The sequence below is a fragment of the Hippocampus guttulatus genome, chromosome 6 (assembly GCF_054856545.1).
Source record: "Hippocampus guttulatus isolate MCC_2025c chromosome 6, RoL_Hgut_1.0, whole genome shotgun sequence".
In the NCBI taxonomy this organism is placed as follows: Eukaryota; Metazoa; Chordata; class Actinopteri; order Syngnathiformes; family Syngnathidae; genus Hippocampus; species Hippocampus guttulatus.
The window spans coordinates 22,695,242-22,839,420 of NC_141266.1; the positions used below are offsets into that span (position 1 = coordinate 22,695,242).

Here is a 144,179-nt window from a genome sequence, read left to right on the forward strand (position 1 = left end):
TACAATTCAGATTCAGTTATTCAATATAATTCAGAGTAAAATATACAAATCCATCCATTAACCGAGCCACTGACCTTCAATTCACGTCATTCAAATTCAGTATAAACTATTTAAAATTTATTCACGTTTAGTTTTTGGTGGCAAATATTCCGCCCCACAGCGTCACACCTAGTTTAGTTTTGGTTGTAAAGTGTCCTAGAGTGTCTTGAAAGACACTTATAAATGAAATGTATTTTTATTATTATTATAAGAAATTTCAGTGGTTATTTTTACTGACTATTCATTGTTCATGACATGCACAAATGTTTGGGTTTTTTTTTTTTGACACACTGTCCATTCTTGTTTTCTTACAGTTCTTACAGCCGCTGTGAGACCTAACAGCCTAACATCTTGGGCCTCAGACCAGGAAATTGATGTCACAATCAAAAGATGGCTACATCTGGCTCCTGATCGGGATGGTGACAGGAAGGAGAGCATGAGAAGAAAAGAGGACATGGAGAGCGCAACAATTTGATGGACAGAAAAATACCGTTCAAGAGTAAGCTGCATCCCAATTTGGACTTTGTGTTCACTGTTAAATAAAGAAAAGTGCATTTTTCCAATGTATGTGGAGTTATATGTGAGGTTCACAAATTATGACAATAAACATTTTTTTATAATAGTCGTTTTTGAGACTTTTTTTAAAAAATGTGGGTCAAATATGGCTCATGAAAGATGTGGCTTAGTTGAGGTTGAATTCAGGCTGATATCAGGAACCTGTTCTGGCCCAGCGTCGGGTCGGAATAGGGCCAGATATGGTTTTAAAATGCGGCTCAGATCTGGGCCGAATGCGGCCCACATCATGGATGCCAGACGTGGGCCACTGCAGGACAGTCATTCATTGAGGTATGTGGGCCGAGTGTACGTGCCGTGTCTGCCCCAGAGCTGGGCCAGACCAATTTTGCTGACTGAGTTAGGTCACTTTGTATTTGCGCTCCAGTGTCGAGGACAGAGACTCATTGTTACGCGGAGTCCACCTGTTGTTAAAAAAACCCATGATGTCATCCCAAGGCGTAGTTTCAGGCGCCTATCCCCCCCGCTGTGTATCACTTGATTCACGTGGCCCCATGTGCGATTAATTGGCCTGAAATTCCTTCCATAATGACTTATGCTCACAGAGGAAGCTTGAGTGTCTCTCTCAAGTCTTTGATCGCCCTCCCGTCAAGGACCGAAACGGCCGACTGCTGCTGCTCAAACAAACTCGACTTCGCCGAAAGCTTGTAAAACGGATGCGCAAACACTCGCAAAGCTCCTGAAATGTGACGCCGTCTGCATCACCTCCTATTCATTCACTAAAATAGCGGATAAAAAATAACTTGACATCTTATGTCAGGCACGGTTACAATCGCTTTGGATTTTGCATTAGAGTTGGCTTTTATTTTGTTGTGACTTTTGTTTTTTAAATTCAGTGTGTTTGAATTACTTTTCCGAACACGTTTGTTCATTTTTACTTTGTCGAAAACACTTTCTTTACAATACATGCTGATTTATATAGCGCTTTCACAACAGCGGCAGCTGTAACAGCTGTCCATAAAACATTTCAAATAGTATTTGTCAAATGCAATATCAGAAAAATAAAAGGTAGTGATAAAGTACAGTTAACTGCTTCCTCAAACAACTGTTTGGCGTCCCTTATTCTGTACAAATGTACAGCGATACCAAAGAAAAATACAATATTAACTGACAAAGATGAAAATGAAGGACATTTCGGGTTACTTTTGTAGCATTAGCTTTCTAAACATAAGTGAGTTTTAAAGAGGATTTTTATCTTTGATTTCATGACTTAAAATTATTTTGTTTTGATTGATTGATTTTGTTCATTCTCGTGAACTGTAAAACCTGTTAAAAAAAAAAAACGTTGCTATTGGGTGAGCTGGAGTCTATCCCAGTGGACTTTGTGCGGATACACCCTTGATTGGTCGCCTGTCAATCACAGAGCACATGTCATGGAGGTTAGCAACAAGCGTTCACACTCAGGTTCACACCTCAAGGCAAATTCAGTTCTTCAGTGAATCGAGCATGTATGTTGGAAGCCAGAAGCCGTGTAAACCAGGGGTCACCAACTCCGGTCCTCGAGGGCGCCGATCCTGCGCGTTTTCAATGTTTCTCTTCGGTGTGTGTGTTGTTTGTCCCCTCTAAATTGTGTTGTCTTTGCGAGGTTTTTATGAGAAGGGGGCGGAGGGCTTGTTGAGCATAAAAGAGGAGGAAGCGAGCGGCCTCCTCGTTTGTGACTTGACGTGCCGCGTGGCCATGGACAGCAGGCTGCTGTGGAGCGCCTCCGTCGTCTTGATTCTAGCAGGTACACTTCCCCTTCAAGTGCTCTCCTGGCACCCTTCCTTCCTTTTCTGCGGTTCTTGGAAGTAACAAAGTTGATGTATTTTAATGGTGTGCCAAAGTATATTGTTCATGTATCCATTTGGAAGATTACACATCATTGTTACTCTGCACATTTTAAAACTGACACCTTTCTTCTCCTTACCTTGTCTAAATACTTTTTTAAAACTTCTACCAACCTAAAAATGGACTCAAGACTCAGTTGAGGTCTTGATTTGATTAATTGATTGATATCATGGAACGACCATGATGCAATATATCCGGAGATTTAAGACATTCCCCATCCATGGGTTTATTTAAGAAAATTGTTGGTGAAAAATGTTTAGACTCAAACTAACCAGCTTCTGGCGTTCAACAATACAAAAATCACCCAGCCATGTATCCATAAAAACCCACGCAGGCATGGGTAGATTATGTCAACTCCACACAGGAAGACAATAGCCCCATTTTTGTGTTGCTAAGTATCTGTACTTGTAGCCATGCGCTTATCTGGTTACGTCAGGCACGTGCACGGCGCAGAACGTGCTCCCGCCGGGCCCGTTGAGCGGCGCCGTGTCCGGCAGCGTGACCTTCAGCACCGCCCTGCGACCTCCCGAGCGCCCCTTCCTCTCCGTCAGCTGGACCTTCAAAGGCGCCAACGTCATCACCTCCACTGCCGACAAAGACCTGCCCGGGGACGGTTACGGCGACCGGATCAGCCTGGACCGGACCACCGGGAGCCTGCAGCTCAGGGGGCTGACGGCGGCTGACAGCGGGGAGTACGTGGTCACCGTCATACCGCTTGGGGAGAGCCAGAAACAGGGCAAGATCGTGCTCAACGTTTACGGTGGGTTGGACGTTGGGCGAAGAATTTGACTCAAAAAGTTGGAGCGGCGCCGCCCCTTTAAAAGCATCATTTGCTGTGTTCCGCCAGTGCCGGTCTCGGGTGTGACCGTGCGAGGTCCGGCAACCACCCTGATAGAAGACCAGCACTCGGCCAGCGTCACGTGCGAGGCCTCAGGCTCGGTCAGCGTCCGAGCGTGGACCAAAGACGGGCGTCCCGTCCGTGCCGGGCCCACCGTCACCTTGTCTCCGGACAACCTGACCGTCTCCATTCAACCCGTCCGCAGCCACGATGGCGGCGTCTACCGCTGTCGCGTCAGCAACCCCATCAGCTCCGCCACGGCCGCCTTCAACCTCACCGTCAACTGTGAGTATGTCCCACCGCCTCCAACAACGCCCCCCCAGGAAATCGTTTCTTAACGGAACTTTGCCTCACTTGATGCCCATCGATCACAGGACCAACCCTGCTTTTAAAAGCCAATTTGAAACCCTAACCCAAGTTTGAAACCCAACTCTGAAAAGATAACCCAAGTTTAAAATCCTACCCTGAGTTTAAACTCCTATTTTGAAACCCTAAATCGAGTTTGAAAACCTAACCCTAGTTGAAAACCATAATCTGAAACCCGAACCTGTGCTGAAAATCCACCTTTGAAACCCTAACCCGAATTGAAACCCTAAAACAAGTTTAAAAGCCTACTTTAAAACCCTCACACTAGTTTGAAACCCTACTTAGAAACCTGAAACCTCGTTCGAAAACTTAATTTGAAACCTAAACCCTGGTTTGAAAACCTACTTTGAAATCCTAACCCTAATTTCAAACCTTTTCCCTAGTTTGAAATTATAATTTCAATCTCCATTCTGAGTTTGAAACCCAATTGTGAAACCCTCACCGTAGTTTCAAACCCTACTTTTGGAACCCAACCCAAATCTAAAACCCAAATTTGAAACCCTAGCCCTAGTATTTTAAGGTTGCCTACCCCTGTCTTAGATTGTATAGCTGTAGCCGTTTTCGTGTCAATAGCGTGGGACAATAACATCTCTTCTTGTGATTTTGCTCAGTTGGACCGTATAACGTATCGATTGCGGGACCCTCGGCGGCCCCGCCGGGCCGCACGGTGACACTGCGTTGCACGGCACACTCTTTGCCGCCGGCCGACTTCGGCTGGGAATTCAACGGCACCAGCGTCAACGGCTCCTCGTATGTGGTCCAGCACCTGGATGAGCAAAGCGAGGGCAACTACACGTGTACGGCGAGAAATGCGGTGACTCGCCGTGAAAAGTCCACCATTCTGTACCTGAGAGGTAGCAATCCATTTAAAGCGACTCTTGTGAAAATGTGTTATTTTCTTGCCTGACGCATGCCATTGTTGCTCTTTTGCGACGTCATGAAGCGTCCTGCGTCACCCCCTGCTGGTCGGTTTCAGTGATGCTGCTGAGTGCAACCAGCCTCAGGTGGTTTATGTAGTGTACTAGAAGATGACCAGGTGAGTTACAACTATAGCTGACTTCATCGTCCGATACTAGCGCTTTTAAAGTTTGTTTGATTGTTTTTTTGTTTTGTTTTTCATCTGTACACATAAACACATACTAATTAAGACAAAGATAATGAATTTCAAACATTCACCTCTGCCACGCACCTAAAAATAGATAAATAAATAAATCGGCTGAAATATAACAAAGTACTAGAATGCTAAAGGTAAAATGTTCTGCCTGTTAATCATATCAGTATTATTGTTGCCATTAAGGGACATACATAATATACAAAGAAGACATTCACTACTAAATGCTTCAATAATATTTTTCATGAGGAGAAAGATAATAAACATTGCTTAAAGGGTCGTAACACCGCCGATGCCATTCGCTAGCCCGTCAATAGCGTTTTGTATTGAGTGTTAGCATTAAGCTAGCAGACTCTCTTGGGGCAAAGCTACGTGTGTTTGTGTTTGATGTGCAATTCTTTTACTTTTATGTTTAATTTGACAATAACCTTCAACTGTGAGTGGCAAATAAGTGCTTGAAGCAATATGGAATAGTAGGACTTGATAATTCAATAGTAGGTAGCGGTGCAAAACGACTCTGTGGCAGACAGATTTTTAGAAAGATTGCAGACAGCAAAAGACTTTCTCGGGTGTGTTGCGGCAATATAAATAAAAAAAGATCTGCCTGCAAGCAATTAAAAAGAAAAAATCCATTTTATAATTGTCTCCTTTAAACACGCCACCCATAGACACAAATGGCATTGTTGTCTTTTAAGAATCGAACGTAACACACCTGAGCAAAATACCATCGCATTAAATCAATTGACAGCCATTCAATGTTCCATTTTCGACGTGGAGATCACATTGATTTGATTCACGTGGTGACCTGAAAGATGTACTTGATGGGACATAAAATCCATGGACGCATTCGCATCTGAAAAGATTGTCGTACAACATCGAGGCCAGGCTGCCGTGAGGTCTCGAATTTAGCCTAAAAAACACAGTCAGGCTACGAATGCCTTTAAAAAAAAAAAGATTTCAATAAGATTGTCTGGGGGGGTTTTTTCTCTCCCTCTCTCTCCTAGAATCGATGAGTCGGCTTAGGACGGAGGATCTTTATTAAAAAGACTTTGCGGGAAGTGTTGCCATGGAGACACAATTAAAGAATTTGAACAATCTACAGTACTGCCAACATTGCATTTGGCTCAAGGATTCATATGTGCCACTGTGAATATCAGTTGCACCAACGCTGTACTTATTAATCTTGTCCAAAATAAATGTGCTTATTATGCACGCAAGAAAGATGTTTCCATAATTTTTTGGGGGTGTGGGGGGGGGATTCCGCTGGCATTGTGCTGTTACTCCACAACACTTGTTAGCCTCAACGTCCATGAAGATGGCACCGCAAGAGTGGCTGCCTTAACATCAGCTCCTATCCCTGTTATCTCTTCTTCCTCCTTTGTTGTGTGTGTTTTTGTACCCCAAAGCTACGGGGGGAATGGGCATCTTCATTTCTGGTCATCTCCATTATTTTCTTTTTAACGTTTGGGAATTTCTTTATGATGAGACAAATAAAGGTTTTCTTATAACATTACGTACGTACACTTGTGCTGACATATTGGATGAGCTCCAGCACTTCTCGGACTTCAACTTTTGCGTAATTTCAGTTAAAATATAATAATAAAGTAACAGGCGGCAAGGCGAGCGATTGGTTAGCACGTTGACCTCGCAGTGCAGAGGTGCAGGGTTCGATTCCAGCTCTGGACATTCTGTGAGGATTTTGCATGTGCTTCACCATACCCTGACTTAATCATCATTGTTTTGGAAATAGCTGCATATTTTTTTATCCTCAAGGAGGAAAAAAAAGGTTTTATTACAATAAGTGAGTGCATTTCCAACACCTTATCCTGAATTACGGATTGTGTGGGTCATTCGCTTGAATAACTAGATACCACACCTTAAATTGATGCATTTTCCCCTCACACCCCGAGGAAAAGAGACTTTTACTACTATTTGTTGATGATTGTCAAAATTCAGTTGTTCATTTCTGCATGTCATTCGCTTGAATAAATTAACGCCACATTTCAGATAAATGAAAAAGAACAGAACGGATTACGTTGCAGAAAAACATTTGCATAAAAGTTCCCTCTCCCCGACTGCGCCAAATGCCACATGACTTGTTTTTTCCCCCCGTCAAGCCTTTTTACACCAGCGATTTACACGCGGGGCAACAAGCTGATTGGAAGCAAATGAAAGGCTTTGCATCACTGACCTGATTAGCTTGCTCGACACCTGCGGCTCTTTTTGCCAGCCAGGGAATTATTCAGCGGCACTTTTCCCTCAGGCGCCGGGGGGGCCGCCTTAACAGCGGGGCCACTGCTGAGAAGAGCCTTTTAATAAACGCGCCGTATAGCTACAGGTACTTTAGCGGCTGTCTTCACACAACTCTCGTAATTGGGCGTCCAAGTGAGGGAGTCATTCAACCAAATGCTGAAATGGAGGTGGCCCCTTTTGAATGACTCCTTCTGGCATCAACAGGGGGCGGATTTACCAGGAAGGAAACACACACAATTTGCCGGGGCACCGAATACGAGATAAACACATCACAAAAAGAGAACGTAAAAAAAAAAAAAAAATATCGACTTGTTTTAGAAAGTAGAATCACCGTGTGGACGTTGCGTTCTTGTGTTGGATGTGTGTCTTTAAAGGGCGTGGCCTTTTGAGTGTCGTCATTAGCTGTAGCCAAGTGGGAGCGTAGTGTCTGTCTGTCAATGTGTCTTTCTGTCTCAAGGTACGGAATAAAATGTCCCTTGACTCGCGTGTGGTTTAGATCTCAACTTGACCGCATAGTGTCGCTGTTGCACAAGTAAAAATACCAGAACGCGCGCGCTCATGCGTCACTCAACATGTGCGCATGACTTCCTCTTTTTTCCCCCTATTTTTCACCAATTTCAATATATTTCTATTGAGTCAAATAATAATAATGATAATAATAATTATAATAATAAATTTTTATTTTTTACTCCATCACAAGTAACAACTTGTGATAAGTGATTTCCCCACCCCAATAAATTATTACTATTTTTGTATGTTTTACTTTCAGCTTCCGGGCTTTTTACTGGAAAACAGTACAACTTGATTCATTCAGCCTGTGTATCTTATATCCTTTTGTAACAACGAGGGGCAAGTTAAACCCTGCACTGCTTGGGGTGATATTTTTGTTTCACAAACGTTTCAAGTTGTGCCACTTTTTATTCTAAATGATACAACCTGTACCACAAATACAGGGGGACCCTCTTCCCAGTGACAAGACGTGTGGCGCTGGCGTCGGTTTGAATGTTTTTATTCCAAAACAAGTTTGATCTGTCTATGAGATTTGCACAACAGGGTGACCGGACTCCTTCCTCCCTCCTGCCGCCGTCACCCACACGCACAATAAAGATGCTCATGTTCAGCAACAGGAATAATAGCAACAATGTAATCAGAATATTTATGACATTTTCAATAATCCATTTAGCACTAGTATAGAAATATGAAAAAAATAAACCCAGGTCCGTCTAAAATAATGGAACAAAAACAAGAGTCCCACTGACCCCTGCTTTTTGCGTGCGCGATCGCTTGAGACAACCTTTTAGTTTTGTGGCCCTCCCTTTCCGTTGATTTTCAGACCGAGACCGTAGTTCAAAGACAGGATGTCTGATCTTATTGATAACCTCATAATGGTGTTTGTTTGAAGCAGGCACAGAAATGGAAAGAAAGAAAAAAAAACTCAGCAAACCTACACAACGAACACAGTGTGGGCAAAATGCTCTTGGACACAACACGTTTGATTGCTGAGAGTTCCGGATCATGGTTTATTTTGTTGCTTTCCTTTTTTTTAACATCACCTATTGCACTGAATGGTGTTTGGCTGATGCTTGAGACCGACATGATGTACTTAAAACTGTTAGCGAGTGGTGTACTGACAATGAGTAAAACAGCACACAACGCACAGAATTGACAATTGTTGTAGTACCAAGACTGACCTGCATTACGCATCAGAGAGCCACATAGGGCATCCAAATTGAAGCAAAACACAAAGAGTAATTGTAGTATTCGTAGAAGAAGAGGAATAAAAGAAGCGAGGCTAACTGTTAGCGTGTGTCAATTGCGGAGTCCGTGGCTCGGCTCAACTTAATGTTGACTGTAAGCAGAAGGTTTTACGATCGTAAATACAAAACAGGCTTTTGTTGTGAGGATGGGGAAAAAAAGCTGAAATTTGGTGCAATTGTCAGTACGTGTGTACCCCCCCGAACCCCACTTGACTAAATCGCCCAGTGTCATTGGAAATTGCTCGGGGGGGGGGGGGGGGGGGGGAAACTGTACTGGTGTTACAGCGTTAGCAACTTCAAAGACGGGACACAAACGAACACTGACGCCTAACAAGCGAGCCGGGAAATTTTACAACATCCAACAATTGCCTTCATTTAGTTTCCTCTGGGCAATCAGCTAGGAATATCTCGGGAGCAACTGAAAGGACTGAACTGAAGGATGAACTAGACATCGACGTTTCCACTGAACCCGACAGGACTGGACTTAAATGTTTTATCCATATTCATTCAAATATACCCAAAAGAGTCTCAAAGGGCTTCACATGCCCACAATTGACAAAAGATAGCGAGATTCCCTTGTCTTAGTGGTCAAGTGATTAAGGTTTAGGTGAATTTGGGGAAGATTTTGGAGGTCATTAAGGTGGTGAATAGACGTTCGAGGTTAAATGATAAGGCGGGATCGGTCAGTCGGTGGTGAGGTGGTTTGGCCGAAAATCTTAGGGGTTAGGCAGTAAAGGTTGAAAGGGTCTGGCGATTATGCCTCATGTGGATACGTTTTCGGTGTTGAGGGACAAATTTAAAAGGGCTTTTGGTGATTAGTGTTTGTGATTTAGCATCGTGGTGCTCAGGTGGTTTAGGGTTTAAAGGGTGGTTCAGGTTAGGTTAGCAAGACTAAGACTAGGCGAGGTTAGCGTCTTTTGTCACATGTAAACCATTCATAGTTTTTTTTTTTTGTAGCTGAACAGTTCACCCCAATTTAAAAAAAAAAAAGGGTGACCAGCAGTCAATCCGGTGACCATGGCAACTGCACGTCTATTTAGCAAAAGAAAATAAATGGACATTGACAGATGTAAAAAACATAAATAAATATAAAATGTCACCGCGAGTGAAAGTCAAGCAAATGGATTTTCATGGTCTGGATTGGGGAAAAGGCCGTTCTGCTTTGAACCATCGACCGAGTGTTCACGTCGGCGTCGCAAACTTTCAAGCGCATCGACCGCTTGAGTGTTTTGCTCAAAACGACAGCACCGCTTAACATTAACGACTTGCGATTAAAAAAAAAAAAAAAAAAAACAAGACAGAGAGAGAGATTGGCATTTTACCCAAGCCCCTTCCTCTCGGTCCTGTCATCGGTATAAGTGCTCCGTTCCGAAGCGGCCAGGCGAGGGGAGTAATTAGGCAATCAAAAGCTTGAGACCGTATTGACGAGGCTGTGTCGAGTCTATCATTCTGGCACAAGGCCTTCGTGCCGGACAGCCAAGTCTGTAGCTGCAGTCACAGCTTGCTGGCGCATTAACAAACCCCTTTAAAAAGATGCCCAGAATTAAAGGATCAGGACCCATTTAATCACAGAGAATAAACTCTTCACGGCTTTTTTTAAATATATATTTTTTAAAGCTTCTTTCTGCCATACCTTCTATCTCCTGGGGATAACGAGGGACATTCATTTCCCATTTGAAAGCCTCCCGCAAGACGATAATAGAAGGGTGCTGTGCTGCTCGCCACGGGTTCTGCGCACTTTGAATCCTCACACACACGCACACGAATTACGAAAAGGACGAAGGACAGCGCAATTCTTTGCACAATGTTGACTTCCATTCATCCAAATCGCCACAAAGGGAGGGACACAAAACTCGCAAACACAATGAGCCGCCGTCGGGTCTCTCGTCGTCGTAATCCACCGCAATTGTCACAGAAAGGTTTTTGATTGAACTCCCACTTTGAACAAATGGTAACAAAACAAGACAAAAAAGAAAAAGAAAAAATGTAATAATCCTTAGGAAGTCTTTTGGGTTGGTTTAAAACGGCATACAGGTACAACACGTCCTCCAGCGAGCAGGATTGTTTAGCTTCTGAGAAGTGTCTGCAAAAAAAAAAAAAGGAAAAATTGCCTCCCTCACGTAAAAGAAAGGAAAGAGTCAAAAGCAAGGTCTGGCCATGAGCTCTTCCTTCCCTTTTTGTCCAAATGGAAGTATTCAAAAGCGCATGCGAGGCAGGCTTCAAGGTCACCCGGACAGTGGGTTCAAATTTCTGTGTTTCTGTATCCAGCTTGTATGTTTTTTTTTTTTAATTCCTTGATCTGCCCATCCTTTTTTTTTTTTTTTTAATTATGATCCCACCCCCTACCCCCACACTCCTCGTTTCAGGATCAAGCAGTACCTCAGCTCCACTCTTAGGCCTGGTCCCCCAGTAAGTCCGCTTTGTTCAGGTTCTGTTGAAGTGGGATGGGCCTGGCCGTGTGGTGCGGGGGACTGTGCAGCCGCCTGGGACTGGGACCCCCTCCGCCCTCGCTGTCCGTGTTGGAGGAGGACGGCGGCGGCGGCGGGGGCAGCCGCGGCAGGGGCGCCGACGACGGCGGTATCCTCGTGATGGTCGAACCCAAACTGCTGTCCGATCTCAGGCTCTGGATGCGGCGGCACTCCTGGCAGATCCTCACGTGGCTGCAACTGCGGCCGGGCAGCATCACCGGGGTGGGCGCCGGCGGAGGGGGGGTGGCGTTCGCTCCGAGGGCATCTTCGAGGAGCCGCTGGGGACCCGGGCCTAAATCGGGCGGCCCCGCGCCGCCTCCTCCGGCCCCGCCGGTGAGGGGGCCGGCTCCGCTGTAGAGTTTGCCGTTACTCAGGCGCATCTCTCGGACCAGGCGCAAGGGCCGGGGGGCCCCCAGGGCGATGCGGTTGGGGTGGCGCAGTGCCGCCGCCGCGCTGCTGTGCGGGCGGCGGCGGCGAAGGCGGGCACTCTTCTTACAGGAAACGGCGTTTCGGAACTCAGTGATCATCTCCTGACAGACAGACACCTAAAAGGACACCCGGGAAGGGAGGCGAGGACGAGGGACGGGAAGGAATGGTCAAGTCAAGACGAGAGGGAGGGAAAAGAAAGACAAAGAGTAGGCAGGCGGCGGAACGAGGCGCCACATGAATGGGAAAAGCGACAAAAAAGGTGGACATGGACACAATGCCAAAAAAAAAAAGGGGTGCGGGAGCAGTGGCGGTGGAAAGAAAGGAAATGAGGGGGAAATGGATTTCAGGATGGGTAGAGTTTGCAAAGAGCAGAGAGAGTTATTACAATCCAGAGAGACGGCAACACCCAATGTCTGTTTAGTTCAGCGGTCCCCAACTTTTTTTTGTTGTTGAATTTTTTGCACCATGGACTGGTTTCACCAAAGCTTTATTTTGAAGGACCAGCACAGAAACGAGTCATATGATAATGAACGCTCTTTGATCACGGAGCCTATGTTCCAGATCGATATCTGCGATATAGAGAGATCGGATAAAAAAATAAAAAAGATAAAAACAATCATTGTTTTGTAATTTCCAAAACGAATTGAAACACATTCTATAAACGCATTGTGGATGTATTTGATCACAAAAAACAAAGCAACCAACTGCAAGCATAAAATGTGGAGAACATGTTGTCCATTTGCCAAGAAATGCAAACAGCGATGGAATCTGCTCATCAAGCGCATTTCCGAGGCAGGGCAAACCTGAGCAAATAGACTGCGAAATGAGCCAATCATCAGAGAGCATACGTGAAAAAAGTTATAAAAATAAAAACACGTCCATTGGGGGTTTGAACTCATTCAATGCCAAGGGTGCTGTTGATTGCTTTTATGAATGATATATTTTTAAGAAACCAGGCATTCCATACCAGGTACATCTTTATGTTGGGGTTTTTTCCTCTTTTTTTTTTTTTTTTTTCCATGTGCTGGGGGCTGAAAATGGCTGGCACTGAATGTAGCAACGAATAACAAGAAAGAGTAGATTCTCCTTTCACCCGAAAAAAAAGTCTTCAGTCATCGGCAGTACCGCAGGGTTTGGTTTCACCCAAGACACCGGATTCGGGTCAAAAAGTGGACAAAATGAGGGTTTTTTTGTGGAGCAAAACATGACCAGCAAAAACTCTAATGCTCATATTTGCTTTCGTGACACCTCAGACGAGAATAACAAAAGCAAAACTGAGAAAGCACTTTTGACGGCAAGATAATGATTGATCGACCAATATATAGCTCAGAAACACGCCGTTAGGGCTCCAGTTGAACATCGAGTGAGACGTGTGGACACAGGCTCAAGCGGAAGTGCCCGTTTTTCAAAATAAAACGTCTACCGCGTTCTGCCCATCAATAAAATATTTCTTTTGATTTGGTCTCTCTGTGCGGACCAAATCGGCCACTCCGGGGCGGTACCACCCCCCACAGCTGAGCGGTTGGGGACCGCTGTTTTCGCTCATGGACACTTCATCATGGCAACATGGACGCTCAGGCAGGCCAGCAACAGGCACGCTTCTCATTCAAACTTTGACACTTACAAAGAGCATTCAAAAGAAAAGGTCATGTGGGCTCACATAAACAGAAACAGTACTCTTTGTCAGAGAAGGCAGACTGATGGCAAAGATGGAGGACGGAGAGAGACAGCCACGGTGAGATGGGGGAGAAGAAGAAGAAGAAGAAGAAGAAGAAGAAGTAATCCAAAAGATGGAAGACGAAGAATACTAGCGTCATGCGTGGCAGGAGTTCTCAAACTTTTTGGGTTCAGGGACCCCTTACAGGGGAGACATTTGTCCAAGGACCCTCAACATAATCCTTGCACCATTTAAACAACAAACGCGCTCCCTTAAATGCCAGAGGAATTTAAAAGTTGACAATTTGAAAAAAGATACAAACTTCAAAGGATATGACATAAACATTTGAATTTGAATAATGTTGCAAACCCCAAAGCTACGGCTCACAGACCCCCGGGGCGTCCCCGGATCCCCAGTTTTTGAACCCTTTATATGGAAAGCTTCTCAAAGGAGATACGTTGGGGACATTTAATGTCGGATCACAAATTCTTCTTGATTGCGCCTTAGTGTTTGGTGTACTCAAGTTGCTAAATGATAACGGCGTTTCACACTGCACTTAGCAATGTGGTGCCAGGGCGTGCGGACGTAACTTGGATTGGGCAGCGTTGCCGCTACACGACGCGCCCCGCAGTTGAGAAATGTTCATTCCGACAGCGGCGTCACGGTGACGTCAGAAGGCGCATCCGGCAGGAGACGGGGCTGGCGGAGTGATTTCAGAGTGCCAACAGCAAAAGTCCAGCCGGCAAGAAAAGCCTCCCCGTTACTTCCTGCCTTGCTGCTTACGCAAGCATTTCCATATTTGGGCAAGCTTTCAACCAGGACACCGTCGTCTTTGCGCGCTGCCCCGCGGCAAACCCCAAGAAAACCAAGTGCAACGTGACAAGGCCTTTACTCATCCGCTTATCTTGTCCAATTTTCGCCTACCTAGCTGGTAGCATGTAAGCCTTCTATCTCGGCTGGTTTTAGTGTCTTCACCTTTTCTACCTGTGGCTTGCGCAACTTCGAATAGCTTCTCTCGCATGCACGTAACAGACATGAACCCCAAATAAAGTGATAGAGCACGAATGCACAAATGAGAGACAAATCCGGCAAACAATCGAACCACTCTCACGTAACAAGCACACACGTGCGCGCGCAGACACGCAGAAAAGAAAAAAAGGTTGGCGGGTCGCCATGGGAACCTACTGGGGTGTGTCTGTGGGTTCGGCGAGGACAGGTATGGGGGCATACTTCATCGGTCTCTGCCGAGCGGCGCGTCGACCATACAAACTCCATAATGGCCACAAATACGGCGATGATCAGGCCGCAGATGAGCACCACAAAGATGCCCCCAATGTTCTCCATGCCCAGACCTGACGCACACACAGAAGGGCCACCAAATTCTCAACGGGAAAACAACTGCTAGGTTTCCTTTGACCGACCCGTCATGCATGATTGTACAAGATTGATGGATTCTTTACTACCAGTTATAATTGAGCTATAATGAGAAAATTTAACACGGATACAAAACCATCTCTAATGATCCAGTGAGAATAAATATATCATATTTTGCGAAGACATTTATCATGTTTGTGAGAAAGGTTTTTTTTGCAAAATTGTCAGTTTGCCTGGAAAAAAGAAAAACATGTTATTTACAGTAAAGAGTAAATGTTATGAGAGAAAGTTAGAATTTGAATAAAGTTACTATTGCGAGAAAAAAAATGTTTGACGCGTTCGAAAAGAAAAAATGTGGGAAAAGTCGTGTTATTCGAAAAACAAACGTAATCTTGCAAGAATTAAGGGGCAATTTTACAAAAGAAAGTCATACATTTACCAAAATGAAGTTTTAATATTGAAAGAAAAATGTCAGTTGTACTCCAAAAAATAATATTGAATGACAAAAATAAAGTTATAATTGTACAGATTAATAAAGAAGTAAAAAAGATTAAAGCTTTAATATGACAAAAAAAATCATCATTTCAAAAGGTAAAAATGTCATTTTATGAGCGTAAATTAGTCATAAGAAGGGGGTAATTTGTCTGGACAAAAAAATTAAAAGATCATCATTTGATGAAATGACAAAAAAAAACATTTTATGAGTATACAGTTTTAGTGGTACAAGTAAGTTTGATGTGTTTGAGAGAATCATTATTTCACGAGGGAAAATTTTAATGAGAAAATGCCAGTCATTTTAGAAGAAAATGGAACCCCACCACCAGTCTATTTAAATAATAATAATAATAATAATGTGGTCACTGGATGAGGAAAAAAAAATCAAATTCTAAAAAAAAGTTTGAGAACATTTTGTCATTTTATAAGCACAAGCTTGGTTACGGTATTTAGGATCCAACATATGCCCGGTGTCGGGCGGACTCCTTGTACCACCAAAATCAGCACTTTTCTGGAGATGTGACACGAGAGGTATTTTGGCCCGATGCTGGAGATCTGATCATGACTTGAGCAGAAGTCCTTTTTGAGTGGGACTGACCTTTGGCCCGGTGGTCCTCCTCTTTGGGACACTGCCCCCCCTCCCACCACCTCCTCTTCAGGATCTCCAGCCTGTTGTTCTCCTGCAGCTGGAGGATGGCCAGCGTGATCTCGTCTCGAAAGGGCGAACCTGGGAGATTAAGAAGACCATCACAGACGGACCAAAACGGCTGACAAAAATGGTGGGCTTGATAGGCCGGGCGGCGTGCTTACAATACAAATCGTGGGGAAGCTGTTGATTAGAGGGCACTATATATATATATATATATATATATATATATATATATACACACACACACACACACAGAATTCTTCGTGACTCAATGATGTTCAAATCTTGAGAAGGAAAAATAAATTGGCGGCGCGGTGTTAATTAAAACCACCAGCGCCTATTACGTATCGTGGCACACTTGAAGATTCTTTTTGTTGATTAAGATCCCAGCGTGGAGATAAATGAATCGGGAGCGCACAGGCGATGAGTTGACCTACTTTGCTCACGAGGCCGTAACTAGTGTGCCGCAAAGGAAAGAGCGTCGGCGAGAGCGCGTACCCAGCGGCATGCCGATGCCGTATCCCTTGGTGTCCAGCAGGCCTCCGATCTGCGTCAGGTTGCAGTTGAGGCCGCGGTGGTACTCGTTCATTGTGCTCTCCATCAGGAAGGCGTATTTGGAATTGACCACGCGGGCGATGCCCTCCTCCGTGCTCTTGACGAACACGCTGGGCTGCTTGGAGTTCATGTAGTTCCACATGCGCTGGTACGTCTGGTAGCGAGAGTTCTGCGGAGGGAACCAGGTTGGATTGGAAAAGAGTTAGGTCGGGGTCGGGGGAACAGCACCCGAGGGGGCGGGGGGAGAGAGGAGACAGTGGATACAGAAAGTGAACAAGAGCTAGAAAAAAAAAATGTATTGCTCCCTTTATTGACCATTGAGTGTACGTGTAAGGAATATTTTTTTCTTGGTTTAAAAAAAAGATTTATTTTGTGGTTTACCATTCCATAAATAAAATTGGTATTTTAATATATTTTTTTTATCATGGTGAAATAAAGACTAGATACATATATGAAAAAAAAAAGAAAACAACAGAATTCCTCACTAAATAGATTTTTCTTCAATACATTTTATTATTCATTTTTTAAAATCAATCTAATTTTACCCCTAATGAATCACACAGTAAACAGACATCATTAAAAATGTACATATTTTTGTGAACTTATTTTTTTCCTTGTTTTCAGAGTTGTGTTGACTTTCACTGGTGTCTCCAATTGGCTCCCTGGGTTGGAAAGTGCCAGTCGTATGATTGACATGTGGGCAGTCCCGGACGAAAGCCAACCTCTCCTCACTGTCAACGAACTGCTCTGTGTTTGTTGTCTTTTGCTTTGCTGAATTCTTGCACAATCTCCGTGAGGGATGAAGGGAAGGCATTATCGCACGTCACCGAAATATAACTACGCGGGTGACAACAGGAGCATTGTGAATCTGCAAAAGGACTAAAGGACATGCGGGCTCAGATAGGCAAAGACGTGAAGCGATAGGAAAAGACGTGCGCGCGGCTGAAAAATCCAGTGCGAATAATAACGTGGTGACATCAGTGCCGACTAGACGGGCGGGGGCAAGAAAAAAACGGGGCGACTCGAGAGAAGACATTATTCGGCGGTGGCGTCGGGTCGATGCGTCATCAGCCCCGCTACGGGTGGGCGGGGCTTGCTGGGAGCGCACGCGGATGTGTGGCTCGGCATTTAGGGAAAAACACGGCAACGGGATTAAGTGTCTGGAGTGCGCCATGACATATTTTATCAGGGTGCATTGCGGGCTTGTGAGGAAGGGCAAATGCTGTGTATTGTGTCGCAGCAGCCAAGACTAAATAATAGGCTGCGGTGTCTTTAAAAAAAAAAAAAAAAAGAGTTAACTGAGAGCGACTGAGATTTCCATCCATGCAGATGCACCGGGAACACTGCATGTTCTCTGAATCACAACATGAAGAAATATTGATCACATTTTATTTAAATTTTTCTAAATTCTAAGACATTTGTGGACTCCATGCAACACAGATGTGGAGCAGTTCTATAGTCCAAATCAAAACATGCAAGAAAAAACGGATCAAATGAGTTTCTGCTGTCAATGTAGAGCAGGTCTCGTTTCCAAAGTAAAACAACGAATAATGGATCGGCAGTGCCATTCCTGCCACGTCAGCTGGCGCAAAATGAAACACTTTGTCAGCCCCCACCCCCAAAAAAATAACAATAAAAAATTCATTGCACAAAATAAATGTTTCAGAAAAGAATTGTACACATTTCGATATAAGTGCAATATAAAATATAGCATTAGCAATATATTTGTAGAATAAATATAATAAATTAGCAATAGCATAGAAAACACAGCATAAGGTGGCTGTGCTATTTACAATGGTTAAGGCGCCACGCAACACAGAAGTGAAGCAGTTGCCAATGGCAAATGAAAACACACAGGACCATTTGTGTTGTACATTTGAAAGCGGTTCAGTACCTCAAATCCAAACCCGAAAGCAGAACGGATCGGATGCGTTATTCCTGTCACGATGGTGGACTTCATGCAACACAGAATAGACAACCGCTTCCCATCTGTATGATCCAGAATGCACGAGCTACACAGGATTAACTCATGCGTTCACATTTTTTTTTTCATGGTTTCATTTGGAATCGAACTCGCCGTCTTCCCAAAGCATTTGATTGGATGAATACGAATAGAGACCTGCTTCACATCTGTGTGGCATGAACGGCAGCGACTCCACAAAAAAGCGTAGAAAAAAATTCATATAGTTGATTTCACGAGTTGGCCTCAAAAATCATGAGTTGGCCAATTTCAAAGCAGCAACACGTTGGAACAACCGCTGTTACATGATGTCCACCAACTTGACGGCGACAAAATTTGATCCATTTTTCTTTTGTGTGCTGATTTGGAATCAAATTAGTGTTTCCTATGTATTAGTGTGTACGTGATAGGAAACTGCTTCCCATCTGTGTTGCATGTCATTCCAAAAACTATTCTAACAATTCAGGGCTTTCCCCCCCCCCCCCCCCCACCCCTCTCAACGCAACCGAAAGATCAACAAGACCAAGGGAATACAAACGCTCACAAACTGGCTAATGGCCATTCCCTCACAAATCAACAAATACGCTCACCTACTCACATTCCCATATGTAAACGCACCTACACGGAAAAACACAACATACGCGCACGCACGCTCGAGTTACACAAACACAGATGCCAGCACAGATGCCCCGAGGCGCTCTTGTAAGCAAACAAAAGCCACCTAAACGCATGCCACAGCCAACGGAGATGAAGTGGCAGATGTGAGGACAAACATTAAGACAAAATGCGTCACGGCGCATTAGATAAAAAGCGCCAAGAGAGTAACAAACACAACAAAACCCAAACCCCGCACGTACCATGAAGAAAGTCATGGTGCTCCCGCCGTGGATGGTCCCGTACTCGATGTTGGTCTGGTCGGCCAAGTCGTCGGGGGACTCGATGGGGGCCTCCATCCTCTGCACGGTCAGGAAAGCGGCCAGGTTGGCCGTGTAGGACGAGATGATGATGAGGGTGAACGCCCACCTGGACGGCAAGGCGAGAGCAACGGCAATCAGGGTGCGCAAAGTGGCTAATTTGCGTCCTTTGAAATCTCTCCGGGAGGACGCAATTGTGCATCTGTCGCGATGGTGGAAAGCTCTTCAAAAGCCGTTTGTTTATTGTATGCGCTGTGACCTCCCACTTGATTTCCCTTGGCTTTTTTTATTTTTGTCAACAGAGCGTTCTTTTACCATCTCTCGTTGTGGCACCCCGGCGCACAACAGCCGTCTGCCGTTGCAAGTGTGGCGCCGGTCACACAAAGTCGCGACACATTCCCGATGCTGCGTTACATTTGGTGCAGTACTTTCTAGGATGCGTGACGCTAACATCCAGAGCACTCTTGGTGACCATAGTAGTTCACAGGTGTCAAACCTGAAGCCCGGGGCTCAGATCTGGCCCCGCCAGATCGTTTCGTGGGACACGCAAAAGCAAATGATGCGCATCGACGTCATGCTTCCAAAATTGCAAATTGTCTTCAGTTTTGAAAACCTTACGGTATTGCAAACATTTTCTTGTGACCACTCCCCCTTTCATAATCAACTTTTCAAGTCATCGTCACAATATTTGAACAAAGAGTTTAGTTTACTGGCCTCTGAAGTCTAAGCTAGCTACGACGTGGCCGGCGACAAAAATGAGTCTGACGACCTTGGAAGTATTTAAATCCAGTTAAGACCATTGAGGCCAAGGGAGTATATGAACACGTATCGTTTGGTGTTGGTATTGGTATCATTTCTGGTATCGCTTATATAGTTCAATTGAGACTATCCGGGCAGTTACCGTTAGTAATAGCGAGCCTTAAAGGGACAGGGGAAAATTCCCCAGAATTTCTGAATGTCAAAATGCGCATCAGTCTCTCTAGTGGACAGTATTCAAAAACAGTCTTCTTCTGAGGCTTGTGCTTCAGTCACTACGATGGTTGCTAGCGTGCCATTCCGGTGGGAGTTGTACACTCCCACTGCCGTGATAATTGTGTCTCTGCGTGTGTAGTGTAGTGGAACTTGATGTCAACTTTGACATCAAAGCCTACAGGATATTAAATGGCTTATGAACAGATGTCCACCGGAGTGGCTGATGTGCATGCGTGACCCCAACACTCACGCATAGAAGAAAACAGCTTCCAATTAGCCGTCCACTTCAGTGACTGGTGCGGAAAAAAAGGAGAAAAAAAAGATGAATAGCTGTCTAGTGTAGTGTACTGTTTTAAATTAAATCTTTTTTTTTTCAACTAGGTACCCTTCAACACTGATGGGCCGCCTTATTGTGAGTTGTATGGCGTCAATTTCCGGTGCCCGAGTTCCTCCATCGCATCTCCTGTCTTTCTCCCAAACATCTGTTTCGGCTCCAGGCATTGATTAGCTCAGCACATAACTTCCAGTCCTTCTACAGCCTCAGGAATGCCCTCGGATGAGTTTTGCACGGAGCGTGTATTTATCTGTTAGTCCTGAATCTTGCGGCAAGAGAAGAGAACTGAGCCACACGTCCAAATCTATATGATCTGCTCTCACAATCTAATCCTGGTCCTCGAGTTTGTTTGGAGGATTGGCGGATTAATAATTCATGGTACAGGAAGAGGAACAATCTTTTAATATCCCACAAGGGGAAATTTGATTTTACACCCCGTTTGCAATTTACATGTCATCAAAATGTGCACGTTTATTCAGAGGACTAATGATATGCACCCGAGTAGTTGCCTTGTGTGAGCAGCTTTGTGTGAGCGAATTTTGTCAGTTTTGGTCTGTCTCGCATATAATAAAAAAAACAACCTCACGAAACATCCAACTAAGCTCAATGCTCAATCAGGCATCAGAAGCGGACGGATATCAAGCTTCTTTTTCATTTGACAGCATCCTCTGATACAAACCCCCCGGTTGTTAGCTTGTGTTTGCGTGGCGCCCTGGTGCGAAGACTCACCACACTCCACTGACGCATCTGGTGGACAAGGCCCTGGGCATGATTTCGGATCCCTGCTGCATGAATCCGCCGACGGGGAACCACAAGCTGTTGCCCAACGTGTACTGGTTCTCCAGCATGTCCCGGCGCTCTCGCAGACACGGGTGAGGATTGTACCACTCGTAAGGGCTCAGCCTGGTGGAGAGAACGCAAGTCACGACAGGAGTCCGCCGTTTGATCGATAGACGCAACCGGGCTAAATGCACCGGCAAGTGACCGGCACTAATGTAATGCAGTGAGTGACCTTGCAGCCAGGAAGAGCACGCAGCTCACAGCCAGGTAGGCGAGCAGCATGAAGAGCCATACGGCCGGCGAGAAAGGGTCCAGGAAGGAGAAGTAACCTGGCTTACGACCCTGAAGAGGAAATGGAATCCGCGTGGGACAGACAGACGGCAAGGTGCAAAAAGAGGTCAGGTCTCTGCGGTTTGAGAGAAAACTCCCAGCATGCAACACAGCGAGGCGCTACCATGTTGGACGCCTCCATCAATACGTGCTACGTTTCGCAGTGTCTACGGCTCCAAAGCTCATTAGAGATGTAAAGCTGCTAAGTCAGAGCGTTACACAGCGTGGGGCTGTTTAGGCTGAATTACACTAGCTATAGCAATAGCGCAACACTCAAATTAGGCATTTCATTTCTCCCCTGGGACCACAAATGCTGAAAAAAAAAAAAAAGATCTTATGGATAGCAAATTGAAAAGACAAAACCAAAACCGGACCAGAATTAAAAAAAAAAACAAGAAAAAAAAAATCCACAGAGTATGAGTGTAAATCCTGCAAGGCGTAACTGTGCGGAGGCGGGTTTGGACCAATGCCGGTCACAGAAAAGGGAAGGCTGCGCCACTGTGGGAATGGCACAGATTTTTCCTGAGTTATCTTAACAGCTGTGCCACCCAGTGGGATGATTTGAAAAAAACAATACAATTCAAAGGGGGGGGGGGGGTTGCCCACCGTTCACATATTTATGAATGAAATACCAGTACGATGCGTTAGATCAGTTCTCACCCCTGCACCCTCACCTAGAGGTGATCTGTTTCTGCCACCTAATATTCCCTTTGCCCGGCACATCTCCAAGACACTCCTGCTGCTGTGCCGGCCCGACCAGTGTGGTGGCGACTGCTCTGCCAAATCGGCAAACGCATAGCGAGCCTCGCGCTGATACAAAAATCAGGATCTGCCAGTTTTTGCGTTACAGCGCTGATGCAGAGGCTGGAATGTAAATGGAATATAATCTAATATTCTAGATAAACACATGCATCATTTACAAGACAGAGGTGTGCTTTGACTAGAATAGAAAAAGGAATAGAAAAGAAAAAAAATGGACAAATTATGACTCGTTGCTCATGTCTTTACACTGCAGTGTGACTCTTCTACTCTTTTGTCATTGCCAAAACCTCAACGTAAACATTTATGTTCACAATGAACACAACATGCATATATTGAACATTTCACAACTTCGAATTGCCTGAAGAAACACCTGTTACCAAAACAGGAAATCTGGATGGGATCCATTTAAAAAAAAAAAAACGGCGAGTTGCCTTCGGTTTTCTCTGGCCTATAATCTTACAAAAGGCTAAAAAGCATGCCCCCCCCAAAAAAAAAAGAAAATAAAATTGAAATAAATCCAGGATGAGATGCACCCTTAAAAAAGTGCTTACCAGATGAACCCTGTACAGGATGCTGATCCCCAAGGTCATAAAGGGTTTGGAGAAGTCGATCACCTTCTCGCGCTCCGACGTGATGGTGAAGCCCGCCACGGCCAGGTCGGCTTTCTGCGGGGACGGATGAAAATAGATCAACGATGGAGCATGAAGAGCCAGAATCCGAGCAACAAAAGTGTTCAGGTGGGTGTAAAAAATAGAACCGCACGCATTTGACGGCAGAGCAGCCACAAGTGCTCGAATGCATTTGAATAGACATTTGGAGAAAAAAAAACTTCTATCCATCAACTAAAATGAGGCTAATTGTGAGGAAGCACAGGCTTGTCAGATTTTTCCACCTCTGTAGCCCCTCTTGCATGCTTTCCCCCCCACCCTCCTCCTCCATTAGAAGCTAATTGATGAACATGGGTCGCTAATTAGAGCTGAGTGATCAGGCAGTACTTGCGTCGGTTGATGGTAGCGCGTGGAGAGCTGGCGGGAGCGCCAGAGTGGCAGACCCCACGGGGGGCGTGAGGGGGGGGGGGTGTAGCAGTCTGGTAATTGAAGTGCAACGGCATACGGTAATTAAGCAGAACAGGGCGATTGGGCTCTCTTATTAACCTGCCGAGACCACCCCAAAAATGGCTTCCAAGGGGTGAACGTGGTGGGGTGAAATATATTATTTAAAAAAAAAAAAATGTAAAAACCCGACATGGGCAATTTTGGGCCATGTAAGCGCTGACTTTGAAGGAACTATTAAGTCAGCGTGTGTCCCAGATAAGCCCCCCCCCCCTCCCTTACCGCCCTCAGACCCCCCACTGAGAAAAGAAGGAACGGCAGAGTTTGTGTGTGTGTGTGTGTGTGTGTGTCGATGTGTGTGTGATCAACTCCTAATGCATACAGTGGCGAAAAAAAACCCCATCAAATGTCGATTTGGTTTAAGACCTTTTGCAAAGTGAATTCAGAGATTTGGTCGCAGCAGATATTGGAAGCTGGCTGTTGTTTACATTGACACCTGCTAGCATGTCACACAAAATGAAGTGGAGGATATAAACTTTCAGGGGTGTCAAACTCATTTTTGTCGCAAGCCACATTGGAGTTACGGCTTCCCCGAGAGGGCCGTTACGACAGCGAAACCAAATAAATGTTTCATCAGGAAATCGTATTATTACTTGTACACAATAAATTGATGGATAACTTGCTTTAAAATCAGTCAACTATTTGTTGAGTGCAAACAGGGTAACAAATTTATTACAAAAGGTATTTATTACACATGACAAATTGACATCCTGGTACAAATTTTAGCAAGGGCCATGGAAGTTGACGCACATGGTTTGCTTTCCCGGGCCACATAATATGACGTGGAGGGCCAGATCTGGCCCCTGGGCCTTGATTTTGACACCTGTGATATAGTGCATGATATAGTTTGGGTTTATGGATTGGATCTGGCGGGTTCTAATAAAAACTCTCGTACAAATTCACAAATTTTGGCTTATATCGGGCTTTATATGCATCCACTGGATTGGATCGGACCATTCCAAGTTAGTACCTGAACGAGATCCTCCTAGGAGGGACTTTAACCGATTGCCACCAATTTAGAAACAGGCAAACTAGACAGATGGGCGATGCGAAATGCGCTAATTGGGAGTTTTTACTGTGACATGAAACTATTGATCAACATGTCACCATGAAACACAAAACGCTTAGAACTTAGAACAAGTTCCGATGTTGAGCAAAAAATGCGACGAAAGAAGAAAGCCCCACTTTAAGGAGATCCATCCATCATATTCCATAACCTGTCACTGCGCCATCTAGTTATTATATGACACTCATTCCAAAATCTTGGTCGACAGCCCAGCCACAGACAGGCACATTTGTTTGTTAGCCGGTTTGCTGCAATTCTCCACTCGCTGCACTGCATAACAATGAAGCTGTTTTGAAAATTTATAGCTACTTCCATTGCTTTATTTATAGCTAGACTGTGGCCGGGCATTGTAAAAATGGTTTCCGAATCCAAACAGAAACCGACCGTTGTCTTTAGAGGTTCCACTCGACAAGGACTCACCCTGTTTATAAGCTCTCCCACCATGCCCGTCCAGGAGCCGTTGGGCTCGGGGGCGCCGTACAGCCCGTCGTCCACCAGCTTGAGCTTGAAGGAGAACTTGAGGATGTCCGCCAGTTCCCTCAACATGTCCACGCAGAAGCCCTCATACTGGTCATTGCCCTGGAAGTCCTGGTAGTTGTCCTTCCGCATCACATACGGGTTTTCCTGAATAGAAGATAAAGGCAGGCAATGTGAAGGTGTTGCGTCCAACTGGTGAAAGGGCAAATACCGGCCGGGAATGGGTCATTTATCCGTGATGATCTTAACTGAGACCATAGCGTGCCACTTTTTGTTCCGTGATCACGCCCAAAACAATGGCAAATCATCTTTCCCCATTGAAACAAATAGAAAAGTCATTAATCTGTTCCGGACGTTTTTTTATTATTATTTTTTTTTTAAATAAAGGAAAAATAGTACTGGAAAAAATTGTCTGTTACAAAAACAGACTAATGATATAATTAAACAGAATGCAATGAATGAAACACTTTGCATAGCATGATTCAGTGCTGTAACCCAATTTATTGAGCTGCTCCTTGCGGTGTGCCTGCCTTGGCCATTTGGGTGGTAGTTAATCAATCATGCGGCCAAACAAAGACGAATAGGACTACTTCTACGACTACTCTAAGTGACTCAGTGAGATGCGATGACGTTAGTAAATTTACGTAGACGATAAAGAATATATGCCAGTGAACATTGCTATATCTGTCTATTTGAGTTGCTCCAACATAATGTGACCCGTTACTGCTCCTGTAATCGCGCCGCATGTTAAACGGCCTCGCAAATGTTCTTCCTGCAAATGTTATCACTTGCGCAGCATCGCTGACAGGCGTCCTACACTTGTATCCTGCAGAAAGTCAAAGCAACGTTTGTTCGTGTTTATTTGACTCCGTGACGAAAATAAGATGGGAGTTTATTTAGAGGGGAAAGCCACAACTTTCACAGTAGTTGGCACACAAATGCTCTTTGTTGTGCGGCGTCTGCGTCTCATCACATCAAACTCCTCTGGGCTTGTTTTTCTTCGTTCGCCTCTTGTTTAGAATGACTGCGGGTTCCTCGGCAGCTCCTTTCCCTATTCGACTTCCACTTGGGAACGGTTTTGTGTAATCCTCCAGAGAGACGGAAACGAGAGCTCGTGGAAGCTCCCACTTCGCATTACAGTCTCTTCCAAATTCAAAAATCTTTTTTGGGGGTATATTTGACCCCAAAAAAAGTTACTTTCTAGGCTTATGATGCTACAAGCTCTAGCTACTGTTAGACTAGGCGAAATGATTTAAGTCACACACTACCACAGTTCACTTTATAGCGAAATGCTAATTGTTGCTAAAGACTGTCTCAAATTCTTTCTCTGAATAGTTCAACTGTGTCCTTCTAATTCCTCAACTATTTTGTTAATACTACTACTATTTGAAAACAAACACTAGTGTTGTGTTGAATAATCAGTTACTTGAAGGTTTACAACACTCTGACACTGATGCTATTCATTAGCCTAGCCTGTCTATGGTTGGTTAGCATTAAGCTAAGCAGTCCAAATTAAAACAGGTGTATGTTGTTGGTCTGAATATACAGTACAATGTGCGTGTTTGACAGTCACCTTCAAAAGGGAGAAGCAAATAAACAGCTTGAGGACTTTTTTGGAAGAATTGCTCAGCATTTTTCCAGTTTATGCCACGCAAGTCAAAGCTAAAAGAATGACCGCTTCCATCTTGAAAAACTCACACCTCAAGACACCACTGGATTTTAAAAATGCTTTCTTTTCTTTTTAAACTCTGGTCTTTTCGTGAAATATTTTTTGAACCCAGAATCTCCCAACTGCGAGGCGATTGTGCTAACCACCAATTCACCGTGCTGCCATTTTCTTTCATATGAAATGCATTGATAAGCCTTAGAAATAATTGTTCTGATATCACAGTCAAGTTTTAAACCGCTGCAAACTAAAACCACAACAATACATATCCAAATTAATACCACTTGCAATTATTCCATTTGGGAATGCAGCAGATTTGATACAGCTCGTGTCGTCCTCCAGTGACCCCCAACAAATATTTTTTTTCAAGCTCAAGGGCCAATGAATCTGATGATGTAGTGGTGTGCATTTGCAAGATATGTTTGGTGCTTGTCGGGTCGCCGCAGAACACATTTGCATCTCTCTCCCATGAGATCCTCCCAGTCTGACTCGATTCCAATAGCCAATTAGCCTTTTGTTTTGTTTTAAGGAAAGAAAATGGCAACGCTGATTCATTCTGGCTGCATATGCGAGCTAAAACATCAATTCCTTTCCATTCCAAACAGGTAGTAGTCTTTTCCGCAGTGAGAGGACAAGCTGCGGGAGAACACGTATAGCAAACCAAGGACAAAAAGCTAGCCACAACATTTTGATGAAATGATTTTAAATGTGTCTGTGTGAGCTTTATTTTTTTTTTCTTTCTGTCTTAAGTGTTGTATTCTCAACACGCACTTCACACTCCGAATCGAGGGCGAGAGGTAGGACTTCATCTGAATGAGCGCTGCCGGAGTAACTCTAGCGCAGACCGTAAAGGACGCACACTGCAGTGGCAAACGTCACCGAAGGTAGCTGCACCCCTGTCAACACCGCGGCTCCCCGGCGAGAGCTGTTCAAAGTGCGGTTACAGTGATCATAGTGCTTTGTAAGCAGATTACAAAACACGCTATCAAAGCACTCTGTCTGCCACGCATCGCGAGTGCAAGCCAAAGCTTTCCAGGGAGCATTTGATTTAATGCGGCAACAACAAGACACTTTTTTTTTCCCCCCCCTAAATCCACAGCCACCATAAATTATGGTAGGCAAGGTCTCTTTCATACAGCGCGGTCTTCCTAAGGAACATGCATAAGGACGACTGAGTTTATGTGAGGTGTGAGTGTGAGCGTGGATAGGTTGGTTGTCTCTGTGTGCCCTGCGATTGGCTGGCAACCGGTTCAGGGTGTCCCCCGCCTACTGCCCGAAGATGACTGGGATCGGCTCCAGCACCCCCCGTGACCCTTGTGAAGATAAAGCGGATCGGAAAATGGATGTACGGATGGATTTTCCTTCTGTTCCTCCTAATCCCAAATTGTACAAGTCGATCAGTAGCGTAGCCAAGCAACGGAAGGGAATTCCGGGCGGTACATTTTATTCCTGAGCAAGGTCGCGGCGGCGGTTAGCTTCCCACGGTTCGTCGTCATGAAGGCCTTTTCACTATGTGGGGAAAATCTGGTCATTATAATGAAGTTTACGTTCGTTGTAAGCAAAATTAGCAAATGAAAAAGGAATTTTGTGAACTCGAGACTTTGAAATGTGAACGTTAATAGGGGTGGAAACGTAAGCAAAAAAAAAAAAAAGCATTTTTCGTGCGATTTGACCATCATTTTGAGAGGCAAACGAATTGGCTCTCCAATGGCATGGAATATACTGGCAAGAAACGTTGCCAATAAAGCGAGCAAACGGACGTTGCCACACTTTTACATCGGGACAGCTGCTTGTACAATGAGAGGGAGTACGCTACATCTACTTTCTGAAAGCACAAATGATGTGGTCGTGTGTGTGTGTGTGTGCTGTTGACTTTTCATATCTGCTCTACTTGACACAAAGTGGGTGCCTTGCTAGGTGGGTGTACTGAGGTGTTGAATGTACCGTCACTCTTTTATTCCTGTAAGCATTTCTCAGTATTTCCAATTCTCAAAACTGAGATTTTTTTTTATCAGGCATTTGATTCGGACAAAAGTGAATGCAAGTTAGTGCAGCTCAGTGGTGCGGTTGCGAAGTTCTGCCTCCGTGAGTGAAAATACTTTCTTCACACTCTGGGCTAGTCGTAGTTTTCTTGCAACACCGAAGCTGCGCCTCAAGTTGCTACGGTAACAAAAGCTGTATTCACCTTCTATAAGGAGCCCAGCAGGGGCTCTTTTCCATGACATGCGACCCCCCCCCCCCCCCCCTTCAGAACAGGCTAATTTTAGTGAGGCTTCTCATATCATTTGTTCCCCACATCCACGAAAAAATCACAAGGGGAATGTTGTAGAATATTACTCTGTCAATATTGTCAGTTCCGATAACGCTAGCGGAAGCCGTAAGTGAAAAGCATAAAAGACACCACACACACACACACACACACACACCAGCGCACGCTTTGTCGCAGCCCCCTTGAAGGAAGGTGCGACCTTACCAGAATGGTGGTGACGATGAGGGTCTTGTTGGCGAGCGTCTCCGACACGTTAATATCCAGGCTGGTGGAGTTCATCGCCAGGGTGTTGTTGGAGTACCAGATGCCAATCTAACCGGTGGAGATTTGGGAAAGAGAAAATGTCCTTCAAGCTTCATCAGCAAACCGACGCTCGACCACCCCCCAGAGAAATATGATTCAGTTGTAGAAGGTTACAGCCGCCATATCAATGTGACACCGAGAAATCATTGAAAATAAATTAAGGGGACGTTAGCGCGCAGGAGAGCAAAGTGAGGACAAAGAGATTTAAGGTGCGGCAATGTGAGCGTCAAGCCGGCTGGTGTTTTTGTAACATGAACATATTGGATATAAAAATTGCAGTGGTCGGACATAAGCAAGCAAGTAAGTACAAATACTGCCCTGGTCCCTTTACTTGAGTCGAAATTCCCTTTGGGCGTTTGCACTTTGCTAGAGTCCTTCTGTTTCTGACCACTTTTAAACTTGCTACACTTGGAAACAGATGCCGTTGCTTTCAAGTCCCTACTTTGCCAAAACGAGGCATGTGATTCGAGGAACATGAACCAGCGGCTGTGAACAAGGATGACAAAATATTTGGAGAAGCAAGACATTCCAGCAATTCCATCGATGGTCTCAATTGAGAGAATTGTTTGAGAATGATTTACGGAGAGTGCATTGCCTTGTGCTAGCCCTGAAATTTCCCCACTAGCTTCTCATCTGGCGTTCACATTTATTTTTTCTGTTGTTATCATGATGTTAATTGAATTTTTTTTTTTTTGACTGGCAAGTCGGACTTTGGCGGGGGGGAAAAAAAAAAGTAACTCTTCACTCCTCGCTCCTCCATCTTTTGGTGCGTGAAATGCACGCGGTCACGGCGTACAACGGGGCTCTCCAAACGCGGCCGCACCGGCGGACGAGATGAACGTGCCGAAGGGTCGAACTGTGGTGCGATTTGCGAATCTTGTCGAATGTGTAACATCATTAGTAGCCTTTGTTGACTCTCTTGGGCTATTAACCAGAGAAGCTTTGCAATGCTAACCACTTTGTCAGCCGTCATAAACGGTACGCGCGCATCGCTTTAATTGAACCCGATGGGGGCCTCCGCCCAAACGTGCGGCTATGCGGCGTTCTTTCATTCCAAACAAATCAATTCACGGGCTGCAATATCTTTCTCACCACTAGCGTCTTTCGGCGTATTTCACTTTTACGTGACACTCAAGTCACTTAAATACATAAGTGTGCCATTACAATCCAACCGGCTGCAGCGGTGTGCAACGGCAGTGAACAAAAGCCATTGTTTTTGCGATACATCAGACAGTCGTTCCACGATTCTTTGCAAAAAAAAAAAATCCAGTTTTTCGTTCTGTTCATCCCACTCTGACATTTCATCCTGCCGCCGAGCTGGAACGTTAATTGTGACAAGTGAGACGCCAAATTAAAGAACAGCGCCGTTTTATCAGCTGGCATTTGGCGCTAAACGCGGGGGCGCCGCGTAAATGAGCGGCCCCATCGAGCGAGAGAGAAAAGTGGCCTCATCCGGTCAATGGAGCGCGGCACCCGTGTGAGTGCTCGGGCTTCATTTAATCCTGCCTATGAAAGGACACGGCTGGTCAGTTTGGCGGCACGCTGGCTTGACAAATATATTTCGGGCTCCGGGCCAGCAGATCAAATATCGCCCCCCCCCCCAAAAAAAAAAAAACAAGCCTCTTTTGTTTAAGGTCATGAGGATTATCTCTTTAAAAACACATACACGCACACACACACACACACACACGCACGATACAAAAACATTCACACCAGTCGAGGAGTGGATGCTAATGATTATTCAGATTTATTAGCCAACCCAGAATGCGGCTCCAGCTCATCCACAGCTCCCTAAAATCGTTAGTGAAATGAAGAAACTGCAGGGAATCGTTACAAAAGTGTTGCATGATAAAATAATTTTAAAAAGCCCCTCGATGTAATGAAATTGCCTTAGCGATGGCCTTTTGTCCAGACAGAAGTGAGATGGTTCAAAGGCAGACTTAAAATTGCTTCCCTTTCTTCACCGATATTATTCTGAGGCCAAATAATGGCAAATTTCATCCTGGTCAATATTTATGTCTGATAGGCACTGCGGACTCTCCTTGGAATTTTCTGAAAATTCAGCCCGTGAGCCAGTTTCACTTGGCAACAGAAATTTTGGAGACATGTCGATCACGAGTGGACTCACAAAAAAGTCTCACGCGGGCATGTCTGGAATTTTGGACAATTTTGGGTTGAAGCAGCCACTTTAGGCGTCCTTCAATGTCAAACTTGCGAAAGATTTGATTCAATCGGTTAATAAATATTTAATTTAGACTGATGTCTTTCTTTATTTTTCCAAATAACACAAACACGCATTCATACCATTTTGCATTCCCTGCATACATACATATATACAGTATATATATATATATATATATATATATATATATATATATATATATATGCAAAACGATATTTTTTTCATATATACCCATATAAGGAAAAAAAAAAGATGTCAAAAGGGCTTTTGTGGCACCCTGTGTGTGTTTTTTTTTTTTCAATTAATGGCTCAGAGTATTTAAGGTTGTCGACCCCGATACATAAAGCAACTCCCGTCGCATTTTGGAAAGTACACAGGTGACCTGCAAATTTCCGCCAAAGAGCCGGCGGTGCACAGTGACCTGATGGCGGCGTGTCCAAAAAAAAAAAAAAAAAAGCAGTCTGACCTCCTTGTGGCCTCCTCTGTGTTTCTCCAGGATCCGCAGGGTATAGTTGGTCCTCTGACCTTTGCTGTTGAACTCCACGTGCCCCGTCAGGCCGTCGTACTCCACCTGGCAGAAACAACACCATGAGGGAGGAAAGGAAACGAAAACCAAGAAAATGTCGTCATTCTTTCAGCCACTGGTGAAAATACTGCATTTTTTTGCTAGTTTAAAAAAAATTCTATTTAATACAGAGCAGCGATTTAATTTTACGTAGTAACTTTTCTATAAAGGGAAATAAAAGATGGGCAGGCGCAACATTCGCCCCCTTGATTTTTTTTTTCATTGATCAATCTCTTAGAAATGCATGCACACCCTGAATTCTGCCTAGCAACAAGTGGCAAGAATGTGATGCAACAAGGAAAATAAATTTTGGAGCCTTTTCCTTTTATTTATTTTTGGGATGTGAACAAGAAAAAAAATTTGAATTGTAAACATTGTATGACTGCACAATTAAAGCAAATGAATCGTTAAAATGCGGTTTTCTCCAATTTAGTTTTTCTCTGACTAATGTGGCACAAATACTTTGATTGCTCAAACTCCGCTGAGCAACATGGGGAGAAATGAAAAAATTGAAGTCAAGTAGAAATAGAAAATTACTTCAGATACTAAAGTAATTTAAGTAATGGCTTCATTTCTCACTTGAATTGTGTACGAATTCTACCCAGCAGCAGGAGACCCAATGTGACTCGATAATGAATTTTATATTTAGAAGCAATTCTTAATAGCTTGCTGTGTTCACAAGACAGCTCAAATTGTACTTTGATTCTTGTACTATACTGGAAATTAAAAACTTAAATTGTTGTTTGGCTCCTATGTGGTCTTACACCCCCCACCCCCAACCATACACAAACTTCTCGGATGACTGCAAATGCAGACATCATCGTGACGATCAGGATTTCATTTCACTCAGGTAAACAAGACAATGTGTTTGTCATGGCAGCTCAACACACACATCAATATTTGCCTGCAGTACATCAATAGCTTATCAAGGGAAGAATTATCATCATTGAGGATCAATATTTTATCCCGTCCTGTGAGAATGAAAGAGTAAAGAGCAAACATGGAGCGAGGGATCCGGGACATGGATCGGCAGCTTCGATTCGACGATGACAAACAAGTAACCAGAGAAGATAGAGCGGCGCACCTCCCGCGTATGAACTTCAAAGCCGGTGAATTATATGAGGAATGTCGAGGATGGAGCCCACCGTGATGTTGACTAACATGGACAGATGTCTGGCCGGGGGGGGGGGGGGGGGCTGGGGGGGGCAGGCAATGAGGGATGGCGCTCCAGCCGCTTTGACAACACGCCGTCATTTACTCTCTCACACACACACACATGCGCGAGGCCACATGCAACATGAGATGAGGATGATAATGAAGCTGCCATTCATTCTCATTAATCAGCCAGCAAGAGACAAGTGGTCACAAATCATCATAATCATGACAGCATGCAACATGTCCTCTCCAGGATTTAATAGGAGAAAAAAAATTAGGTTAGGTACAGTGGTACCTCTACTTACAAACGTCTTGTCATACTAAATTTTCAAGTTACAAAACGCCTCAACAGGAAAATATTGCCTCTTGTTACGAAAGAAAGGAAAGAAGATAGGAAACGTAAAAATACAGGATGGTCTGCGAGTCCCAGTTCTGAGTTTCCTGAACGCAACATACTTCTAGCTGCTCTGCCATTGGCTATTACCGAGCATCCCATTGGCTAAGAGGGACCTCGACCGTATCTGTCTTTGCGTGTAGATAGATAGGCGTGTGTCTATGCAGCGTCCTCGTCATTCACCCCTCGGGCCATGAGGCGTTCCGATAGATTTACGTAAATGTGAATCACCTAGAAAAAGTGGATCAGTTCGTAACAAAACGCCAGGCCAAAACAACTTGGGCGAGAACACGGACTAAAGAGGGCAAAAAACGATGAGGATGCAGTTAAAAGTGAAATGACCATTTTTATTCTTTACTCTGTTCATTGGTTTTTTTACATTATGTGTAACTCTCAATTATTGTGCAATAATCTAATTGTAACGTGTATTTGTTACATATTTTGATGAATTTTTATGCTTCAGAAAACATTTATGTCTGAATTTTTGGGGAGGCTTGGAATGGATTAGGGCATTTATATGGAAAATGCGTCTCTACTTACAAAGGTTTCTTGAAAATAATTTCTTCCAGAATTTATTAATTTCATAAGTGGAGCTACCACTGTACGACATTACTGTTTTCCATCTGGAAAACACGCCACAAACATGGCAGACCTTTTTTTTCGTCAAAAAAAAAAATAATTTAAATGGACACACTCATTATTGTGGAGCAAAAAAAAAAAGCCAGAGTCTACTGGAATGCTTCTCATCTATAACCTGCTGAGATTCCACACGGTAATTTTGCCAGTGACATGGTTCATGTGCTGCTTTTTTGTTTGGCGACAGCGTTAAACGGGTTCCGAGTTCATGCTTTCAAACCGCCGGGTACAAGTAGCTGGTGCAGTCCTATCTGTGTTTTACTGCAAGCTCAAAGACTTTTGAAGTTCGAAGGCGTGCGGTGCATTGATTTTCCCATCAAATCTGGCAAAATCCCCACAAGCGGAGGGCCTTTGGCGTGTATGTTACGAGAATGCGTGTTTGCACGTGTGCGTACCATGCGCAGGTAGTTCATAAGACTGGTCCCGTGTTGCCAGATCTGAGGCGAGGTGCAGCTGAGCGGCTTCACGCCGATTTCCTGGCTGCGGTTGAGTTCTCTCACCGCCCCCACCACCACGTGCACCGCATCAAACATCAGCGCTGACGACAGCTGCAGGAGCAAGAGTGGGAGTGCGTGGGGGCGGTAATTGGTTGGAGAGCGGGGAGGAAAAGGCACGTGGTCAGGGGGAGAAAATGGATGGATATGGGGGGGGGGGGATACAGATGGATAGATCAATAGTTTTTTTCACATACAAGTAGAAGATATTACGTTACATGTTTGCATCATCGTGAAGCGCAAATGCTGTCAGTGGCTGTTCATTAGCTTTGGTTGGACTCGCCTTCAATGGCTAGAAATTGTGTTGTTGTTGTTTTTTTTTGTTTTTTTTTTTAAACAAATGATGATTGTTAATGTAAAATATCCTTCACGACTCCATTGGGAGTGTTTGGCTTAAAAATGTTCGGAAAGGCTGGTCTGTATGTGTCAGCTCAAGGATGAGGCCGTTGATTTTCCGACTTGCGAAGACCTGCACTCGAGCGTAAATCCATTTGATGCTTCACTGACCGCTGGGCCGGGGTAGGACAGGTGGCAGCCCTCGTTCCACGACAGGTTGAGGCTGCGGATGAACTCCAGGTAGAAGGGATGGGTGGTGTTGAACATGGAGAAGCCCACCACGTTGGACTGCTCGTCCACGATGTCGTCCAGCCTCATGAGAGGGAAGTCCTACGAGAAGCCAGCGACACATTGAAGTGACGGCGCTGACAGCGCACCGTGTGGCAGCGGAGAAGTAAAACAGTGCAGAGTCAAGTGTGACGAGGACGCGAGCGAGTGACAGCGTCTAATCTTAGAAGAGGCTTGACAACAAGGAGAGGAGAAGAGTGGCAACTGAGTGAGACGACAACTCCAGTTGCTGACTCAAACTGTGTCATTATATTCTTCAACAATCTCTAGCTGTGTTATTGGTGCGACCTTACTGACAGTACTCATTTCGCTATTAGTCAAGCCCTGGGTGGTAGAGAACTCCGGGCCGCGAGAGCCGCTGTGCTGCCTGTTTTAAGATGTCTCCCTCCTCTCAACGCATCAGATTCAAATGATCAGGATCGTTTTCAGGCTTCTGCAAAGCTTGCGGATGAGCAGATCGTTTGACTCGGGTGTGTTGGAGGAGGGAAACATTTAAACCGGGGTGGATAGAGGCCCTTGAGGACCAAGAGTTTGAGACCTGTGGTTTAGCGGTAAAGAATTTGAGTTAGCCGCTAGGCTAAGGGGTTAGGAGTAATTCCTGACTCAACTCAACTGTATTTATAGAGCACTTTCAAACAACGACCGCTGTATACGTGGACTAAGTTTCATATATACAACAATGAACAATAAAACAAACACGCTCCATTGCTCTTTCTGTATTGAGGCCAGCAGAGGTTGCGCGATGGCCAAGCTAATATGCGCCAGCTAACTTCGCCCATAAGCCAATATAAAGATTTGGTCACTGCACTACTTAAGGAAACCAAATTTGAAAGAGAAAGAGGAAATCAAACAAAACATCATCAAAATTCGGAAACATTTGCTTTTAAAAATATATATATTTTGGGGGTCGAAAACTTCAGTTTAAGATCATAAAATTACTGTTGATACAAGTTCAGTAGATGCCGGATACTTTCATTCAATTAATAGTAAACCACCGCAACTGTTACAAATGTGACTTAAACGCTTGCCCGTTTCCATTTAGATAGTTTAGCGAACCCTGGAAGAGATCGCAAAAAAAAAAAATGGAGGTTTGACCCGCAACCAGCATTTCAAACAGATCCGCCTTTTGAAGTTTATCTTTAGACGTTTGGCGGCATAAAATCGTCATAGCTTTGCTTCTTTAATAGTGACGTTTGCGCCGCGCCGCCGCACGTCAACATCTAAATAGCATGTGAGGCACGTACGGAGGGCGTACGAGGGAGGGAATGAAAAGCGGCAGCGGAGTGAAGGCTGCATGAAGCGACACATTAATTGAAATGCTAAAAAGGAGAGGGGGAGGCGTCAGCGTGGCTTGGCCCGTCCTCTGCACTTTCCCGCATCGCACACTTTTTCCCCCCACAGCGTGCTTTGCATCGCTTTCTCCTTTTTTTGTGCGCTCGTAAAGGGTCTCAGACTTAGAAGAGAATTAGCATTTTTATTCTCCTGGTCGTGCAAAACGAAACCGGAATGGAAGCACCAGCAAGGATGTGCAAAATGCAGAAGAAACGAGTAGAAAAATAGAAATAATAAATGGAGACGGTCCGGTCCAGAGCAATCGGTCGTGCTCCTGTCAGGTTCGATTCTGGTGAGCAATGTGAATATATTTTGCGCTCGCGAACACCATGGTAATATTGCACCTGTGTAATTGTACATGTCAAAACTGCATCGGGGGTGTTGCACTTGTCACACGAGGTGATATGAATAACATAAATAATACTCTCAGGAGCTATTACAGTTGACTTTAAAGTCTCTGTAAAGTGAAAATGAACAAGTCTTCTCATTTTGACACACCACACAGAAGAGTGTTGTTAACACTCCAGCTACATTTGAATGATTAACAAAAAAAGTACATTATGTCAAGTTTCAGAATAGACAAAAATTCACACCCTGACTGCACTACGTCCCGCTCACCAAGGAAGCGTCAATCTAACATCTCGACTATTACCTGGAAAAATGACGGCAGGTCGTCCAGCATCTTATGACGACTTGATTGATCTGTGAAAATATTCCGCTCAGAGCCTCCAGTGGCCGGACTGTATTCCACAGAGTGGATTTCCACAGAGCGACAATGAGGCGCTCTAAAGCAGCCGCACCAGAGCGACGTCCCAGTCTACATATTGGCTGTCAAGTTGGACAAATGAAATGTTGCCCCTGCCTTACTGTGCTCCTTTGTCCGTGTGAGATGTGTTCATTTGCGGCCGACGACGAGGCGCTCTAAATTGGCCATCCAGAACGACACCAATTCACGCGTTACCTGTCAAAGACTTGCTTTTATTCCTTTTTCTTCTTTTTCACCTGTCCTCAATTTACCATCTTTCTCTGCCTGATATGCACTCACTCATTGTGGACAACAGGGCACTCTACAGAGGACATGCCAGATGCATTTTTGGGGTGTAAGGATAACTAGACTAACGAGTTAACTGCACATCACTGTTGCGCCAGATAACTGCCTGATGCTAATGAAGGCTACTAGTCCTTCAAATCGAAGGAGCGGGTGACTCATGCTGGACTACAAAATGCATCACTGGGTCCGGTTTTAGCAAATCAAGAAAACTGAAATGGTGGTTTGCACATGATCACAAATGACCTTCTGACATGTATCATGTCTTCATAAACAATTCTCAAAATTGACTTTACAGTGTTTTTAACTATTCCCCCCCCCCCCCCTCCTTTTTTTAAGAGCCAGTTTTAGGCTGAGACAGGCTTCATGTCACCAAGTAGTGAACCAAATGAGAACAAGCGCTATGGAAAACAGACGGATGCATAAAAAAAAGAAGAGTCTGTTCCCTTACCATGGTGGTGAGGATATACTTGTAGAACGGTGATGTCATCCCCAGCTCTGATGCCTGCGGCACAAGAGGGAGAGAAAAAAAAAGACAATAACAAAGAGACAGGTGGGTGAGAAGAGGAGAGATCGAGGGCAAAAGGAAGTGATGTTTGGCGAACAAGGCAGGAGAGGATGAGGAATAGGAAGCGTACGTTAATCATTATTTTTCCATCACGGGAAACATACGGCCTCTCCAAGGGCGCAACGGCTCTCCTGTGCGCCCCGAGTGAGTCCGCACGGAGCTCTGGAACAATTTCCCGCTCGCAAGTATTGTGTGTCCAAGCGAGGATGTCCCATTGTCGTTATTGTCTTTCACATGGGCCCCGCAGGGGGCCTCTGCCAAGGTAAAAATAGACCTCCGTCGGCTTACTGGGGCAAGCGTGTTGCCCGCGGAAGTTTGCAGGGAATTAAAAACTTTGGCTATTCTGTGGATAATAAGCTCACTTGATGATCTGGCATTCCCACTGAGGAGACAAACACACGAGTCTCAAATGATTCCAATAAAATTCCTTTGCGCCAAAAAAATGCCACAAGAGGCAGACAAAGCACTATATGAAGCTCCTCACCTCAATACCACCATAGTCCCTTGGCACCTAGATGCCACAAAATGACATGAGGCTCCTCATGGAATTTTAACATAGTTCCTTAGCGCCAAGACACCGCCAGATATTGGCAAACCACAACACGAAGCTCCTCGCCTCAACATCAACTTAGTCCCTCGGCAGTGAGATGCCACAAGATGACGGCAAGGCATTCAAACGAAGCTAATATAATAGTTCCTTTGCACCAAGACAACCCCAGATGTAGGCAAAACACAACATCAGCAGAGTCCTTTGGCACCAAGATGCCACACGATAGCAGCAAAGCATTACGCGAAGCTCCTCAACTCACTTCGACATAGTTCCTTGAGACCAAGACGTCACGAGATGGCGCCCAAGCAACACTTTTATTGCTTTGGCCTGAATACAATGCCATTTTTAGCGTGTCATCCCCACCTCCCTCCCTCCGAGTTTCTATTTAGAAGTGCAGATGCGAGGCCTGTGATGAAAAGAGTCAATAACGTACAGTGTTTGTATGTGTGGGTGCGCGTGCGTACTCTCTGACCTTCTTGAGGATGAGGTAGGAGAGGGAGGCGTTGGCGTCGATGATGATGGTGGCGACTTTGTCATCGCGGATCTCCTTCAGCAGCGGGGTCGGGTCCAGGTTGTCATCCAGCATCCTGACTGACAGCGTCTCGCGGGAGATGAGGAAGCGCCGCACCAGTTCCTCCAATCTCAGCAGGCCTGAGGCAGAGCGACACGGCATGTCAGGCTGCATATCAATGTCTCTATCAGCGCACGCCAGGCAGACTGGTGGCTGCCTCGCAGCGACCGTTCAAATGGTGACATATCACTGGGTTGAGGGCTTACGTGTGTTCAAAACCCCGCTCGGTGAAAATAAGCGTTTGTCGGTGTCAGGACCGGAAACAGATTTGCGAGCTGTTGTGAAAAGTAGTCAATATTTTATTCCTCTTGAAGGATTTATTTGAGACGAGGATCGAGTGCTCATTGTTTTGTTTTGGTTGTTTGTTGTTGCCAAGCGTGACCGTAGGGATCTGGGGTCGCCGTGGCAACGGCGGGGATGCCAGGAATAGGTCAAGTGGAAGGAAAAATGGCGAGTTTCACGCGACATATATTATAGAACTCTTGACTTTAAGATGCATTTGAAAACATAAAAATCAAGAGTTCTGTCATCACAGGGCTCTCAATTTCAAAATGAAAAGGTGGAAAAGCCCTTTAATATTTGCATTTTTTAGTTGTTTTCGAATTATGAATTCATGTCATTTTATTCTTGTCTTAATTCCTTGTCAAGTCAATTGAATTTTTTTTTCCCCCATGTACATTTCGTCTACATTACAAAACTTCCGTGCAACCATTGGTTCATGAATCAATTTGCAACAATATCATTTGTTTTTCAAGCAGAAGAAAATATTTGCCTGTGAATATTGTTTTACTGTCTTTGTGCATGCCGCACCGTCAGCGCTCAACTATCCGTTGCGTAAATGGCCGTAACAACGTGACTATCGACGGCCCGTCTATGGCGTTTTTGCACGGTGTCTCGTTCGCGTCTCGTTAAGCTACCAGAAGGCAAATTCGCGCGGTGGTTTTAAATACACAAAGTGTAATTGTGTTCACGTTTGATTTGACAGTAATCTTCTCCGGCAGGAATCATCTCAGAGCCTCTTTATTTGTCGAATTGTTCATTATCTGCCAAACGGCTTCAAACCTACCGTGCCGCATAGTTTCATGCACGTTTCGATGATATGCTGCACCGCATCGGTATAATTCCTTTGGATGCAATCAAGCGCAAATGAGCACTCGGCTTGTCGTCTGAACAGAGAACACGGTTTATATGATGGCAGCGGTTACCATTTCTATTATTTCCAACAGGAGGCGAAAAAACCCCCCCAACACTGTAGTTTGTCTTGGAGGAGGCCTTTCGGCCCGCTGCAATTCACCGTTTGTGTCACAGCTCAATTACACTTCCCATTTCTCTGAGCGCCGTTGTGAGTATTATTTTGGAAAGACAAATTGGAAAACGAAAGGCGACGACAAGAAAGGAGCCGAAAGACAGAAATTCATGCACTCGAGCCGATTCTCCCGCTCTTCACGCAAACCTCTTGCTTTGGGTAATGAGCATAACCAGTGGCAGTGGAAAGTCACTTGACACTGTGCGTGGAATGCGCCTGAACCGGGAAGTCGACTGTTGCCGCCGCCTAATTGTAACGCGCCCCCCGGCGATGTAAATAAGTGGCAGAGGGGGAGGGGCGGCGCCATCATGCATCTGGATGGAGAGGTAGTGGATACAGCCCTTCAGCGGGAGAAAGCCTCTGTAAGCGGAGGGGTAATCACTGAAGCACGCCAAAACTTTAATTAGTTTGAGCACGGAGGGGAGAAAAATCAATGCGCTTTACAGCCTCTTCTCTTCCTTCACCCTGCTTGTGTCACATATTTTTTTTTTTCGGCTGTCTTTCAGCCTCTTTCTTTTTCTTTTTAATCTTTCTTTTTTTTTTCTGCATTCAACACCTTGCCCTCTCGCCGTCCTCAACCTCATCCATCCGCTGACGACTGCTTAATGGAATTAGTCTCACGATAACGCGTCGTTAGCCGGCCACGGCGAGAGAAAAGATGCGTCGGAAATGACCCGAAAATAGTAGAGGGCTCTCGCTCACATTTGACGGAGCGCGCGAGGATTAATTCCTGCCCTGGGGGTGAGCATGTTAAAAAGGAGCACAACGGCTTAAATGACCGGACTTGGTACTGGGATGGGTAAGACGGATCATGAGATGATAACCATAGAACAAAAAAAATTAAATATGCATCAGTGATGACCAAAAGGAAAAAAGAAACAGGCCACGAAAGCCAATGACAGAAAATGGGACAATGTACAGTAATCAGAACCATAGAAGAGGAAGTGAGCGGAGGAAAAATGTGAGTATCACCGTAGAACAGAAAATATGATGGCAACCATAAAACAGGACATGGGAACAGGAAATGTGATGATATCCATGGAACAGGAAATGGCAAAAAAAAGGGAAATGTGATAAGCGTGAAGCAGGAAATAGTGAATGGTAAAAATGTGATGACGCCCACAGAAGAGGAAAAAGGTGAGGAGAAAAAGGGAAACGTGATTTTAACCATAGAGCAGGAATTGAAAAAAGGGGGAAAAAACAAGGAAACTGTGATAAGCGTAGAGCGAGACTGGCAATCCAATCATAGCAAAGAGGACAAATGTGATGCTAACCATAGAACAAGAAATGGCAACAAAAAAAAGTGTTGGTCAACATAGAAGAGGAACAGTTGAATTGACACATGTCAAGTCGTCAGCTGCGTTCTTGGCCTCATTTGAAGACGCTCGCGCACACCATTCATGGTCGCCGTCTGTGTGAATAACAGCAGCCTGCCAAAAAATGCACCGCCCCTTGCAGCTCATACGACTCAAATGGCAGCCTAACAAACGGCAAATGACGCTTTCATCCAAAGGGACACACCACACTGGACGTAAAGAACACGCATACACACAATGAAAGCAAAATGGCTGACCCCCATCTCAGCAGAAAGGAAACTTGGGCGAGACTGATGTTGACCAACACCCACATTCAAATCTGCGGCCAATTTACAGCCTTGAATAAACCTAAAATGCATCTTTGTCTTTGCTATGAAAAACCCGTTAGAACCCAGAACATTCGACTGCAAGCCAACATGCCACTCTCCGTGCATTTTCCATTTTCTACAACGCTCATCCTCATGAGAGCGAACTGGAGCCTGACCACAACAGGATGAAAACAAGAGGTCGTCCGGATTGCGAGCGCGTGTGTGTGTGTGCGCGCTCGCGAGTCCTAATGCAAAGTGAGCAAGGAACCAAGCAAACGACTAAATGAACAGTGCAGCACGCAGCAGGACAATGAAAGCGCACGTTAGCCCACGCGGCGGTTGTGTGAACGTGCAATAAGCTGGTTGAATGGCAGTTAGCACCTTTCCCGCAGCCATGGCAACTGGCGCCATGGCGATAAGCTAGCACAGCCAAGTGGGTCACCGTCTTGCAGTGTGATAACCTTGTGGAGGGGGTTCTGGGGGGGGGGGTACAAAAATGGTAGAAAAGGGCTGGCAATATCAGCACATTCTATGTATCGGCATGTAGTTGTTATGCGATTAAAAAAAAAAAAAAAAAATTATCTGCAATGCGTTCCCGAAACGAGGGAAAGGAGCGAAAGCCCGATAAGGCAGGGGTGGGCAAACTAGAGCCCGCGGGTCATGTACGGCCTGCTCCAGTCTTTAATCCAAGAATTTACTAATGCTTTTTTTTTTTTTTTTTGGTCTTAAAAGTTTCAAATTCAAATGTATTCACTTTTCATCATCTCATTTGAAAATAAGGTAAACAGATATCATTGTAAAAAAATGGAAATAATTAAAATAAACTGATTAATAATAATAATGAATAAGATTAAGATCATGTATTTGACAGAAAATACAGCAGTACATTGACAAAACATTTTTTATTTTACAATATAATTGGCCCTATAATATAACCAATATTGGTACCTAAACAATTTTACCATTGCATTACAATATAAAACATTGGCTAATTACAATCATAATGATATAAATTGAAAAACAAAATCTAAAGCATTTAATTTTTTTTGGGCAAAATCAACAGTTTTACATAAGCTGAAAAAAGGTTGCAGAATATGTTTTTTTTAATCATATCATTGATTAAATAATGACAAATAAATGAATTATAAATAAGAAAATAAAATTAGCAGATTAATTTAACATTTGTACTATTACTGTATCAGCACGGAGAGAACATTAAAACAGAGACTCGAACCCAGAACCTACGAAGTGAGAGGCCAACGTGTCGACCGCCATGCGTTCATGCTGCCCTCGTTCTATTTTACGTGACTTTTATCACAAGCGGTAAACTTCCGCACTCCTATTCGGTTTGGAACCCATCCATCCGCCTTTCTTCGGTTCAACCATCATCCGAAGATCTGAAGCCTGAAGAAAAGCTTTCGGAAGTCAATGAAGCGACGGGTCGGCTAAGGAATCCGAAAACGCCGCGGGGAGGCCTCGTGGGCTTCCTCCATTCAAGCCCGAGGATAACGATCGGCTCTGTGTGACGCTTTTGTTTGTGCTTTTCACGAGGCCTCCCCAGACTTTCGTGGCCACCCCCGCGCCGCGCACTGCGCGGCGCGCGCCGTCCCTCCTTGAATTCTTCTGCCTCCCAATAAGCCACTGCATAATCAATCAATAATGTGCTTTCAAAAAGGAAAACATGACTTTATAATTAATTCCCCGACGCTGCCTGAGAGCTTCGTCATTTTTCCCTTCCAAAAAAAATGCGAAGCATTCCAACATCATTTTTATTATTGGATGAGCGCAGCCTGACTAGCCTCCCAGGAGGATGTGCGCACGAGCATAATAAATAAAAGAAGGGGCGGGGGGGGGGGGGGGGAGCCTGCAGCATGAGTACAACTTTATGATCGCTGTCCAAACTGCAAAAAGCAGTTAAAAACACACACGTTTTAAGAATCAATCACTTACAGCATTAACAACACAACAGTACGACAGTATGGCAGACCAAGTGTTGCCTGCTAGCTAAATAATCGATTCTCGAGACACTTCTGCCATCATATACCTGACCAGAGAGTTTTAAATAGCATGTTAACGTTCTGGAACAAAATGATGAATTATGTAGCCGGTTTCAACAAAATAACAGTGCTAGCAATATGAAGTAGCTAGTATTAGCATGATATGTAAGCTGACATTAGCCTAGCTGCTACGTTGGTGGCATGACTTATTCGTCAGTGTTATTTGAAACCTAGTTTAATTTATTTACTTTGAAAGGTTTTAATGTGTATAAATATTGTCAATTTGGGTTCTTTTGAATACTTTTGGTACTACTCGGTCTACTTTTACTTCCTCTGCTATGCTTTTGACTCGTCATGAGCTGCTTTTAGGCCTTGTGTCTTTGCTTGTGTGAGGTACGCGTTGCCTTGTGTCCCTTTCTATGAATTGTGCTACAGAAATAAAGCTGCCTTGCGTTGCTATAACTAATTATGGGTTTGAAGGTAAATTATTTTGACCGTACAATCAACTAGACAACTGAATTCCTGAGGAAATTATGTGTGGGTTTTGAAAAGCTGAGGGTGAATTGAAATCGCATGGAATTAAATGTGAAACGAGATGGAATTTTTGGAATGTGGGAATTTTTGGATTTGGAAATGGTTTTAATTGGTCAAGAAATGTTAAAGGAGGTTGGAAGAATCGAATACAATAAAATAGAATCATTATTTCTTTTCAGCATTTGACTCACATTCGGCTTTCGCACAGACAAGGCTGGCCGAGGGGTAGCTGAAGGAGCGCAGGATAGCCCCGATGGCCAGGCTCAGGTCCTCGTTGCTGGGGTACAAGGTGACGGAGGCAAAGCGAAGGTACGGCAGGCGGGGTGTCTCCTCCGGACCGATCTTCACATGCGGGATCTGCAAGGAGGAGCTTATATCAACTGATGCCAATAATCAAGAAGACCCATTTCAGAGCCGATGCAGTAAAACAAAACAATATGATAATAGACCCTCATAGTAAAGTTTCAGGTTGAACCTAAAACGCACAAGAACTTTTACAAGCAAACTTAACTTTTGAAGTCCTAGGACGTAGCCCAACTGCAAATCTCACAACAGGTGTTTGGAATCTAATATTCTGTTTCCGTTGGGTTAGAAGCCCAAACCAAATGAAAATGCTCCATTTGAGCAGTTCGGTCAAAATAATCAGGCCGAAACCGAAGGAACTTTGTTAATTTTCACAGAGGTGAACTATTGCTTTTACCCAAATAATCAAAAATACATTTTCAATGCATAAATGTTGAATCGGAATGTTGCCAGGCTGGTCGCTGTCTCCGCATGCTTTCTTGACCTAACATTGTCATTTTCATCGTATTTACAGCACTTAAATTAAATAAATCATAAAATACATCAATAATCATGCCAAAAGATGTACATGATAAAACTAACTGACAGCAGTCATGTTCTGTCAGCATAAAAAGTAGGATTGAAGAGGATTTAACATTCAATAATCTAAAGCAACAACTAGGGTGAACTGAAACACTGAACTTCCTGTTTTCGATCATAACTCAGTTGACTGAACATCAGTGTCAAACTAAATGGTGCACCACCACCTAGTGGTCAATGGTAGAATTACATTCGAAATAAATAGGCAGAACAAATTCCAGTTATGAACTGGAACAAAAAAAACTGAATCTGTGAAATTAGCAAACCTGGAACGTGCGATGGAGGCGGTCTTATTGTAGCGGCATTTGAATAGATCACCTCACATGTAAAAAAGTTCACCGGAAGAGTCACAGAAAGGCCCAGAGGTGGACCTCCCTGTTTTTTTTTTTTTTTCATGCATCAAACACCTGTTATGAATTTTGCCATTCAGTGCCTTGTTAGAGTAGAGAAAGTTATGGTGGCCATTCAAAAGTTGAGACAAGTGCACCTGTAAATGGCGACGTGCACTTTAAGCTCATTTCAAAACGTCACCCCATCGGCCATGTACGCAACATGACAAACTCACTCACCTCTTTCTCGCCGCATATGTGACTCACAGTGGAGCCAGAGGCGGGGCTGGACGCAGGGCCTATCACCGAAACAACACCTTTGGGTAGAATCTGACACACTGTGGGGGGGAAAAGGTTGGGACGGGAGGGGGAGGGGGGGACACACATAAATGACATAGGCAAATACTACATTCAGGCAGAGTTTCAGTAGTTTAGTTCATCCCCTTGATCCCAGTGGAGCAATGAAATCCGACCGGCTCTAATCTGATTTATTTGAGAGGAGGGTTGCCTCCGAGGGCACCAGTAGGCAGCCAAAGTGTTGCCTGCTGTTGCTGCTGCTGCTTGAAATGATTTCCATTTTAAAATCTCTAACAACTCAAGAAAAATACACGGAGCGAGCACACCAGTAATGAGATCCAACACAAGAGCTGCATCCAAAAAGCCTCTTTCACAGAGAGGTACCTAATCAACAATGGATCCATTAATTTGGAGACATGAGAGGGGCAACATTAGAGAAGGACGGAGCCCAAGTGAAACAATGAATTCCTCATTTCTTCTGGGAGGTGAACCAAAACGTGGCAAATTTCCTCAAATAACAGTTTCAATAGACATCCTCCATCCATCCATCCATCTTCTACCGCTTATCCGGGGCCAGGTCGCGGGGGCAACAGCTTTAGCAGGGAAGCCCAGACTTCCCTCTCCCTAGCTACTTCTTCCAGCTCTCCCCGGGGGATCCCGAGGCGTTCCCAGGCCAGCTGGGTGACATAGTCACTCCAGCGTGTCCTGGGTCTTCCTCGGGGTCTCCTCCCGGTGGGACATGCCCGGAACACCTCACCAGGGAGGCGTTCAGGAGGCATCCGAATCAGATGCCCAAGCCACCTCACCTGGCTCCTCTCGATGTGGAGGAGAAGCGGCTCGACTCTGAGCCCCTCCCGGATGACCGAGCTTCTCACCTTATCTCTAAGGGAGAGCCCGGACACCCTGCGGAGAAAACTCATTTCGGCCGCTTGTATCCGGGATCTCGTTCTTTCGGTCACGACCCATAGCTCGTGACCATAGATGAGGGTTGGAACGTAGATCGACCGGTAAATTGAGAGCTTCGCCCTTTGGCTCAGCTCCTTCTTCACCACGACAGACCGATACAACGTCCGCACAATAGACATCCTGCCTCGGTTAATATCTTTTCGTAATACGTTGTTTTAAAGCAGGGGTGTCAAACTCCTTTTTGTCGCGGGCCACTTTTGAGTGACATCTTCCCTCGGAGGGCCGTTATGACAGTGAAACCACAAAATGTTTATTTCATTATCGCATTACTACTTTGTAAGGGTAACAAAATAATTGCAAAATCTCAACGTCATTTGTTTCCATGTTAAACTCGCATGTTAACAGTCATAGTAGGGTGGACGACAAAAATAGGTGAACCCTCCGCTAATGACTTCTTCAAGAGCTTATCAGACTCAGGAGTCAGCCAGCCAAGAATGCAATCAACGTGATGAGTTTGGAGGTTGAGGTTAAATGTAGGCTGACCTCAAAGAAAAAAAACAAAAAAAACCCATACCAGTTGTGAGTTTGTTATTCTCCGGAAGCATTGCTTGATTTGAACCATGCCACACCCAAGGGGGCTCTCTGAAGAACTACAGGACATTTCAAAATCGTTATTTAGCATAAAGCTTGAAAGGGTGCTAAAAGTCTCTCGAAAAGCCTTGGCATTCATCAGTCCATGCTAAGACACGGCTAACTCACGTCTTTGTATCACGTAGTGACGCAAGGGAATGCTTTTAGTCTGCGTGTCCTGGATTTGGGCGCATGTTTTTGCGCGCATGTGTGTGTGTGTTTTTGTGTGTGCTCCACAGGCAGCTGTAGCTGTAAGACGACAAGCTCTCTGATCCAAAGATCCAACCAAAAAGAAAAAAAAATGGCTTTGAGCAAACAAGCTTGTCAGAGTCTCCTGCCCGTCATCGGTCAAGGACACACAAACACAAACACACCAACACAAAGTTACACTCGCTTCTCATGGACAACTGGACATTTTTGCCAGCGGCTGATGGCAGCGTCACAGACCTCCAGTATCCGAATCGGAGCGAGGGAGTCTCAGGCCTGAACTGGTTCCTTAGTTTGCATTTGCAGGATCAAGGTTATTTATTTATTTTTTATTATTATTTATTAATTTTTTTTAATTGGGCACAGTGGTGGACACAAGCAGCTGTTCCTGGAGGCCACTGGACCACGGCTCTTAATGAGACCGGCTTGGCGGAGAGTCTCCAATGAACATGTAAACTCATTAGCATAGAGTCGTAAAAGGAAAAAAAAAAAGCTCGGACACTTTTAATGCTCCCAGTGTAATGTTCAGCCTTTTTTTTTTTTTCAAGAAAGAGTGGCTGCAGTAAAAAAGGCAGGAGTAATAAGGAGTTTATTTTTTTAAGCATTTTGCAAAACCACCTTATCGCCCTCAGTTCAGGTCACACAAGCAAGAAACGTAAGGATTTTGAATCATGACGCAAAATAGCATCGGTGTGGTTGAAGGCGGAATTATTTAGTCTTTATGGATTCTTATTTTAACTGAAGTTAAATCCAGCGCTTATTGTTCTGTAGCAAAGCACAAACGTGACTGATTTCACAAGTCCAACGTGCTCTTTTCCAGCGCTTGAGCAGCCACAAATTTGATTCCAGCGCTCTGCCAGGGCCCCAACTTTCTGAATTCAATTGTTCTGCTTTAGCAAACCAAGAAATGTACTGATTTTAAATAATGGCCCAAGATGATGTCGATTAACACAAATGTCAAATCCTTACATGCCCATTTTTTGTTCTCGAGCAAACACAAATTTCATTCTGGGCACTCTGCCATAGTCTTTATTATTTCCAATTTTTATTTAAACTGAAGTGATTTCAAATAATGAAACAAGATGATCTTGGTGTGGTTAAACAAGTCACCTTATGGCGCTCGACCCGCCCCAAAAATAATCCTTTCAAGCACGTGACAAGCCGTATTTGTGGATTTTCAGCGTTTCTGCACATGAATGAGAGCCTCACTCACTCGTGTCAGTGGTGTCATACTGGGAATCTTTCTGTAGCTCGTAGATGTCCACCTCCACTCGAGCTCGGGCCGGGACCTCCATCAGGCTGTTGATGTTTTCCCTGGCCAGTGACAGCGCCAGACGCTCGCCGCGCCCACACACAGACTGGTCATCCAAAATGGCCGCTGGAGAGACAGTCAAGAACAGCTTCACTCAAAATCTTTGTATTATGCCTGTATTTAATGACACACACATACCTGTGTGTGTGTGTGCGTGTGTGTGCATGTGTGTATCTGTTGCTTACAGAGGAAATGGAAGAAGACGCCATTTTCGTGGGATGCTTTTGGTGTTAGCATTTTAACATGGCTCAAAGCTCAAAACGTTAGCAAGATACGCTCCCTTTACGTGGCAATACCATCAGTCACCATTAGATGGCAGAGATTGCACTTTCACTTTCCCGATATTAAGACATGACTACAGGTAGGTTTAATTTTTTATTTTTTTGGAAGGTTTGGAATGCTATTCAGGACAAACATAGTACCTCATTAATATTTCAATTTCGAATGAGATGATTTTTGTGGAAAACATGCAAAATGAGGTTTTGCACCGAATGTTTTTTGTTGTTGTTCTTGAGGTTGTTCAACAGTTTTGTGCGTCCTTGAATGGTAATTTTTATGAGGAGTGGAAAAAATATATTTATAAGGTATGTGTTATTCATTTGTTTGCTTCAAACCCTTTGTTATTGGTTTGGGGGTGTAGATCTTCTATCCATGTATTGAAAACTGTATTATCCAAAATAAAATATATTAAGACCAAGTATTTTGCACGCACACATTTATTTTGTCCGTATTTAAAGGGCATTTCTGTCCTGCATGAGGTTAGGAAGTTTTATGTGGCCCCCGAATAGCACTGATGAAAAATTGTGCAACCCCCCCCCCCCCAACTTTGATGTTGCCATTCCCAGTCTAGACTCAATTTGTATTTTGGACCGTTTTCAATATTGCCTCCTGCTTGAACTTTAGTTTTTTGTTTGTTTGGGGTTTTTTTGTTTGTTTTTTGTTCGGCTCCTTTTACTTGCATTGCCTCAGGCGCTGACGCGTTCCCCCAACCAGATTGAGGAATGATACTGATGGCCTGAAATAGCACCGAGGACCTGAAGTAACTCTCCTCTCTGCTCCTGTTTGCGCCGACATTTTGCAAGGGTGCTTTAACAAGAGCAGTCGAAACATGGGCAGCTATGCCGTTAACGCCGATTCCGATATCGAGCCTGCCCCATTATCTCTCACCAACAAGTCTAGAACCGCCAAAGTGACGATGCCTCTTGCCTCATTGATGACCCCACTGTGCTGCCGCTTAAATACTGAGAACCCCCAAAGATGATGTATCGGCGAGCAAGTTAAAAGTGAAATAATGACACAACTTTTTATGGCACTTGAGCAGACACAAATTTCATTCTCAGCGCTCTGGCAGGGCCCAATTTTAAGCTTTGCAAATGTCTTTATTGTTATCAAAACACAAACCGTATTGGTTTTAAATCAAGATGTTGTATGAGAAGTCAAAAGTGAAATAGCTGCACAACCTTTTACAGCGCTCGAGCAGCCACAAATTTCACTCCCAGTAGTCTGGCAGGACCCAATTCTCAACAATACAAATTCTATTGTTCCCTGCCACGTCGCGGTTACCCCCCCCCCTCCCCATTCATCCTCCCCCTTATTACATGTTATGTCTTGTGACTTGTGGTAACTGTCATATGCTTATTTATGTGCTAGGGTCTTTTTTTTTTTATCCTGGACTTAAATTATCCTCAGAAGAGGATAGTTCGAGCGTGGTTTTTTTTTCCCTCTCCCGACCCAGCGTTTTCCTTTCTGAATTCTGACTGTAATTTCCCCATTGCGGGACAAATAAAGGGATATCTGATCTTATCTTATCTTATCTTTATCAAAGCGTGAAGCTGACTGATTTTACATAAAGACAAGACAAGGTAGATTTAGTCTACGGTGAAAACCTGACATGGCTCTCTTTACAGCGCTCGAGCAGCCGTTTTTGTTTTTTGTTTTCTCTTCAGAACCTTTCTGGGTTACTTTATTGCGAGGTAAGTCGATCAATTGTTGTCTTTGCGGGAATCTCATTGATTTTAAACTGATTTTAAAACTACATGATGTATTGCCGACCGAGTCAAAGGTGAAATAATTACATGCTGCTTTGCGGTGGTCGAGCAGCAACATATTTGATTCTAATTGCAGCTGCCCGGGCCCTATTTTCAACGTGCTGAATTTCAGTACGCTCCTGAAGAACTTTAACGATTCAAAAACAAAAGCTCATGCTACACGGCTGCAGGTTGGGCTTGAAAGATTCAAGATTTTTTTTGCCGTTGACCATGTGATGAAAGTCAAGTCGAAGTTGATTTATCAATGACAACGGTGGTCTTCTACTGATTTTACGCCATAGACCATTTTCAAAGTAAGACATTCCGACGGACCGGCGCAAAAACAAATGATAAAAAAGACGACTCACCCTGAGATTCTCAGTTTCACCGTTACTATTTTACACTGTACTATACAGCGACAAATTTACACAAAGGGCCCTATTTCCTGAGACGATCCCTCTGAATCACTGTAAAAATCTATTCATTGAACAAATTGCGATCATTATCATCTTAAAAATATTTTAATAACCCACCCCTGAACGCATCGCCCAACTATTTGAGGAGGGAGGAGGTGTCACACATGGTCGCACGGTCGCGGGTGCAAGGTGGTCTCCAATTACTCAAGTGGCATGCGCGGCCAACTGCATCATCCGCAAGGGGCAATCTTGCAGTTCGCCGGTATAAATGCACTTTGCGCCCGCTCTGACACTGTGATGTCGAAGAGGGTGACTAACGAATTGACTGCGATGTATGACAGTAGTACACACATCTCTGTCCTTGCGGCTCAGTGCAAGATGGCTAAGTTAACAATAATTAAACAGAACTGACTTGAAAAAAAAAATGGATGCATCCCGACTTCCCTGAGAGGATGTCACACAGCATTGGTGACACCTGTCATCAAAACATCAATTGACAGATTATTGGCAGAAACTCACCCATGCGTACGGCAGAGAGTGCGGGAGTCTGACACAGCGAGCGTGGCGGCATGTTGGCTAGCAGCAGGAACAACAGGAAGTGTATTGACAGCAGCAGTGCTGGCAGAGCCGGCATCTTCTACTGCTCCTCATGGAGAATGGTCTGCTGGCTGCCTGTACCACCACCTGCAGGAACGGAGGACACATTGCACTTTCAGAAACTGTTAGCCCCGTACTTCTGGTGTGTTTGTTTCGGAACATTTGGACTCAATTAGGAAAATGACCTTATCCTGTCAGGCTGGGCGATAATTCAAAATCAAGATGTCCGGTGATAGCCACGGAAATCAATATCAATAGAAAATGCCTTTGATACAATGTTTGATAAAAACAAAATTCGGAAAGCAAACCCCGACATACATACAGTACATTCACACACACACACATATACAGTAAGTATACTGTTAAAAAACAACAACAACAAAAACATTAAAAGCAGTCAATTTAAAAAAATAAAATTTGAAAACTACAAACTATTGCATTAGTTCATGTTTAGATAAATATGGTTCAAAAATGTGTTTGTAGAAATGCCTCCAATTTAATCATCCTGAACGGTTGGAAACAAGCATCAAAATCATTAGGCATTGATTTCATTGAACATGCATCTTGTTTGTCGCAGTGAAGCATGATGAACATAAATCCTCTTCAATCCTGCTTTATACGCTGACAGAAAGTGACGGGTGTAGGTTAATCTTATTGGATACATCTTTGGATGTGATTATTGCTGCATACAGTACAGGTATTGTGAAATGATAAGGCTGTTAGTTTGGGAGGAAAAAATGTGATTTGTTTATTTTTATTTGGTTTATAACGGCGGTAGCAGTACGGTCCGCCCGGGTAACACAAAGGGCCCTTTTGTGAAGAAAAAGGTTCCTCACTGCTGTTTTCAATCGTGTATCGTCGTAACAAGTATAGCGCCTCGCTCTCACTATACTTCACTTTCATTGTAGTGCTCTGAAGGCGAGATTTACTGTGTTGTCAGTGAGGCACGCGGGCCCGCCTGACTGGCGGTGAAATATGCGACGCGCATTTCCTCGCCAGGTCTCCTGCGGAGAGTCGGTCTTTTGGAAGTGACAGGCCTCAGCCTTGAAGAGATCTCCAGAGGCAGTTCAAAGACAACACACACACGCAAGAGGCTCTCTGAGACATCTTCCTCACTCTTCCACTCGATGTCCCGACACGCGTTTTCAAGAACCCAACAGGAGCTTCCTAAATTCATTTGTAAGACATTTACAACACAAGAGCTGCTAAGCAGGCTGCCTTCAGACAGGGCGACACAGCCTGGCCCCGACTGACGACACGGCGAGAAAGGATGGCGGGATACAGATGGAGGAGCAGGTAGGTGGAGGTGGAAGTGCAGATGGACAAGCTGAAAGAGTTGCATCACATCACCACCACCATTTAATCCCAGCAGAGAGTCACGGGGGCGGTGCGGGACCCTGATGTATGCATGTGGGGAGGGGAAAGGACAAGAGCGGCGTGGTTGAGGGGAAGTAATGAATGAAAGCATTTCATCACTGCCTCTACTTAGGGTGCTGGCGTAGCTAGAGGAGCTGCGAGGGGGCGCTGACCCAAAAAATATGCTTGGATCCCCCTAGGTGCCAGGCCAGATAGTTGAATTTGGGGTCTTTTTCCAGAAATGTGTTTCCACAGTTCACTGTCTTCTCCGTAGGTAACTTATATTTAATGTTTATTTGCATTTTCTGGAGAATTTGGGGGTTTGGAAAATTTGGGGGGCCGGGACATGGCTTAATCAAAGGGTTGCACAAAGTGCGGCCTGCCACCGCTTACCCATCCCTGGTTGTTGTCCTCGAGCTGAAAAGTTTGAATAATAAATTAACCATTTACATGGGACGATTTTCCCTGACATTTTTTTGGGCTGACAGTGGAGATTTTATGACATTGTGTGGCTGCAAGTGATGCAAGTAACAAAAGTCTACTGTCTTTCATAAGGTGCACAGAAAATTAAAAGATTGGGGTGGGGGGGGGAGGCAGAATAAATGAGTGATTTGTAAAGAGGAACAACATAAATTACGAATCTTAAAGTATTTTATTATTATTACTCTTTATATCATTATCCTTGGTTATACATATTGATTGATTGTCTGTAAATTTGTAACTAGTGTTGGCAATCTTTCAGGCGTGTGTGTGTGTGTGTGTGTGGGTGCGTGTGTGCACGCGCGCACGTACGCGTGTGCATATTCAATATATATTTTGTTTTGCGGACTCCCTGAGATAGCTTTACATGCCCACCACATGCCCCCCCCCCCCCCCCAGTATAAAAGTCTAGCTCCAACACTGACTTTTTTTCAATTGCTGCATTTCCTCCAAATAATATCAAAACACTGCATCAGAACATGATTATGTGACAAGATAGCTGAAGCATGTGTGAGCAAACATGGCGCTAATACTAATGGCTACGCACCATACTGTGCAGATGGCCGCGGTGGCCTCATTACGCTTTGCCCTGCTCAAAGTGAATGGAGGACGGGCCCAAGCTCGCCCGCCATCTGCACGCGCGCGACATGGCGTCGAAAAATGGCCGCGCTGTGGGAGTCATTGTTTTGAGTCGAGGCGGCGTGTGTGTGTGTGTGTGTGTGTGTAAACATACGCACATAATGATTGTGAAACCAAGTGGAATGATGCTGTCACATTTGAGGGGGAAAACAACAGGAGTTACACAACTAATGATTAGTTGGACCACATCGTGAGATCACTTGTGTGTGTGTGTGCGCGCGCGTGCGTGTGTGTGTGTGTGCCCGTGATTCATATCGGTTAACAACTCTAAATTAAGTAGATAAAGTTTCATCTTAATTCATGGTTCATTTGCCTTTGATTAAAAGGGAATCAAATGGTGCACGTTTTGTGATTAGAGCAGATTTGGTTTGGCTGGTTATTTATGATTGAATTGTTATTCTAATTATTTCATGTTTTATGTATATCGCTTTGGTCCGGCTGACGTGAAAGCGCAAAATACATTTGAGTTGAGTTCATGTGAAATCTGCGCCTTTCCTTCAAAAATGTTCTGAAGCAGGTTGCCGAATCACAACCTGTGTGGCCCACACCATCTATGTCCACTGCATGGTGTATCGATCGTGAGCTCACAGGGGGGCCTAAATGACGGACCCTCAGGTGCACTCAATAAAAACATTGTGGTGGGGGCGGGGGGCTATCATGAAGGAGGGGGCTAGCGTTTAAGCTGGGCCTTCTGATTGGTTATTACCAAGAAACGGATGACGAATAAGAGCCTTCCGAGTGAAACCTCGACGCCTTTATCAATCAATCAACGGGGATGGAAGATGGGCGTTATTTGATTATTATTGAGTGCTATTCACGACATGAGACGGGGGGGGGGGGGGGATAACAGCATCTGTACTCCCAAGAGGAGGAAGAGGAGTGAGAGAGGGTGGCGTGGAATCGAGGGAGGATGAGTGAGGAAAGTGAAGCTGGGGGAATCGACCGAGGACGGCGAGGGAATAGAAGAAGCTAAATTGAATGCGCGGGCTGAGGAGATTGGAAAGTGTTTGGGTGGAATGAGAGAGAGGATTGAGTGGGAGGAGGCGCGGAAGAAAAAGCACGTTTACAAACTCTGTGGATGCCACTGTGTTTACATAATTTCCATGTATGCCACCACCCAGAGATGTGATCAAGCGAGACGGCAGGATGCATTGTCGCAATTTAAGCTCCCGCCAAGCGGCAGCTCCTCTTCAATCTACAGGTACAAGTTGCCGTATTGATTCATCCAAATACTCCTCCTCTGGTATTCATCGCCAAAGATCTGCAACACGTCTGTATCGTTTCCTTCTCAGAAGCCTCACAAGCCAAGAACAAGGCAACCTAACATTCATTCGCATTGGATGGAAGTACAATATTTTCTAACACTGATATTCATCCATTTTCTAAAGGGCATGTAGGGCGAGAGTGGTTTTGATCCCTACTTGGCAGGCCAGATTTTTTGTGTTCGCCTTGGCTGCCCTTCTGTCGTATGGTGTTCCACAGGGTTCAATTTTGGGGCCCCTGCATTCCATTGAAAGAAAACATGGTATTTCCTTCCACTGATCCCCCATCCCCACCGCACCCCCTCACAGCATGAACATACTATAAGACAAAGTTAGTTGTCCAAAATGAAGACACAAAAGCCACTCAGAAACAAAATTGTCCCATTAAGAGCCATTGAAAATGCAATAAGAAAATAAGTCCCACATTTACTCGCCACTATTCATTTTCTACAGAGCTTGTCTTCATTAGAGTCTAAGCCAGGTGTGATGGAGTCTATCCCAAACGACTTCGGGCAATGTCTGCGTGTCAATACTAGTTGAAATTGCAATTAAAAGAAAAAATGTTCGGTCTCAGCTGGGATTTGAGCCCACAACTTCAGAGGAAGACATGGCAACCACTAACTCATTGTGCAGCCGCACTCCCATCGTGAGCTGTAATTGATACAGATATAAAATTACTAGATGTATCTGCGTGTCCCCGCACGCCCATGTCATCATTTCCACTTGGAAACACGGCACTTCTTTTATCGTGTTCTAATTCTAATATATTCAAGACATCCAAATTACACTCGAGGTGATTTTGGTGAGTCGTTTGAGATAAAAGTAGATAAGTAATGAGTCTCCTATATTGCATCTTGTTTGACGTCAAGCCTCTCAGCCAAAGAGGAAATTATATTGTGGCAGACTGGGACACTGACAAATACTCTATTATTGTACTCTTCATGCATGTCAGAGGGACAGGGAAATTGGTCGGATGGATACCAGATGGACGGATGAATGACTGGAAGGCTGGGTAGACGGATGGATTGATTGGGATCGAAATGGAGGAACGCTTGATTAAATGTTATAAGGTCCAAAGAGTTGTCGCACAGTCGATGCTTTGCTTTGTGTTGAAAGTCAAACGTTTCGTAACGAGCAAGCTTCCGATATGTCGCTACTTGAGTAAAGTGAAAAGAAATTGGTGCAATTAAAGCACTGCGATGCCCTCCTTTGTGGGCAAGGAGAGCCACACAGTCAAATGCGCCAAAACACTAACTACAAGCTCCAGGAAGCCAAAACTAACACGCAGTCTAACCGGCCAAGTTTTTGACATCCCTCACACGGCTCCGCCCCTTAAAACAATATCTACAACGCTACACTTGCGGTGACTTGGCTTGTCCTAATGTAATCATGTGTGCGTGCCTCAGCCACCTGGGGGGAGTATAACAGAAATACAGATAAACATGGAGACAGGCACTACGTATTCAGCAATATAAGTCATTCTTCGCAGAGGATTAAGAATACATGCCTGTGAGTATTGTTATGTAATAACTTTTTTGTTGCACCACCATTTGTGGGGAGTCAAACAATTGCTCGACGAGCACGTGCAGGCCTTTCATGGCGCATGTCAACCTGCATGCCGCAGTCAAACACACGAAAGGCAAATGCGCAGAAATATTCTCACTTCTTGCCCGCCTGTAAATGCAGCAGACATCGGGGGTCGGGGTGCAATCATCATGCGGCGTGTGTGTTTGCATAGGCGTATTCGTCTGTGCGCGCGGACTTGGCCGCCTGCATATTGCGTCTGCCGTGTCAATTTTGAAAGAGTGAAGCATAAAATGAGAGATGCTAATTATCTAGAGAGAGAAAGACCAAGGAGAAGAGGTGGGAGTGCGGTTGGCGAAGGACAGTGGAGGAATAGGAGGATTCGAAGGAGGACAAGTTCGATGTTAGAGGGGTGGGTTGTTTGTGTGTATATGTGTGTGTGGGGTGGGGGGCAATTCGGAGGAAATCAGAAAGGCTATCTGGCCTTGTAGCCGCAGGAGATGAGCAGTGGATGAATGAAGACTAAGGTGAAGAAGAACTGGATGAGGGAAACAGAGAGACAAAAACAAGTCTGATGGAGGAGGGCAGTTTGAGGCGAGGAGGAAGAGGAGGAGGAGGCGGGGTGTCGCCGAGGGGGGGGGGGTGTAGAGGGATCCCGGCGAATCATTTGTTTTCCCCTCTCTCCCTTATTGGGTGACACAACAAAAAGTGACAGTGGTCATAATGGCGGGCTGCAGTGTTCCCTCTCAGTTGCGCGCATGAGCAATTGCGCACTGCTCTGACTCTCTCGGCGCACACGATGACGCTGGCGCGCACCACGCAAACACATGACTTTTCAAAACTCACGCCTTCGTTTCCACACAAGTTTCATCTACGAACGGAACGCTGCGCCACACCATTCCCACTTACCTTAAAGTTTCAGGGGTGGAAGGGTGCACACTCAGTTGTTCTACTGTGGTTTGAAGTGTACTTTGACACACACACACACACACACACACACACACATGCACACACTCACCACTAACGACGCAAAGACGTTAGCTGCAAGGCCAAAACCTCATCACTCAGGCTCGGGAAGTAGTGTCGGGGTAAGTAGATAGGAATGCTAGCGTCCAAGCGTATTTTTCGTTTCATAATCTTGTGAAGAAATTCATTGCCTCATACACTCTCAAACTCAGCCGTACCATCATCGAATCGCACTGACTCGAACCGTCGTCCAATCGGATGAGAGATGGAAGGAGTGTGACAATGGAGGGATCGATGAGGGAGGTTGGATGCGCCGGAGAGCTAAATGAAGAGAAATGGATGAATGAATGGCTGGTGAAGAATCGAGGCCTGCCAATGAGACTCGAGGACAGTTGGAGAGAAGATGGACACACCGTCGATGAAACTATTGCCTGGCTACGTTTCCCATACGTCAGCGAACAAGTGCGCGTGTTTTCGAGGCAGCCAATGTCACGTCGGAATTCGTCAGGGTTGGCTCAAGGTTGCGAATGTTCACCAAACGGGGGGGTGGGGGGTGTGCCCTTGAACGAAGCCCGACAAGAGCGCAACGTTCGCTGCCTTTGGCAGTCGTTCTTCGCTCAGCGGGATGGTGACTTGAATCCAAGTGTCAAGAGAGCGCTGAGCAGCCTGGACATAGGACGTGTTTCCCTTTCCTGTTCTCCAATTTTGCCCATTTGTCATGTTGTTGCCGTGAATTTCCACCCCTTAATCCTCCACCTCCCCTTTTGACACTCACTTTTCTAATCTCGCCATCACTGGACATCTCTCGGCTCTGACATTTCCCGGCTCTTTGTTCCATTTTATCCCTTTTTGTCTAACTTTGCGGCAGATTTTGTATCTCCCCTCCCCGCCCGGTCACACCCGGCGTTTGGAAGCCTTTCTGTCCCAGACTTGAAGGGGAGCGAGAACATTTGGAGCAGACGTTGATTTATTCATTTGATCTGGATCTGTACCTGGAAGCTGGCCGGCACGCAGCCTGCCTTGAATTACATTTCGTTTCGGCGATGTTTACTTGAGCGCGTTGAAGGTAAAATGCCATCTTAGCCTGGGCGTATAGAATAAATCACCATCACGTAAAAATGCAGAGCAGATTCAAATGGCGGGCCGACGCGGTAATAGCATGAACGCCGACGTTGATTATACCATCTCATGCAAATCGGATGAAATCTGGGCAGGGACGACGTCTGCCAACGTAGCTCTCGTCTGATATTTTATCATCCGACGCGGCAGCTGGGGGTCGGGAGCAATGGGGGTGGGGAGGGGTGCGTGTATTTGAAATGATAACATTTTGAATGGAAAAAGCTCTTACATCACAAGAAAACCGAACAGAAACTCTGGACTGCATTAAAAGAGATACGGCGAACGTTTCATGTCGCCATCGTTTCATCTTGCCTTCCACAGTGTGCTTCCGGGGACTCCAAAGCGAACACGACGATACACCAGGGTCTGTTTCATAGCTTTACGAAGGATACACCAGGAAAGGAGAACAGGTTCTTTTCCTCCGCCGTGTGAAGGCGAACTACAATGTTACTACAATGGACAGAAAGGGTTAAAGGCAACCCAACACTAACAATGTACATCACTTCCCCTCTACTGTGTAATGGCAATTTGACATATAACAATCAATGGAAGTACAAGAAACTCCTCTACAAACGAAACCTACATGGGTGAAAATACCCCCTAGTGTGAAAAAAATGTTCATGCATGAAAGCCATTCCAACTTTTCTGCTCCCCCTACAACTAAAAAGTCCCCAGGTTCCGTTATACGAAAAAAAAAGACAGGATAAAGGTAATAAAAATGAAAGATGAAGGAAGCAAAATAAAACACATTATGCAAGAAATTGATGTGAGTGAAAATAAATGCTGATCGTAAATTTCTTTTTTTCTTTCTACGCTGGCAATATGAAGTGTCAAATAAGTGCATGCTCATACTTATGCACTATTGGAATGAAAATAAAAAAGTGCACACATTTTTTGTGTGTTCGCATTTACGTCTGAGATCAAATTTTCTCCAGTGAAAAGTCCCCTGTTGTGAAAAATTTCTTGCTGCAAACATGATTTCATTTCGAGGAGTTTCACTCTAACTGTTCGTACGATTGAAAATTTCTTTCCCTCACCTGTATGAAGGCAACGCAACGAAGGAAGTGCTCGATTTACTTTCACAACATGAAAGGCGACGTGATGAAAGGAGAATGCCGTCTTTTCCAGGGCTACATTAAGGGACAAGAGGCTAACCGAGTGAAACTTGAAGTGCTTCCTGTCTATTCCCTTGTTTCGTGATGGCAAGACAACAAAGGTAAAACCCTTCTGTGTCTTGGACTCCATGCAGACAAGAGAAGAGAAGAAACACTTCCATTTGTACCGCTTCATAAAGGCCGTACAATAAACGAGGGCAAAGCCATGAAAGGAGCAGACTTTTTTTTTTCCTTCCACGACATGAAGGCAACACTTCTCCGTGGCCACAAGAAATTGCATCACAAATGTTGTCTAAAACATTAAATAAATAACAATTGCCATGAATTAAGGCGAACGGCAAAAGGTGGCTAGCAGCTTGCTTACATTTTCTCCACGACATTTACTCCAGTAATTTGAAAGGATAAATTGCACTTGTCAGAGTATATTTTTTTACTTTTGTATTTTTGTTCCCAAGTTCATTGAGAGACATACAGTATTTGTATTTTTTCTGCGGTCTTTGTTTCGGCTTGTTGTCAGAGAGACATCTGCCGCGCCACTTTGTGTCCACGGTGACCTTTGACAAATCAGAAGGAGCCAAGTGAGTCACATGACCGCACGCAACGTCTCTGCGGCCTCACAGAGACGCAATGGCTTTTTTTTTTGTTTGTTTTGCTTTCCCCATGAGACAATGTCAGGTGACAGAATTCACCTGAATTTTATTTTATGCAAGTTTTATTGTTTCATTTCAAGCAGAGGTTATTTCAGTGATTCCTTTCCAAAAATGAAATACACTATGTTTGAAAATAAAGTCTGAAAACGTGCAAAGACTCTGAATAGTTGACATATAGCGTTCAGCTTTTGTCTGGATTATTTTGGGTGTGGCTACATTTTCATGCTTTGCTTTAAAAAAAAATGTTACTCACATTTACTTTATTTATATTTATTTGAAGCAGGCAATGAGCTAGCTTACCGGAGCCAAAATGGATGCCAAATACACACACACACACACACACACACACACACAAAAGAAATCAGAGTGTCATGGCGTCCCAATACTTTTGCCCATGTTGTGTACCCGCCCAAGATAAATGATCACTCTCGTATCACCGCAAAGGATTCGATTACTACCTCGCCTGGTGCGACAACCACCTATAAAATGGGCCTTGGGAAATTACTGTGTAACTGTCACAACAAAAGTGGGAGACGCTTTGGAAATGAACTTTTCAAGTGAGGAAAGGAAGGGAAGAGGTGGGGACAAAGGAATCAAGTCATGAAGGTCGGAAGGAAGGAAAGAAGGGTGATGAGAATGTTTGTCGCACGAGGACATTTTTGAGCATTGCTAAAATGAGACTACGTTTGATGAGTGGAATTTGCTGCGCCCGATATCGGAATCATGTTGCGGCTCGAAAATCAGTCAAGCGGATGTTAACTGCACCCGAGCCTTCCTCCCACCCACTTCCTCTTTTCATCTTGCCCACATCTGACCATCTGACTCCGCCATCTCTCATCCGTTCTCTCTTCCGCTTTGTCTCCTCTTCATTCCCTCCACTCGCCGTGTCTCCTTGGCGACCCCCCCACCCCAAATCTCTCCCCGGGCGCCATTTTGCCTCTCACAGGTGACGTGTACGACAGAGAGAGAGCCCTGAGTCAGTCCGGTTCAGGGGCAGTGGCAGCACAGAGATGCTGTCGCAACCTACTTTGTCCCGCGCGACGACAACCGAAGACACCAAGCGCATGCGCACACGCACAGACTCGAAAGGAATCATCAGAAAGCGACTTGTGTGTACCTTTGGACAAAGTGTGTGTGTGTGTGTATGCGTGCACCAGTCTAGTCGTACTAGTCATAGTAATATTTCATAGGATCTAACTCTTGCAAGAAAAATAAATAATAGAAGAGGAGAAATTGCATAAAGCGCCATGATTTGCACTTACTTGGAACAGGACATACCCCCCCCCCCCCAAAAAAAATCCATACCTGTCAGACTAATTCTTTGCTTTCTAAGAAAAACACATCTGTACACTTCAGTATGTCCTGACAATATTTGTTTTGGATTCATGGCATGGGTCACGTTTTGTTTTGCTCAAGCAATTATTTTAATTGGTCAAAATGAAATTCCATTCAGGTAATTTTTTGTTGGTTTGAATTGCAACAAAAAAGACATTTTCAATCTGATTGAGTGTGGCCTGACTGACTTTGATAAATGGACCTTTGATTCATTAACAGAAATAAATAAAATGTGGATTTTTGCTTGCATTGGGTACACAACAGCTTTTTTTACTGGAGTGCATTTTCCTCTTAAAGGCAGCACAGGATTGAGTAAAAACGATCAAAACGCTGATGATGCACAAAAGGAAGTGAGTGTGTGTGTGTTTTTTTCCCCCACTATGTGGAAGCAGCACTTGAGGGGATTGTGGGGGGTGGGGTTCAAGTGTTTTAATCACAATTAGGATGCTCTCCTCGAACCCAGCACCCGCCCCTTGGCTTCTTTGCAGATTTGAAATATTTGAATACGGTTTAGGGAAGGAAAAAAAAAGATGTCATACATCAAATGTTATGATTACATTGTGCAGCAAGTGTTGCAAGAAGAAAAAAAATGGTGGCGGGAGGGATGAGAGCCATGTCGCAGTGGATGTGGAATATTTTCTCTGAGGGAGGGTGCGAGCCTTGTTACAGGATATTACATGACAGTATTACTTTCTGCTTTTTTTGCACTTGTCCCCCCCACGCCTCCCCTCGCACCCTTTGCCGCCACCCACTTCTTCCACACCCCTCATGCCGACCCCCTGCAAAAGCCGGCCATGCGAAAATTGAGATTTTTACTTTTTTTTCTTCTACTTCTTTTGAACCATCTCTCCTGAGGTTTCCGCTACTTCCTTTTTTTTTTCTTTTTTTTTTTATCCCCCTTTGGAGAAACGGGCAGGCGAATGACTTCTTCGAGAGTCTCGTACTAGTGCTGTGAAACGGCGAAGCCTTTCAGGAGCATCTGTGTATGCTGTGAGCCCGTTTTCATGCACCGGACTTAGTTTGAGCATTCATATTGCAAGCAAGGGTGTGTTTGTTTACTTAATTGCAGATAGCGGGCGGCGTCTATTAAGGGCGAGGCATTTACTTTTTTCATTTTACGACCATATATGATGAACAAAGTGGAGGGGTTTTTTTTCACATATAAATAAAATGACTCTCGGGTAAATGAAGTGAATTGCCAAAAGCAAATAGACTGGTTTGAAGGAGTAACTTGGAAGTAAGGCCTTTATTTTGGCATATCAAATGGAGAGTTGCGTATAAGTGTCGGTATAAAACGCAGAAGGAAAATGGAGAAATGGCACGAATGGATGTGGGCTGGTTGAATCAAATATGCTTGCGGTGCGGCTTTTAGCGGTGCGCGCTGGGCCTTTTTAGCATGGTATCAAAGACGAATAATTGTAGTTAGCCGTATTCGTGTATGAAAAACAAAAGAACTGGCATTAGGGTACGCAGGCTCATTGTGTCGTCCCCCCCCCCCCCCCACCTCCTCCCGCAATCGTGTATGAATAAAAGAAATAATTTGGAGATGTACAAAGAAATAGCCTGTATGGCTTCAGACCGGGTGAAACAAATGGGTTTAAAAAAAAAAACGGTTCCATTTGTAAATGTCGATCCATGGATATGTGAAGGTCCACTGCACACCACTGGTCGCCCTTCACATGAATCTGTCCCCAAGAAGTACAAACAGTAGCTTCTTAGCGCCCGGTAACCCCTGCGATACAGATTGCCCATCGGTCCAGAATATATTGTGACTGTCCATCGCACATTCTGCTCATCCACCCAGGAAAGGAAAATGAACCACTGGAGTGGCAGTGAACAGCGGCGCGCGAGGAAAACTGTCCAAATTGACAATCAATGAGCATCCTTTCACCGCTGGCTCGCTTCTATTCCGGCTGGTAATTACTTTGGATGGGAACAAGACGGCAGCCATGACGGGCAGCGGGATCGAAACTGGACGCAACGTCCACAACGGACACAAACGGCGACTGGAGATTGCGTTTTATTCGGAGGGTAAGTACGCATCAACGGGTGTGCGATGTTCTGCTTGTTTTGGCGGGTTCGCCGTGGCCGCCAAACACAAGTGAGGACTTTGATCTTCTCGCAGCACTTCTGCACACACACACACACAGATTTGGCCCATCTCTCGTTGACATGTTTTCGCTGCCGTGGCAACAGAGTCGAGGATGACGGATAGAGGTACACGAACGAGTAATTATATCCCAAAAGTGCTGTTGATGTCCTCAGTCGTCATGCAAATGTAGCAGAAGAATGAAACTATCAGGTGGTGTCAAAAAACATTTTCACATTGGACGTACATCCCACACACTGCTCTACTAATTATCAGGAGAGAAGGAGGTAAACTGATCGTTTTAAATTGAGCCACCCCTTGTTGCTAAGAGACCATTAAAAAAATTTGAGCAGGTTACGAAATGGTTCGCGGGGAGGGAGGACTTCATTTTAGGGAATCTGTGGAGGTGGTCCAAGTGGCATGGGAGGGAGACCTTTAGAGCATTTGTTGTTGTTGTTGTTTTGTTTTTATGTCACTATGTCCCAAATAGTTTTTTGTTTTGTTTTCCAGATCTCACACTGTGCCCCCACTGAGAGCATAGTTTAGGAGTTCCTTCCGTCTCCCACCTCCTCATACTCCATGTTTTCTCCGTTTCTTATCTAAGAAATCTGGCGCTTCCAGTCTCTGCCCCCCCCCCCCCCACCACCACCACATCCAAACCCCCCTCTCATGTCACTGTCTTTTCATGCCCCTTGGACAGCTTGAAACTGTAAAATGAATTCCATTGCTCTGTACTTGCGACATGTACAATGATTAATTTCCATAAAAAGCAGGATTACAGAGGTGTTAACATTCCAAGTCAAAAAACAAGGCGGATCTTGAATTTAGGCCTACTTCCTGTTTTTACTCTTCTTCCAAATTTAATGTCAAACTAAAAAGTGGAACTTATTCGCAAAGTGAATGAGAGGTAGAACAAAAGTGAGCAAGAAACTGTTAGTAAAAAACTGCAAACACTAAATGAAGAATAAAGTAAAGATAAAACTAGCATCTGGAAAGTAAATCCTGAAATACAGAACCAGTGGTACCTCTACTTCTGAACGTCTCTTTATACAAAATGTTCAAGTTACAAAATGTCTCAACAGGAAAATATTGCCTCTTGTTACGAAAGACATTTCAAGATATGAAAGGTAAAAATAGAGTACGGCCCGCTCCTCGCAGCTCCGAGTTTCCTGAACACAACATGCTTATCGCTGTTCTGCCATTGGCTATTCCTCGAGCATCATGGTGGCATCCCATTGGCTAAGAGGGACCTCTACCGAATGTGTCTGTGTGTGTCGATAGAGAGATCTGTGTCTATGCAGCGTCCCCATCATTCGCCCTTTGGGCCATGAGACATTTCGATAGTTTTACATAAGTGTGAATCACCCAGAAAAAATGTTCACCGGTCGGGCGATCGATCGCTCACTAAACTGATTTTCGCCTTGGACATTTTCGAAGGATTGTTAAAAGCCGACAAAAGCAAACATCCTTGGAACAGTTCTTTACAAAACGGCAGACAAAAACCACTTCTAAGAGAGAACATGGACTCGAGAGGGCAAAAAAAAACCAGATGAGGACACAGTTAAAAGTTCAATGGCCATCATTTTTATTCTTTCCTCTTTTCTTTATGCACAACTCTCAATTATTGTGCAATAATCTAATTGTAATGTGTAGTTGTTACATATTTTGAGGCATTTTTATGCTTCAGAAAACATTTGAATTTTTGGGGGGGCTTGGAACGAATTAGGGCATTTACATGGAAAATGCGTCTCGACTTACAATATTTTCTTGGAAAGAAAATTTCTTCCAGAACCAATTAATTTCGTCAGTAGAGGTATCGCTGCACCTGAAAAATCGACTCAAGCGCAGCAACCAAGTATTCCCTGGCCAGCGCCGATGCACACGTCAGCGTTTTTCCAGCGTCATTTCTGTGAGCAAAACTTGCAAAAAAAGCCAAAAGGATCAACTTCCCGCATCACGACGAGATCGTGTTTGTATTAGTGCTGACTGAGAGCGAGGCTCTCTGCGCCCGTGTTCTCATCTCCTCTAATTTGCCCGCGCGGAAAAGCAGCATGCTCATTTCGTCTTTGTTTTCAGTACGCCGCGAGCGAGAGAAAAATCCATCCAGACTGCGGTGGCGAGAGACAAATCCATCGCGACTGCGGCGCAAAGTCGGCACAATAAGTAGGACGAGACGCTCTCTTGCCGTCGAGCGTCGGCAGCGACGCCGCTGCCTGCCGGTAATTAGCCGAGTATTAATGTCGGGCGCAGGAACGGCCCTTTTCACATCAACTCTTACACGGTGTCGATCGGAGGAAGGAAGCCGGCGGCTGATGCCGTCTCTCGACGGCGGGGGGGGATTCGGTGGCGGCGGCTGAGCTTTCGCGCACAAATCAAGGCGCAACAAACGAAGCCTTCAATCAGACCCGTGTTGGATTAAGTCGACTTGCCGGTACGACGGAATTCTTTCGCGCATTCCGTTGAATGGCTTTTTTTTCCCCCCACTCACGACAGTAGCGCGACTTCACTTACTTTAATTGAAACGATCTGATGTTAGATTTGTACAAGCGTGCCTTTTTTTTCTCTCTCTTTTCAACCTCTTCGGCTGATGCGACAGCTTTCTTGCTTTTGGAGAATGGCTTCATTTGAACACTAAAAGTGCTACAAAGCATATGAAACAAAACACAAAAAAAAACCCCATTTTGTGAAATTAAGGCAAATGTTGTAATTATCTCCTTTAATTTAATTTTTGAATGTTCCTGGCGGGCGGCCCGGCAGTCCAGTGGTTAGCGCATCGACTTCATAGTGCAGAGGTACCGGTTTCAATTCCAACTCCGACCTACCTGTGTGGAGTTTGCATGTTCTCCCCGGGCCTGCGTGGGTTTTCTCCGGGTACTCTGGTTTCCTCCCACATTCCAAAAACATGCATGTCAGGCTGACTGAACACTCCAAATTGTCCCTAGGTGTGAGTGTGAGCGCGGACGGTTGTTCGTCTCTGTGTGCCCTGTGATTGGCAACCAGTTCAGAGTTTGAGACCTGTGCGATGGGAGTTTCAAAGATCATGAGCGTGTAGTCAGTGGCGCCTGGCCTTTAATATTAGCACCACACACACACACACGCACACGCACACGCTCAGCTCATTGCTCAGTCGAGAAGACCTCTACAATGTTTGGGGGTGCTTGGATTTACTTATGGGGTGCTTTAGCATCCTCAAAAATGGGCTAGACACGGCTTTGATGGCCCATATCGTGAGCTTGCCATTTTGTTGCGCCGTTTGAATGGGCAGTGAGTCAAGGTTATGCCTTCTGTGATACTCTAAAGGCATCTTGAAGTCGTGAATGGTCACGAGAAAAGCAAAACGGTACACCCCCCACATCCTCACGATTGGGCACCTGCAGAGTCAGCTTGTCACAAATTCTAAAAAAATCTAAATGAAAAATGGGGGGGGGCGTAGCTAACTCGTTTTTCATGGAAAAGACTTGATTGGTGGTTTATCCTGGTTTATTCCAAAAATTGGGGCTAAAAATACAGCATATCATTTTTTTATGCCATTATAATATAGCTTTTCAGGTTTCCCGGCCTTTTGTTTTGTTTTGTTTTCAACAGACAAACTAAGCATTAGGGTTAAGCATTAAAGTACCACACATTTGAACCCAAAGGTGGGGCAACACACCAAGATAGCCAATATGAGAATACACGTAGGCATCTATTCTTTATCCTCCACAATGAGTGGAGACCGGCTCAGTGTACAGTATATCTGTATGTGCGTATTAGACAGAAAAAGCTGCACACACCGGAAGGAGCAGCACAATGTCCATTGAATTGAAGCAAAAAAATTTTTTTAAATAAATTTGGCAAAAATGCTTTACATTACATTTAGTTGTCATGACCGCATGATTTTAATATAAAAAAAAAGATCACTAATATTACAATAAAATATATTAGTCTTACAAGAAAACACAAATGCATTCGAACATACAAATACATCTAAAAAAAAACTAGAAAAGTGAATAAATATTGGTGAAAAAATGAAGTGTTCATTTGTTCATACAAATGATAAAAACACTGAGCGTGTACACGCATACTCTTTGGACACAACATGAGGTACACCTGCAACCACAAGCGTTCAAATAAAGTTGAAGACCATCAATGCTTGTTGAAATAATCAAAGATATTGACGAGCAGGGAACCTATTGGTGCCCGTCTGGGACCTGATGGATTGCTGATTGATATTCTGTTGCTGTCGGGCGTTTGAACCGAACGTGCGGTTCATGACCTTGGTGCTCTGGCGTTTCTTCTCCGGCAGACTTTATTTTTAACCGTGTAGTTTGTCACACTGCTGGAGGAGGCCGCGCAGCAGGAAATGACTTTTCTGCGACTGCTAAGGCGAAATGATTTCATCAGTTTTAACTGTGCTTTTTCAATTGAACTGCCTACTCGCCATAACTCTATTACACTACAGCAAACGTTAAATGGAAAAGAAAAAAAAGGGGGGCTTCTATAAGAGCGTATTTTATTATGCTAATCCCGAGGCGCTGTATATCTCCCACCCGGGCTGCTTTTATGGCTCTTGTAGATTGTAATTGTATATAATGGATTAAAAGTTGAATTCACAGCCATTTATGGGAATTCAATTCACTGGCAATAGTTTGTCCAATGCTGACTGTAGTCACTTGAGTAGCAACGCGTTAAACGAGATCAAATTAGTCTCATAATTACTTTTTTTTTTTCCACGAGAGGAAGTGAGGGAGGAGGGGAGGCGGGGGGGGGGCGCTAATGATCGATATTCACATCTGAATTTCATCCCTGTCGTTTAGCTGGTGTGAAAATACTGCGAGACGTCGCTGAAATTGGTCACATGGAAACGCGGGGCTAATGAAGCCGAGAGGAGCCGACTGCAGAGGACACGAGGAGGGCAGCAAAACGCAGAAATGTGTGTTAGTCTACATTTTGGTATTTAGCGCAGGATTATTTGCCTTCCTTTGAATACTATGTGACAAACAAGTCACCCCGATTACAAGTTGGGTTGTTGAGTACAACGTTGGTTGCAATTTATCAAGATGTTTTTTTTTTTGAGGAGGGTAGGAGACCCTGAACTGGTTGCCAGCCAATTGCAGGGCACTCAGAGACGAACAACCATCCATCCATCCTCCGATCCGCTTTATCCTCACAAGAGTCGCGGTGGGTGCTGGAGCCTATCCCAGCTGTCTTCGGGCAGTAGGCGGGGGACACCCTGAACCGGTTGCCAGCCAATCGCAGGGCACACAGAGACGAACAACCATCCGCGCTCACACTCACATCCTAGGGACATGTCATGTGCTCAATTAGCCTACCATGCATGTTTTTGGAATGTGGGAGGAAACCGGAGGACCCGGAGAAAACCCACGCAGGCCCGGGGGAGAACATGCAAACGCCACACAGGAAGGCCGGAGCTGGGATAGAAACCATGACCTCTGCACTCTGAGACTGACGCGCTAACCACTGGACCACATATATTAAGTAAAACATGTTACTTTTTATCCCCATATTTGCGTGCACCTACAGCATGAGTGGGTCAAATCGGGCTTCCCTCCCATCTTTTTTCCATGCCCGCTCTATGCTAATAGGCAATAGCATATGCTAGCAGCAAACGTCTGTCGGAACATTTATGCGGCGCGGCCGTATTTTAATAGGAATTAGCATTTGTTTTGTTCCATTGTTGGCGAAACGAGTTACCCTGGCTGAACAAACGCATGCATAATGCTCCGCGTTTAGTGGGCGTCACATTAGGCTTGGCAAGATTTAATCCAGAAAATTAGGAAAACGAGTGCATCGCTTATTCAGAGTCAGTAGGTCAGGTTTAGTTTCATTGCTATACATAGGGCACCTTTTTTCTGCCTGTTTTTTTTTTTTTTTAACATTTCGAAAGCCATATTGAATGAGTTAAGAAGAAACCGGAACATGCAATGCGATTCCATTCAAATGACCATGAAATGAAGCTCTGCATAAGCAACCGAAAGCCAGCGAGGGGAATCGGATGTGACACGATGGCATTTTACAATATGCTCCATTAATAAAATACATTGTGAACATACTGTATGAAATAATTTAATTGTTGGCACACCCCCAAGGGGCTCAGACTGGTTTTTTAAACGGCATGACTAATACAAAACCATATGTTGATTATATTAAAATATGATCAACTATGATGTGCTAAATTGGTTATTAGATGAACATGTTAATGTGGACCACAGGGTCAAAATAAACAATACGAATGATGACGCAAATGGCAAGTGAAAGCTTTTTACGATATTCATGCAACTGCGGACGCTGGACGTTTTGACGCAGGGTCTTCTTTTGGACCAGTTTTTAAATCCAGCCCCTTGTGTCCGACCAGCTGCTAGCTAGCGCTAAGCTAGCTTGGGTATTTTCATATTCTTCCTCGGAGAGCGTGAGAGTCTAACACCGGTGATACACTGCCCTGCTGGGCTTGATTGTCTGACTGCTTGACCGTTGAATTTCATTCTCGTTTGAATGCAGCGCACTTTCACAAATAACATGCACTGCCCACAGTCATATTGGAGCAACCTCCTCAACTTCTGTGGTTTTCTACTGTCTGGCGGGGCCATGAAGCTAACAAGACAGAGGACAGAGGGCGTGGGGAAGGAAGGGAGAAACCGTTCGAAGGTACGCACCGGTTCACGTTGTCGTTTTTCCGTGAACTGTTCAAACCTGAATCTGAAAATTCAGTTTGTTTTTAATGGGCCATTCGCTTCTCTGTTCGAATCACAGCCGACTCATGCACAGCTCAAGTAAAAAGTCCCCGCCCTTTTTTTGAGGCAAGAAGCTTTTTGTAGTTCTCAAACGTGGTGGGGAACAGCAACCATCTGGGCATCTTAATCGAATAGGTTGTGCCGTCTCCAAGGAAACCATCATCATAACAATGTCCTCAAACAGCCCAAGAGACAAGAAAACCAACTTTTCCACAAGAATCCGTGGAAAAGTAGCCACCGAACATCGCCGGTGATAGAAAAGCGATTGATTTAATTGAATTAGCATTTAAATTGCGGCGCATTGCCACTCGGTTATTGAGGAGCTCACTATTTGGCAAGGACAAATGCCAACCACATCAGTCAGTCGCCATCTCGGGGGTTTACTCATTTGTTTTATCGCCTGGCGGGCAGGCAGACGGCGGGATGTGTGTGTGTGTGTGTGAGGGGGGGGGGTCTGTCTTTCCGTAACTGGTCGACTTCCCCGAGGTGCCAGGGGCTTGTGATTTGAAAGTTGCCCTACATTTGGCTCACTGGCTTTAAAATGCAGCCTGTCAAGCTTCGCTATCTCTTACTCTGCCCGCCCCTCCCACCCCTGCGGGCCTCCGCTTGCTCAGGTGAGTTATCGGCATCCCCTCTCTCTCCCACACACACACACTCCCACACACCCACACACACTTAGAGCCGTCCATTACTGTGCCTGTCACCAGAGCATGCAATCAATACGGTGATCGCACGTGATGGAAGGCAAAACAGAGGTGGGGGGGGGGGGGGGCAGGAAAAGACGAGATTTGTTGCGGCGGGTGGGGGTTCAGTAAAACACCGGTGGTGTGTAACTTTTGGCGACGGAAGGAGACGAGAGATGACAAGCGAAATGTCAAGAGAGCAGAGACAAACAACAAGGAAGCGGTAATATATACGGCCGAAGCAAACACGGGCCGATGGAGTGAGTGTGGGAGTGCGGGAGCTGGAGGTCTGGATGAGTGGAGGCAGAAAATAGAGTAAGTGTGCCAGGAAGAAGAGAACGAGAGAGCGTGAAAGAGAGAATGGCGAGTGGGTGGCAGAGTGGATAATGCTATATATAATGGCGGAGGTCCGGGAATAGATCAGAGTGATTTGTGATTACCTAACGGCTCACGTCTGCAAATGCGACGGCAGCCACATACTGACTGAAAGCGCACACACAGACACACATATGGCAAATGGCGGGGGGGGGGTGACACACAAGGCCCACCAATCTTCATGCTAAATGCGCCACTGAAGGGCTTCGTTGGTCTGGGCCGCCGTGATAACGGCGGGCATTAAACAAAAAAAACAACAACAACATGAACAACAAAAAAGCCAAACACTCAAGCGTCTGGCATACATAAAAAGATGGGCAATAATCAAGTCAAAACACACGCACATGTGGACAGAGGCCGCCTTGGATGCCAGCCACCGTCTCGCCCCCTCCAACAAACACACAATTCCGTCTTTGGCTGTTTTTCTCCACTTGTTGGCGCCTATTTTAATTGAACAGTTGAAGAAGGTGCGGCTCTGTGTTTGAGTACAGCAAAATTTCGTACGGATCCCATACCAAGTAAATACAGCGCCTCGAGTATTACGCAATACGCGATATATGCATGAAAAGTTGCTAAATCTGAAAGAATGATCATTACCTTTGAGTGTTGTCATGAAAGGTTTTGCCGTGCAGTCAGAGATGGCAAATCCAGGTCCAGAAAATCAAAACTTTTCTGCTTCAACCGGCAACTGGGGAGCTCGTGGAAGCCCCTGTGGCTAAAGCAAAACTGTGGCAGGGTTTTGTTTTTTGTTTTACTTTCTGGGGCTGGATTTGCCACCTGTGGGGGACAGTACAAAAACATCGCTGGCATTGAATGAGTTTTATAAATAAATATATTTATAAAACAAATGGAGGAGGCTCGTCGCCCAATGTTCCAAATAGGAGCGGGCGGAACTAACTAACTAACTAACTAATCATTATTATCATACAAACTAAACAAAAATTTAACTTTAAAAAATAATATATAAACTTGCTCCAATTGAAACAAATTGAAATGAAAACCAAGAGAGAAAATACAATAAAAACGAACTAAAAGGAAGTGAATAAATCTACTGGAGGGGAGAGTGCGGGTTGTGGTACGCACGGTGAGTCGTAAGCAATGTCACCACTGAAGTGAAACTTCAAGAGTCACCCAATTCTATTCTTGTCATGTCATGAAGTGGGTTGAAATGGTAAAATGCTGCGTGGAAAAGAGAAGCCTTGTAATATCGAAGAGGAAAAAAAAAAAATCTGGAAATTCTCCAGGCCGGCCCCTTCCTGCCATGAGACCATCTGCTGTCTGGACCAACTGGTCCCCAACCAGCCACCTGCCATCACAAATTCATCTGGACGCTTTATGCATCCACTATGTGTGTGTGTGAGATGCCTGTTGAAATACACACGCAAATCCCAAACACCCTGAACAAATATTCGCTCTTCACCATAATTTGCAAGATCTCCGTTCTGAAAATCTCCATGTCCTCCGCGGACAAATCTTCCGCCGCATTTAAATGTGGACAAATATTTCAAAACGGCCCTTGACAGATTGTTCAACGCGTGAAAATATGTGCTTAGCCCGCTCGATCTCGCCTTTTCCCCGTGACAGAACCGTTGAGAGCCAGGCAGAAAGGAACCGGTCCGCCACCGCTTCTCATCGGGCACTTTGGACTTTTGTGACAAAATGATGAAGCCATCGTATGCAACAACATCAAAAACTAGACGGAAGATCAAACTCTCTGATGAGCTAAACACGGTTAGCTAATTAAGATAAGATGGATACATTCCAAGGGAAGTCATTATGAAAAGTTAAATGGAATCCAAGCACCTCAGGAAGAGACGTTCCCGGACGGCTCGGTCCCAAGTTTCCTTTGATACCCAGCGACGGGAAAATCAGAGCCTTCTATGGCAGAACGCTGCGCATTCTTGTGCCAATTCCTCCCAGTCGGAGGAAAACGGCGGAGGCCGGCTCGCTGGGAATGTTACAGCCGGGGCAGGGGATGGAGCCTCTTTGCTCTCCGAAAGTGCCAGGGAACGGGGCAATGATATTCCTTCACCGCGTCTTTACTCGATCTGGATCGGAGTCGAGCTTCTCTACTGGGAGAGCAGCAGGCGCGTGGCCCAGGTGATCCCTGCCGGCCATTTTGCACACCACCCCCCCCTGCATTTCACTATTCATCCAACCTGCTGCCAGGAAGTAAAAGGAGTGCGCGCCAGCGCTAACAGGCTCCAGCAAATTATGCTAATGTGCGTATGCGCCGGTGAACAAAACGCATCCGACCGGGCGCACAATAAAAAGGTGGCGACGCACGTTTAGGGAACACTTTGCGCGCATTCATGAATTAGCAAACAGGTCATGAGGCTGTGCTGATTAGGGAACACAACCAGGGGATTAAACATTAGGGGGGAGTCGTGAAGCAGCATGTGGCTCATTCCCGAGGTGATTTCAAAACGCTCTGTTTCGGGAAACTGTCCAAAAAAAAAAAAAAAAAGAAAAGCTGACTTTCGAGATCAGAGTGTGTTTTCAAGCCAGTTTTAGGGTTTCAAAATATGGCTTTTAAAAAGTAAACTTAGGGTGATTCATGTCTGGATTTTGGGTGACAAAACGGGGTTGGGGTTTCAAACAAGGTTCTTCTAGTAAGGCTTCAAAACAAGTGTTCGGTTCCAGTGGTCGGTAATCAAACAAAATTCGGGTTAGGGTTTAAAGCCAGGCATCAGAATATCAAAGCAAGGATTCAAACTATCATGATGATTACAAGTTCAGGTTTCGAGGGGTTAGGCTTCAAGCCAGTGTTAACGTTTTGAAGTTTGGTTACGAGACGGTGATTTGGTTTCAAATTAGGGTTTTAAGACAAGTTTGCATTTCAATGGGATTCAAACAAGGGTTAAGGTGACTCAACTATTTGCATTTGTTTGTCAGCTAGCAGCTAGCTAGCTACTGGATTTAGCAAACGACTTTCTTTTTTCAGGGGGATGACCAAAGACATTAGGAATCGACTGAATTTGGCTATTTCCATTCTGAGGCAGTGGGGAAACAGTTCATGAGAAATAAATCACAAAATTAACAGACCAAAGAATTGGTTCATCCATGTTGAATGACATCAAATGTTAGCACAGACAAAGTGGATTGGTTCTACGTTGTATCTAGTTTTCCAAAAACGACAACACTTGTCATCATTGCGCTTGGAGGCGATATCACAAAAGAGATGAAGGGAGATGGAAGTGAGACAGAGGAGAGCGAAGCAACAGGGGTGGATGATGAAGACGCGAGAGGCCGAGGGAGCAAGTCAGAGCATCAGTAGCCTGGCAGGCAAGACGGCTGCAGGGGGACCACCCCTCACCCTCCCTTGGCCAAATATGGTCATCAGCTCTGTCCTACTTTCCCGAATGGTCTGAAGCGCCACTCGGATGACACAGGAAGAGCCATATATGGTCAAAGGGGACAAAATGCATCACCGGATACGAGTGATGTAAGCGGCAGGCTACACTTTTGTTCTGAGAGAGACACCGAATAAGGACCTGCCTCAGGTTTAGCTCAAGGCTTTGTAGGCGTTAATGAGCAAAACATGATAAGCCAACCATGCGGCCGGGTCAACGACCTCAGGTCGCGACATCTGAATGCACGAGCAGCGAGCGGGGCCACGCAAAGGCCTTCGGTCTGCCCTCACATTATCACAGTTCATTTTTTTCCCCCATCTTTACTGCACTGTCGATTGTTTTATTGTACCGGTAATTTGATCATGGATGATATTTTTTAAAAGAAAGAAAAAAAAAAGCTTACAGTTGGTTACTCAACTGCATGTCGACAGTTAATATTGTGAGCAATTCAATGCAGCGCCTGTGCCTCGCCGCTTATTTGAAAGCGCCGGAACCCCTCGACAGGATGGACGCAGCCGCTGACGCACTTTTTGCTTTATTCAACAGACACGTTCCTGATAGAAAATGAGTACGTTGGAACGATCCCGATGAAGAAATCCTGCGCCGTTTCAACGTTGAGCTCGGGGAGGGGGCTGACAAACAGTCAGAAAATGACGCATGTTCATTTTTGGGGAAAAAACAAACACGATGTCGTCATCCGGGCAGGACTGTAGCACCAAGAAGCGCTCGCTGCCACCCATCTAACTCATTTATTCCAGATGTCCTTCACAGGTCCCTGTTGCTATGCCGGTTGCCATGACTGACCACCCGCTCACACACACGCACACAACGGATTCCATTCCCGGCTGAATTATGCCATTAAATGAGACGCGGTGCTTCAGAACAAGGGAGCCTCTCTCTGCGTTGCTCCTGTGACACGAGCAGCATAACAAGCATGTTCCTGCAGCCGCACTCCGACACCGCACTGTACAAGTCTACAGCTTGAAAGACACACACACACACGCCGGTGAGTGAGGTGGGTTTCTGAAAAGGAGGTGTCAGGATTGTCGGGGGGTTCTTAAAAAGCAGGACTGCTCGCAAGATAGACAGCGATTGGTCATCACCTGCGCGCACGTACAGACGATATCAAATGTCCACAAACCAGATTCATTTACTTTGTGATGTCAAAAAGAGGAGACCGAGATGAAAACACTTTGCGACATTCACGTGACCCATCACGTGTACAACTCAAATGGAAATCAAGTCTTTTTTTTTTCACCAAGTGGAAGTCAAAATGAACAATTGAGATGACGTGGAAGCAGAAGTGTACACGTGGTCTCATCATCGGACACGTGGCTGCCTTCAGAATGAACCAAAGGAATTTCCAAGAGAGATGACCAAGAAACCAACAACGCTGAAGAAACTGAAGGAATTTCTGGCAAGTAAAGGCTGTTTACGACATGCACAGTGCTCTCCTTTTCATATGAGGTAGGCTGCTGTTCAATTCAACCTCTTCGGCACACATGATCAGGTCATTTTGCTGTGACCTTTCGACTTGCTCTGGCCTTGCTTCTCAATGGAACACACTGACTCATCGAATCTGGCGGAGTCACACATTGTCACATGAGATAGGTGAAGTCACACCCCTATGTGGGCGTGGCTATGACAGCCCACATATGGTTGTTGATCAAAAGCAATTTGAATGGTTCCAGTTGCGTGCGCCGACTCTTACTTCACGTGACTTTGCTTCTTTCTGAACACAGCTGTATCTCAGTTATAAGAGGGTGTGCACACTTGTGCAACTACATTATCTCTGTGGTTTATTTTGATTCCCCTCTTAAAAAACATTCCATTTGGGTTGTGGAGTTGTACACGTGATCGGTCACATTCATGACAACATAAGTTTAGAATTGATGGACCTTGGTCTCGTGTCTTGAAATCACAAAAGACGACATTTTATATCCACTGAATGCAAGCCCACGCCTCCTCCTCCCGCAGACTATAAACACCGGCGCGCCAGAGCAGAGCTTGCTTTATGGAACATAAATGGAGACATTAGCATCAAAGGCTTTTAAAACAGGAAAGACGAGAGCATCGCGGGGAACTGTTCTAGCATCCGGTTTTGAGAAGTGGTCAACCAAAAGAAGGGACCAAAGAGTATCTTTTGAGAACCTCAGGGCGTTTTTTGTTTTTTTTTAATCACCGACACAGAGCAACAGAGATCAACAAAAATGCTCCGTGCTGGGGTTTGAGGTTTCCAATTAGTGTCACAAGCCGGGGATAGGGCTTCAAGGTACGGTTTGGATGTCGCATTAGCAGCCGTTTTTTTATCACGGCAGACGACGCAGCGGCTTCATGAAATGGCAATACGGCTTCAAACACAACAAACCCCCGAATGTTGGATGGCTTTCCTTTGGCTGCTGCCTCCGCTCTTAACAAGGCCTACTGGCTTAGCGCTGCTGGTTAATATTCAGCGAGAATGCAGCCAGACAATTCCACAGTGGCGGCTAAGCCGTGTATTAAAGCGTAGATTGTGCGCCAATGTACTTCACAGCACGTTACCTTTCTAAGCGGGCGCGCTTTCACTTCCAATCCCACCGCGGCACCAAAATGTGAGTCTTCCTGGAGAAGACGCGTCGTGACGATCAATTCCATTACGGGCGCGGTGGAAGGGGGCGGAAGGGTTTGCGGGTTTGATCCGTTACACCCTCACGTGTTCAATAAATTGGCGTAGCATAAAAATGAGGAGAATATCAGCGGGAGAGAGGGGGGATAACCGAAAGCGAAACTGTCACAACGCATTGCACCAAGGGCTCATCAACTTTGGATACTGATTAATATGAAGTTTGATCCGCATTGAAAATAATTTTGCTTCGATAAAACTTTAACAATGTGAGTATTATATCGGAATCCTCATTTTATTCGCTTATGTGAAACATTGATTGATACGAATGATTTTTCATCGTAATTAGGGAACAGATTTTTTTAAAAATTGTGCAATACTTTATTTCTATAAATCTCCCGACAAGCCAGGGTTTACATTTCTAAACGAATACTTCTACAACATTTCTAGAAAATCCCAATGTCCCATCATTGGTGAGCTATAGTTTAGAAAAGGCGCTCAAGCTACTTGGGCGCGACCGGTTGTCCGCTCGCGGTGGACCCCAAAATGTTGCATTCTGCTCCTTCTGACAGCAAAATGTTATTTTCTGAGAGCAAAATGATGTTGTTGACAAAATGTTATATTTTGAGACACAAATGCATTTTCCTGACACTTAAATGCTGTATTTTCACTGGCAAAAATGAAATTCTGAGCCAAAATCTACCTTCGGACACCTAACGCCCATCTCACAACAAATTGACACTTTTTTCAAACCCTGCTACTATATTCTCATATAAAAACACAAAACCTGAAAGCAAAATACTGTGTTTTAATAGTGAAATGTCATACAGCGTTCCCTGGCGACTTCAACAACATCAAGTGTTTCTTTATACTTTAAAACGGCTTACCTTCATCAGACTCCTGCATAGCATTGAAGCCGATGTTACAACCGTTCATGCGCCACTAGAAACATTTGTTGCAAAAAGTGCAAGGTCGTTGCCATGGCATTCTTCCTATTCAAAATGAAAGACAAAGAAAACGACCTTCCGCTGAAAGTATGGAAGTATGAAAAACGGTCGTCATGGTAATGAGCTTTCCGTCACGAGGATTTATTCTTTGTTTTTGCATTTAAAAAATTACATTTATAAAGTCAAACGAGGACTGGTTGGAACATTGTTTGTGGTGTTTGTAAGGGCTGACTTGGCAGAAATTCACCGAAAACGAGAAGGCACACTCTCGACTGAAATCACTATTTTCGATGTTGACACCGAAACGAGATGCTGTATTCTGACGGCAAAATGCATCCCAGCATTTTGACGCCCAACCGTTTCATTTTCATTCAAAAAACGCTTTACCCCGACACCAAAATGCAACGGCTGACAGCCGCCATAAATACACTTCCGTTTTGCACCTTTTCCATCCGATTTCATCATAAAACCAACAAAACTCTCGTCAGAAAACCCTCACAAATCTGCGAGTGCTGACACGCGGGAGAAGACAAAAGTGACATTCCGAGTCAGAATGTCGTACGACGCCGCTGCTGCGCGCGACAGCGAGCTCCCAGCGAGGACGCTAGTCATAACATAGCAGCGGGAAGGAGGGAGGACATTACCTCCCAACGCGGGCGCGCGCACGGAGAGACGCAGACGCAATATGACACAGTGTTAAAGTCACATCAAGATCCTTATTTAGATTGGCTATCATCTCTGACCTCCCTCTCCATCCTCATTAGCGGGACTCGACAGCCTCCGCGGGGCGGGGGAGCCGCCGCGGGCCCGCGCACAAGACGTCACATTTCTTCAGCGCCGATGCCACGTAGCCCCCACCCCCAGCGCTCGCTCCGTCGGGCTCGTGCGAAATTGCCGCCGCCATAATTGACTGATTGATTGACGTGCAAACTGGACGGCGTGAGAGTCTTTTTGCTAACATGGCCGCAAATAAACTCATCCGCGCTGACCTCTAAGAATCAATACGGCAACGCGCCGGGAGGTGCCGGGAGTTCGGATGGAGATGTCGCTTTTAACTGAGCGCTACAGTTCAACCAGACAACACAAACAAGGTTAAATCTTGCTCGATGGGCCACACAAAGGCTACGCTCACACTGCAGCTCACTTCCAATTTTTTGGCCCATATGTGACACGTATCCGTGTGTAAACATCACAATGCTGATTTTTTTTTTTCCAAATCTGACCTGGGTCACTTTCATATGTGGTCACAAGATCGGATATGCATCAGAGTTTTATTTTTTTTTGCAATGCGACCTCCGTCTGAACGGCCAGGTCATGTATCTAACCAATACGTCTTCCAAAGCCCAAAATGCGGCCCCCGTCGGCAGGAATGAATCTGCATTTGACTTTAATTTAATCCCACTCGAAACAATAATCCAGCCAAGCAGATGCTTCATTTATTAGGCGGGCCAATTACGTGACATCATTTTTAGTAGATTTCTCCATGAAATGAGAACATCAAGGAGTGTTGCCTCACACCCCCAAAATATTTCTACCTCTTCCCACCTTGCTACTCTGGCGATACGAGATGATGAAACGAGCCCCGACATGTGGGACCATACTTACTTTTTAATGAATTACTTTTTTTTTTTTTTTTGTTGCACATCACTTGACATGACTGAAATCGGACATCACGTTTGACTGCCCGGTTTCAAACCGTGCGCCAGATGCAGAAAGACAAATATGATAAGCCCAAAGACTGCTTAAGAACCGTTTTGCTCACATGCTGAACTCTGTTCAACTTTTGGACCACACTTTCTTTGAAATCTTCAATTGAATCGCACAGTTTTACATAAGAAAACATTAAAATGATCAACTCGCCTTCACTGGAATTACGAAACGGTTGAACAGGTTCCAACCAGGCTTCGGTCAGGTTATTAACATTACTCACAGTGGGCCCAAGTGAGGTCGCTCGCATGCTCCTCTTTTTTTTTTTTTTTTTTAAACGTCAGATGTGAAAAGGCCGTCCAGTACGACCACTGAAGGTTGAAGCAGCCGTATTGTGAGGACATCGTCTGCCGTCACGATTCCGACCGGTTGGGGCTGCCTAGTTTTTAATTATGAATGTGAGCCTCAATGACACAGAGAAAAAAATTCAGCAGCTCGTAAGTCACGAGCTCCTCACCTGGAGGACAAAAGTTTTCATTATTCTTCTTTCAGCTTTCTGACAGCGGTTTCCCGCCCCTCCATCCCTTTTTTTCTCCTTCAGTCAAGTGGGTTGGGCTCAAAGGCTTCCTTTCTGTGTGTGTGTGTGTGTGTGTGAGACCGCTGTTGGAACCTCTCTACATGCATACCAGGTGAAGGATGAGTATGTATCATTTCATTATATCATGTGGAGATTGAAGACACCCGCCGCTGGGAGGAGCAAAGCAGCCCCAGAACATAACCGAAACCGATTATCGACAGCATATGCCCCCCCCCCCCCCCACACACACACACACAATTCCTTGATGGGACTGACATTTCAGTGTACCGTGCACAGTTTGGAGACACCATGTGCCGGATGTAGAAAAAGCACCGGCACAATACGGCAGTGCAATGAAATGTCAAGAGTATCACGGCGTTCTTCAGCAAAATGTGCCGTACCAGTGTAAGGAAAGCTCGGGCTCAGTTTACCTTTTTTCAAGTAATTCCTTGTATAAGCGATGTGGAGCCCCTGTTAATCGCTGGCTGTGTCATCCACTTAAGATCTTTCTTCCTCCATACTGCTCCCCTTTTTTTTCTTCCTTCATCGCCATCTTCCACGCATCCTCGTTGACTTCTTTAACCAACATTCTCCTCCTTGTCAATCCCTGCAGCCTCTCTGCCGCCCTTCATTCATCCTTTCTCCCTTCCTTCCACTCCTCCTTTCCTCATCTGAACTTTCTCGCTGACATTCATCCTTCCTTCCTTGGTTAGGGCGATAACATGAATTTCAAAAATCATCACTTACCTTTGGCCGGTGCTATATTTTTTTTAAGATTGTTTAATCGGACCCATAATGTGCAAACGGGCATATCTAACGTGCAAGTGATAAAAGGTCTAGCACTCATAGATAGACGAGCGCCCATCACAGCCGCCCCAACACCCCCCCCCCCCCGTCCCGTCTTGAGTAAATAAACACCCCCGGATGCTACGTTCAGAAATATGTCGTGCGTGTTTAAATGAGTAGAGCAGGAATGTGAGCTCACACATGCCTACAAGCTTTGACTGGCACTTGCATTGTGTGCTCTTTTCAGCGGGACGCATTAACAGCCTGCCAAGTCGCTCGTGCTGGAAAGGCAGCGGGATAGAGAGCCACGTCGTTTTAGCCGATAGCATGCTCATTGACTGGAAAATGGAAGGATTAGTATGTGTGACATCACCAAGGCGCCCCCCCACAAAAAAAAAAGCTGTGTCCGATAAGAGCTTTTTTAAACCCTGAAGTCGCATTAATTGCATTTTTCGGCGTCAGGAGTTTCAGGCGCATTGACTCGCCGCTGCGTTTTTAAAAGGGGAAATTGACAATAATCACAAGAGAGAGCGTCAGCCTTTGCGACGCATCTTAATTTAAATCATATTATTATGATCTTATTATTTCATTGAACAACAGTTCACCTGTAGCCGGTCGCTCGGCCTTTCAGTCGCTGGAAATGCCAAACGGTCGCGGCGACTGTTGTTTCCCGCCGGCCGGCGCCCTGAATGACATTTGCCGACCCACTCGGCGACGTGCCTCGCTCCACTCTTTCGCATGATTGTGCTGAAGAGAAAGAGGCGGGCCGGTTTGGATTAGCAGAAATAGTCTGCCACTTTTCTGCGTGTGTGGAATCGAACCCAGTACCTCTGCAGCGTGAGGTCGACGCGCTAATCACTGGCCCACCGGGCCGCCCACTTTGCCGCATTCCTTTTTTACCTTATTTCAAACTCACGTTCTGTACAAAGTAAGGCTGCAAGTCAAGCGTATTCTACATGACCTCAAACACAAAGAGCATTCAAAGACTAACGCTTTTGCCTTTGGCTTATTCCATCGTGATCTTCAGATGAAGAAATCTCTGCTTTTTAAGTATATCCATCCATTTCTTTCTCTTGCTGCCTTTTTTTTTTTTTTAAGGACAATTCACGGAGGAAACTGAGGCATTGCTCATATCTTGCATCACATCCTGGAAGAAGAAAAAAAAACCTCATAATTATAATTATTGTTTTCTTGTCATTCCTGCAGTTGATTCCGTGAAAAGCAGAGTTAGGGTTAGGGTTTAGATTAGATTACATTAGATTAGATAACCTTTATTTGTCCCACACTGGGGAATTTTAGTCTTTTTAAATTTGAAATTTTGGTACGCATTTTAGTGTACCACCGAGTAGTATCATGTATCATGTAAATTGTCATCTTTGATTTGCTTTCGCGGGCCACTTCAAATGATGTGGCGGGCCACATCTGGCCCCCGGGACTTGCGTTTGACACCCGTGCCTGAGACGATTCATCGGAAAATGATTTCCTCCGTTCTCTCTTGCGATTTGTACCGTTTTGACTTTTCCAGGACGTGTTTGGGTGAGAAACTCAACATTTTAAAAGGGTGCGAGCGTCTTAAAAAGTTGCGATGACTTTGTACGACCTACGGTTATGTAAAATCCGGGAAAACGAGGGAGATTTTGTCGCCCTCTCGTCTCAAGACCCAGGTGCACGACTTGATTGGATTCCACACCGGAGGGAGCTGGTGTAAAACACATGAGTGATAAGGGGGTGCGCAACGGGGGAAGGGGAGGGGGAGACTAGCAGGTGCAAATGCACTTGACGTCAAGTTTGACGGTGGAGCCGCACACCCGCCTGAGGTGGCGCTCATTAGGCCATTAAATGGGCGACGTTGCCTCGTTAGTCAGAGAAGTGGGCGTTTGCTGAATACAAAGTCGACCGGGACGGGAACCAAGGGGGGCTCTTCGCACGTGGGGGAGCCCTCTTGTTTCAGAAAAAAAAAAAAAGAAAAAAGTCAACGCGGAGATCACAGGAGCTTAGCTCACATAAATTGAAGTGAGCAGCAGCTGCATCTTAAAGCCACCCCCCCCCCCCTACCCGAGGTGTCTCCTTGGAAACAAATCAAAGTTATGTTTCCTTTGTTTAATCAGCCAAGTCACTGTTTTGACAGCCACCAAAACACGCGCAAAACAAGTCTTGATGAAATCTCCCCCATTGACATTTCCATCTCCCATTCCAAGTCACACTTGGCCCAATGAGCCGATTCACCATCTGGTCCTGTCGACCCCCCCAGGCCCCCCCCCCCCCCACCGACTTTCTTTGCATTTCTAAACAAGTTTCCGAATAGCAAATAAGAGCCATACAAATAAGTCATCTCTTCTTCTTCCGTTTTTCTGCATATGCTTGAATTAGCCAGCGAAGGCTAATTCAACGTGAAGTCTCCAGAAATCGAAAAAAAAATACACCACAGAAGGGCAATTGATTTGTTGCTTTTTGAGGAACAGTCACCAGAAATCACGTCAAACAGTGAATGATGTTTATAATAAAAGATCAAATTTCAAAAGTTAAAAAAAAAAAAATTTTTTTGACCCTTCAAAAAAAGAGAAAGATTAAAATGGTGATGACTAAAAATCAATATCAAAATTTTATTCATGTCATATCACTAAAATTTTCTAATTTAAGCAAATTCTGTTCAATAATAAAAAAAATATGCAGAAAGAGAAATAATAAAGTATTTTTAAAAATAATAATAATGAAGTCGCTAATGGGAGGGGGGGGGGGGCCAACTTAAAAAAGCAAAACGTGGCCCAGAGCTGACGTCATTCGTGATGACGGTTTTGCTTCCGGCGTTTTCAAAGCAAAAATCATTCAGCTCTGCAACTCATCAGCTCAACGCCTCCCGTCAAAGCGCCGACACGTGACGGCTCGTTCAAAGCGCCCTGGGCGACGCGCGAGTGCCACCCTCAAATTAACCGGGGCCTTGAATAAGCTTGTTTTCCCACATGGGGTGGCCGCCAAATTACGGCGCGGCGGCGCTTACGACAGATGATGAGAGATGACAATGCCGATGCCCGCGTCCTCGTCGCCGTGCCCCCCGTGTCACCTTTCACCTGTCACTCAACGTTAAAATCACACACACACCTTGCAGATCTCTCTCTCTCATTAGTCGTAAGGCATTTATTAAAGGCAGAGGCATTTAATAAGCGAGAGACCTTTCCTTTTTTTACAAATGCATGATGAAACCTATTTCCTCAGATAGCGGGAAAGCGATGTTTATTTCCAGAACTTCCAGTGTTTATTAGTCAGGAGGCATTTCAAAAGAGGGACGCCTTCATTATAATTTTTTTTATTCTATTCTATTTTTATTATTTATTTGATTTTTTATTCTTTTTTTTTTAAACGATAACATTAACATATTGTCACATTAATTAATTAATTAACATTAATATGCAAGAGAATATGATGCGTCTTCATGATGCGTGTGCGGGCCAAGGAATTTATTTGTTCATACAACGTGATTATGTGAGGAAGGCCTTTATTGTAATGATCATTAAAAAAGAATGGATAAAAAGATGCCTGCAGGACATCCCTATATTTGTACTGTTCTCTTTTATTATTCATTTCTCTCTCTTCTTGGCCCCCTTTTGATATTTTCCATCAAGACGCTTTTCTTTTCGTGCCTCTCCTCCAATAAAAGGCCGCAGATTGGGGAGGCATGGCGCCGCGGGGGCTCCGCGACGACACCTCCCTTCCTCACTAGATGGAGGCCAAACCCTTCCGCTTGACTTTTTTTTTTTTTTTTGGTCCTCCACTCTTCCATCCTTCTTCCCGAGCGCCTCCCTCACGTGTCTCCATTCCATCACCGACATCCAACCCCCCCCCCCGTCCCCCTTTATCGCCGCCTCCTCCGCCATCTGCCTCACTTCCCCCTCGCTCCCTCATCTCCAATCCCCTCGTCTTCCTCCCATCAACCAGCATCTTCCTTTTTTGCACACAGGGGCTTCGGCTCCCCCGAACGCCCCCCCCCCTCCCCTTACACCTTCCTTCCTCCCTTTTTACCTGTTTATCCACAGAGGGGGGAAAAAAAGCCTCAGGTCAATAACGCAATCTCGCTCGTGCTCCCAGGCTGTCTGTGCTATTTACAATGCTGCAGCACACACACACACAAAGGCCATCCTGAAATAATGGCGGCAGAGGCAGTCGAGTAGTGGTATGGCATTTATTAGAGGGGGAGGTCTTTTATTTTTCCATTTTTTATATTATATATCAACCATCACATTTCCTCTTATAGTTGCTGAGGAGCCCCTCAACAAAATGTAAATCAACTGCGAAGAGCACCAGAGCACCGATTAGTCACAAGACGTTTATTTGGGGTGCGGCCTTTTTCCTTGCAGAAATGCATTTCGATCATATGAAATGATGTGTACACAATTTCTTCATGTGATGACCAAGGCGAGTTAATTTATGAATGTGCTTTACGTCCAATAGCGGCAAGACATTTATGAGGGCAAAGTTTGTTTATTTATTTATTTATTTATTTTTTACTCCCCCCCCCCCCATAAAAAACATTGACTTATATCATGACGAGGGGCGTTTATTTATTCCACCAGGAGTGCGAGAAGCAGTTGTCATTTTTCAACTATGTGCGAGGCCTTCATTGGTACAAATGCTTGATGAATGGATGAAATAAAATATCATGATTACGCATCGAGTGAGCGGAGGGCATTTCGTTCCGCAACTCCCGCCGAGTACTAAAGGCGTCTATTAGTCATGAAGGATTTATTCGGGTGAGGACTTTTAGGCTTACGAATTCATTCTTATAACAACAATGAATTATATATACATACCTCACTTCCCCCTAAAGTGGCCAGCCACACCCCCCTCCCCACCCACGATTTCTTTACCTGCAGGGGAGTGTGCGTCGATTAGTTTATCAGCACAGTTGGTAAAAAAAAAAAATAATCTTTTTTTTGCAACCATTTTAAATGTTGCAGCCCACTTTTTGCCAACCAGGGTGCCCGTGAGAGATCACCGGGCGCCGCCGCCAGAAATGGGCCAATTTCACTTCATTTGTCGGAAATGTATCATTTATTCATTTCGAACGTACATTTGTCCATCGATCAATGTCAGCGACGCGAAGTGGCAGACAGAATCATGAAAGGCTCTTCCATTAGATGAAAGAATGTACAATAAACGAGCATTCACCCGTTGCCATTCGGATCTCGATCGTATCGTGTTCATATTTCTTTATTCAAACTGTGGACGGTACGAAATGTCTTGTCGCCGCGTTGGTGTTTACGGCAGGAGGCCTTTATTGAAGTGACAATTGCATTTTTATAATGGACAAAGCCAAATATCATTTTCAAATAGTGGGTGTTTGCTCACCTCCAAAGAGCACCGGGGGACGAAGATATTTGCCCGTTTTTTGTCTTGATTTTTATTTGAGTTTAAATCATTTCAAATCAATTAGCACTTGTCCTGACATAGCAGGTGGTGTGGGTGTTTATTTATTGAACTGCCCCCCTTATTTAACTCAATGGCAGACTGCGTGAGGCACCTATTGGGGGAACTTAAATTGGATCAATATGGAGTTTTAGATTCAGAAGAAACACTAGTTTACCTGTTAAAAAAGGTTTTTGGTTTAAATATATTGCCATTGATGTCAAACAAAAGTGAAGCTAACGCAAAAAAAAAAAGACCACTATGGAAAGAAAAAAAAAATTCACATCCGAGTTACGATCCTGTCAGATCTCTTTGTTCATTAAAATGCTTGCGCATGTGAGCCGCCGCATGTTGTAATTAAATGACGCGTCCGTCTGCGCGCTGGGAAGAAGCAGGCCTGGGCAGCCACAGCGGCGTATTAACATGACAGCCATCAGCACCTCTGGCGGCGTGCCCTTTTTTTGCGGCGTGACTAGTCGTGCGTCTGTCACAGTGGCTCACGACACACGGCGGCGGGCGTGCGCACAAGCACTAGCATGACGCTGATACCCGGATGTTAGATGGGATTGAGCTGATGCAGCATTTCAGCAGTAGCATGTGCTCAAATTGAGGTTATCAAACCTTTTGCGTCCATCCAGTTTCTGATCCGCTTTATCCTCACAATGGTTGCGGGGGTGTGCTGGAGCCTATCCCAGCTGTCTTCGGGCAGTAGGCGGGGGACACCCTGAACCGGTTGCCAGCCAATCGCAGGGCAAGCAGAGACGAACAACCATCCGCACTCACGCTCGCACTTAGGGACAATTTAGAGTGGTCAATCAGCCTGCCGTGCATGTTTTTGGAATGTGGGAGGAAAGGGGAGTATCCGGAGAAAACCCACGCAGGCACCGGGAGAACATGCAAACTCCACACAGGGAGGAGCTGGAATGGAACCCGATACCTCTGCACTGTGAGGTTGACTCGCTAACCACGCGGACACCGAGCCGCACACACACAAAATCTAAAACATTGGCAACACTAGTTACAAATATAATAAACAGATTAAACATTTATCAGTTGCGAGAAAGCCCCCCCCCTCCCCCCGCCAGTGATTAACTCATTCAGTACCAGCCAATTCTAGACCAAGTCTGAAAAGACGTCTAAAAACGTCTTTGGTAGTGAATGAGTTAACAACAATGAAACCTACTGTAATCCACTGTACAATTTTTGTCATTAAAAAATAAAAAATAAAAACACCACTGCTTCCCATCCCTGGTGTTTGGATCGCCATCGCCATGGCAACCAAAACCCCGAGCGCACCTCTGCTTGGCACTGGCCTTTATCGGTGCAATAAAGCCACAGAGCAGCGTAATTGCCTTGACTGACTGGATCCATGCGAGGGTGGACATTTGCGCGTCGACGCATTGCGATGACAACGGAATATGATATGTACATCGCTGTCATATCACATTTAACGCACCGCTTCTCTCACCAGCAACTCTGACGCTCGCTCAGCCCGCCGTTGTCTCTCTCTCTCTCCCTCTCTCCCCATCTGCAGTTCCCTTTTTCCCTCCCTTAAGGCCGGGAGACATGCGTGCACACGCAAACGTGTCCTGGATGTGCTGACGCGAGGATATTCTTCCCCACCGTCATAAGACACAAATGCAGGGCTGCGCAAATGACGGCAGGCTGGCCATGCAGTGCATGCCGCTGAGAAAAATTTAATAAAATAAAATAAAAACTGGGCAGAAGTATTAACACACGCGTCTCGACATTGTGGAGAAAGCGCGTTTATGGCTTGGATCCGTTTATTAAGGAAGTTAAAAAGCCTCCATCGCCCTTCAACATTCTAATCATCAGCATGGTCGTGGTGCTGAATTTCAAGACTGCTGGGAACTATCCCACTTTGTCTTTGCCCAACGGGCCGGTTCAACATTCAGTTTTATGAACAGCAGAGTCTAAAATCAACCGAACATTTACAGCATGTGGGAGGAATCTTGGGGCGAACGTCCAAATTCAACAAGGATACAAACGTCTAACGTAAGAGCACAGAGGCAGACGTGTGGCGGGCACAGGGCGGAATTACGGGTTCCTATTTTCATGACCTGTGCAAATCCTGCCCGATGCATTTTTTTGTAATTTCGCAGGCAATCGCGAAACTACGAGAAGGCAGGCTGCGCTGCCGTGGGGGTCGTCACAGATGACCTCAATCATAACTAATCAAAGCAGTTCCTTTCATTCCTTTTAATGTGACACAGTCGTCAGGCATTCGAGTCTTGACATGGTGGCCCGGGATCACCCCCCGAACGTTTGCGTGCGCCCCCTCCGCTGTTGCGCTGTCCAATAAGATGACTTAAAAATAATAAAAGGTTTCAGAGAGTTGGATGCCACTTGGACGTGGTCTGATCTTCACATTGAATAATCTGCCTTATAAACGACGATAAGAAAGAATCGGTCAAGATGTAAAAAAATAAAAATAAAGCACAATACGGCAGGGCGGCAGGACTGAAACTACATTTTGTATTTGATTAACAGATGGCATCACTGCGCCCAAAGAACTGTGACTTTTCAGTTGGAAGGTCAAATATCTGACGGCGCGGGGCGACGGCCTTAATGACGCTAGCGGCTATAACGATCAAGTGCGCTAAGTTGTCCATTAACTCAATACTCTCTCATGCGTGCGTCGGTCCAATTTAGCCCGTTACGCCCGGATGCTTCCCGCAGTCCGGAGACTCCCATTCGCAAGCAGGTGTGAACCGAAGGCGGGCGGCAGAATTGCGACAGCGCTAAAAGTGGCGGAATAATGGAGGCAAGCTGGAGTAGGGGAGAAAGCCGTGAGGGGAGTGGGGGCAGCTTTTGCTCAATTCATCTGTAATGGAGAAATTCGTCAAAAAAAAAAAGGTGGGATAGAATCAGTTGTTGAGATACAGCACGAGATAAACAATGAAGAGGGACCGGATGGATGTTAGAAAAACGGACGCGAAAGGAAGCTCGGCGCCGCATGATCGCACTGCAAAACACTTTGGACAGCCCCCTGAGAGAGACAGAAGGTGGAGGGGCAAGGAGAGAGTTTTCGGGGAGCGTAACGCGCCGGGAATGACGCAACAGTCAGGTGGTGGAAGAGCTTCAGCTGAATGTGAGATTGGTCCCTTTTCAATCGGCCTGCGCAATGAGGAGGATAATGACAACGAAGCGGGACAAAAAATGACTTCGAACATTCCCCATTTGTGTCCCCCTGCCCACCTTGCCGCGCAAACCTTCTACTATCTTTTATGCAGCCTAACGGGCTACAATGAGTTGATAACGCCATTCGACAACGGTGATCAAATGTCATGAAAGGGCCCGTTTGTCAATTTTACCGCAGCCATCGGGAGCGCAGTCGTTCTCGGAGGGGATCAATTCCCAATCAATGCCCCCTTCCTATTTTATGCTTTGGGCTAAAACCTGATTTTTTTTAATTTTTTTTTTACAGATTGAATTGCATCAGACTTCATATCCATCCATCAATTTCTACACAGGACACATGAAGACCAACAAGCTGTAATCACACCTATGAACATGCAAACTGGGCACGGGTGATCCTGAGCAGAGATACGAATCGTCAACCTCAGGCAGACTCGCTAACCACTTTCAGCAAGACGGGTGGGGGTGGCGAAAAGTTTCACGCCCGACACGTCCTGTTGTGGTGTGAAATCACACAGAGCTGCCTGCATGCCAGCTTCGCTGGATGCTCTGCGGAGGGATAGTGGAGAGGAGGCTTTTCAAACTCGGCGCCCGGGTGCCTTTTGCAGGCCCTAGGATGATATTTTGCAACCCCAACCTTTTTTTGCCTCGTCGTCGCCCTGAGCATTTTGTTTTTGTTGAAAAAAATAATATATAGTTTTTTAAAATAAATAACGTCACCCAGCTGTCCCAGTCATGCCTTTTTCAAATTGGATGATGAGAACAGCAGATTTAAATAAGTGACTGATTAATAACTTGATTTTTGGAAAACTAAAAATGATGTTTTAAAAGAATGTAACAATCAATATTGACTTGGATTTGAAAGCATTCACACTTGAGACAAAACTCTGTTGGCAGCTTCTTCCATTCGCACGCAGCATAATGGCTAAATGCTGATGCACCACGTTTATTTTTAACACTGCACTCCACAAATTGACCCGTTTTGGCTTGCTGCGCTTTATATCCCATCAATCCATCCGTTTTCCGATCCGCATTATCCTCACAAGGGTCGCGGGAGGGGGCGTGGTGCTGGAGCCTATCCCAGCCGTCTTCGGGCAGCATGCGGGGGACACCCTGAAGAACCGGTTGCCAGCCAATCGCAGGGCACAGAGACAAACAACCATCTGCGCTCACACTCACACCGAGGGACACTTTAGAGTGTTCAATCAGCCTGACGTGCATGTTTTTGGAATGTCGAGTACCCGGAGAAAACCCACGCCAGGCCCGGGGAGAACGTGCAAACTCCACACAGGGATCGAACCCACAACCTCTGTACTGTAAGGTCGACGCGCTAACCACTGGACCACCGGGCCGCTTATATTCCAGCAGCAATTATTTCATATATTCAGGTCCTCAGATGAATGATGGATGATTGATGGCCTGATGGATGACGGACAGACCGACGGATGCAGAGTTCCACGGCTGGATAACTGCATACATGGATGTATGATGGACGTATGCATACACGGATGAATAGATAGAGTATATGAATATTTACATGGCTCCATAAATGGTTGGGCTTGTGGAGGAATAGATGGTGACATGAACGCACGGATGCGTAGAAGGCCGGTCGGACGGGCGGTCCGGCGTTCAGCGAGACGAGCGGTCGGGCATTTCAGGCGGCATTTCAAGGCAGCCAAACGGCAAACGTGAAGGGACATCTGTCATTATCACTTAAAACGACTTCACTTGGTGGATGAGCAACAGCGGCACAAAGTCTTCTTTTGGCGCGTTGGGCCGCGAGCGCAGCTTTGACTAATAACTCCTGGCCGAGGCCAGCGCTGGTGACGGATGCGCAGGGATGGGATTTATTTGGCGCCGCGTTTCCTTTTTGGCCGGCTCGGGATTCACGTGACCCGCCGTTTCGATTCACGATCACCCGTTGAGAAACGTGCATTCATCAGCTGTGCAAAGATGATGAGTGTTTATGATCGTGTGCCCTTGAAGTGCGCGAATGCTTTTCAATGAGCGCCAATGCATGCGTGCGTGCGCGCGCGTGTGTGTGTGTGTGTGTGTGTGTGTGCGTGTGTCGCCGCTGTGTTTGTGTGGCGGGAAGACTGTATAAAAAAGGATTAGCCCGCTATTATGGAAGAGGTGTCGGATGCCTGTCGTGGCCCAAAAACATTTGCGCCCCTCCCCTGCCATCTCCCTTTAAGCCACGGCGCTTAATCTCCACCCCGAACCGCCTCGGGAAGACTTAACGGCTGTTAGTGATTCGTTATAATGCTTTCAAACCGAAACGCGGCTCCGGTATGCATTCAGTTGGGAGGCAGGGGCGCTCAAGGCAGGGACGTGCATTCAAGGAGAGGCGCAGCCGAGGATGAAGAAATGAAAAATTATCAATCATCAATGGTGGACCCCCCGCTATTCACAGGGGACTTAATTGCATTCATCCATTACGACGTGTGTGAGGAGCAAGTTCACGAAATAAACTAGAAATTGAAAAATACATTTTCATTAACAAAGTTAAATACTCAAAGCGCTTTAAAAAAAAACTCGAGCTTTCAGGATTTTCTTGTTTATTAAAGTATTACTCTTTAGCAGTACAGAAGAAGGAAGGTTATTTTACTTGACACCAAGGATTTTGCATGCCATGACTAGTATTCATCGATATCAAGCACCGATATCTGTCGTACTTTTGACGTATAAAATTTCAATTAACACAAGTAACAAAATAATAATTGACATTTATTTCCTGATACAGATGATGATTGGCTGATGAGTCAAATAACTGCAGTATCACGTCAACTACTGCCAAGGAGGACTTATTCAGTGTCACTTGCTTTGTTTTGGGGTGGTTGTGTGTCTTAAGTATTGCTGGCTGCCTCCACAAGTACAGATCCCTTAAAATAAGGTACCAGTCCAAGACTGATATCTGGTATTGGCACTTGCGCATCCCTCGCTTACACAATACATTGACTTTCTTTCGCCCCCTCATGGTGAAAGCGCTGGCTAGTCTCCAAGCGTGGCAGAGGGTTGCTTAAGAAAAACATTTCTGTGGAACGGACCCTCCCCCATAAGGCCGCTGGCATTCGATACCTTGCCGTCAGTGTCTTGCAGCCAGTGATGTCATCAGCCCAAGAGTGGCGTACAGCCGTTAAATATGCAGCCAGTCCTTACATTTGTTTTCTCACTACTACTAAATTGTGTAAGTAGCAATCAGTCTGGGTACTGAACCCATAACCGTAATAATCATTATGCTGTTGTCGACATGTGTTGCTCCGGCATTTGTATTCAAGTTTTCATTACGATAAGGGTTATAGCGCCACAACACAGATGCTATTCAGTAGATGTCTATTGCGTTTTGCGTTGATCGTTAGCATTAAGTTAACAAGCCTTTCCGAAGTTAAAAGTCATGTGGCGGTTTTAAATAACGTTTCTCTTTTGTTGTATGTTTAGTTTGACAGTTAACCTCAACTGGGCATGGCCATAAACGATCCGAAGCTTCTTTTTCAAAGAATTGTTCACTATGTGCCAAACTGCTGCTGAGTTGATGTCACTTGCCACCAGACAGAGCTTGCATCTTTTTTTTTTTCCTTGCAAATTAAAAAAAAAAAATAAGTAAAAAGTGTCCGACCAACTGTGGCGTCTGCCACGTTTGGCTTCCTTCTGGAGCAAAATTTTAGAATGAGCAGATTCCAGGTAAGCACTCGATTCGGGAATTACAGAGAGGTACGGTTCAGGGACGAACAACGGCAGCAACCGCGCCGCTCTGCAGCTAACGAGCCTCACGTCACGCTCAGCTCATAAAGCAAACGCCCCTCATGTTTATTCATCATATGCCAATGAGGGCGCCACTTCAAACGAGGGTCCAAGACTTGCTCTCTTTCGCTTTCTCTCCCCACCCGAGTTACAGTGGTGGTACTTTGGCTCTTTCGTCTAGGACCCGTCTCGCCGCCAGAACTCCCCGCTTTTTATTTACCGCAAAAGCTCTCACGCAGATCAGCAGCTGCAGGCATGCGCAGGCACCTCCGCCGACTTTGGCTCGAGATCAGAGCGAGACCAATTGCGAGCAGTAGATTTTTTTTTTTTTCCCCCTCCATCGCAACTGCGCGTATGTCACCTGCCTGTGTCTGTATGCTGAAGGAGGTCAAAAAGGTGCTTCCCATCTCTTGCCACCTAATCAATGTGTTGATGGTCCCCGGCAGAAGACGACCAGAGAGGCTCCGAGTCAACTTTGCCATTCAAGTTCCTCTGCCGCCGGGAGCGAGAGCCCCGGTTGCACCTAAGCCTGCGAGATTAGCCCACAGCCGGAGGAGTTTACACCTTTTCTGCTGAGCGATCGCTTCTTATCGCCTCTCCTGCACACCGCTACCTCAACCCCCCCACCACCACACCTCCTTTCCCCATCCACTCTGCTTTTACATCCACTCACGGGAAAACCCCGGAGGACGCGCGCATCCGCTCATTAGCATCTTTCTGACTTTGGTTTCCTGATAAAAAGGGATGATTGTACAATGGCGTTTTAATATTACAGCCATTGTGGGGAAAGTAAATGAGTGTGAATTAGTAATGGTGTGGCCCGGATCGGAAAGGAAAACACTGCATAATTGTACCTTTTGGGACTTGAGGGCTAAAGGGGGCATCGGTTGTTAGTTCCAATGGTTACCATGTGAACAGCAACCTCCGATGCCGCGGGGGGGCGTGGCGGCGGCATCGGGTAGAGTTGCATCGACAAAGTCAACATGAGATCTTTCATCGTGGACCGCGAAAGCTGCCATTTCGCACCTCCCGGTTACTCAAGTTAAGTGCGGACCAATCGAGACCACCTGAATCAACCGCTCGGCGGGCCGTTTAGTACCGCACAACCCGTCTACCAACTCGGCGATTTTCCATCGCCGAAAGGGCCATGGCGAAGAGGTATCGAATCGGTTTTTGGGGACTCTTCACAGGAGAAAGAAACTGCTAACTACTAGTATACTGAACCAAACGGGATTTCCTGATGGAAAACAATAATTCGTCCGTCAGTCTGTATGGCGCTTCGTGGAAACGTGACTGCTCTGGATATGCAATGACGGTCATGGCTGCATTGGGGTTGTAAAAAAAAAAAAAAAAAAGGAAAACCAAAAAGCCAAGATAGCATTTAGATAAAGGCTCCAAAATAAACGCGCACAGACGCGCCGTCGGCCAATCAAATACGTTGCAATCCGCCAAGCGGCGCGTCGATGGCCCGGCAAGCCAGCGAGCGCAAATGAAAACACAGGCAGCATGTACACAGCTGACACACGCCATCAGTCAAAGACCGCCCGCGGCCACCGCCATTACCTGCCGTATGTAAATCCATTGAGCAATAAGGCAAGTTACCCCTTTACGACGAGCTGCGCTTATTGTCGTCGACAGGGAGATCTCCCCAGAGTGCCCGGCGGCCGACTGCAAACGAATCATTATGTTGTGGCGAGGCGAGCGGGTGGAATTGGAAAAAAGCAGATGATGTGATCTTCGAGCGGCGCGGAGGACAGCTTTGGGTTTTGCCCTCGTTTGTTCACGCCAGAGAAAAAGGTTGACGTGGTCGAGTCAACAATGAATCTTCGGCGCCATCGTGAAATGGCTGCAGGCTTTTTATTTTTCCCCACTTTCTTCCTCGGACAAAAATAATAATAATAATAATACTTGCGTGGTGTCGAGGTCACGATAGTTAACCTTGAGAAGCATGTAAACGGGCAAGAAAGAAGTTGTGAGCGATCACAACTCCAGCTCGTCAGCCAGTGTTGGGGAGAAAAAAAAATTAATGCAAGGGGCGAAAGAAATAAAAAATAAAAAACACCTCTACAATCTGCATCGTTTTGAGGAGTTGGACACAAAACTACAAACAAAAGAATGAACATGGTGGCTGTTTTATATGGACTAGCTAGGTTAGCCTGGATGTAAAAAGGACATTTTCTTTTTTTAGAAGGTTGGTTTCCGGTCAGTAGTTAGGAACGGTGATTGGTTGCCGATCGGTAGGTAGGTTGATCGGTCAGGAAATAAGACGGCTGCAGTCGTAGGGATGCGAGGTGAAAAGATCGATCGGGGGAGTGGTAGGAGGCGGAACGGGTCGCTAGCGATGTAGGCAAGCTAGCCGATCAGTTGCTCAAGTGATATTTCACTCCGATTGAATTTCTGTCAGTCATCCCGGCGGTCGGTGGGTCAGACGCTGAGGCGGGAAGGTAGATCCAGAGGATAAAACCCTCAAAGCAGAGCGTCGATCTTCATAGGAAGGTTTGTTGCCGCTTCCGTCAAGCGTGTCGTTTGTGTTGTGCATTCATGAAATGCGCTGCTGTTAAAAGGTTTTTTTTTTTATAGCGCCGGAAAACCAAAAAGGCACGCGTAGTTTCATTGGATGGCGACGTTATGCTCTCGCGACTTTTTATTTCCGTTTAAAAAGAAAAAAAAAAAAAAGGTGTATAAAGCAAAGCACCATTAAGTATCGACTGTATAGCGCAGGCAGGCATTTAGTAATCTGCACGCAGAATGAAAGCAGAGCTAAACGAAGGGTGAAAAATGGGCTTACGCGACTGCAGAGGTGTAAAAACAAACAAAAAAAAAACACATTCATTCATTCCTATATTCCCTTGGGTGTTAAAATATCCAAGTATTTGCCTGTTACCTTTATGAGGTCATAATTACTGCTCATTTCCGCCGGAGGCAAGAAGTGCGAATCAGTTATTTGGGGCTTTAAGTATAATGAAGTGTTGCAACACCTGTTACGTAATACCGACAATCGACACCAAATACCCAATTTGCCGGCTAATACCCGATGCTTAGCGGCTCTCAAGATAAGACAGACGATGTGCTGACTTTTGCATTAGTGGTTACAATTTGGGGTGGGGGGGGGGGGGGGGGGGAGGAACTGCAGAAGCTTAATTGGCCCGATTCTGCCTGCGTAGCTCAGCAGCAGGCGGGCAGTCTCGCTCTGAATTTGAAAAAAAAAAAAAAAGTCTGCAAATCATCCTCACCTCTCAGCTGGACAAACAGTATTTGTGGTGGTTATCAGACATGACAAGCACACACGATTTATTAAAAGAAAAGAAAAAAAAAAGACCCTGACGGGGTTTCTTCACATGTGTAAATTCAGGGGCCATCTAAAACTGCTTCGACAGCTCACTCGTCTTGACACGGGCGTCACGCCCCCAACTCCCATCTTCCAAACTCCACTAGCTGCCACGGTCAGAAAATTCATGGCTTGAACATTAAAACTCTCCACTCGGCAAAGTGCAAAATCCAGCTTGCTGGTATTCCGACGCCGCGTGGCCATTTGGACGGAGGCGGCCGAGATGGATGTGACTCACTGGCTATATATCAGTGATTGACGGAGCCCGTTGCAGCGTCTTGACTCACGCTCCAAAAATACCAAAAACATTGAGCAAAGCCGGGCAAAAAAAAAAAAAAAAAAGAGGGTGATGCAATTTGGCAGCAAAAATACATATCGCGCACACACATTCTGACTGAAGAATGAAATCAAATGGTGGAGAGGCAAAAAAGGATATCAAGCTATTACATAGTTTAATGAGGGATGCTGCCTGAGCCAGACTGACTTATCTTAAATTGACTTAATACCTTCTTATTTATTCAAGGATGGCACAATAATTCTCAGGTGGCTGCTTTCATTACCAGCCTGAGAGGACATAAAAGGTTTATGCCGCCACACTTTTATTGTCAATATCTCAGCTGCAATGAAATTCCGGCGCAATGTGCTAGGAGGTGGTACAAACACAGTATGGAGAGTGTGTTGCTTATGTATTTATTTATTTAAATGCGGCCAAAACTGTGACTGTTTATGTCTCACGCATAAAACGACACCAAACGTAACGGCTAGGAGAAAAATTAACTGATCACCACTATTCAATAAGATGAGATCTAAAAAAAAAAAAAAAAAAAAAAAAGAGAGATATACTGTATATATATATTTTTAAATCATGTTATAAATTAGTTAGGTACACTGGTCAGTCAGTTGGTAAGGTGGATAGATAAGTCGACCAGTGGGAAGCTGGTTGCTAACTTAGCCAGAACTAGCTAATGTAGGTTGTTTGGTCAGTCAGTCGATGAATCGGCTGGTTGGCCGGTTGTTGGCCAGCCAGTAGGGAAGCAGATTAGTCAGTCATGTAGATTAGTGTGTTTTTTTTTGGATGAAATGAAATTGGCCTTTAGAACCCGCGTTTTGTATTTCCTTGGGTTGTCTCTGTGTGATATCAAAATTGGCTTGATGACGTGAAATCCTCGTGTGTGATAAATGCAAAGAATACCGAAATCTGGAAGGGGGCAAATATTTTTTCACGACACTGTCGTTAGTGAGGGTAAAGAAATTGGTAGGGAGGATGGTATGTCAGTAAGTAAGATGGGATGGTTGGTAGGCAGGCTAGCTCAGCAGGTCAGTAGGCTGCTAGCTAGCTAGCTAGCTAGCTAGCTAGCTAGAGGATCCAGGTTGTTCAGCTGGAAATTAGGAGGGTAGGCAGGAAGGTCAAGTGGGTTGGACAGGATGTTGAAAAGTACAGTAATTGAGTAATTTGGTCACAGTCGGTAGGGTATGAGTTGTAAATTGGATTCATAGTGCCACCCTGAAATTAAAAAATAAATAAAATCCGCCGAGCCAGCTACACTTAAGCCCATCATGAAAGAGAAAAAAAAACGCCTTTTAAAACAACAGGAAGACTGCCACTCTGTTGAAATAATGCTTCATTCATTTTCATCCCTTTTGATGACCTTGGTTATTCAAATTAGCCCCAGAAGTGGAAAAAATGCTAAATGGCTGCCTCAGACACATTTTCAGAAATAGGCAGATAACTAGATTCACTTTGTTGTTTAATTTCACACTTGATGGGTGGGCAAGCACTCCAGAAATGCAGCAATTTGTGTACAAGCAATTCAAAAGTCAATTTCCCATGATATGTCCCTTCTAAATGCATTTTTTTTTTCCAAAAGGACCAATTTCCATTTTATCGGGAGCAGTACTGAATTCTGAAGAATCACTCAATTACACCAGTTTATGGTCAGTGCTGGCAATGAAGGTCTGTAAATATACATTTTCATGTTACAAAAGTGCTTTTAGTCACCAACAACGAAACATCTCCCCAAAAGGAACATGCGTTAATTTTGTTCTATTTTTACATTCAACTTGTTTCTGTGCGTGCCACAATTGTAGCATGAATCTGTCGATTTCATGAAGTCCGGCTTCAACACTGACTGTATATACTCTAGCGACTGCTTAAATGTATAAGACCAGCCTCCAAAATAAGTTCTATAAGCTGTCCCATTGGGAATTAACATAGGCAATACATATATATTTTTGTTTCTGTCTCGTGAACACTCCAGTGTATAGAAGCCCTTTAAACCAACAAAGATTTTTTTTATGACAAGATATCAAAGCTCCTTCACTGCCAGCTGTTTTCAAAGCAAAGCTTCCCATAACACCGCCCGTTTGAGACCATTCCAGCTGAGCTTTTAAGACCCAAAGAAAATATTGTTTTCTGTGACAATAGAAGAATATAAGCTCTGCTTTCACCAGGGAAGAAAAAAAAAAAAAGGTCTAGCTTTCCCCCTCAGTAGAACATGGGTTAGCTTCACCACAAACAACGTTTCTGACTCCTCCCCCTCAAAGAAAACAAACATTTTAAAAAGCACAAGTCACTTCGATGCTAACATTTTTTTTTTTGCTTTTGTGACACCTCAACAATTTTTTTAAAAAACCGAACAAATTGCAAAAGGCCTTTTGTACGCAAAAAAAAATATATATATATTTGCAGAACTACAACTAAGACATGCCCACCTGTTGAAAACATAAATCGGTGGCAGTAAACACGTCACGGGGTAAAATAGAGAACCAGAAAAATACTGTACTCCAGTCAACATCACATTAACAGTGCAAACCGCAACACTTGCACTGTATTGCCATTGCGGCGCATCACCACACAGCCACGGGGACAAGCAAACATGACTCAGCAAGAGCAAAGGCAGAAATCACAGCCAGGTACAGAAGGAGAAGGTGATTACCGGAAAGATGGCGAGGCCGGAGGTGTCGGAGGCAGGCGCGGTTGGCAATCCAAAGGCAAGGGCTGGAGAATCTTGCATGCGAGCGAATTGAGCAACCTGGCAACGAACCAGTTGGCCGCGGAGGTTGCTAATTGGAAGCACCTGAGCGCACAGGTGAGGGGAATGGGGAGGGGGGGGGGGTTAATTGAGGCTATACTTCAAAGCAAACATGGTGAAGCAGCATTAAGCTGTTGTGTTGTACGCAAACAGAATCAACTGCCAACATCAAGTGAAGTCAGCCCTGAGTAGAAATACTTTGAAATCCAAATAAAAGGGGGCCCTTCATGCCTACTTTTAAGGTCTTTTCCAGCATTTTTAAAGTCAATTCCATTTGTTCGTTTGTTGAGTCATTTCAGAGAATGATCCTTCTCATTTCTTTACTGTGGATTTAAAAATCATTCACTCTTTCATTGAAAAATGCTTTTAAATTTTGTCACTTTACGTTTGCTTCATCATTTTAGTCATCTCGTTTTTATTGCTTTGCTTCGCTTTTTAAATGTCTTTCAGTGTATTGTTTGCAAATGCTTCTAAACGTTGTACTTTTAACACGGGGGGGGGGGGGGGGGGCTACCAGAATTTTAAAATGACTCGTCATTTTGACTGCTTGCACTCCTGCCCCGACCTCACATCATCGCCTAAAATGGTTATTAGTCACTGTTTGAGGAGCTAAGTAGTTCATTGATTAACATTCTGTTGTGAGTATCTTTTAATGTAAATGATGCAATGTAGCTCCTCTCCCGGGACCATCAGATTCCACACAGTGCTGTGCTGTGCTTCCCCGTCTGAGGCAGATGGGCGAGTCAAAGTTTGAGAACCGTGAAAAAGGGTGGCTTTGGGAGCTGTTTATTATGTGAAGCGCAGTGAGTTACCTTGAGTATGAAATGCGCAATATAAATAAAGCTACCTCACCTTCATTTGCCCACTAATCAATTTCAAGCTGCAATCGTCATTGGGGCGGTGGAAAATACGATCAAATACAAATGTGGTTTTTTTCTCATAAGTGTCTTTTTTTTTTTTTTTAACCTTGGTGAAAGACTGCACTCCACTTTGTGCTATTCTCGTTCGCCGTCGTATTTTTATGCAAATGGCCATACCCCGGTGGTCTGACACAGCAGCTGCGACCGCCGCCGACGCAAGCAAACAAGCCTCTGGACAGCATTGAGAAATGCACATAGACTTGAGTGGTGGTGAACAAACACGCGAGGTTACCCACAATGCCTTTTGCCTGCCTCGCCATGCACTCCGGCGCCCGCCCCCCACCCCCCCCCTCAAACCACCCCAAGTGACCTCCAATCATTCCGCGATGATGCGGGCGGGTCAGGAGGACGCCTCGGACCCGTACAGGTTTGCCATGACACAAAACGATAGTCTGTCAAGTGTCGCCGACACGGCGTTCTGCGCGCCCACGCCACACGAGCAACGTGATCATGCGTCCGACCGCAAAGACGATCGCACTCAGCACACGCTGCATTCATCGCTTTTATCTTCATGTGTTGTGTTGTGTTATTTTTGTTATTTTGACTTCAAAATGGCGCTGCGAGAGTGGCTGCCTTTCCAGCAGCTCCTATATTTTCTTGTTCTACTTCTTCCTTTCATAACTTTGCTGCTGTGAATTGGGAATTTCTCCACTGCGAGACTAATAAAGGTTTTCTTATCTTATCTTATCTTATTACCATTCGATCTTAATGAGTCCATTAACCGAGAGGCCTTCTCTTTATGAGCGATCAAACAAGTCAGGCGGGAGAACATTAAAAAAAAAAATCCATTCAAGTGCACCCTCGCCCCCACCCCATCACCGTGGTCGCTAACACACAAACGCTTGCTCCCTCTTCCCCCACAACCACGACGAGGGGGGGGGGGGGCGGGGGCGAAAGCAAGCAGGAGTGGACAAACAGCTAAGCAAATAGGGCTGTATTTTTTGCTCCATTAGGCAAAGATGAGCCGAGCTTTAGTGTGCAAGCTGGTCAAGCACCTGAGGATTGAAGGCGGCAAGCAAGCGAGGAAGCTCAAACGTGCCGCTCGCTCGCCTCAGCTTGACAACAGCTCCCGAAAGCCGCCCGGGTGCGCTTTACGGAGATCGGGCTGGATAAAATGCATCATGGGACGCGGACTAGAAAGTGGACGAAAGCTGGGAGAAGCTGTCACTGAGCTAAAAAATGCTAAAAATACAGTGATGGCACCGCACCCTCAAATGACCCCGACCTCAATTTTCATGCCTCAAAAGTACAACAATTTTTTTTTTTTAAATACATAGATGGACTTTAATGGACATTGTGCTGTGCCTTCTGGTGATTGTACCACGGGCCCTGAGGGGCAGCATAATACGGTAATATTAGTGTTTGTTTCTTTTTACACAAAGGATAAAGAATATATGCCTGTGAGTCTTGTTATATTGTCTGTCCACCTGTGATGCTTCACCGTTTGTGTTGAAATATCCACTGCTTGATGGATTAACACAATTGCTATTCTGTGGATCATCAATAGCTTGATGCATTGCTTGTTAGCATTTTGCACAGCTTTGTTTGCTCTCTTTATCTTCTGCAAAGATTTGAGATGCAGAAGCCCATGTAGCGTTTATCCATCTCTTTTTGTCTTATATTGCCCCCAGGTGGACAAGCTGGTTGTAGCAGAGTGGCCATTTAATTGAGGCAAAATATCACAAAAACAGTGACATTTTTTAAAATTCGATTGAATTATGTAATTAATTTCTGTTTTAAAAATAAGTACCACATATTTTTTCGAGTGCTGCTTTTGTTGTTGTTTTTTTTTGTTCATTTTTGCCAGGGTGGCTGGAACAGATTAATGGCATTTCTATTTATTTCAATGGGGATAGGTTGTTTGAAATCCAAGTGATGAGGCACGAGTGTGGTCCCCGAACAAATTAAACTCGTCTCGCATCGTGTTTTGAACAGCGGAGGTGCAAACGCTCGTCTCTCGAATGAGCACAGCTGCTCATTAGTGGCACAAACAATACAAAGCCGCATCCAAACAATTCTGTTTTCACAAGTGACAAGAAGGAAAGGCGTCGAGGAGACCTTCGAAGATTTGATTTGTGGGAATTACGGGAACAACGGGACGCCATAAAATCATGATGAAAAGCTTACGAATGAAGACATAAATCAGAAAGGGACATTGTCACGTCTCGCTTTGTGACTTCAGCATTGCACGGCTTGCATAAATCGAGCCGCGCCGATGGATGCGTCTGCAGACGTGGTGGAGTGTGGCTCAAGTTCACAGAGTGTCACTACTTGGGTGGACACGACAGAAAACCAAAGACAAATTTTTTTACCGCGCACCCCCGCTATTTGCAGGGGACAAGGTCCGGGCCGGCCCGCGTATCGCCAAAATCCACGTTGGATTGATTCCCATTGAAATGATTTTATTTCTGTATTTCATAACACCCCCCCCCCCCCCCAAAAAATTTTTTTTTTTTAAATTCTGATAAACATTCAACAGACGTTTTATGCTACAAACGAAATAGAAATGATGGGAGGCAAAAACAAAAAAAATGGTGAATATGCTAAGCCGTAGGTGCCCAAACATGAATATGCAGGGATCAACTGTGCAACAAGTAAATCCAATTTTGCAGGATATTTCTCCTTCAAATCGAGACCATCGTGACGTAGGACTTCCCATGTGTATTATTTTCACTTGGATTTTAGGGAGCTCATCTTCAACTCAGCAGGGAAGCGTTTCGTCCTGCTGAGAGGCGAGCGCGAGAGCCTTCACGGGGCTCGCACTGGGGAACAAGCAGCGGTATTAGCTGCGGCAGATTTCGCGCGCTTTCTTTCGCATGACCCCGGGGTAGATCTTTCTGCTCGCCTTCGCCGCTCCCGATGTGCCGGAGGAGCATTTATCAAATACGATACAATTCCACTTTTTACTAGACAGCAAGGTCAAAGGTCGTTTGTGAGGCATACTCGACTGCAAGATGGATGCGGTGCCGTTTTCATCCAGCAAAGGACAAAAAAGAGGCGGCACGCCAATCGTTTAGGTAAGACTACGCACCAGGGCAATACTTTTTCAAATCCAATTTCTCTCCCTCAAGAGCAATGTTATAAATCGCACTAAAAAAAGTGTAGTTCAGTCGTTACTTCAACGTAAAACACCGAACTAGCAAAACAGCTTCACGTGTCTTTTTCAGGGTCGGTGTCACGCATTTGTTGCTAGGCAGAATTTGAAGGAGCAAAATATAAATAATTTTTTTAAAAATTAATATAAAAGGTCGTCGTTGCTTTGACCTCGCAAACGCTGATGCACAGCAGACAGACTGATAACATAGCATATTGCAATGGCAAAACTGTGAAAAATGTCATTTTGAAATGTCAAACATCCTCGGAACGTAACACGCCGCTAAGGCCGACTTCAAAATCCAAGCCCACCAAATAAAACATTGATGGCAAAACGTGACTTAGGAGGCTTTTATGTTGAAGCCTGCCCGCGCGGTGGCGCGGCAGCTAGCTTACTTGTCTTTGACATTTCCGCTTTTCATTTGTATGACACATATATTATATATATATATATATATATATATATATATATATATATATATAAAATATATTGTTCTGCTGTTACCCACTGCCTAATCTACCTGGCAACAGTCGAATAAGGCGGAGCATCGCCACTTAATTAGTTCCCCTGAAAACACTGCGTCCAAAGATGTACATCCTAAAAGGAACCGACAGTCGTCACTCTCTGTAGGCCTAAAAAGCAGGACTGAAGAGGATTTAACATTCAATAAACTCCAGCAAAAACTAGTCTGAGCTTAAAATCGCTCTGCTTCCTGCTTGCACTCTTCTTCCAAACTTACAATGTGTAAAGTGCTCCACAGTCCAGTGGAATTTCCCACAATATAGAGCTGCAAACTATACCCACCCCGCCCCCCACCCAAAAAAGAAAAAGAAAAATCCAAACCTGGCACCAGAGATGAAGGCGAATCACTGCACTTCATTTCGCAACATGGAGGCCATGTTGTGAAGCCAATCACATCTTTGACGCCGACCAACCCCCTGCCCCCCCAACCCCCGCCCGCCCCTACCTCCACCCCTGTTTCATCCCTGGCAAAACAGAAGCTGTTGGGGTAGCAGTGTGTTATCAATGTGCAGCTGCAGTAATCGTATTATTTGGTAATCTCAGTTGTGAAGGGCTGACCAGCAGCGAGAACAAAGCGAGGCCTCGTTCAAGCCATCACGCCGATCCCATGGATGGAAGAAGGTCTTATGCTGCTCTAGGGCCCTTCTAATACAGTACACCACACACACACACACACACACACACACAGCATCTTTTTTACTCTCCCTCCCAACCTTTCCGTCGCCGTGACGCTCCGAGCTGCAAGCCGGCGTAATGCCGTTATTCGCAGCTCATTGGTCTGTTTGACGGGACTATCTTGATTGAGCGTCTCCCGGGTACAGTGGGTGGGAGGGGGGGGGGGGGGTGGGGGAGGCTAGGGGAGGTTCTGCGACTGTGACAGTGTATAAAGATGTGCATGTGTCCCAGGAGATAGATGGGTCGACGCAATGTTATGGGGAGGTGGGGGGGAGGGGGGGGGGGATGCATCAGATGCAACGGGAGAGGAAAGGAGGCGAAAGCAATGCGCGACGCTCTTGGGCGTGAAATGGAGGCGGCAAAGTACGAGTCGGGGAATCAGGAGTCGTTCTCATTAGCTGGTTCATCCTCTATCCTCCGTGACAGAAAAGTGGAAAAAAAAAATACTCACAGAAGCGGGGAGGGGGGAAAAAAAAATTCCGCTAATTAGTCTATATTAACCTCGGGTCTAATCCGAAGGCTAAAGGCTAATTCAAGAACCCGATAAGATGAATGCAAACAGATGGTCTAAACATTGCAGGAATGCTTTTTTTTTTAAGTCAAACACACGTCTGGTAAAAAAGTTACATTTCGGCCCCCCCCCCCCATTTCAGCCTCTATGTGTCGCCATGTCCATTTAACTCATTCAGTACCAGCCAATTCAAGACCAAATCTGAAAAGACGTTTAAAAACGTCTTTGGGAGTGAATGAGTTAATTTCCAGGCAGGGGCTTCAGAGGAAGGAATGAGGCTCTTGAACCAATCAGATTTCAAAATGATTTCAAACCGACACCCCTCGATGACATCAGCATTTTCTGTCCTCTGATTGGTTGCTCCAGCCAAAAGCCGTTTGTCGCCAACCGCACACTTCAACGCGCTTAATATTCAGCATCTCTTGGTGAGCGTGATATTTTCGACTTAAGCGCGTCACATTTCTGTCGCCTTGTACGATAAAATCTTGGCGGCGAGCATCTCCAGATGACGTCGCCTTGTGCGGCCAAGTTGCGTGCCGTGACTTTTCTACTGCGCTGAAGGATTCTACGACTGTGGCGTGATGGCGGTGGAGTTGACAAAGCCTCGACTGAACGGGTGACTGGAGGGGGTCTTGAGTGATGCATAAGTTGGCTGAGAAAAAAAAAAAAAGATAATATTTTCGAATATCTAAATAAAATGCTGGTGGGGCTTACCCGGGGGCTACACAGATTTCTGAGGGGGGCGCTATAGCACCTTCGAGCCCCGGTGGAGCGCCATCCTTGCAACTGAAGAGCCGGGTATCAAATGCACACACAAAAACACTGCCTAGAGCAGAAGAAGCGCAGGAAAGCAAACCCCCCCCCCCCAAAAAAAAACACACACACGCACGCACACACTGTGGAAAGAACACCAAAAGGAGAAGAGGAAGGCTGTTACTTACAGAAGGAATGAAGACGGTAATCAGAAGCGCTGCAGCGGGAGAAAAAAAAGGGGGGGTGGGGGGAGACCTGGCACCGAGATCTGAGACCTGCAGGCTTTGGAGCGCTTCAGCCAAGGGGGGGTCGGCCTTGGGGGAGCCACGGGGCTGCGCGGCGTGTCACTTGTTAGCTGGGCGGGCGCAGTCGCGCTGTGCTTGGGACACACTGAAGGAATCCGAAGGATTTCGGTGTTGATGCGCGACGGAAGCAAAAATAATCCTTTCGTGTCGGATGGATCGCGGGGCGTGTGTGTGTGGGGGGGTTTCAGCCGGGCCGTGACACCAGAGAGTGCAGGTAAAGGGGCAATCGCCTCTCCAAATGATGGAAGATGGCGGCGGCGGTGGCGGTGGCATAAAAGAGTAAACGGCGAGCAGACGAGGAGGAGTGTTGGGCACACCTGCTCTCTTTTGCTGCCTCGCACCTGTTCGACTTGCGCGGCCGCAGAAACAGGGCCCGCCGTCGTCGCCTCGCCCCTCCCCTCCTCGCTGTCTCCCCCTCCCTTTTTTTTTTCCTCTCCCCCCCGCTCACACGCCGCTCGGAATGACAATGAGTGGCATGCCTCGCTTGTCCGTCCGTCCGTCTAGTGAGTCATCTTTCCAGCGGCGGCCTTCTTAAAGCCTCCCGTTCGCTCGCCGCTTCATGGCACTCGGGGGGGGGGGGGGGGGGAGGCTTTTATCAACTCTGGTTAATTTCTTTTCTACCTGCTCGTTATCGACTGCGTACAGTCTACTCCATCAGGATGAAAAACAATTGCTCGGTGCTCTACCTCGCTCACAAGAAAACTTACAGGGTAAGAGAAAAAAAAGGAAGGGCGGAGGGGGGGGGGGGGGGGGGGCGGAGGGGGGGGATCTAATTGTTCCTTCTAAAAATGAGCGCTCCTTCTGCCCTGACAAGCCAACGGGGAGGTGCGGATTTTCAAGGACTGCTTGTGGAAGAAAAGGTCCACCGCCAAATGTTGCAATGTCAACAGGATATCCGAGGATGGTTCCAGACGTGTCCGAGGGCTCCGCCGCCTCGCTGGGACATCACTGCGGCCTATTTTGCTCTGCGATGATCCCCGACAAGCCGAATTATCCGCTCGACGGGTCGATGGCTCCGGACGGATGACAGCCTCCTTCCCCTGAGTGTGCTGGCCTGGTACCGGCCGGCTTAGCGAGCCGTCGCCCGGGGGAGCGCGCTACCGCTGCACGCGGAGTCCACCTTCACATCTGGAGGAGACGGACAGATGGGGGGGGGCGGGGGGGGGGGAGAAAAGGTTAGAATGTGCACTTGGCTCCTGGTCGCCAAATGACAGCGTGGTTTGGACCCCCCCCCCCCCGTTATGTTTTGGTTGGTGACCAACAGGTGGCACTGTAGGACTCTCCCTGCAGCTGCACACCTGTTGGTTGTTAGGTAATTATTGCTTGAAAAAGGACTCCCGGCACGACCACTCGGGGTCAGGGCATTGTTTGTTTGTTTCGGTCATGTTTCTGTTCCTATTAGTTTTTGGCTTCTGCCATGGTGTTTGTTTGATACTTTGGACTTGGTTTTGGATTTAGTTTTCTGTGTTTTATCAATACGCTTCTTGAGGTACACCCTCCTCCTCCCTCTTGCCTGCTTTTTGGGGTCCTCCACCACCTCGCAGCGTGACCCCCCCCCCCCCCCCCCCCTCCTGGCCTTCACTAATCTTTTCACGATAGCATTTAGAAACCGTAATCCAGGTTTTGGCAACATCTCGGCTGGATTACTGTCATGCACTTTCTTTTGGCGTCTCCAGTTGGTCCAAAATGCTGCTGTGCTCACCTCCTCACTGGAACTCGTCAATCCAATTCTCGCCTCCCTTCAATGGCTTCCGGTGACATTTCAGAGTTCATTTTGAGATTCCTTTCCATCTTTGAGTGCTTTACTTCAGTACTGCGCATCCACATTGATGGGTTGAAGTCAACTCATCGCTAGCTAGTCACACGTGTGCGCTACGGGTGGATGCGATTCTCAAGTAACACGTTTACATTAATTGCCCCCAATAAAGGCGGTTTTTACAACCGCCTTTATTGTCTCTAAACTTTTTACGTTGTTTGAGGGGGTCAAAAGTGGCCGCGGGCACGTCCGCGTTGCCGTGCGTGTTCACGTCCACCTTCGCATCGAGGACGGACGGACAAGTGGATGAAAGGTTAGCAGGCTGACATTTTGTGTCGCTCCGCTTTATCGTGAGTGTCAGTCAGCTCGTCTGCTCTGCCCTTGTCACCCCAACCCGCTTCCTCCCCGCATCTCCTCTCGCTTTTAAGTTCTCTCATTTGGGAAACGCTCCACCGTGTCACTTCCTCCTTTTAATTCCTCGGACCGAATTTGATACATTCACACCTGATAATTACACCTTTTGTCTTTCATTTGCAGCCAGTCCTCAATTATAGATAAATATTAAATGTTTTGGAAGTGTTTGTTTGTTTTTAACACAAAAAAAAAACATTTCCTCTCTTATGAAACACCAGATTAGCATGGTGGAGTGTGAAAATGATTTCATTTTCAAAAGAACAATAAAAGGGAGGGGGCGGGGGGGGGTGTGAATGGAATTATCAAAATTTTTAATAGCCTTTAAAATAAAGCAAGTATCAAAGTAACAGACAGTGGACATGAATATGACAAGACTTGGGGAAGTGTTACAGTTTTGCTTTTGTTTTTACTTTTTTTTTTTTTTAAGTCAGCAAGAGAGGGCCGCACCAATCCACTGCCAGTATGTGCTAGAATGTTGAAGTGGGTGCATGACCATTTTATTTATTTATTTTACTGTAAATAATCCAAAAATACTTGATAAATTCTGCTTTGATGTTCTACAAACAGGGGTGCGCACGCTGGGTTTGGATGTTGAAGGGGTTGCATGCTTTGAAACCTTTGGGAAATTTCACGCGTTTCAGGCAGGGACTCATATTGCGAGATATTGACATTAGGCACGGCTTTTAAAAGTGACAAACATGCAGGGAAAATTGGGGGTGAGGGGTGAGAAAATTCGATGTCACGTGGAAGCAGATCGTACACAGGAACACAACCGTCATCTGGTTGCTGACTACAATTGAGTCGTTCACCCACTTCAAGAAAGAAAAAAAAAATCCCCTTCGATTGCCCATATAATAATTCTAATTTCACGTTTCTGGCATGACATTGTGACTTTAATGGACGTTTCAAAAAGTGCCACACGGTAGATTGAACAGGCGCTATTTTCTACGCCAATATGAATCCCCTCAAAGTGCTGTGATTAAATCCATTGCCTTGATCGTGACTTTATTATTTTGTCAGCCTAATTTGTGTTGTCACAAATCAGGTGGCCCTTTTATAAAGTGCCAAGGCATATTGTCACAGAGGGAAGCTGACAGGTATGAAAGTCGATCACAGATGGTGAGCTTACACAGACTTGGCGGACGACGCGACTTTTATTTATTTTTAATTTTTTGCCCTTCAACTCGGTTTATTTCACACGAGCTTTTAAAGCAAAAGTCCTCTGGCGGATGACAAATCTTAGCTCCATCTCAACAGGTTGCCTCCACTCCTGTTACTATGCAACAGTTTTGCACGTGTTGAATGTCTGAGCGCGAATCCCGGGGCAGCAACAAACGCTCCAAGCCCAGAAGAAATAAATGCACACAGTACCGACTCGATCATCTGGCGGTGAGTGACCCGTAAATTGGACGGCCCATTTGGGATGAGAACAGTGGAGTCCATTCAACATGCACGGCGATCAATACTGCCGTGTGGACATACGTGACCCTGCACAGATGACCCATTTTCTCCGTGGACCATTTAAAATGGCATGACCAGAATGTGTGTGTGTGTGTGTGTGTGTGTGTGTGGTTGTGGCTATATCTAGTCCTTGAAGCTAATTGACAAATAATCACAAAGTATATATACAGTCACAGTTTTGCTCACAATCAGATAAAATCTCAGAGCGACTTTGTCTTTGAAGGACACAGGGGCGGGGGGGGCAAAATGGCCACTTACAAAATGGCAGACCTCCCTTTGGTTTTGGGCATAGCTTTGTAAAAGTTTTTCGTGGGTTTGCTCAAGATTGACGTGGCTCCCAAATTTCAACGTCCCTAAACGCAAACTGGATTCCGAGGATGAATTTTCTCGAAAGATTATACAGACGACAACCAGACGTATTTTAGTTGCTTCAAAACCCTGCTCTGATGGAACGCAATGGCAAAAAGTCAAATTGCTCACAATTAAGTGTCGCCCATCTGTTTATGATACTTGGTCCGCATTTGGTTGTGATTGGAAAAAGCTCAAATGGCCGCTTCCAAAATGGCCAATTGTTCGATTCGAGATAAACATGGCTGCCAAATTTTATGGCCCAAAGGGAAATTGATTTTAGGGGCAAAAAAAGTGCAATTGAATCAACCGAACATACGTAGCATGTTGCCATGCTCATGACAAGACGTCAAATTTCCTCGCAATTTAGCATTAACCATTCATCAAGTCTACGCAGTCCAAAATTTGGTCCCAATTGGACAAACACTCAAGGAGAAGTTCACTTTCCAAGGTTAAATGGCCGCCCTCAAAATCAAGGCTTCAAACCAAAATGGCATTTGTGAGTTGACTCATGACAAACTGACCCAAATTTGACGTCCAACCGGGAAAGTGGCTTCACAGGCGGAATTTTCAAGATTATTTTTGATGCACGACAAAAGAAAAATGTGATTACAGACTCAGTTCCAAAAGGTTTCTGCCCAAAAATATGGCAACCTTATTTATTCTGTCTGAATTGCGGATTTGAGAATTAGAATTGTCATCTTTAAGGATAATTAAGACGTTCGTGCTGGGGAAAATCACATTGCAGAGATCCACATTGCACAAGTCTTCAGTCCGTGTGTGTGTGTGTGTGTGTGTGCGCGCGCGTTCGCGAGCGCAGCCTTTATCGCCACGATTAACATGTAATCGCGTAGCGGGTGTGAAAACACGGAGGTGGGCGGGAATTGGCATGCGGAAGCTAAGCTCCATGAAAAGCCAGACATGAGTGTGTATACCGTGCGTTTCAGTGTGCGTTGTGTGTACGTCGCAGCTGTCGCGCCTGCGGCGATTAGACGCGTTGATCTTGCAATCCCGTATGCTGGGGTTGAAAACACACCTCTACCCTCTTTGCATTGTCTCGCCCAGACACAAGGAAGACAAGCCAAATGATTTACGCGCAGTACAGAAATCGCAGTACTTTGACAAAAACACACGTACACAAACCAACGCAGAGGCACAGTCATCTATTCATTCGCTGGCGACCTCAAGGTCTTTGGTGTGTCTGTATTCCGTTTGAATAGACATCCAGAGAAAGAGAGAGAGAGAGGATGACACTCAAAGAGAATGAGGCAAGGAGGTGAGGAAGACGATGACGAGGAAGAAGAGGAGAAAGGCTAATGGAGCCGAAGAAAGAAATGGAAGAATGAGTGAGGGAGGGTTCAGGGTTGCGAAGGGTGAGCGCACGACAAAGACATTTCCAGTCGATCCATCAAAGTGGTCTGACAAGCCGAGCTCTCCCGTTTGGCAACTGGGATTGGCGGGTGGGGAGAACAGGACAACGGGAGTGAGGAGACGCGAGGAGGGACGGCAACCGTGGCCTGGAAAGGACGAAAGAGATGCGAATGCCCGGATGGAGGAGAGGGCGTACGGTTTGAACGGGCGACATGAGGAGGAATGGCCACTGGTTGCAACGACCTATGGGTGGAGAGTACGTGAGGGGGTGGGGGGGGAATGCTTTAGAACAGGACAGACGCAGGGATGGATGCCAGATGAGAAGATAAAAGGATTGGACAGAGGACCGAAGGAAGGATGGATACATAAGGACGGATCACGAGAATGGATGTACAAGGGTAATACATTAGGACGGATACATTTGCAGAGGGCCTTGGGAATGAAGGAGGGATGGATGCCGCATGGAGGACAGGACATGAGCAGATGCATTCGGAGGAGCGGACAAAACGTGAGGATGGACAAAGGACATCGAGATGGATACGTTGTCAGAGGACATGAGCATGGCTGCCGAAGGAAAGACGTAAGATGGAATGAATGCTGGGTGGAAGAAAGTAGATGGGAATGGAACACCACCTGAGGAGGACATGTGGACGGATGCATAGAAGAAGACTTCAGGAAATAGGAATGCTGGAGCTCAGATAAGGATTGAACAGAGGACGAAAGGGGTCGGACATGTGGATGGCTGCACCGGGAGTGGACATCAGGATAGATGCATTGGGACAGCATATGAAGATGGATAACACCAGGAAAGAACAGGAGCATGAATATGTCAGGACAGGACATGAGGAGAAGCGAAAACGAGGAGAAGCGAAATCGGAAGAGGACATGAGGGTGGACACATCAGGAAAGGACGTGATGATGGCTATGGACACGTAAGAAGAGGACATGAGAGTGGACGCATCAGCAGAAACCGCGAGGATGACCGCATCAGGAGCGGACATGAGGTTGAATCCATCATGAAAGGAAAGGAAAACAATGCGAGACGTGCGCTGGATGGAGGCGAGTACGGACGACAAGAGCAGATTGAAAAGAGGACGTTGGGGATGAGCGGACGGGACGTTTTGATGGACGCGCCAGGAGAGAAAACGATGACGGCCTCATCAGGAAAGGACATCGGGACGGATACGTGAGGACAGGACAGGACAGGATTACGTGGATTGCAGGAACTGAACGGAGGACATCGTGGACACGGCTTGAGGACAGAGGACACCGGGAAAGGACGCGAGGATGGATGCTGGCTGAGAAGACGAGTGGAAATGAGGATGGGGTGGAGGCAAACAGGTGGGGGGGGGGGGGGGATTTGAAGCAGAGACACCGGTTGACGTGGGAGGGGGGGGGGGGGGGGGGATTTCACCGGACAGGGGGGAGCAGCAGACCGAAGAGAAAGATGAGGAAGGAGGACAGACACTCACCCATGGGTGGGGGGGGGGCTCTCAGTGCGCCGCACAATCCCCGCTCTGTGATCCCATCCCGGCCAAAAGCGCAGTGAAATCGCGGAGCGTCCGTCTGCTGAATACCAATGTAGCCAACACGCGCGCGGCCACGCGGCGAGTCTGTGGGGCTACGTGAACCACTACACATGACACCACAAGGCACGTAAAAAAAAAAAACCAAAAAAAACATCCACAGTTCCACACTCACAAGGCTGCGCTGCGCTCGTTCGCTCCGCCGGCTGACGACCACCGCGCGCGACTTGCCCGCCTCACTGCGGCGCTAGCTCGCTCGCTCACTCACTCGCTCGCTCGCTCTCACGAGGGTTTGCAGATGCTCGCTCGCTCGCTGTGCCGCTGCTCAGCGGACATCCATGTGTTGCTCAATCCGTCCATCCGTCCGTACATCCATCCGCCGAAGAACATCCAAGCGGGCTTGCGCGCGTGCAACTTTCGCCCCTCTGCTTCGGCTGCATCCACTTCGCCTCTTCTCTCTCTCTCTCACTGTCTCTATCTGATGATCTTTCTCTCTCTTTCTGCCCCCCCCCCACCACCACCACGCACTCACTCCTCTCACTCTCTCTTTCCCTGTGAGGTGTTTTTCCTAAAAGACGAACATCAACTGCACCCCCACCCTCTCTTCGTCAATGTCAGTCGGCTGTGATCAGCCTTTGAAATGAGAGGAAAGGCAGTACAGACACACACGCGCACACATGCTCAAGAAAGGGGAAAAACACGCACGCACCCACACACACGCACACACACACATTGACAGCGCACGTGTTAGACACAAACGCCCAGCCGGGGTAAACTACTCTGACAGAGTTTGAGACCACTTGATGCTCAAGTGTAATAAACGCTATCACACCAGCATGCCTGGCACCCTGACGTTCACACACACACACACACACACACACACACACACACACGGGCACACGCACCCTCACGCACGCCCATGTTTTACGATGAAAAACACCCGCACACACGCAAATGAACGCTGGCCTGTTCTCACAAGAATTGAGTATGATTTCACACACAAAAGGTACACCAATTTGTCGGAATCTCACACTCCCCAAACAATACAAACAGGCAGATTTAAAATGATAAAAATATATATATATTTTAAAAAGTACTGTACGGGCAAAGCTTTTGAACATGGGCGGAGCTACAGGCCGGTTGTAAGATACTAGCAACAGGACTTGCAAGCGAAAATTTGAGATCCAAGTCGTTGCGAACTCACCTCAGCACGGGTGACGACAAGCAGCAGTTTGGCAGTGAGCAATTCTTCCAAAAAGAGGCCCCAAGCTGTTTCTTGCCGCTGGCAGTTAAAACTGACATAAAACGAAGCGAATGACACTTTGTGCATTCACAACCACAACTCTCTGCCTTCAAGTCCACTCACTTAATGCTTACACATCATGGGCAACGCCTCTGACAGGTCAAGGAATAGCATCAATGAGGTCGTGATGTAACACTTTGTAGACAGACGACATAATACTCACAGGCATATATTCTTTATCCTCTGTGAGAAATGACTACCACTGCAGCCTCTGGTGTTATTTTCCTTATTTTCAGGGTACCATGCCAGGCATACCGGCACCTGCCTCACATTGTGAAATAGTAAAAAAAAAAAAAAAAAAAAAAAAGAAGACATGATTTCCAGAAGCATACACACACACACACACACACACACACACACACACACACACACACACACACACACACACACACACAGTTAATTATAATGAAATGCAATGATAGTTCATCATCACAATGAAATGGCGATAAAAAATGAGTCTTATAGCACTTAACTCTCTGAGGGGAAATTAAGGAGTAATGTACATCATTAATTGTCTTTTAATTAAATTCTACATTTATTCAGCATCATTTGAGGAAGTTCATCGCTGTGGGGGCTTGTGCACGCCCCCCACCCCCCACCCTCGCTCCCTCACAATATTTGAGAGTACGTGCGCCGAGTCGTGAAAAACAGTTTTGGGTGATGTTCAATTCCTAGCCTGTAGGAGGCAGTAAAGAGTTTGAAAATTTGTGTATTTTCATGGCGGCTGGGAGAGGTTCCAGCACGCCCGCGACCCTCGTGAGGTTTAAGCGGTTCGGATAATGGATGGCTGCATGGTTCCCTGCACGCTGAAATTGTAAGATTTGTGTTATAATCATATGTTATAATACATTTCCCATTTCCGACTTGAGTACCGTATTTTCTGCACTATAAAACGCACCTAAAAACATTCGGTTTTCTCAAAAGCCGACAGTGCCGCCTTATAATCCGATGCGCCTTAGGTATGGATAAATATTCAGATTTCTTGGACATATTTTAAATGTTCAGTCAAGCGCTTTCTGAAAGCTGCAGCGGTTGTTAAGGCGCTATATAAATAAAGCTGGACTGTATTGTATTGTATTTCCCTTAGCGTAGCTCCATCTAGTGGCTGCGTAACGCAACCTCAGTCACTATTGTAGCATCTATGCTATGCGCCTTCCATATGAAGACAGTTTTAAAATTGGCCATTCATTGAAGGTGCGCCTTATACTCCGAAGCGCCTGATAGTGCGGAAAATACGGTAAGCAAACATGGATCCAGCCAGCTATGTTTCCTAATCACAATTAACATACAACATTAGCTACTTAAGCAAGATGGTTCCAGCCAGCTACATGTATGTGTTCCGTACTTTCCTCCTCATTCACTGTCAGCCCCGTTAAAACAATGGATCTTTGACTTCTATAGCCGTCAAGTCACCCAATACGGTTGCAGGCATCCATATTTGTATCACAATTACATTTAGCATGGAACAATTCTGACTTAAAAAACGGACTTATGGTTCCCTGCATGCTGAAAGTGTGTGTGATAATCACACTTTTCCTACCTAAATCACCAAATGTGGATCCAGCCTTCCGTTTTTGCTAATCACATTTAACATGTGACGTATCCGACCTAATCAACCAAATGTGGTTCCAGGTAGTCACTACGAAAGTGTGTCATAATCACATTTAGCATGCGACGGATGTAGCGACGAACACCTGCTGGCGACAAACAAGCATGTCGACATCCAGGCCCGACACGGACTTTACTAAAAGTCACCTCATGTCCGCGTGAGCGGACCCGACACGTCGTGAGGGACTTCCTTGAAAGAAGGCGACATGCTCCTCACTATTCATAACGCTCACTCACACAAAGCGCGACGGCGTTACTCGCGCGACGGCGAGCAGACAGCGGTTCTCCAGAGAGGCCGCTTTCCGCCTCGCCAAGCGGCCGGGACAAACTTCTATCACGCTAACGCTGTCGCATCGCTCCTAGCGAGACGAGGACGCTGGGCGTCGAGTAGCCTTTCAATATAGATCTTTCTCTTCAACCCACCCCCCCCCCACCTCCTGTGGAGCGGCGCATGTCCTCCCGAGGTATTACTCAGCACACCGTGTTGCATCATTGATTTTGTCACTGGGCTCACAGGGTGGCTCTTTAATTGCGAGTGACAACATGGTGTTAACTTACAGTTGCGTCTTGGTGGAGCGCTTCTGCGACAGGCTGCCTTTTGAAGATGACGATGACCGAAAAAGGCAGCTGCTGCCACATAAATCCACCTGAAATGGGCACTTTCCTGAAAAGCAGATCCGCTTTCATCCTTTCATGCACCAATAACGATAACCTGTCGCCTGATAACATGCGAAGATGTCCACTGTAGTAACCGCTGTCCCTGAAAGGGTAAAGGAACCGTAACAAATGTGGTCACGCACAATTGTGTCCGAAAGGCATTTCACCCAAAACATTTCCTACTTCAGTAACCACATATGCCTCCATGCCGACGAAAATTGTATCACTGTCAAAATCACATTTATTCGTGTAATGGTGCCTACCCAAAACTTTCCGACTGGAGGAACCAAATATGGTTCCATGCCAGCTACTGTTGTAAAATGGTGTCGTAGTAACGACAGTAAAATCAAACTCAGACATGGGTTTCCTACTCAAGTAACCAAATATGGTTCTTCTCATCTACTAAAATTGCCACAATCAAGTTTAACATGTAAATGTTCCGACTTGAGGAACCAAATATGGTTCCACGCCAGCTACTGTTGGTATCATAATAACGATATCAAAATCAAATTTGACATGTGGTGTTTCCTGCCTGAGTAACCGAATCTGTTCTGCACTTACTAAAATTCGAATAGTCACATTTAACGTGGGATATTTCCTATTAAACTAAACAAATTTGGGTCCCTGTCGCCTCAAGTTGCAATTATCCTATGAAACATTTAAACATTTCCTACTTAACATTCACTCCCGATAGACGTCAAATATGCATTGGAATTGAGGGGCTTTAGCAGTGAATAGGGCGCCAAAAATGGCTCCACACCAGCTAGAAATTATTTATTATATCAAAATCACAACTACACGGGTTAAAATGACCTAATTAAGGAACCAAAAACGCTTCGTCCCATCACCTAAGGTAACGTTATTTTATTATATTGTTTCTTTTGCCTCTCATGATGACAGGGGAGGCACAGCTTCCCCTGCCTCCCCTGAATGCACATCAGTGGTCACCACGTCATCGGCTTTGCATGTCACGCAAGAAAGTACATCTGAAGATGTCTGCGTCCGGTGGGCGAACAGAGTCTGGGCCACCTATGCTATGACTCACTCTACATTTGAGCCAAACACACGGCGGCCTTGACACGCATACACGCCGCCTGAGGCCAAGTCTTACTTGTGTGGACGCGCGGGTGGGCGTGGGTGAGTTTGAATACGACATTAGCATTGTTTTAAAAGGGGCTTTTTTTTTTGGGGTTGCATATCTGGGAATGCAGTTGTAGTACGTGGATACAAAAAAAATGCAGTTTTCAGAAAGCCAGCTGCAGACTCCATGAGCCGCCATTCCCATTCCATCACACACACACACACACCAAGTGTTCTTCAAAAGTACTTACCGGTAAGTACGACGTATCGCTTGTGAGTTAAAATTGTACCGAAAAATATGTTTGGAAGCAGTTTGCCAAGATTAAATACGGATGTATTGCACTTCAAAGTTAAATACAACTGAATTGTACTGTACAAATGTACCGCGGTGTTTTATGCCTCCCTCAGTGAACTGGATTTATAATGAAGTCCAGCCTTCGGTTCGTAAACGGGGTATCAAAATGATTGCAAAATCTCAAAGTGATTTATTCCCCAATGACAATTTGACATTTCGGTGCAGATTTTAGCAAGTTGACACACATGATTTGCTTTCGCGAGCCACATAAAATGACCCAGCATGCCGCATCTGACCTTGACAGTCGCATTCATCTAGCCGTGCACGTTTTTGGATTCTCAAACAGACAGAGCATTTTTTTTTTTTAACTGCAAAAACCTTGAGTTTTCAGCATCCCGTTTGGGCGATAATGTTTGGCGACTCCATACCTGTCAACTCATACGGTTTAGCCATAGTTCATACGGATTTTGTGGTGAATCTTACGTATATGGCCGTATCGCACAAATCGGATTCTGAAAATTTCATTTTTTGTTTAGTTAGTTCCGTTTGCTTTTGCCCAGAACGCTGCTCGTCTACTTGAATGCTTTCATTTCCGGAATACAAATCTGAACACAGTAATGCCACTAAGTAGAATGATGATTAGACATTAACCAGACATTGTATTATGGAGATCTACAATAAATATCATTGACAATTTCGTGGGGTTTTTTTCTGTGCCGTTATTTTGACATAAAATGCTTTGGTATGTTATAAGGATTTTTTGCTCTTTATAAGGATTTTTTTGGTAGTTTATACAGGTTGGCGCTCCGAAAAGTTGACAGGTATGCGACTCGCCGCAGACGGCAAAAAAATGGAACGACCTCACACTCCGCAAGGTCACAGCGGGACCAAATGGCAAATTTTAGCGGCAATGCCGGTCGTTCCGTCGACGGCAACGCTGGAGTCGTGTCACACGCCACAACTTCGAGGCGGTCGGATTAGAATGCCACGAAGCACATCTGACTGGCACGACACGAAGCCTTAACGCCCGCTGTCTGTTGGAGGCCTCGCACCCCGCCCCCCTCCCGTCTCAAAATATATATTCTGCAGAAGTAGCCTATCGCCCCATCTCCCTCCCACATCTCTTCGCTCTTGACCAATTGATGAACAGCGCTTTCTGCATATCACACACACACAAACCACAAGCACAGCATAAACTTTACTCAAGAGTTACGAGCGTGCTCCGCCAACTGGTGTCGCACTCTTTTTTTTTTTTTTTCACCTTCTTCTTCTCTCTTGACGTTGACGGGCGCAAAGCAGACGGAGGGGATGGCGCAAGAGGATGCGGACGGATGCTGGGGAGGAGGGAGGAAAAGGGAGGTGGGGGTGGGGGGGGGGAGAGAGGAAGGACGGGGGATTGACATTCAGGCCGAGCTGCGCACTCTGTTGCCGGAATAATGATTAGCTCCTCGGCATTCCGCTCACATTTGCTTCACTATCAATGAGAGAAGGAGGAAGGAGGAGGGGGGAGGGGGGGAGGAAACAAGGTGAACGACAGAGCAGCGGATGAAAGCAGGGATGTAATGGAGGACAAAACAGAGGAGTGTGTGATATCAGCAGAGAATGTGCAAGCGGCGGCGCGTGCGTGGCGCAGCGTCCGTCCGCCCGCACACACGCACGCACACCTTCGAGGTTCCCAAATGCACACAATCAACAAAGTGAACAGACCCCACGGCGCGACAACAACAAGGCGACAAGCGCATTCACTCACTCTCACGCGCACGCGAAATGGAGCGACGGTGCTCAAACGTCCTGTGCAGAGTCACACCGAAACAAAATTCTCCAAGTGGCGCCTTAATTGCAAACATTAATTATACAGTCATGTAGCAGGCCTAAGTGTTCAGCAACCACAAGAAAGGGGTTTTGTTTGATTTTTTTTTTAATGCTATAGGTTTAATTGAATTTTAGTTTTCAGTAATGCACGCGCGCGCACGCACACGCACACACACACTAACCATCCCACAATGTTGCAAATTGAAAAAACAAAGCGATATAAATGTGCACCCCCCCCCAAAAAAACTCTCCTTTTGTTAAAAAAAAAAAGTGAGACTGCACATTTATTAATCCACCTTTTGTTGGAAAGTTCATTCAAAAGTATTAGAATGATATATATCATAATTATATCAGAGCTGGCCCAATCAGTGGCTGTTTTTTTGGGGGGGGGGGGGGGGGTCCCGGAGGACAGCTCCGGCACTGTTTGCATTCAGACCGCCATTGGTTTACGATGTTTCTGGAATTGGACCACAGGTACAGTCGGTATGCACTTGTTTTTTTTTTTTTTTTTTTTTAAACGACCCTTTGTCAATTTTTGCGGGCACACCCAAGCTACAGCTCGCAGACTCCAGTTTGACAACATCTGCGTTACTTGTATTGAGTGGCGCCTGAATGCACACAACAAAGTTACCAGCGTTACCAACTACAAGAACAAGGAGCAACAAGCAGGACGCACACGCACACGCACACGCAGGTCCCACTTTGTCAAAGTCAGAGCGGGTACAATAGCGCCGCCTCAGCAGAGAGAAGGCGCAAAAGGATGCTTCGAAAATGGTGAGCGGGAGCAGCCGAACGAGAAAGGTGGAGAGTAGACGGAGCTGCAAGCGCAGGGAGCCATAAATTAGAATAATGCGATCACAAAGCGCCGGGAGTGATTCATGTGCCAGATTACGCCGACGGCCCCGCCCGCCGTTAATAACTACAATATGTTAATACAGTCGCGACAGAAGAAGACGGGCGGAGGAATTGCATTCAAACGTCACACCGTAGCTCTCCTTTATGACGATTTGATGTCGCGGCGCGCCGTTGCCTCAAATAATGGCCGTCCTTCGATCTTATGCCGTGCCCCCGAGTGACTGTCTGCCGAATTTGTCATTTTCTCAAAATGGCAAATGGTGACATGACGGTGTTTAAGAGGGCTAGTCCTGTCTCATGCAAAACCGGACACTTCTCACACTGCCCCCCCCCCCCTTCTCGTGCTCGTGCAGGGAAGCTTTTGTTCCCGTGACGACTGGGGAGAAATTAGGAGGCAGCGGCTACGCGTTGCCCTGACTGTGAAGAATAAAGTGAACATCTAGAAGGACAAAAAATAGGCATGGATTGGTTTTTTCTGGCCTGGCCTCTTGACTTTTTTGTGGGTCTACTCCTGAGAGACATGTCTACCAAATTCTACATTGCTCAGTCCAATTCGCTTCAGGGGCTGAATTGCAAAACTCCCCTGGACAGTGACCCTAAAATGGCTACTTCAAAACAAAATGGCTGACTTCCTATTTCTTTTCAGGCATGGCTTCTTGAGATTTTATTTTTGTGTGCATCTACTCATTATTTACGTGCCTATTAAATTACCTGGTCCAAAAATCTGAGAAATCGGAGAAAGTCTTTATGACGTCTGCCCCAGGAAAATGATCCGAATGTCTGCGACAAACCATAATGTCTGACTTCCTGTTTCTTTTCAGGCATGGCATCATTTTTTTTTTTTGTCCATCTACTCAACAGAGACACACCAACAAGTATTTCTTTGCCTTCCTTTCGCATTGTCAAATGTTTGTAAGATCTATGGTGGCCTAAAAGGGCCCAAAAGGTAAACCTGCAGAGGAGTTTTACGGACTAGGAATAACTATGATGATGCTTTCAAATAACACTGGTCAACGTTTTTTTTACTTTTAACAGTGAAGACATTTTTAAACTCAGTCTCAAAAACACGTTGAGGCGGACATGACGCCATCTCCGATTAAAATTTGCTGTTGAATTGGTTGGGATGGGCAAGAACCGACGCCAGCCTTAATTCAATGGATCGTGTACTCGCGAACGCCGCCAATACTGGCAATTGATACTTAAGGAGCCCAAATATGGCCATTCGGTTGTCAGGAAGTAAACGATGCGCATGGCCGACAGGATGCATTTCAGTGTGAATGGCGTCCTCGTCCATCCTCGCCTGTGCTCACTAAGACACAAAGTATCGGAATAAATGTCAATGACGCATCCTGAAATTCGATGTTTTAATATGAATACGAATCGATAGATCTGACAACCGGGAGAAAGGTTAAGGGGGCTTTTGCTCACAAAAAGCCGTCTCATTTGTTCTCAGCGGCATATATTGTTTGGGCGGAGCACGTGAGCGCACGCGCTACATCCACAGGAAGATGATTTATGGTATTATTTTGTCTCCCCGGTGCCGGCTTGCGGTGTTTACATTGTTCAATCCATTGCACGTTTTACAGAGGTGCGATAATGGCGCGGCTAATCATAAGCGGCTCCTTCAGGAGCGGGGGGCTGAAGCAGCTGTCTTCCAATAAGCGCAGAAGCCGTGCTAACCTCCCCACCGGCCCCCTCCAGGAGCACCACAGACATGAATGGATTTCACACTCGGACCTTTGATCTGCATACATTTGGGACAAGAACACAGAACTTATTCAAGGAAGACTTTTTGGGGGTGACAATTGAAATGCAATCGGGATTTATGGGTATTTTTATTTATTTTTTTTGTATTTCTTGTTCTCGAAGGAGAAATGGTTGTCGTCAAGAGGCTGCCTTCCTGCTGGAGGGCAGAAAAAAAAGAAAAAAAACAGCCCCGGGGCATTGGAGAACATCAAACAGCAGCTGGATGACTTTGAAATTGCGCACAAGTGGTGCCAAGGCCTTCCAAGAAATTCTAAAAGAAAATCAAATAAAAGACATGCTGCTAATTGCGTATGAGGTTCACTTTTTTGAGGGGGGGGGGGGGATAAAATGTCAACAAATATAAATAACTAGGCAATTCGGGAAGTAAATTTTGAAGCACTGACTTTTGGAACATTTCTTGTACTCTTGCAAAGGTTTTACGTTGTCAACATTTGGCAATGATTTCGTCTCTTCCGTTTGATTAGCATTTCACAAACTCTTATTTTCGGTGGTCCGGTGGTTAGCGCGTTGACCTCACAGCGCAGAGGTCGTGGGTTCGATCCTTCCTGTGTGGAGTTTGCATGTTCTCCCCCGTGCCTGCGTACTCCGCTTTTGTACATAACCGTAACGTGCGCATGTGCATACTTTTGCCACCCCTGCCGAACACACAATCGCGCCTCGGTTCTCCATCACCGGATGCCTTTTGCACCTGTGGAGGCCCAGACATTGCTGCCATTTCACTTCGCCTCACTTTTCGTCAGTGTTTCTGCTTCCCATGACACCGCAACAAGGCAAAGATAGAGCGGCCCCGTTCGCACCATTACACGTGTGTCGGCGTGCATCATGAAACACCCTGCTATCGGCAACCGCAAGGGGAGGAGACATCCCAAAACTCCTGTTCGCAAATAGGATACGTTATTATTTATTTTTTCAATGCTGTATTCAGTCCTTCAAACTTGGATGGCGACGCATTACGCGGCGCAAAATCATCACACAAGTGTGTCACGGTATTATTTTAAGACAAACAATAGAGCAGTCCATACCGACGCCCTCCAAATGAGTGCCGATCTAAACACCGACACATAATTCTACTTCACACGCACCTCGCCGGTGACACTAACTGGGTGGGGGGGGGGGGATGATGGAAGATGCACTCTGACTTCTACTGCTGCTGAGCCGGGTGCTGCTATTTCACTCCCGCACTTGTTCGCCAGAAGAGGCGGGTGACAACGGGGGCCGCCAGAGGCTTCTCCACTGGATGATCTGCAGCTGAGGAGTTTTATAGGACACATTTTTATCAACAGGTCTCCCCTTAACAAACAAGCCTGTACAAAGTCATTTCAGTTACCCCTTAAGCTAGCCGAGGGAAATTGTGTGCCACAACCCCCACCCCCACTTTGAAGTCATTTTGGCCGTGATGAATGAGCATCGAATGCAACTGCTAGGGGGTGTATACTTTTAATTGTCCTCAGCCCGTTAATATGAGCTCAAAATGGAAACACACAAAAAATAAAATTCAAATAATTCCACGTCCCATTTAAAACTCTTTTTGCCCCCAAATCACTCTAATGCAGTCCTTCGTGTTCCATTTGGATCGCCAGTTTCGCTTTTACTTTTCTATTTGTGCGCCGACATTTGGCATTGAAAGCACGCGCAGCATAAATGTGACATTTTTCTTCAAGGGTGCCTCACGCCTGAAACAAAAAGTGACTGTTGGATAATAGTCATGACAATCATCAGTCTTTCCTCTTCGAAGTCCACATTCTGTGTTATAGACTAAATCAAGGTTTAACCCCGCCGCCCCTGCCTTAATTTCGGCTGAATATTTTAAAATAACGCTAAATCTTTCTACACCGGTTTTGGGGAAACTAACACATTTGGGGAAAAGAATTGATGGTGGACACTGAAAGGATCTTTCAAGGATAAAATGTATCTGAAGGACTGGTGAGTAAAGCTGCAAAAGTACCTGGCTTAAAAAAAAGTGATCGGAAACTACGCCTGAAAAGTACATTTTAGGGATGATTCTAAAATGCATTATGACCTTAAAGATGCCCTCCATTTGACCTTCATGAACTTGTGAACGCTCACGACGAGTTGGTCATTGTTTCACGAGTGGTCGCGCAGCAAAATTCACAAGAGGTTGTCGAAGAATGACAAAAGTCCATTTCGATGCCCGCCGCCTGTGACTTTTGCACTCCGTCGGAATCTGCGTCGTAACCTGCCGATGACGCAAACTCTGAACTTGGTGGCCGCAGCCCTCTGAGAAAATCCCGCTTTTGTTCATCAACTGTTCGCCCCCGTTTTTTGGTCTCAGGTAAAAATGCGAAGAGCGTGACGACGAGGGCCGTCAATGGACCAAGAAATGCATTGGCTGTTTCGCTCCTGCTGTGAATTTTGCCATTCAGCTCATTATTCGAGAGCACCAAGTCGTGCAAAAGGCACCGAAACATTGAACGGTTGGCCGTGTCATCAAATGTTTAGTGAAGGTCAAATCAATAACATCCATTCGAAAGCATTTTAGATTGATTCCGAATTCCCCACCGAAAGTTGAATATCTGTTTTTTTTTTCTGAGAGGAAAAAAAAAAAACTAACAGTGAAACTTCACCCGCCGTGCACCTGAGTAAGCGCTTCGTGCTCATATGGTCTCCTCCACAATGAACTCGATGGAGTGCTGCGGGGACTGCGAGCCGTCCATCATGGTGATCTCGGTGCCGTCCATGGTGATGGTGGGGATGGTGATGCCCTGCGCTCCCAGCATGGACGAGGGCAGGATGACCACCTGCGACGTTCCGTCCATGCCGCTCAGCTCCTCGGCGGGGATCATGACCGCCTCGCCGCCGCCCTCGCCCGCCTGCAGCACGTAGATGGTCTGCATGCCGCCGCAGTCGTCCTCCACCTCCACCTGGGTGGCGTCGGAGGTGGCGGCCAGCGAGGACAGCACTTTGGCGCCCTCCAGCACCTTCTGGACCTGCGCCGCCTCGTTGGCGCTGGCCACCTCCTCGGCGGCCTGGGCGGCCTGGTCGCCGTGCTGCCGGATGTGCTTGTCCAGGTTGGAGCGCGAGCGGAAGGCGGCCGGGCAGTTGGGGCAGGGGTAGGGCTTCTCGCCGCTGTGGGTGCGGGCGTGCTCGGTGAGGCGGGCCGCCACGCTGAAGCTCTTGCCGCAGATCCAGCAGCAGAAGGGCCGCACGCCGCTGTGGATGCGCTCGTGGTCCTGCAGGTGGGGCAGCTGGCGGAAGCATTTGCCGCAAGTGGAGCACTGGTGGAGGACGGCGGCAGATAAAAGTGCAACACTTGTGAAGAGAATGTCAAGAAACCTGGAAAAAAAGAGCCATCCTTATTCTGCCACACCTATTTCGAATTTAGCCGGCTTTTGGTGCGAGAATCACGCTACACTCGGGACTGGTCACCGGCCAGTTGCGGGGCATATTGAGACAAACTAAGCATTTGGAATACTGTAGTCAGTAAGTGAGCACACCGTTCGAGGACAATTGTAGATGTGCAAAAGTCTTTTTGATTTTTGATTTCCAGGCAACTGCCCTTCCGACCCTGCAACTCGGCACTTTTGGGAGGACCATCATATGTTTGGACAGTGGGAATTACTGTCAAAATGCAGTTCTGGGCCTTTGGAAAGCTTCAGGAACCACTGAGGCATGGCTTTCAGCCCTCAACACTTTTAATTGGATTATTATTCATCACATTTCACATTTGAAAGCTCAATGGTGGTTTGTGTGGCAAGTAAGACGTACCCCTCGGTGGTTTAAATGATGGATGTTGTGCAGTTACTGCTAAATGATTTCGACCAAAGTGTCACAATTACACATAGCCCCGATAATATTTTACAAGCTTCACCTCTACCAGACATTTTTTGTTTTTGCGGCCATCAGAACAATTCCGCAAGAATTGGTACAGTTCAATTTGTTGTATCCTGATAGGTAGCAGAGGAAATGGCCCCAAGGGACCGTTCCAACTTCAGCAAATATGGAGATCATTCATTAGCGCGTCCCCCTTTGCTCGATCCAACAAATCCTTTCATTCTGAGGAGTGGTTACACAAAAGCGCAGTGTCACTTTTGTGGCTTCCGTATTTCTTCTTTAACTTTGCTGGTGAAATCCGAAGGCTTTCCCAATCAAGCATCCGTCTTGGAGCGAAGCTATGGAGATGCTGCGTGGCTGCCAACATGAAATTAATTTCCAGAGCGGCACCCGGGGTAGGGTTGATGTAACCGGCACGGCAAAGATGGTGGGCCATCAGTGGGAAGGGGGGCCGGGGAGGAGGGGGGGCAGTGGGGTGAGATTCCCAGAATAGTAACAGGGAGAAAGGGGGAACTGTCAGCCCCTAATTCAGCCCAGACATTAATCACAAGTACAGCAAAGGAGGAAACACCCGCAGGCCACGCGCGCGCACACGGTGCAAATGGCTGCGGTCCAGAAATGGCGAGATGGCCGCAGCGGGGAGCACAGTGTGACCGTGAATGCGAGATTTCAATAGCGATGTAGGTCACGAGAAAGAGGATGTTTCATGATTTTCTTACCTCAAAGGGCCTTTCGTTGGTGTGAGTTCTCATGTGAACCTGGAAGGTGGAGTTGTAGGCGAAGCCCTTGAAGCAGATCTCGCACTCGAAGCGGACTCGGCCCTTGGGCTTGCTCATTTTGCCCTGGCAGTGGGCCAGCACGTGCTCCTCCAAGGCCTTGTTGGAGATGAAACGGCGGCGGCAAGGCCGCACTGGGCACTTGAGCGGCGTCTGGCCGGTGTGCGACAGTCGGTGGAGGTCCAGGCCCTCCTGCGTCATGCAGCGGTGGCCGCATAGGTCGCACTCAATCTGGGGGGGGGCGGTTCGGACATTTACGGTCGAGGCAACGTCATGCATGTCATGGACGGTAACGACCACCTATGGTGATTTTTAAACCGAGAGAAAGGTTTCTAGCCGCGGTCCAAGTCAAGTTGCGAGCGTCGTGGGAGCGATGCCAAACGCAGCTTGTCTAAGACTGGGTGGCAGCGCCGGGCGAGTAACGCTGCAATTTGTGAATGGATTGTGGATGCTTGGGGTAACGTATCCGCTTGCACGGTTGTTGGAGCTTTCGCAAAAGCCAGCATCGTTTCCGAGGAGCCGCACGGCAACGAGACCGACTGTGACAATGACGCGAAGGAACCTGGAGTGTTTGATTGCGAGCTTGCCCGGCTGTTCATTTTGGATACAGAAGAGGAGGACTTTGAGGGATTTCTGGATGAGTTAAATACTTCAAAAAAAGAAAGCCAAAGTCAGTTTTGCTCCCGCTGACTTTTTAAAAACATATGCTAGCGCGCATGAGTGCTACAGTTTTTTGTTTTAAGGTAAACATACGTTTTATCATGCCTGTGTCCAATAACACAATGGGTCTTGTGTATGTGTTAAATACTGTATAGAAATGGCACCGGAAACTGACACTGCGACTTTAAATAAGGGCGTGAAAATACGCTGAGTTCCGAATTTGAAGTGTGACACCTGAACTAGACTAAACAAGCGCTCAACTTTCCTTCAACTTTCTGTGGAGCATAGCAGCAAAAGGTTTCTTTATCGTGCAGTTAACTTCTTTTTACACTTGTGCCGCAGATAATGTTACACTTGTACAGCTGTTAGAATGATGCTTAAAATTTGTATTCCAGAGCAGGGGGGGCATGATTTGTAACGCTTACCTGTCCAGTGGAGCGCCCTCGGCCTTGTCCTCGTCCACGTCCGGTGTTCCTTTCCTCTTCAGAGCCGGTGCAGCGCTGCTGGTGGATTTCCAGCACAGACTCGTTGATGAACTGGGAGGAGCAGTGGGGACAGACGACGGGCTCCTTATCTGAAATGGAGGACAAGTCCCAATGTCATCGTGAATGCTTCTTTTCGACGTGCGCTTTTGAGATTGGCGGGCAACCAGTCCAGGGTGGCCCTCGATTCGCACCCAAAGTCAGAGACTCTAACGAGGACAAGCACTTCAGAAAAGTCAATGGATGGGCGGGTGGCGCAGACAAGTACAAGTGCTGTTCGTTCGCGTCGATTCGGAAAACACCGATTGGGCCAAATGTGAGTGATACCAAGTGAAGTTCTGCTTCAATTCACCGAGAGCGAGATATTGGACTCCATCTTAACAGCGCCGCAGTAATCGTCTCTTGTTTGAGTTTCAGGAAGCGTACAGATTTCAATTTAGGAGCATTAATAAGCGATGACAGTATCATTGGATTCTGCGGGGAGAAAAAAGGTCACATTGGCTCATCGACACTTTTCCACTTCATTCGCTCCTAAATGAAGGGAGTTTTTTTCCGACTTGCAGCCCCCCCCAAAAAAAAGAAGAAATTAAAAACACACACCCAAAAAACAGCCAGAATAATAAATACTGGGAGGCATCTTTCACAGCTGAACGTGAAAAGAGATGTTTCAGTTTTACAGCACGAGAATAAAAATGCAAGAGTTCCCATTTAAGACGTTGTCTCATTCTCACAGCGGCGGCGTAAGTAGAATTTCTATGCAGGGCAAAACGTGGATGCAATCAAGCACTAACCTACGCTATCGCAGTAGTAAATTGTCATAATTACAGTAAATAAATGTAACACTTGTAGGCTGAATTTAAAACCCATGAAAACAGTCAGCGCGGCTGTAATTGACTGCGCCTTCTGGCGCCGCGTGACAACGTCACGCTATGCACTGCGCAAACTAGTTTGACAACACGCCGTTGTAATGGGAATTGGACATATAACGGCGCTAAATGGAAGTACCCGTTTGTACTATTGAATGCTGACCAGTTACTGTGCTGACAGGCAAAGGTGCCTGCTCATGCACTCGACCGCATTCTGTTGCACTGATGGTTCCTCAAAACGGCACATCAGCAGCTCGCAATCTGCTCTAAGCATCTGTACCTTTCGACAACAGTCGGGACGAGGAGCCCACCCGGCCCCTACTTCTCAGGAACCAACCAATTCGACCTTGATGAAGGACAATCTCGCCCTTTGGCCTGAGGCTGATCAACGGATGAATGTCCTCAATCATCTCTCGCCGAGAGCGCCGTACCTCTGACGACCCCCCCCCCCCTCGTGCAGACTCGTCAGGCTTGACTAATGACCCCCCCCCCGTCCCCCCATTCCCACCCCAGGTATTAAGATGAAGTGTCGGCATGTTGACCCGATTCATTTACCATCACCTTTCCCGTTCCGTTTCACTTGCGACACAGATCAATGCAAAAGTTGTTGACCTAACGCATGGGCGCACCAATGCTTGTATAATACGAACAGATGCTCGGGAATAAACAAGACAGGCCACCCGGGTGGGCGGGCGTTTATCGTCTATAGTAATTCACTGGAGGTTGTACTAATAAGAACGTCATCATTGACTGGCTCCTATGACGGATTTTTCGTTTCACGCTCATCCCTCATTTTTTTTAGTTCAGAACGGAACCCAAAATGAGGGGACGGGGAGGACAACCTAAGATAGAGATTTCACCGACGCAAAGGTTTTCCCGCTCGAGTGCATTGTTCCCGCTGACAAATACAAAGCGCGTGGGGGAACGATTGCCACACGGGGGAGAGGGGGGTGGGGGCGTTCTGACCTTGATGAATGAGTGAGTGCAGGTCAAGGTCCTTCCTGCGGCTGAAAGCCTCTCCGCAATCTGGGCAGGGGAACGGGTTGCTGGTGTGGAGGAGTCTGATGATTAAAAAAAAAAAATTAATTGGAATCCTCAGATAAAATTAAGGCCTTGATGATCATGTATGTGGATGGAAAGACATGCCTCTGATATGAAACCCATATGATACATGTCGACCGAAACATACCCTTGGAAAATCCAAACAATCGCAAAATTGCATGACTGCAGTCAAAATCCAGTCCTCGAACTACAATTAGTCTCATCGAGGTCAATGAGAATTGCTGCAATGCTCCCGCAGCATAAAAACCACGGACTACACACAGACGGAGACGGTGTTTCGACGTCCGTCACCTGTCCTGGCCCCGTGTCCTCTTAATTTTGCTTGCCCTGTCTGTCAATCATACGTGGCTAAAACTCAAGGACGTAGACTGTATCTGGGCACAGCGAGTTCAGAAAGCTTCAAGGTCCAGCAAAGTGGCCCGGCTGCGACACGGCCAGCCAAGAGAAAGAAGTCTATTGAAATCTCATCCCGTGTTAATCAGACGCATTTGACTGGGTTGCCAATGTTTTGTCTGAGGCTAAAACAGAGAGCGAGACACGTTTCACCGACCGATATTCCAAATAATTTATAGAACAGCACAAAAGAGACAAAAGCAATGTGTTACTTGTGATGGTTGAGCTGTTCCTCTGTGTTGAAGTGCGAAGGGCAGAGGGGGCATGAGAAGAGACCTTCTCCGCTGTCGCCGTCTGCAGCGCACATCTGTAGCCAAGGACACAGTGAAGGAGGCGTTCAAAAAAAAAAAGATTAGTAAGCAAGGTCTTATGCAGACCTCTCTACTCAGCCTTCAACGCAATATTCATTTCACCAGTGAAGTGCAACAAGTGCCGACAGAATCTTTTAGTGACTAAAGAAAAATGATGCATTGCAAGGGCAGACGAAAGAGCAAGCGCAGCCACGGGCCCCCCCCCCCCCCCCTCCTTTCAACGGCCCTCGCAGTTTGTATGAAGCTAAAATGAATAAAAAGAATGTCAATTATTTCGCTGGTTCGACAACGTGTAATCAAGCCAAAAGGCTTTCGCATACACACTACGGGACAATTCGTGTGTGAAATGGTTGATGTGTGCCTCTGAAGGGCGTGGCCAAGTGAGTGATTAGTGAGTGTTTTCATTTTGTATGGCTAGTCCCGTTCAATAACCTGATAAAATACTCATCATATTTTTTTTTCCACACATCACTTAAGTGGCAATGGATTTAAAGATTGCTCCAAAATGTTGGCCCAAAACACAAAGCAAAAAAAAAAAAAAAAAAAAAAAAGAGAGAAGTCAAGGTACCACCGCATTTCAAACAGGACCGCATTGTGTTTTGGCTAAGGGTACCGATGCTAGAAATTGTACAGATTTGCGTGAGCTTCAAGAGGCTAAAGTGAGCCTTTTGTTTTCTGAAGCCCCCCCCCCCCCAAAAAAAAAATTTGAAAAAGGCAGAAAAGGGGTACCGGTTTGCGTCCGCGCTTGCGGCGCGGTTGGTCCGACGTGTGAATGAGCTGGTGCCTTTTCAGAGTGGCGGCCTGCGTGAAGTCTTTGCCGCACACGTCGCAGCAGAAGGGCCTGTTTCCGCTGTGACTCATGGTGTGACGCAGCAGGCTCTGCGAGTTGGTGAAGGACTTGGAACACACCTGCACGACAGCAACGGGGCGTGAATGATGTCACCGTACTCTGCCTGTAGCGTACTGTGGCGCGGTAACCGATCTGGGTGGACACCTTGCAGGTGAAGAGCTTTTCCCCGGTGTGGCTGTAGACATGCGTGCGCAGGAAGACGCGCCTGGTGAAGGTTTTGCCGCAGTAGGGGCACACGTGGGGCAGAGCGGTGCGGGACCAGTCCTGCAGCAGCTTGGCGGGAGGCGGCAGGTTTGCCGTGTCCACGGTCGCTGACGCGACGCCCTCAAGTTCCTCTTTGCCGCTTGATTCCTTGTTTCCTAAAGAGAGGAATGTAATGTGGGGCAACAATTTTAAGCTCAAGGCAAGACCCCGTAAATGTAATTGTTGGGTAGTACAAGACCCTCATTGGGGTGTAGTACTCGTGAAGTGGCAATTAGCGTCAACTTGTTTGGTTCCTTCGGTTTCAACTATCGGTTAAAAATGGGTGCGCGTGGAGTCCACTTCACCTTTGCTGATGATCCTATAAACCGGCCTGCTCCTCTTCGGGGGCGGTGCATCCGACTCGCTGGCGGGGGTGAGTGAGAGCGGACGCTTTGAGCTGGGCGCCTCCTCCACGGGGGAGGCCATCTCGTCGCCGGTCTCCGCTTCATCTATCGGGCCGCACTCCAGAACGCGGTGCTGCCTGCGATGGTACAAGTACTGGGTGGTGTTCATGAAGGTCTCGGTGCAGTAGGAGCACGAGTGGAGCGGCGTGTGCAGGTCGTGCATCCCCTTGCGATGCGCGGCCAGCACGGCGGCAGTGTTGAAGCTGCCGCCGCATTGGAGGCATAGGAAGAGCTCGGTGGGCTGCGCCGAAGAGGAGGACGGCGCGCCGTCCGGCTCCTGCCCGTCCGACATGCTGCTCTGCGGGTAGGTTTTCTCCGACAGGCTGCTGGCTACCGTGCTGCTTCCCTCGCCTTTCTGCCGGTGTTGCTTGCGGTGGTAGAGGAAGAGGGTGGTGTTGAGGAAGCTTTCGCCGCACACGGTGCAGTGGTGCAGGGCCTCCTCGAAGCCGTGCGTCTTGCGGTGGGCCACCAGTTCGGAAACCAGGCCGAAACAGGAGCCGCAGTCCACGCACAGCAGCACGGGATCGGGCTTGGGCTTCTTCAGCGCTCCTCTCCTTCTGGGAGACGACTCTTCCAGCGCAGACGACAAGGTGATCACCTCAGGAGCCGCCTGGTCGGCGCCGTCGCCCGTAGAAGTTTCGCCGACTTGCCGCTCATCCTTCTTGACCCCCGGAGCGTCCGTTTGGTCGGACTTGGCGTCGCTGCCGTCGCCCTCGGCGACGGGCTGAGGATCCTCGGGCTGAAAACCGGACTGCGGCTCGGCCTCCGACTCGCCCACGACGACGGTCCTCAGACAGGCACCTTCCTTGCGGTGATGCTGCCAAAGGTCCAGGCTCTTGAAGAGCTCCTCACAGTCCCCGCACTGATAAAGGATTCGGGGCTGGTCCAGCAGGTGATCTTCGTTGAGCTCGGCCTCTTGGACCACGGTGTCCGTCTCCAGCATCGCATTATCGACAGGCTGCGCGGGCAGTGCCTCCAGCTGCACTTGGATTTGCGGGACGATGGTCTCCTCTGTGAGCGATGGCTGCAGAGGGAGAAGGAAAACAACGTGTGATATCTCAATGATCCTTTTGGTTGCGGAGGAACTTACTCGTCCATGAAGCCATAACGACCCCCCAACCCGAACCCCAAACAAAGCACCCTTCTCAACGCTCGTCACACTCGATACACTTCAATGTTACCATTAAAACGCAAACTGAAGGCTCATTCACCCGGCCGGGATCGTACCTTCGGTTTCAACTCGATGCGAGATTGTGGTTAAGGTAAGCCATTCGAAACTAAAAAGAACTTTTAACATCGTAAATTAGGGAGCACCTCCTGCTTCAACTGTTTGCTTTCCTTGTTTTGTCGACATTGGGAGGCGGCTCGGTGGACCAGTGGGGTTAGCGCGTCGACCTCACAGTGGAGAGGTTGCAGGGTTCGATTCCGGCTCCGGCCTCCCTGTGTGGAGTTTACATGTTCTCCCCGGGCCTGAGTGGGTTTTCTCCGGGTACTCCGGTTTCTTCCCACATTCCAAAAACTTGCATAGCAGCTTAATGGAAAAGTCTAAATTGCCCCGAGGTGTGAGTATGAGCGCGGATGGTTGTTCATCTGTGTGTGCCCTGCGATTGGCGGACAACCAGTTCCGCGACATTTGTGAGAATAAAGCGGATCGGAAAAATGGGCTGGATGGAAAACTAGCGAGACAACCCACAAAAATCGCAAAGTAAAGCCGGAAAAGATGAACTCACGAATAAAAACCCGGCGATAGAGTGAAGCCGCAACAACCGGACGGTAAAGTAGCGAGGGAACACTCGTTATTTATACACATTTAAATCGATTACAAGACACTTTGTTGAGCTTCTCCCCCGCAAGATAAAAGGGGGGGGGGGGGACATGCAATTTCATTGGTATTATAAATCATAAAAGGTTTTGCACATGCCAGGGAGCTACAATGTTTACATGCAGTGAGCATCATCAACGTAAATGCTCTTCTTATCCAATGACCTTATCAGCTGTTATGCGGCAACATCACGTCCTAAACAAACAAATGACGGCTCATCGAGTGGGACTGCAGTCTTGTGTCAAAGCTGAAGGCGCTTAACGTCTCCATCGAGCAGGGCGAGTGCGGCTGGCAAATTCTCACAAGGACAAGACAACAGTGAGAGAACAGTTCCCGCAACTCGATACACCTGCCCGTCGTCAAATTAACACAGCTTAAAATAAATAAAGAAAGAAAGAAAAAGACAAAATGGATGACGCCGCCGCACCATCCAGAGCTGGAGAGTTCATTACTGGCGCAATTCAGACGGCCGGGGCGGATAGTGCGCGCGTGAAGGGGGCATCTCAGGCGTCAAGTCTGCTCACTGACCTCATTAGCGGCCGTGGCCGCCTGTTCCGAAGCCCTGCCGCATCGATTGCCATCTCACCGATATGGAAACTTTTTCCAAGACATGAGATCAAGCGGCACTTGCAAGGTCATGGTCTGAGAAAAAAAAAAACTGCACTTAAGACTTGAGAACTTTTTCTAAAGGACCGGTTTTGTCTTTTCTAACGGCAATTTCAGACCAGCACATGATCACTTTTAGTCTTAGATAACGTGGCAGAGGTTTTAACCAGTTAGATGTCGCAATCCTTTAAAGGGGCCATACAGAGAAAGCCGCGTTTCTTGCTATATAGAAACATTTTTTTGCAACATTTCTCACACATTTGAGCTCGGTGAGCTGTGTTTTGCTCACCTCCCAGCGTTCAATAAAGGCTGAATAGTACATCAGCGATTGCGGCTCTCCTTTCTCACACTCAAGGGCACCACAGTGAGCCGAGCGATGTGTTTTTGTGGCTCTGCGTTTGCAAAATTCACGTGTCTTTTGGGGAAATCGATCCTGCGTGAATGGCTGGAAATCTTGGCTGTTTGTGAAAAGCTTTTATGGAAAAAGTGCGAGTTGGCCGATTTCTTTGCCCAGTTCTGGCAACGCATGAGTTTGTGCTAGCGTGCTTTTTCGGCTTGTCGGCTATGCACCGCGGGTTGCATGATTATGTACATGCGAGAAGCATCATGGTCTTGCGTCGTGGCCTCTTTCGGTGCTTTGCAACCATCTCGTGGCATCTCTGTGAACCCGCAAAACAGTCTTGGAGGGGCGACATTTATTTGCAGATTTTCGAGGGTTCATAGCAGGACTCTGCCCCTTGTCCTTCACAAACAGCAGGGGTTAACTACACTTGAAAGTCCATAAAAAGGATCGCGTGGAAACATGTGACGTAGTGGGGGGGCAAACTCCAGAGGTTAAATAGAACATCATGCAAAACATCAGCAACAGCAAATCAGCGAGGAATGATGTCTGTCGCTTTCTGACCCCGCCCTCCAATCGAAAAAGCTTGAGCAAATTTTATTTTATTTTGTGTTATTATATTGGGATTAATCATTCTGTGTGACAGGGAGGAATGTGAAAATAAGTCATTAAACGCTGCCAATTCCGTGTGTCATGATGATGATGTAACACAATTTCATTTACTTATCAGAGGAAAAATACTATCAAGCAAAATATGGTGAACTATAATAGACGGCAATGACTTGATAGGTGGTCCATAATTGCCTTTTTGGTACAACTCCACTTTTCCATCATCGTCAGCGATCCAATCTCTGCTCTCTGTGAGAAAAGTGTTGAGCCTTCCCAGTTCCCGCTGAGCTAATCAATTTTGAGCACAAAAAGGTCCCGCCGCGTGGCCTACAAATTGTAGTAAACAAGCTCCACGTTTAGTTCTCAGCTGCATGTAAATGCGACCACTAAGGGTTTTTTTTTTATTATTATTCATCAGCAGAGCAACCAGGACCCATGCGTCGATGTTCTCGTTTTTTTTTCTTTCCCTAGGGCATTTTCAAAGCGCTTTTTTGATGCCGCCGAAGAACGGTAAACCTGAGACACCACCAAAAAAATCAAACAAACAAAAACGTCATCAACAGTTCGTGTTTGCAACGTGTCCGAAGAGGCACGTGTGATTTTGCAACAACAAGAAACCCGAGGAAGACAATCATAGAGTGAATCATGCTTGAACTTTGAACAAATTACAGAAGGGGAATGTAACAAATTGAAAACGTTTCTTTGAATCATGTGATTATTTCCTCTTCCAATAAGCAAAGTAGGGATTTTTTTTTAATCAGTTAAATTGAGCCATCCATTTTTTTTACGCCCATGATTGCCTCGGTCTATGAAAGGGTGAGTAGCTTCATTGTTCTCGTGATTTTATAATAGTTGTTTTTTTTTTTTTTTTCCTAGTTGGATGGCTGCTAGGAATGCATCAAACTCGTTTTGATGCTCCTACCGGACAGTTCTCTGAGGGCTGAAGTTTCAACCTGGAACGGCTTTATTCAACATTCCTTTGTTTTCCAATGCGGAAGGTTGATACTCGATACACCATCTTCCCGTGGCAACCTTAAAAGTCAGATTGTAGGGTTTGAACTCATAACCAGGAGCCACACGAGTGAGGCCTTTCTGCCGAAACATCAAGCTGTGCGTTTGGGACCGAGGTGTGTGTGTGTGTGGGGGGGGGGGGGGGGGGGGGGCACTCCAGTAAGAAATGTTCATCCGATTTATTCATTAGCTTTCTAAAATACGTACATGCATATTTGCATCATATTTTCAATTATTTATTTTAAACAGCTTCCAGATTACATAACACAGTTAAATGCTGTCATGATGCCTTTTTTTTTTTTTTGTAAAGTAGTGATGGTTTCTTGAACCGCAACAGGATAGGAGTGGAATTCGGAGCTGGATTAAGTCAGGTAAATGCCCGCGAGAAGTGCCAGTACCAAACGCACGGACAGTCAGCCACCGCAAAACAAGCTAGCATATTTCTTACCTGCGTCTGGAGAACTGGAACAATAACGGGCGCGATGCGGGACGAATCGACCTGATCCTCCTCGGCCGTGCATGTCATCTGGTGCTTGAGCACCTCTTCCAGGGTGTTGAACTCCTTGTAGCAAGGGAAGCACATGTACACCGACTGAGTCTCCATGGCCCCCTGCAGTACACAAGAACATAGCTGTGATACAACCAATAAAGATTGATGTGCTACAAAAAAAATAATAATAAAAATAGTTTTCGATAAAGAAGCAATTATATGTGTTGGCTGTATTTGTTGCTTCGATTCTGGCTCTGGCTTTCCTGTATCTCGTTTGCATGTTCTCCCCGAGCCTGCGTGGGTTTTCTCTGGGTACTCCAATTTCCTTCCACATTCCATAAACACGCATGGCAAGTTAATGGAGCACCCTAAATCGTCCCTAGGAGTGCATGTGAGCGGGAATGCTTGTTCGTTTAAGTGTGCCCTACGCTTAGCTGGCAACCAGTTCAGGCTGTACACCGCCTACTGCCCCAAGACAGCTGGGGTAGGCTCCAGCACACGCGACCGTCATAAGGATGAACGGATTAGAAAATGGAAGGATGACTTCAACTGGCCTTGCTGATCTCATAGTTCAAAACTAAAAGTCGTCAGATTTCTTGATACGAGTTCCTCCTGCTCTGCCATGTGGCATTCTTCTTTGCACATTGACTTTGTTAATTTATTACTCAACTTCAATTTATTTATGGGGCAAAAAATAACCACTGAGGCATACAAAGTTCTGTACAGGGAGTAAAAATTACACACACAAATCAGAGACAATTAAAAGAAATTAATAACAGTACACACCATTGAACACAAGAACAATGTTGGGTTAAAAGCCACAGAATAAAAATGTGTTGTAAGACGACTTCTTAAAAGAATGGACAGAGAAGGGGGACTTGCCGAACATTTCAAAGGGAGGAACAGGCATTGTATGCCAGACTGCTGTTGTTTTTTTGTGCTTGCATTTTGTACATTTGACCAGTATTTACCTCTCCTTACTGGGTGCATGAAAGTCTCGTGACAGTAGTTTTTGTTGTTGTTGTTTGCAATTGCACTGTGTTTGTGTATACTGTAGTCTGTGAGGATAAGAGGCTCAGAAAATTGATGGCCGTTACTTCTCCGATGTATATATGTTGTGCTGCACCGAGGAGGAGAAAATGTGTCTAAATGTGATGATGTTTGCTGGTTAAACAAAATGTTTTGACTGTTTGAATGAGAAACAGGAACCCCCATAAAGTCGGCAGAGATTTGAACATGAGTCGGGAAAAATAATGTGTCGTGTATGAACAAAGAAATATATAGGTAGCATATGGTAAATGTGTTCCTCTCTGCTTTGGAATCACTCGTTCATTTGGTTCATATACTGTTAACTTTCATCCTATATCTCCCCTAAAGTCACGCAAAAGAGCAGCCTAGACTCGTCTATATTAGTGAGCAAGTTTATCCCAAATCTAACTTAAGTTAACGCCTTCGTTTAGTCAACGTATTTTGTTAGATAAGAGCCAAACGGCCAAACTTTCCGTGTGCGTGGGCCTTTACGTAACATCCACACACCACTTCATAGGCTCAACACTTCCCTCTTCCAGTACTGTATATTAAACGACAAATTCGCACTCAGTTTAAAAAAAGGGGGGGGGGGTGTTCAAACAAAGGTAATAGGTTCGACGTCGGCTAGCACCAAGACGGCTAACAGAGCAGTAGCCGCCTTGAACGCTATGTGCACACGAACGGTAGAGCTTAATGGCCGCCGGGCCTGTATCAAAAGCTAACGGCGTGGCAGCCAGATAGCTCCCAAAGCTAACGAAACTGCTTCGTCTTCAGACATGTTGAATCCCCCCAACCGGCTCCCATCACAGTCAACCCCCTTAACCAAGACCTCTTTTCCTTCCTCGTCTAAGTTCTACTATCACGGTGGAGAAGAAGAAAACGGAGAAGAAGAACTCGGCGAAGGAGAAGAAGAAGAGAATACTTAAGACGGAGGGCGGGATGCCCTTCTTCGGTGGTATAATGGCGGCGATAGTCTAAAATCGAAGTATCGCTGTCCCCTCCCCGCTGAAGTGTGCGATTATTAACACGGAGGGTATGAAGCGTAGACCAAAAGTGTCGATTACACGTGAATAGGCGTCGAGTAACTCACCGAGGCTTGCCGTTACGTTTTGACGTCGAGGCTCGAAGGGGAAATAGGACAACAAGTTCAGTCGGGGCAACGTTGTAAGAAGCGCCTCGCTGATTTGCTCGGCAAGCGCCGCGAGTCCGCCAATGGCGTTCGCGTAGACTGACATTTGGTGGAGAAGAGCGCGCGAAAGTACGGCGGAAGCGTTGTCCATACATTGATTGTGCAAGTTCCATTTTATCCATTCCATTTCATCCAATACATACACTAACCCTGGTTAAAGTCGTGCACATTCCATTATTACGTAATAAATACTATATGATTAGTTCACTGTTATGGGGAAAATAAGGGTTGATTATATTGATAGGATAGCGATGTATTGAAAACGAATATAATATTATGTATACATACTGGTAATATAATGTAAATTCGAATATTCTGTATATTTTATGTGAATATTCCTAAGTACTTGTAATATACTGACAATAAAACTTTTGATTGATTGCCGTAAGTTTGTTTTCGGAATGTGGGAGGAAACCCACGCAAACACGGGGAGAACATGTAAACTGCACACAAGAAGGCCGGAGCCTGTATTCGAACCCGCGATATCTGCACCGTGAGGGATCGTGGAAATATGGGGTTCTGTCCAATCAAATTCAGTGGGCAGGCACTAGACGAGACGATCGATGATCCAGCAACAATCAAATTGCTTTAAACGAGACATTTACTGTGGATTTAACGGTGAGCTGGTTTTTTAACAAGACTATCAAATTTAATGTTGCAGAATAAACTGGCTTCTAGGCTAAATTAAAAAGAAAAATAGAGCAAAATGCTACTGAGCCTAAAGTAGTTGCTCCAAAGTGACAGACTTCTCGTGCATTTTCAGACATGGCTATGTGAGACTTTCTTTTTGATTCTCTGCCTTTTAGGGATTACGACCAAATTTTACTATGCTTATTCCGACTGTCTTTGACAGCAGAATTTAAAAAAAACAAAAACATGGGGTGCTACTAAAGACTGTTTTGTGGGTCGACTCTTGTTAGACATAACTGCCAAATTTCCTGTTGCTCAGAGAAACGTGCTTATACGACTGAATTTAAAAAATAATATTTGATGACGTTCAGTATGGCTTTTAAAACGATCCACCTGAAAACATGAAAACCATTTCTACACCGACCTTCTATTTCTCCGTTTTGTCATTGAAAGCACAAGACACCCCTGCATTAGAAATGAAGTTGCACTCTTTTCTTTCTCGACCAAGAAAAATGCTGCTGAATACAAAATAGACTTATTTTTTTTTTAAACCTTTTTAAAGAGACTTCTAATGGGGCTGCAAATCAGAAGAGCTTTTACAATATTTCTGACCTTCGCTGGTCTTAAACATTTCTCTGGGGAGTTTTTAACAACAAAGCTCGGCGCGCATTCACACACTGAGGGAGTATAGATATTTAAGCACTACCAATTACTTTTCTCTCACACACTCAGACTACCTCGAGGCCGTAATTTGAAATTCAGACAAGACTCCACTGGAAAAGCACAGTAGGTTTTAATGAAGTCTGGTGGTGCGTGTGAATCATTATCATTCCTTCGTAGAAAGAACATACAGTATTTATGTGTTCGCTGGCACACTCTCTGCTGACTCCTATTTTTTTCCCCCTTCTAAATGCACCTGCTCAATTAAACGTTTGTCCTTACGCATCCCAACCCATTCATGAATTACCGTTCAGCCATAAACATGCAACACTGGATCAGAGAAAGTCAAGAATCTGGTTTTGAATCTCAACTGAGGTATGGATGGAGTTTGCATCCGTAGGTATGGAAAAAAAAAATCGGAACGCTGGTTTGGGTTATTCGTGTTCCACGATGAACTGGAGTGTACCCCCCACTTCCGGTCTCACGCAGACGTCAACAGCAAACCTTCCCGTTTTCTCGCCCGCGCCAATCAGGTATCTTCAAAAGGAGAGTGCGTGTCTACATTGGGGCTTCATCACGCTAATGTTTTTCCTCCAAGGTTATTCCGCTATGTGCGCTGGCGGATACTGAAGATGGCTCGTGGCCCATCTGGCCACGAGCCAGATCTTTAATACCATTTGACGTCTGGTTCAGCAGCCCGGTAGGAAGGAGTTGGTCGTCCTCCGGCTGGTCGTCCGAGGTCACGCTTCGATTGACTCGCCACTCTGGAAATATCGAAGTTAAATGCGGCACAACGGAAGGTGGCTGCGCTCGCTGCGTCACCAATTTGGCAAGTGTCAGTCGGGCTAGTTGAGACACAGTGGTGAGAAATTGAATAAAACCACCGCGCATGTTTAAAGTGTCAGTAAAGTCGCGAGGGACAGTCAATACTGTCCTGACGGGGACAAAAGGAAAAATCCCGTCAGCAACTTGGAAGAAGTGATACAATACAGTGTTGGAGTCAGCACCTTTACAAGAATTTCTGCTGCTCACCAAAGCAAATATATGACTGTGTACCTTAACAAAGGCGATAGTTTGCTTTTTGCTGCGGGCCAAACACGTTTTCATCCCACAATCATGATACGTATGGATCCATCAGTCCGCATTTTAGCACTTAACCTGTGTGGGGTTGTGGAGGAGATGAAGTTATATCTCGGCTAACTGCGGGCGAATGGCAGCCTACCCTGGCTTGGTTGCCATTCGGTGAGAGGGCCGACTGGCAATCATTCAACCAAACTGTCACCGGGGGCGGGAATCCAACTCACACTGACTAAAGGAACCGGAGGGATATTTTCTATTGATTTGAGATTTGCAGGATTACAGATGGGGCCCTTCGGTCACACAGGTCCTCAGGAGGATTCCAACAGAAGGCCGACTTGTGGTGCAGATCTCAGGACGGATAACAAGCCTGTCCTTTTAAGGTCCTTTAAGGTTCTTGGAGAATCGGTCCACTTGCCCTCTGGTGAA

At 45.8% G+C, this 144,179-nt stretch overlaps 3 protein-coding genes across 6 annotated transcripts; 1 reads left to right on the top strand and 2 right to left on the bottom strand.

The window, feature by feature from the left end:
* Positions 1 to 2,775: 2,775 nt before the first annotated feature.
* LOC147204218 (cell adhesion molecule CEACAM16-like) lies at positions 2,776 to 4,660 on the top strand. Its single transcript, XM_086113449.1, has 5 exons — positions 2,776 to 2,779; positions 2,876 to 3,199; positions 3,287 to 3,562; positions 4,255 to 4,497; positions 4,587 to 4,660. Exons 1-5 carry the CDS (start codon positions 2,776 to 2,778, stop codon positions 4,658 to 4,660), a joined length of 921 nt encoding a protein of 306 aa, XP_085969575.1.
* Positions 4,661 to 8,001: 3,341 nt separating this feature from the next.
* Positions 8,002 to 115,780, bottom strand: grik5 (glutamate receptor, ionotropic, kainate 5). Of its 2 annotated transcripts, none has more exons than XM_086113255.1 (21): positions 115,340 to 115,780; positions 108,079 to 109,323; positions 52,442 to 52,606; positions 49,381 to 49,545; positions 46,368 to 46,465; positions 45,108 to 45,273; positions 39,357 to 39,535; positions 38,218 to 38,271; positions 35,270 to 35,428; positions 34,664 to 34,816; positions 31,985 to 32,089; positions 29,238 to 29,345; positions 25,042 to 25,245; positions 22,995 to 23,108; positions 21,584 to 21,693; positions 21,301 to 21,474; positions 19,209 to 19,374; positions 16,335 to 16,560; positions 15,786 to 15,914; positions 14,504 to 14,670; positions 8,002 to 11,777 (listed from the first exon to the last, which is right to left on the bottom strand). In XM_086113255.1, the coding sequence occupies exons 3-21, from the start codon at positions 52,554 to 52,556 to the stop codon at positions 11,157 to 11,159; spliced, it is 3,213 nt and encodes a 1,070-aa protein (XP_085969381.1). In that variant the 5' UTR covers positions 52,557 to 52,606; positions 108,079 to 109,323; positions 115,340 to 115,780; the 3' UTR covers positions 8,002 to 11,156. The 2 variants fall into 2 exon arrangements, with proteins under 2 accessions (XP_085969381.1, XP_085969382.1); XM_086113256.1 differs by having other exon boundaries at positions 115,247 to 115,780.
* An 8,717-nt stretch (positions 115,781 to 124,497) lies between these two features.
* znf574 (zinc finger protein 574) lies at positions 124,498 to 141,367 on the bottom strand. 3 transcript variants are annotated; one of them, XM_086114212.1, is made up of 11 exons: positions 141,285 to 141,367; positions 139,124 to 139,285; positions 134,189 to 135,311; positions 133,785 to 133,999; positions 133,520 to 133,699; positions 132,692 to 132,786; positions 131,991 to 132,085; positions 130,102 to 130,250; positions 128,960 to 129,247; positions 127,045 to 127,684; positions 124,498 to 125,696 (listed from the first exon to the last, which is right to left on the bottom strand). In XM_086114212.1, exons 2-10 carry the CDS (start codon positions 139,277 to 139,279, stop codon positions 127,064 to 127,066), a joined length of 2,922 nt encoding a protein of 973 aa, XP_085970338.1. In that variant the 5' UTR covers positions 139,280 to 139,285; positions 141,285 to 141,367; the 3' UTR covers positions 124,498 to 125,696; positions 127,045 to 127,063. The 3 variants fall into 3 exon arrangements, with proteins under 3 accessions (XP_085970338.1, XP_085970337.1, XP_085970339.1); XM_086114211.1 differs by having other exon boundaries at positions 124,498 to 127,684; XM_086114213.1 differs by lacking the exons at positions 139,124 to 139,285; positions 141,285 to 141,367 and adding an exon at positions 136,638 to 136,716 and having other exon boundaries at positions 124,498 to 127,684.
* Positions 141,368 to 144,179: the final 2,812 nt, after the last annotated feature.

Coding starts and splice junctions, on each gene's coding strand:
- LOC147204218 (XM_086113449.1), top strand. Junction 3,563..4,254: donor CTTCAACCTCACCGTCAACT/GTGAGTATGTCC, acceptor GATTTTGCTCAG/TTGGACCGTATAACGTATCG. Junction 4,498..4,586: donor CACCATTCTGTACCTGAGAG/GTAGCAATCCAT, acceptor GACGTCATGAAG/CGTCCTGCGTCACCCCCTGC.
- grik5 (XM_086113255.1), bottom strand. CDS start 52,556: ATGCCGGCTCTGCCAGCACTGCTGCTGTCAATACACTTCCTGTTGTTC. Junction 25,246..29,237: donor TCATCGTCACCACCATTCTG/GTAAGGTCGCAC, acceptor TCTTCTATTCAG/GAAAACCCGTATGTGATGCG. Junction 15,915..16,334: donor CGGCATCGGCATGCCGCTGG/GTACGCGCTCTC, acceptor TTAATCTCCCAG/GTTCGCCCTTTCGAGACGAG.
- znf574 (XM_086114212.1), bottom strand. CDS start 139,279: ATGGAGACTCAGTCGGTGTACATGTGCTTCCCTTGCTACAAGGAGTTC. Junction 129,248..130,101: donor GAGGGCGCTCCACTGGACAG/GTAAGCGTTACA, acceptor GCCCCCCCCCAG/ATTGAGTGCGACCTATGCGG. Junction 127,685..128,959: donor CCAACGAAAGGCCCTTTGAG/GTAAGAAAATCA, acceptor GTCCTCCACCAG/TGCTCCACTTGCGGCAAATG.